The sequence below is a fragment of the Mesoplodon densirostris genome, chromosome 4, assembly GCF_025265405.1.
Source record: "Mesoplodon densirostris isolate mMesDen1 chromosome 4, mMesDen1 primary haplotype, whole genome shotgun sequence".
Lineage (NCBI taxonomy): Eukaryota > Metazoa > Chordata > Mammalia > Artiodactyla > Ziphiidae > Mesoplodon > Mesoplodon densirostris.
This window is the reverse complement of record NC_082664.1, coordinates 1,055,547-1,190,106: the sequence shown is the minus strand read 5'-3', so window position 1 is coordinate 1,190,106 and position 134,560 is coordinate 1,055,547. Positions and strand designations below refer to the sequence as shown.

At 50.0% G+C, this 134,560-nt stretch overlaps 1 pseudogene and 3 gene segments (V, D, J or C); all 4 read right to left on the bottom strand.

Annotated features, from left to right (window-relative positions):
• Window positions 1–31,677: 31,677 nt before the first annotated feature.
• Window positions 31,678–42,638, bottom strand: LOC132489289 (immunoglobulin heavy constant delta-like). The segment is given in 12 exon segments: window positions 31,678–31,715; window positions 34,232–34,555; window positions 34,742–35,065; window positions 36,959–37,042; window positions 37,214–37,531; window positions 38,521–38,661; window positions 39,662–39,684; window positions 40,601–40,727; window positions 41,399–41,690; window positions 41,732–41,902; window positions 42,075–42,155; window positions 42,525–42,638. Coding segments are annotated over 12 exon segments (2,037 nt in total).
• Window positions 42,639–43,738: 1,100 nt separating this feature from the next.
• LOC132487771 (Ig mu chain C region secreted form-like) lies at window positions 43,739–122,161 on the bottom strand. The segment is given in 9 exon segments: window positions 43,739–44,133; window positions 44,296–44,613; window positions 44,875–45,207; window positions 45,283–45,600; window positions 50,358–50,413; window positions 91,679–91,695; window positions 96,625–96,643; window positions 121,699–122,011; window positions 122,116–122,161. Coding segments are annotated over 9 exon segments (1,815 nt in total).
• On the bottom strand, window positions 99,350–99,975 carry LOC132487773 (eukaryotic translation initiation factor 3 subunit J-like; annotated as a pseudogene).
• A 5,163-nt stretch (window positions 122,162–127,324) lies between the features above and the next one.
• LOC132489282 (immunoglobulin heavy variable 4-38-2-like) lies at window positions 127,325–129,372 on the bottom strand. The segment is given in 3 exon segments: window positions 127,325–127,473; window positions 128,892–129,215; window positions 129,300–129,372. Coding segments are annotated over 3 exon segments (540 nt in total).
• Window positions 129,373–134,560: the final 5,188 nt, after the last annotated feature.

Sequence of the window (134,560 nt, the reverse complement as noted above, 5' to 3'; positions counted from 1 at the left end):
CAAACAGCTCATGGAGCTCAATATCAACAAAACAAATAACCCGCCTGAAAAATGAGTGGAAGACCTAAATAGACATCTCTCCAAAGAAGACATACAGATGGCCAAGAGGCACATGAAAAGATGCTCAACATCACTAGTTTTTAGAGAATTGCAAATCAAAACTACAATGAGCTATCACCTCACACCAGTCAGAATGGCCATCTACCAAAAATCTATAAACAATAAATATCAGAGAGGGTGCAGAGAAAAGGGAACCCTCTTGCACTCTTGGTGGGAATGTAAACTGATAGAGCCACTTTGGAGAACATTATGGAGGTTCCTTAAAATCTAAAAATAGAATTACCATATGAGCCAGCAATCCCACTACTGGGCATATACCCTGAGAAAACCATAATTCAAAGAACACTTCCCTAGTGGCATAATGGTTAAGAATCCTTTTGCCAATGCAGGGGACACGGGTTCGATCCCTGGTTCGGGAAGATCCCACATGCTGCAGGGCAACTACGTCTGTGTGCCACAACTTCTGAGTCTGCACTCTAGAGCCTGCGAGCCACAACTACTGAAGCCCATGCGCATTAGAGCCTGTGCTCCGCAATGAAGAGTAGCCCTCTTTTGCTGCAACTAGAGAAACCTCGTGCAGCAATGAAGACCCAGTGCAGCCAAAAAAAAAAAAAAGATACATGTACCCCCAATGTTCATTGCAGCACTATTTACAATAGCCAGGACAACCTGAATGTCCAATGACTGATGAATGGATAAAGAAGATGTTGTACATATATATATACAATGGAATATTTCTCAGCCATGAAAAGGAACAAAATTGGGTCATTTGTAGAGATATGGATGGACCTAGAGTCTGTCACACAGAGTGAATTAAGCCAGAAAGAGAAAAACCAATGTCATATATTAACACATATATGTGGAATCTAGAAAAATGGTACAGATGAACTTATTTGCAGGGCAGAATAGAGATGCACACATAGAGAACAGACATGTGGACATGGCGGGGGGAAGGGGAAGGTGGGACAAATTGGGAGATTAGGATTGACATATATACACTAACATGTGTAAAATAGATAGCTAGTGGGAACATGCTATAAAGCACAGGAAGCTCAGCTCGGCGCTCTGTGACGACCTAGATGGGTGGGATGGGGGTGGGGAGGGAGGTCTAGGAGGGAGGGGATATATGTATGCATAGAGCTGATTCACTGCATTGTACAGCAGAAACCAGCACAGCATTGTAAAGCAACTATACTCCAACAAAAATATAAAGTATATGAGAAGTTGTGCACAGGTTATATGCAGACCCTACCCCATTTTACATAAGGGAATTGAACATCAGTGAATTTTGGTATCTGAGGGCATCCTGGAATCAATCTCCCAGGCACCCCAAGGGGGCGACTGTGCAAAAATTAAGGGCCCTTATCTTTGAGTGAGATATTCATGTGAACCTGGTGCCGCCCCGGCGTCTTTCTGCTGTGACCCTGGGTGCGACCCCCGGGGTGTGCTGAGTGTGTGTTTCCCGCTCTGAGCCCCCATTTCTCTTGGCCACAAGTACACAGTGACATGGTGTGTCCCGACCCAGTTTCTCGGCCTAGCTCACCATCTTTGGATCCCAGAACAGCCTCAGCCTGTCCCGGCCTTTTGGGCGGAGTGCGGGGGGCCGAGCCTGGTGGGCGGAATCCTCCAGCTTCCCAGCCCCATACACTGCCTGGCAGGGACGTGCCCCCCATGCGGCTTCACTGCGAGAGCCTTGAACCAGTACCTTCCACGTTCCCTAAGGTCGTCCCCAGGCGTGTGGGGTGGACAGGAACTCAGGGGTCCCGTCATGCGTCACCCCCCAAGTCCACCTGGAAGAAACACGTGGAATCATGTCCATCTGATTCCACGTAATAGAACATTCTAGAAGCACTGAAGGGGCTCATGTGGGGGTAGCCTCTACCCTGCAGTGTCTGCCCCTGATGGTGGGAGTGGGCTGTCTTCCTGAACGGGAGGCCTGCTGTGGTCTGCTCAGGTGACCCCGCCAGCCCACCGGCTATGGTTCCCTCCTGGATCAGCTGCAGGCCTGGCCCCAGCCTCTCTCCAGGTGGGCTGCTCTGTAACCCTCCCTCAGGCTGTGTGACCACCTGCCCCACCGCTCCCTCAGGAAGCCTCTTCCCTGGCCGAGGGTGGGTCAGCTTGTGGGGAGCACCGGCTGGAGGGAGATGGGAGGTAGGCCTGAGCTGCCTGGCTCTCTCCCCGCAGGGCCAAGAGCTGCCTCCTTCTGCTGATTGCGAGGGGCCTTCGGGTCTGGGGGGGCTTGCTGTTGTCGGGGATGGGGACACGCCCACCGCCGCAGGTTCACCGGCTGGGCCCTGTAATTCAGACAGGGCAGGTCACCCAGAGGGAGCAGCCAGAAGGTTAGGAACGCGCGCCGCGCGCACGGAGCTCAGGATGAGTCCCGGCAGGAAGGTTAGCACTGTTCTGGACAAGTGACAAGACAGAGGAAGGGGACCTTGAGCTCCTGGGGCCGGGTACGTGGGAAGGCAGATGCGGGTGTGGGGAGGCATGAGTCGGGCTTAACCTGAACACCCCCCAGTGGTGACGGGCTGATAAGGGCCTGCTGCGCCCTGAGGAATCGCCCTGCCCTTCCCGGTGGAAGGTGGGAGGCGAGGATTTCTCTTGTGTTTGCTTTTTAACTTGCCCACGGCTCAAAATAATTCTTACCTCAGAGGGGCACGTCTGGGGCCCCCCACGCTCGGCCCGCACCCGCGTCAGCAGGCGCTCCCCCCACGGCTGCTCTCAATCCACTAAGCGTGGGCGGGGCCCGGCTCCCAGGGCTCCCGCTGGGCCGCACCCAGAGTCTTGAGAATCAGAAAACTCCGTCCCCGCCCCATCCCTGTAGAGTTTGACGACCCGGGTGCCGTTAGCACCCCCTTGGGCCGGCCCCTCCGCCCGTCACGCGGATGCAGCGTAGGCAGAGTTAGGCCTGGTTCCCCGACCCCCGCTGCACCCCGCCTCCCACGATGGGGCACCGGCCCCCGCGGCAGAGTCCACCCTGGGCTGAGACCCGCCAGGACACGCAAGCAGGCTGCTTGGTGGGCGATGGCGGTCGCACGGTGGGTGGGCTGTGTCCTGGAGCAGCGAGGCTGCTGAGTCCGCGGTGGGACCCGTAGACGTGCAGGGGCGCGCAGGGCGGTTGCGCATTTACAGAAGAAAGAGACGCGGAGCGCTTATGTTCTTGCGCGCCCAGCGGCAGGAGCCGCAGGTGGAATCGGCCAAAGGTTGGCCAGATGCTGCTGCCTGGGTCTTGCTCCCCCGGCTCCCTGGGGGTGGGGGGTCTCTCCTGGTGCAGAGGGGGCCCGCAGCTCACCGGGAAGGAAGGTGTGGGCGCGGGAGGGGCTGCCGAGGACTGAGGAGCAGTGGCCGGGGGAGGTTCCGGGAGAGAACGTGGGTTAACCGCCCCCCGCCCCCCCCGCCCGGGCCTCACAGACGGCTCTGCCGCTGAGGTTTGTTGTCTGGTGACTTCTGCCTGACTTCAGAGCACTCACCATCGCCTGGTGGAGGCTCCTGCCCAGCTAACTGGGCTGGAATTTGCCAGGCGTGGCACTGTGGTTAGGACAGTGGCTCCGTGATGTGTGAGCCCTTCCCCAAGACTGTGCAGCGGTCCTGAAGACAGTGACACGTATCGCGGTGCAGGACCAGCGGTGACCAGGAGGAGAACACAGCCTTTTGGCTGTGACCTTTGTGACTGGGCGTGGGCGTGGGGCGTTGATGGGTCCCCTCCCTCTGCCTCACGCATGGAAGGTCGCCACATTCCTCCTGACAGCGGGACTCACCTCCACAGCCAAGCCAAGTGCAAGGGCCCCGGTAACACAGTATTCTTTCCTAGGGGAATCTCTACATTTTGTCTCTAAAGGTGGAGAAAGGCTCCGGCTGCCCATAGCAGGACCACACGGAGGCCGCCTTCTCGAGAAGCTCGTGTGGCTGGTGGCACCCAGGGCAGATTACAAGTGCCCGCTCCACTTTTCAGCAGGTTTGTGACACCCATCGTCCTTCATATCCAAGATGCTGTGCCTTCCACGGTGCTCTATTACTTTACGCACCATTTAGAAAGAAAAATGCCACCCAGGGAACAGAACAGACCCAATGCTTAAAACTTAGCATTTTCACACTGTACGTATGGAAACATGGCCTTTAGACTTAACCAGGCATTGGTGCTGGGCTCTCGATCTGGCTTTCCAGTGTAATTTTGACCCCCTCTTCAGGAGTGCTGCTAAGTGCATTGGACCTGCTCTCCCATCCTCTCTGGAGTCAGTTGGTTCCTTTGGGTTAGAAGAAAACTCCATTGTGTCTCAGGATGTATTAGTCTCCAGGGAAACGGAATCAATAGGATGTATCTATGTCTGTACCTATATCTGTATCTGTCTCTGTATCATCTGTATCTAGAAGGAGATTTATTATAAGGCAGTGGCTCACATGATGATAATCCACAATGTGCAGGGTGGCCCTCAGGCTGGAGACCCAGGGGAGCTGACGAAGAGTTCAGATCTGAGGGCCGTCTGCTTTAGCTTGATGAGAGAGGATGTCTGGAGGGAAATTTTTTTGAGATCCTACATGTCTGAGAATGTCTTTATTCTACGCTTACATTTTATTATCAGTTTGGGTGCAGAATTCTGTTAGAAATAATTTTTCTTTGCATAGCTTAGGCCATCTGATTGCACGTCCCCCTCAGCGACAGAACATTCTAGAATCACCTAAGGAGCTCAGGTAAGGGGTGACCTCTCCCCACACAGGTCCACCTCCAAGTGCTGGACTGGAGCAAAGGCAATGTGATGGAGAAGGGGTAGTCTTTTCAACAGATGGTGCTGAAACATCTGGATATCCACATGCACAAAATGAATCTAGGTGTAAACTTAACAGCAGTCACAAAATTAACTCATTGACCTAAATATAAAACATAAAACTACGGAACTTCTAGAAAATAGCAGAAAATCTAGGTGATCGTGGTGTTGGCAATGAGTTTTTAGATACGACACCAAAAGCACACTTCATGAAAAAGAAAAATTCATTAGCTGAACTTACTTAAAATGAAAAATGTCTGCCTGTGAAAGACACTGTCAAGAGAATGAAAATACAAGCCACAGATGTCTAGAAACATGCAAAACACGTAGTTGATAAAGCGCTTGTATCCAAAATGTGCAGAGCCCTGTTAAAATTCAACAGTAAGGAAACAACCCAATTTAAAAATGAGCAAAAGATCTGAGCAGAGCTCTCACCAAAGAAGACTTACAGACACAAATAAGTATATGACAAGATGCTCCATATCACATGTCATTAGAGATTGCAAATTAAAACAGCAGTGATATACCACTACACATCTTTAAAATGGTGAGAATCTGGAAACAAGGAACACAAATCCTGACAATTCCAAATGCTGGTGAGGCTGTAGAGCAGCAGGAACTCTCATCCACTCCTGGTGGGAATGCAACATGGTGCAGACAGTGTGGAAGACAGCTTGACATTTTCTTAAAAATCTACACATAATCTTACCATACAAACCAACAATCACACTCCTAGATGTTTATCCAAACGAGCTGAAAACTTATGTCCTCCTCAGAACCTGCGCACAGATGTTTATAGTTGATAAATGTTTATAGATGCTTTATTCATAATTGCCCAAACTTGGAAGCAACCAAGATGTCCCTCAGTAGGTGAGTTGGATTAATAGTGTGGTACATCCAGACAATGGGATAGTATTTTGCAATAAAAAGAAATGAGCTAATATCTGTTTCTGATGAATCGGTCCTTTCATCATTGTATAATGTCCTTCTTAGTCTCTTGTGACTGTTTTTGACTTTAAAGTCTGTTTTGTCTAAATGTGCCTGTCCCAGCTCTCTTTTGTTTACCATTTTCATGGAATACCGTTTTCCATCCCTTCACTTTCAGCCCATGTGTGTGTTTAAATCTAAAGTGAGTCTCTTGTGGACAGCACATAGTTGGGTCTTGTTTTTCCTCCATTCAGCCACCCTATATCTTTTGACTGGATAATTTAACTGTTTACTTTTAAAGTAATTATTGGTAGGGAAATGCCTACTATCACCATTTTGTTAATAGTTTTCTCTCTGTCTTGTAGTTATTTTGTTCCTCTTTTTCTTTCTTGTTGCCTTACTTTGTGTTTCATTGATTTTTTTGGGGCGGGGGGCTGCATCGCACTGCATGCAGGATCTTAGTTCCCTGACCAGGGATTGAACCTGCGCCCCCTGCACTGGAAGCAGGGAGTCTTAACCACTGGACTGCCAGGGAAGACCCCGTGTTTCATTGATTTTTTTTGTGGTGATATTCTTTGATTCCTTTGTTGTTCAATGGGTATAAAGCTTCAGAGATGCAAAATGAGTTAAGTTCTAGGATCTGCGATACGATATAGTTCCTGAGGTAACAACACTGCACTGTGCACCTCAACATTTTTTAGAGAGAAGATCTCATGTTAAGTGTTCTACACACACACACACACACACCCACACACACACCCACACCCACACACACACCTCTCCAGAGGCACAAGGAAACTTTTAGAGGTAATGGATATGTCTGTTACCTTGATTGTAGTGATGGTTTCATAGGTGTATGCATGTGTCCAAACTCATGTATACATTAAATACATGCAGGTATTTTATATATCAATTATACCTCCATAAAGCTGTTAAAAAAGAAGTTAATAAAAAATAAATAAGCTATTAAGCCACAAAAACACATGGAGGAATCTTAAATGCATATTGCTAAGTAAAAGAAGCCAATTGGAGAAGGCTCCATGCTGTGTGATTCCAACTATATGATTTTCATAAAGGCACCTCTATACAGACAGAAAAAAGATCATTGGTTGCCAGGGACTTGCAGGGGAGGGGTGAGGAATGAATAAGTGAAGTACAGGGGATCATCAGGGCAGTAAAATTATACTGTTGATACTGAATTTGTGGCTACATGGGCAGCAGCTTAAACAGCATATCTGACCAAGGCAGTTCCATGGACAGTAGCCTGGGGGCCTCTGGATGCAAATGACATTGTACATTTGTCAAAACTCATAGAGTTGTACACATAAAGTAACTACTGTAGTACCATAATGTTAACTATAGACTTCAGTTAATAATAATATATTAATATATTAATATTGGTTCATCATTGATAACAAATAGAGCACACTGATTCAAGATATTAATAATAGGTGAGACTGTGGGTGTATGTGGGGTGCACTGGAGTATAGCGAACTCTCTGTACTTCCTGCTCAATTTATCTGTTAACCTAAAACTATTCTAAAAGAACAAAATCTGTTTTTTAAAAAAATATCATTATGCTGTGCAGAAAAACAAAAGCAGGACCATGGACAGTAGCTTAAACAGCCGGCTGGACCAAGTCAACACCACGGACAGCAGCCTCGAAGGCCTTGGGTACAAACATGGCACAGCCGTCGTCTGATGTGGAAAAAGCAGCATCGTGCACAGCAAAGTGGCCCTATGTAAGGGAGTTTCAGATTAAGAAAGCATTCTGGACCATCGTGCCATGACCTCATGTGTCTTAGGGCATAAACCATGTCCATTTTTGTAACCTGATGGCCCAAGTTCTTGGAGTCACGCATGCATGGACCATGAGTGCCCCACAGAGAAGAACAGATTGATCCTGGGTAGGGTAGGTGGAATTCTAAGATGGTTTCTTATTTTGATATGAAATTTGTATCTATATATAAATATATTAATATAAATATATTTAAAGTATAGTTGATTTACAATATTATATTAGTTTCAGATACACAACATAGTGATTAAATATTTTTATAGACTATACTCTATTTAAAGTTATTATAAAATATTGGGTATATTCATTGTGCTGTAAAATATATCCTTGTAGCTTATTTATTTTATACATGGTAGTTTGTACCTCTTAATTCCCCACCCCTATCTTGCCTCTCTCCCCAATTCCTCTCCTCACTGGTAACCACTAGTTTGTTTTCTATATCTGTGAGTCTGTTTCTCTTTTGTTATATTCATTTATTTGTTTTAATTTTTAGATTCCACATGTAAGTGATAACATACAGTGTTTGTCTTTCTCTGTCTGACTTATTTCACTTAGCATAATACCCCAGTGATCCATCCATGTTGCTGCAAATGGCAAAATTTCTTTCTTTTTGATGACCAAATAATATTCCATTGTAAATATATACAACATCTTCTTTATTCATTTGTCTGTTGATGGACACAGGTTGCTTCCATATCTTGGCTATTGTATAAATAATGTTGGTAAGAACATTGGGGTTCATGTGTCTTTTCAAATTTTTGTTTTCAGTTTTTTGGTGTATATCCCCAGGAGTGGAGTTGCTGGATCATATAGCAGTTCTATTCTTAATTTCTTGAGGAACCTGCACACTTTTTTCCATAGTGGCTGTACCAATTTACATTCTCACCAACAGTGTAGGAGGGTTCCTTTTTTCCCATATCCTCACTAACATTTGTTATTTGTGGTCTTTTTGATGACAGCCGTTCTTACAGGGGTGAGGTGATATCTCATTTTAGTTTTTTTTTTTTTTTTTTTGCGGTACACAGGCCTCTCAATGCTGTGTCCTCTCCCGTTGTGGAGCACAGGCTCCGGACGCGCAGGCCCAGAGGCCATGGCCCACGGGCCCAGCCGCTCCAAGGCACGCGGGATCCTCCCAGACCGCGGCACGAACCTATGTCCCCCGCATCAGCAGGCGGACTCCCAACCACTGTGCCACAAGGGAAGCCCTCATTTTAGTTTTGATTTGCATTTCTCTGATGATTAGGAATATTGAGCATCTTTTCATGTGCCTAGTTTTTACTCCCCTTCTCCACCTTTCATGTTTTTTTATGTCATATTTTACATCTTCATGTTCATCCCTTAAGTGTTTATTGTAGTTACAGTTGATTTTATATTTTTTATCTTTTAATCTTCATACTAGCTTATTTAAGTGGTTGATCCTCAGCCTTTTCTGTATATTTGCCTTTATTAGTGGGATTTTTCTTTCCTGTAAATTCTTACTTCTTGTTGTAGCCTTTTCTTTTCCCCTTAAGGAAGACCCTTTAACATTTCTTTTAGGGTTGATTTAGTGTTGATGAACTCTTTTAATTTTTGCTTGTCTGAGAAGTTCTTTATCTCTCCTATTCTAAATGATAATCTTGTTGGGTAGAATATCCTAGGTTGTAGGTTTTTCCCTTTCAGCATTTAAAATATATCATGTCACTCCCTTTTGACCTGTGAAGTTTCTGCAGAAAAATCAGCTGGTAACTTTAAGGGGGTTCCTTTGTATGTGACCCTTTGTTTTTCTCTTGCTGCCTTTAGAATTTTCTTTATTTTAACTTTTGCCAATTTAATTATGATACATCTTGGTGTGAGACCTCTTTGGTTTGTCTTGTTTGGGACTCTCTATTCTTCCTGTACCTGAAAATCTGTTTCCTTCTTCAGGTTTGGGAAGTTTTCACCGATAGTTTCATCAAGTACATTTTCAACCCCCTTCCTCTCTCTCTTCTCCTAGGACCCCGATAATGAAAAGTTTAGTATTCTTGTTGTTGTCTCAGAGGTCTCTTAAACTATTCTTATTTTTAAAAAATTGTTTTTCTTTTTGCAGGTCTGATTGAGTGATTTCCATTATTCTATCTTCCAGATCATTTATGCATTCTTCTATATCACCTAATCTGCTATTAATTCCTCCCAGTGTTTCAAATTTCAGTTATTGTATTCTTCAGCTCTTACTGGTTCTTTTTTTTTTAAAAAATAAATTTATTTATTTATTTATTTTGGCTGTGTTGGGTCTTCATTTCTATGCGAGGGCTTTCTCTAGTTGCAGCGAGCGGGGGCCACTCTTCATCGCTGTGTGCGGGCCTCTCACTGTCACGGCCTTTCTTGTTGCAGAGCACAGGCTCCAGGCGCGCAGGCTCAGTAGCTGTGGCTCACAGGCCCAGTTGCTCCGCGGTGTGTGGGATCTTCCCAGACCAGGCTCGAACCCGTGTCCCCTGAATTGGCAGGCAGATTCTCAACCACTGCACCACCAGGGAAGCCCTCTTTTTTTTAAAAAAATTATTTATTTATGTTTGGCTGTGTTGGGTCTTTGTTGCTGCACGCGGGCTTTCTCTAGTTGAGGCAAATGGGGGTTACTCTTCGTTGTGGTGCGTGGGCTTCTCACTGCGGTGGCTTCTCTTGTTGCAGAGCAGGGGCTCTAGGTGAACAGGCTTCTGTAGTTGTGGCTTGTAGGCTCAGTAGTTGTGGCTCACAGGCTCTAGAGTGAAGGCTCAGTAATTGCAGCACACGGGCTTAGTTGCTCCACGGCATGTGGGATCTTCCGGGACCAGGGATCGAACCCATGTCCCCTGCATTGGCAGGCGGATTCTTAACCACTGCACCACGAGGGAAGTCCAGACTGGTTCTTTTTTTATATTTTCTAGTTCCTTGTAAAAATTCTCACTGTGTTAATCTATTCTTTTCCCAAGTTCAGTTAACATTCTTATTACTAATGCTTTGAATTCTTTGGCACATTGTTTGTTTCATTAGCTGTTTTTTCAGGGGTTTTCTCTTGCTCTTTCAATGGAGACCAGTTACTCTGTCTTTTAATTTTGCTTAACTTTCTTTGTATCTATGAGATTAGGTGAAGCACTCACCTATCCTGGTCCGAAAGGGGTATCCTTGTGTGGGAGTGTCCCTATGCGGTCTGTGTGTGCCCAGTGCCTTTGGTGGGAGAGCTGGCTCTGATGTGAGCATGGGTCATGTCTCCCTCCAGGGTGTGCTGGCAGCTACCACCTTGGTGGGAGGTGGGGCTGGAGATGGAGGGGCTAGAGCCCAAGCCAGGTGTGAGCCAGAGCTTCTCCTTTGTTCAGTGGTCAGCAATGCCCTACTGGGGAAGGGTCAGGTCTCAAGCTGCTGGGGCCGAAGCCCTGAGGGTCGAGTCTGATCTGGTTCTGGTCCCTCTAAGTGCGCACTCTCCCCCCTCCCAGCAACGGCGCCTTCACCTCGAGGAGAGCAGAGCTGGAGCAAGAGGGGCCAGAGTGGGTGCCCGTTGTGGGCCAGGGTGTGCGCTGGGACAGTCCTTGCACCCCAGCGGGCCCAAGACAGCTCCCAGTCTGCCACCTACACACGTGTGGGCAGTGGCCGCTAGCACCCCATTCACATGCGGAGCCTGCCCTGTTCCCCCAACTCCACGCTCTCCTTGGCAACAGCAGCTTTCGCCCTAGTGGAGAGCTGCGCCAAAGCAAGAGAGGCTGGAGCAGGTGCCCAGTGTGGGCGGGGCTTGCCGTGGGGCTGTCGCTGGAAACTGGCCAGATCCCTGGAGGTTTCCAGTCTCCTCCCTCCGCCTTGTTCCCAGGAGTGCGTGCTGCGCATGAGCAGAGTCCAGGCTTCTTCAGCCCTCCTCTTAGGCCCACTGGTTTTCAAACCAGCTAAGGGGACTCGTATTCCTGGTGCGGGACCCCAGGGCTGCGGAGCCCAATATCTGGGTCGAAGTGCTCTCTCCCCTGGGAGGATCTCCAAGACTGTATAAGCCTCCTCCTCTTCTGTGTCCCTCCTAAGGAGCGGTTCCCGACCCAGTTACTCCTCTTCCTTTCCTACCTGACTCCATGTGGACCTTTCTTGCAGCCTTGGTTGTACATCCTGCCAGCCTCCAGTGAGTCTTCAGTGGGAACTGCTCTACATGCAGATGTGATTTTGATGTGCTCGTGGTGGGAGGGGAGCTCAGGGTCCTCCTACCCCACCATCTCCATCTCCTCCTCCTTTAACCAATTCTTTTCTTTTTTCCACCCTCCCACTCCCCTACCATCTGACATAAGATGTGTTAGTGGTGATTTACTGTATCACAGTGTATAAGTTTCAGGATACCCAAAGTTGAGTGTTATTCATCAAGAAGAGAAATGAACATCCCCCAAAGATATTTAAACTGATATGTTGGACTTCATCTCCTCTTTCTGGAGGAATGTTTTACGTTGAATGTGAGATAATTTCACTGAATTAGGTGGAAGATAATATTGCTTTTTTTTTTTTTTAATTTGGAAACTAAAAGTGGTCCAAAGTGGTTGACAAGGAGTGGTTTGTGGCAGTTTTGGTCTGTGTCAAGTTTCTGAGCTCTAACTGGACTTCTTAGACTGCCCTTCCCTGTGTGTCCCCCTAGATTAGGGTCGGTCATAAAAAGTTTACAGTTTTTGGAAAGCAAGCATGAAGCAGCCGTCCTGGAAGACGGGTGCAGAGCCCCAGTGCTGCCAAGGCCCATGCGTCTTGTCGCTGACCTGCACACTCACTTTGTTAGTGTGGAGATGCTGCTTCTGCAGCCCCTGCAGATACCCTTCAGGTTGTCTGAGTCCTGGGCCAGGCAGAGGTGCAGCTCCATCCTGAGGGTCACAGGTGTGAGAGAGACACAGGCTCCAGATTTTCCTGAAGGGTTTCAGTTTCTTTATGAGTTAGTTTTCTCTTGCTTTCCTCTACTTAAAATTAAAAAAAAAAAAACTGTCATAAAATACGCATAGCAAAATTTACCATGTTAAACCTATGTGCAGTTCAACGTGTACAATGATGTTAAATTCATTCATAATATGGTGCAACCATCACCACCATCCATCCCCATCACTCTTTTCATCTTGTAAAACCAAGATTCTATACGCATTAAACAATAATCCCCTATTCTCCCCCCACCACCCACCTGGTAACCACCATTCTACTTTCTCTTTCTGTGAATTAGACAACTCTAACTACCTAAATATAAGTGGAATCATACAGCATTTATCTTTTTGTGACTAACATTTCACTTAGCATAATGTCATCAAGGTTCATCCAAGTTGTAATGTATGTCAGGATTTCTTTCCTTTTTAAGGGGGATAATATTCTATTGTATGTATATACCACATTTTGCTTATCTATTCATCCATCCATGGACACTTAAGTTACTTCCACATTTTAGCTATTGTGAATAATGTTGCTGTGAACATGGGTATAAAAGTATCTCTTCAAGACCCTGCTTTCAATTCTTTTGGGTATATACCCAGAAGTGAAATTGCTGGATCATATGTAGTTCTTTTTTAAAAATTTTTTTTTTTTCTTTTTTTTGCGGTATGTGGGCCTCTCACTATTGTGGCCTCTCCCGTTGCGGAGCACAGGCTCCGGATGCGCAGGCCCAGCGGCCATGGCTCACGGGCCCAGCCGCTCCGCGGCATATGGGATCCTCCCAGACCGGGGCACGAACCCGTATCCCCTGCATCGGCAGGCGGACTCTTAACCACTGCGCCACCAGGGAGGCCCCTTTTTTAAATTTTTTGAGGAACTTCCAAGCTGTCTTGCACAGCAGCTATGCCATTTTACATTCTCACCAACAGTGCACAAGGGATCCAGTTTCTCCATATCCTTGCCAACATTTGTTATTTTCTGTTTTTTAAAAAATCATATCTATTCTAATGTGTGTGTGAGGTGGTATCACATTGTTGTTTGGATTTGCATTTCTCTAATGATTTGTGATACTGAGCACCTTTCCATGTGCTTGTTGGCCATTTATATATTTTCTTTGGAGAAATGTTAATTCAAGTCCTTTGCCCATTTTTGCATCAGGTTAGTTATTTTTTTGTTGTTGTATTTTAGGAGTTCTCTGTATATTCTGGGTATTAATTCCTTATCAGGAATTTGCAAATATTTTCTCCCATTCTATGGGCCGCCTTTTTATTCTGTGGATAGTGTCTTTTTTAATTTTAACATCTTTATTGGAGTATAATTGCTTTACAATTTTGTGTTAGTTTCTGCTATATAACAAAGTGAATTAGCTATATGTATACATATGGGGTTAGTGTCTTTTGATGCATGAAATTTAAAAATTTTCATGAAGTCTAATTTGTCTGTTCTTTTCTTTTGTTGCCTATACTTTTGGTGTCGTATCCAAGAAATCACTGCCAATTTTAATGTTGTGAAGCTTTTGCCCTGTGTTTTCCTCTAAGAGTTTTATAGTTTAAAGTCCTACATTTAAGTCTGATCCATTTCCAGTTAGTTTTTGTATACAGTGTTAGACAAGGGTCCAAATTCATTCTCTTGCATGTGAATATCCAGTTTCCCAGTACCATTTGTTGAAAAGATTGTCTTTTCCCAATTGTATGCTCTTGGCAGCCTTGTCAACAATCATTAGATCATATATGTGAGGGTATATTTCTGGACCATATTTTATTCCATTGGGCTATGTCTGTCTTTATGCAAGTACCACACTGTTTTGATTACTGTAGCTTTGTAGTAAGTTTTGAAATTAGGAAGTGTGAGTCCTAAAACTTTGTCCTAATTTTTCATAATCATTTTCACCATTTGGGGGTCCTCTGAGATTCCGTATAGATTTTAGGATGGGTTTTAAAAAATTTTTTCTGAAAAAAATGTAATTTGGATTTTTTTGATTTTATTTATTTTATTTTTATTTTTATTAGTTTCTGCTTTATAACAAAGTGAATCAGTCATACATATACATCTGTTCCCACATCCCTTCCCTCATGCATCTCCCTCCCTCCCACCCTCCCCATCCTACCCCTCCAGACAGTCACAAAGCACCGAGCTGATCTCCCTGTGCTCTGCGGCTGCTTCCCACTATCTATCTACCTTACGTTTGGTAGTGTATATATGTCCATGCCTCTCTTTCGCTTTGTCACAGCTTACCCTTCCCCCTCCCCATATCCTCAAGTCCATTCTCTAGTAGGTCTGTGTCTTTATTCCTGTCTTAACCCTAGGTTCTTCATGACATTTTTTTCTTAAATTCCATATATATGTGTCAACATATGGTATTTGTCTTTCTCTTTCTGACTGACTTCACTCTGTATGACAGACACTAGGTCCATCCACCTCATTACAAATAGCTCAATTTCGTTTCTTTTTGTGGCTGAGTGATACTCCATTGTATATATGTGCCACATCTTCTTTACCCATTCATCCGATGATGGATACTTAGGTTGTTTCCATCTCCTGGCTATTGTAAATAGAGCTTCAGTGAACATTTTGGTACATGACTCTTTTTGAATTATGGTTTTCTCAGGGTATATGCCCAGTAGTTGGATTGCTGGGTCATATGGTAGTTCTATTTTTAGTTTTTTAAGGAACCTCCATACTGTTCTCCATAGTGTCTGTACCAATTTACATTCCAACCAACAGTGCAAGAGGGTTCCCTTTTCTCCACACCCTCTCCAGCATTTATTGTTTCCAGATTTTTAGAGGATGGCCATTCTGACTGGTGTGAGGTGATACCTCATTGTAGTTTTGATTTACATTTCTCTAATGATTAGTGATGTTGAGCATATTTTCACGTGTTTGTTGGCAATCTGTATATCTTCTTAGGAGAAATGTCTATTTAGGTCTTCTGCCCATTTTTGGATTGGGTTGTTTGCTTTTTGATATTGAGCTGCATGAGTTGCTTGTATATTTTAGAGATTAATCCTTTGTCAGTTGCTTCATTTGCAAATATTTTCTCCCATTCTGAGGGTTGTCTTTTGGTCTTGTTTATGGTTTCCTTTGCTGTGCAAAAGCTTTTAAGTTTTCTTAGGTCCCATTTGTTTATTTTTATTTCCATTTCTCTAGGAGGTGGGTCAAAAGGATCTTGCTGTGATTTATGTCATAGGGTGTTCTGCCTATGTTTTCTTCTAAGAGTATCATGGTGTCTGGCCTTACATTTAGGTCTTTAATCCACTTTGAGTTTATTTTTGTGTATGGTGTTAGGGAGTGTTCTAATTTCATTCTTTCACATGTAGCTGTCCAGTTTTCCCAGCAGCACTTATTGAAGGGGCTGTCTTTTCTCCACTGTATATTCTTACCTCCTTTATCAAAGATAAGGTGACCATATGTTCATGGGTTTATCTCTGGGCTTTCTATCCTGTTCCATTCATCTATATTTCTGTTTCTGTGCCAGTACTATACTGTCTTGATTACTATAGCTTTGTAGTATAGTCTGAGGTCAGGGAGCCTGATTCCTCCAGCTCCGTTTTTGGTTCTCAGGATTGCTTTGGTTATTCGGGGTCTTTTGTGTTTCCATACAAATTGTGAAATTTTTTGTTCTAGTTCTGTGAAAAATGCCAGTGGTAGTTTGATAGGGATTGCATTGAATCTGTAGATTGCTTTGGGTAGTACAGTCATTTTCACAATATTGATTCTTCCAATCCAACAACATGGTATATCTCTCCATCTATTTGTATCATCTTTAATTTCTTTCATCAGTGTCTTATAATTTTCTGCATACAGGTCTTTTGTCTCCTTAGGTAGGTTTATTCCTAGATATTTTATTCTTTTTGTTGCAATGGTAAATGGGAGTGTTTTCTTGATTTCACTTTCAGACTTTTCATCATTAGTGTATAGGAATGCCAGAGATTTCTGTGCATTAATTTTGTATCTGCTACTTTACCAACTTCATTGACTAGCTCTAGTAGTTTTCTGGTAGCATCTTGAGGATTCTCTATGTATAGTATCATGTCATCTGCAAACAGTGGCAGCTTTAGTTCTTCTTTTCCAATTTGGATTCCTTTTATTTCCTTTTCTTCTCTGATTGCTGTGGCTAAAACTTCCAAAACTAGGTTGAATAATAGTGGTGAGAGTGGGCAACCTTGTCTTGTTCCTGATCTTAGTGGAAATGGTTTCAGTTTTTCACCATTGAGGACAATGTTTGCTGTGGGTTTGTCATATATGGCCTTTATTATGTTGAGGAAAGTTCCCTCTATGCCTACTTTCTGCAGGGTTTTTATCATAAATGGGTGTTGAATTTTGTCGAAAGCTTTCTCTTCATGTATTGAGATGATCATATGGGTTTTCTCCTTCAATTTGTTAATATGGTGTATCACATTTATTGATTTGCGTATATTGGAGAATCCTTGCATTCTTGGGATAAACCCCACTTGATCATAGTGCATGATCCTTTTAATGTGCTATTGGATTCTGTTTGCTAGTATTTTGATGAGGATTTTTGCATCTATGTTCATCAGTCATATTGGCCTGTAGTTTTCTTTCTTTGTGACATCTTTGTCTGGTTTTGGTATCAGAGTGATGGTGGCCTCCTAGAATGAGTTTGGGAGTGTTCCTCCCTCTGCTATATTTTAGAAGAGTTTGAGAAGGATAGGTGTTAGCTCTTCTCTAAATGTTTGATAGAATTTACCTGTGAAGCCATCTGGTCCTGGGCTTTTGTTTGTTGGAAGATTTTTAATCACAGTTTCAATTTCAGTGCTTGTGATTGGTCTGTTCATATTTTCTATTTCTTCCTGGTTCAGTCTCAGAAGGTGGTGTTTTTTTTTAAAGAATTTTTCCATTTCTTCCAGGTTGTCCATTTTATTGGCATAGAGTTGCTTGTAGTAATCTCTCCTGATCCTTTGTATTTCTGCAGTGTCAATTGTTACTTCTCCTTTTTCATTTCTAATTCTATTGATTTGAGTCCACTCCCTTTTTTTCTTGATAAGTCTGGCAAATGGTTTATCAATTTTGTTTATCTTCTCCAAGAACCAGCTTTTAGTTTTATTGATCTTTGCTATCGTTTCCTTCATTTCTTTTTCATGTATTTCTGATCTGACCTTTATGATTTCTTTCCTTCTGCTAACTTTGGAGTTTTTTTGTTCTTCTTTCTCTAATTGCTTTAGCTGTAAGATTACGTTGTTTATTTGAGATGTTTCTTGTTTCTTAAGGTAGGATTGTGTTGCTAAAGCTTCCCTCTTAGAACTGCTTTTGCTGCATCCCATAGGTTTTGGGTCATCGTGTTTTCATTGTCATTTGTTTCTAGGTATTTTTTGGTTTCCTCTTTGATTTATTCAGTGATCTCTTGCTTATTAAGCAGTGTGTTGTTTAGCCTCCATGTGTTTGTATTTCTTACAGATTTTTCCTGTAAGTGATATCTAGTCTCATAGTGTTGTGGTCGGAAAAGATACTTGATATGATTTCAATTTTCCTAAATTTACCAAGGCTTTTTTTGTGACCCAGGATATGATCTATCCTGGAGAATGTTCCATGAGCATGTGAGAAGAATGTGTATTCTGTTGTTTTTGGATGGAATGTCCTATAAATATCAATTAAGTCCATCTTGTTTAATGTATCATTTAAAGCTTGTGTTTCCTTATTTTCATTTAGTTGATCTGTACATTGGTGAAAGTGGGGTGTTAAAGTCCCCTACTATGATTGTGTTACTGTCGATTTCCCCTTTTATGGCTGTTAGTATTTACCTTATGTATTGAGGTGCTCCTATGTTAAGTACATAAATGTTTAGAATTGTTATATCTTCTTCTTGGTTTGATCCTTGATCATTAGGTAGTGTCCTTCTTTGTCTCTTCTAATAGTCTTTGTTTTAAAGCCTACTTTGTCTGATATGAGAATTGCTACTCCAGCTTTCTTTTGATTTCCAGTTGCATGGAATATATTTTTCCATCCCCTCACTTTCAGTCTGTATGTGCTCCTAGGTCTGAAGTGGGTCTCTTGTAGACAGCATATATACAGGTCTTGCTTTTGTATCCATTCAGCCAATCTATGTCTTTTGGTTGGAGCATTTAATCCATTTACATTTAAGGTAATTATCGATATGAATGTTCCTATTCCCATTTTCTTAATTGTTTTGGGTTTATCATTTTAGGTCTTTTCCTTCTCTTGTGTTTCCTGCCTAGAGAAATTCCTTTAGCATTTGTTGTAAAGCTGCTTTGGTGGTGCTGAATTCTCTTAGTTTTTGCTTGTCTCTAAAGGTTTTAAGTTCTCCGTCAAATAGGGAGGGTGGGAGGGAGACGCAAAAGGGAGGGGATATGGGAACATATGTATATGTATAACTGATTAAATTTGTTATAAAGCAAAAAAAAATCTGAATGAGATCCTTGCTGGGTAGAGTAATCTTGGTTGTAGGTTTTTCTTCTTCATCACTTTAAATATGTCGTGCCACTCCCTTCTGGCTTGCAGGGTTACTGCTGAAAGTTCAGCTGTTAACCTTATGGGGATTCCCTTATGTGTTATTTGTTGTTTTTCCCTTGCTGCTTTTAATATTTGTTCTTTGTCTTTAATTTTTGATAGTTTGAATAATATGTGTCTTGGCATGTTTCTCCTTGGATTTATCCTGTATGGTACTCTCTGTGCTTCCTGGACTTGATTGACTATTTCCTTTCCCATATTAGGGAAGCTTTCAACTATAATCTCTTCAAATATTTTCTCAGTCCCTTTCTTTTTCTTTTCTTCTTCTGGGACCCCTATAATTCGAATGTTGGTGCGTTTAATGTTGTCCCAGAAGTGTGTGTGACTGTCCTCAGTTCTCTTCATTCTTTTTTCTTTATTTTGCTCTGCAGTAGTTATTTTCACTATTTTATCTTCCAGGTCACTTATCGGTTCTTCTGCCGCAGTTATTCTGCTATTGATTCCTTCTAGAGAATTTTTAATTTCATTTATTGTGTCATTCATCACTGTTTGTTTGCTCTTTAGTTCTTCTAGGTCCTTGTTAAACATTTCTTGTATTTTCTCCATTCTATTTCCAAGATTTTGGATCATCTTTACTATCATTATTCTGAATTCTTTTTCAGGTAGACTGCCTATTTCCTCTTCATTTGTTAGGTCTGGTGGGTTTTTGCCTTGCTCCTTCATCTGATGTGTTTCTCTGTCTTCTCATTTTGGTTAACTTACTGTGTTTGGGGTCTCCTTTTCGCAGGCTGCAGGTTCGTAGTCCCCGTTGTTTTTGGTGTCTCTCCCCAGTGGCTAAGGTTAGTTCAGTGGGTTGTGTAGGCTTTCTGGTGGAGGGAACTGGTGCCTGTGTTCAGGTGGATGAGGCTGGATCTTGTCTTTCTGTTGAGCAGGTCGACGTCTGGTGGTGTGTTTTGGGGTGTCTGTGGCCTTATTATGATTTTAGGCAGCCTCTCTGCTAATGGGTGGGGTTGTGTTCCTGTCTTGCTAGTTGTTTGGCATAGGGTGTCCAGCACTGTAGCTTGCTGGTCATTGAGTGGAGCTGGGTGTTGGTGTTGAGATGGAGATCTCTGGGAGATTTTCACCGTTTGATATTACGTGGAGCTGGGAGGTCTCTTGTGGACCAGTGTCCTGAAGTTGGCTCTCCCACCTCAGTGGCACAGCCCTGAGGCCTGGCTCGAGCACCAAGAGCCTGTCCTCCACACAGCTCAGAATGAAAGGGAGGAAAAAAGAAAGAAAGAAGAAGATAAAATAAAATAAAGTAAAATAAAATAAAATGAAGTTAGTAAAATAAAAAATAATTCTTAAGAAAAAAAATTCTTTAAGTAAAACAAAAAACAAAAAACAGAAGTCGGACAGACAGAACCCTAGGACAAATGGTGAAAGCAAAGCTCTACAGACAAAATCTCACACAGAAGCATACACATACACACTCACAAAAAGAGGAAAAGGGAAAAAAAAAAATAAATCTTGCTCTCAAAGTCCACCTCCTCAATTTGGGATGATTCGTTGTCTATTCATGCATTCCACAGATGCAGAGTACATCAAGTTGATTGTGGAGCTTTAATCTGCTGCTTCTGAGGTTGCTGGGAGAGATTTCCCTTTCTCTTCTTCGTTCGCACAGCTCCTGGGGCTCAGCTTTGGATTTGGCTCCGCCTCTGTGTGTAGGTCACCGGAGGACGTCTGTTGTTCACTCATACAGTACAGGGTTAAAGGAGCCACTGATTCAGGGGCTCTGGCTCACTCAGGCTGGGGGGAGGGAGGGGCACGGAGGCGGGGCGAGCGTGCGGCGGCAGAGGCCAGCGTGACGTTGCACCAGCACGAGGCATGCCCTTGCGTTCTCCCGGGGAAGTTGTCCCTGGATCTCGGGACCCTGGCAGTGGCGGGCAGCACAGGCTCCCGGGAGGGGAGGTGTGGAGAGTGACCTGCGCTCACACACAGGCTTCTTGGTGGCTGCAGCGGCAGCAGCAGCCCCAGCATCCCACGCCGGTCTCTGGGGTCCGCGCTTTCAGCCGCGGCTCGTGCCCGTCTCTGGAGCTCCTTTAAGCAGCGCTCTGAATCCCCTCTCCTCGCGCACCAGGAAACAAAGAGGGAAGAAAAAGTCTCTTGCCTCTTCGGCAGGTCCAGACTTTTCCCCGGACTCCCTCCCAGTCAGTTGTGGCGCACTAACCCCCTTCAGGCTGTGTTCACGCCGCCAGCGCTCCGACCGAAGCCCGAGCCTCAGCTCCCAGCCCCGCCCACCCCGGCGGGCGAGCAGACAAGCCTCTTGGACTGGTGAGTGGCGGTCGGCACCGATCCTCTGTGCGGGAATCTCTCCGCTTTGCCCTCCTCACTCCTGTGGCTGCGCTCTCCTCCACGGCTCCGAAGCTTCCCCCTCCGCCACCCGCAGTCTCCGCCCACAAAGGGGCTCCTAGTGTGTGGAAACCATTTCTCCTTCACGGCTCCCTCCCACTGGTGCAGGTCCCGGCCCTATCCTTTTGTCTCTGTTTATTCTGTTTTCTTTTGCCCTACCCAGGTACGTGGGGAGTTTCTTGCCTTTTGGGAGGTCTGAGGTCTTCTGCCAGCGTTCAGTAGGTGTTCTATAGGAGTTGTTCCACGTGTAGATGTATTTCTGATTTATTTGTGGGGAGGAAGGTGATCTCCGTGTCTTACTCTTCCACCATCTTGAAGCTCTCCTGTTATTTTTAGTAGTTATTATTTTTGTATATTCTGCATTTTTTTCTACTTAGAAGGTTATCATGCTTTAACATATTTTTGTTCTTGCTGAGTCCACCAAGACCTCTAGTACAATGTTGTTTCCAACAAATTCTCTTTAAGAAAAAATATTTAAAGGTTTTTGGTAGATTAACCTTGTCAGGCCAAAGAATTCCATTGCATTTTTAATTTGCCCAAAGTTTTATATCATAAAAGAGTGTTAAATTCTTTAAACTTTTTTTTCTGTACTTTTGAGATGATCTTAAATTTTCCTTCCTTTAATATGTTAGTGCTTTGAATGACAATGATAGATTTTGTAATGTTAAACTATCCTTGTCTTTTTGAGATAAATCTGACTGGGTCATGGCGAATTATCTGTTTTTTATAAGGAGCAAAATTATTTGCTAATATTTTCTTTGGAATATTTGTATCTGTTTCATGAATGAGACCGTCCCACAATTTTCTTTCCCATGCTATCCTTGTCTGGCTCTGGATTAAGGATACATTGATTTATAGAATGAATTGGGCATTATTCCTGCTTTTTCAATTTTTGCGAGTTTCTATAAAATTTGAATGATTTTTAAAAATTTGATGAAACATGGCCCTGGTATTTTTATTTGAAAAGATTTTAAACTACTTGAACTTATTTAATTAATATGGTACTATTGAGCTTTTCTATTGAGTCATTTTTGATAAGATACTTTTCTAGGATTTTAAAATTTTACCTAAATATTAGTGCAATACATTTATTTATTATATCCTCTTACTACTTTTTTATCAATAACTAATTTTAATCCCTCTTTTTAAATATATTTTTAAAAATTTAAATTTATTTTTGGCTGTGTTGGGTCTTCATTGCTGCATGCAGGCTTTCTCTAGTTGCGGCGAGCAGTAGTTACTCTACGTTGCAGTGTGTGGGCTTCTCATTGCAGTGGCTTCTCTTGTTGTGGAGCATGGGCTCTAGGTGCACGGGCTTCAATAGTTGCAGCACGTGGGCTTAGTAGTTGCAGCACGTGGGCCCTAGGGCACACGGGCTCCAGTAGTTATGGTGTGTGGGCTCAGTAGTTGTTGCTCGTGGGCTCTAGAGCACAGGCTCAGTAGTTGTGGCACATGGGCTTAGTTGCCCCACGGCATGTGGGATCTTCCATGGCTTGAACCTGTGTCCCCTACATCGGCAGGTGGGCTCTCAACCACTGCGCCACCAGGGAAGCCCTATTACATATGTTTTTATTTTTTGCCATCTCTCTTCTTTCTTGTCTAGTTTCCTCAGAGGTCTGCCCCTTTTAAGAAACAATTTTGGATTTGTTGTCCCTCTTTGTTGCTTCTTTTCTTATATTTCATTGATTTTTTTGTTTATATGTTTATTATCTACTTCCTTCTTTCTTTGTGTTTACTTTGCTGCTCTTTTCCCAACTTTAAAACTTGGACTCTATTAATTCAGTGCTTTCTCCTTTCCAGACATTTAAGGCCATGGATTTCTCTTCTGATTTGACCCATGAGACGTATGGAGTTCAATCATCCTTTTGTCCTGGATGTCTTTCTCATTTGCAGTGCTGTCAGAGAACTTGACAGTGTGCCTTTAACATTTTGCAGTTTACCTGTGGCCCAACAGGTGTTGAGCTTTACAGGTCAGCTATGTGTTCGGTGAGAGTGGGGCTGGCTGGACCACACTGGTGGACCCTGCTCTTAGGCCTTGAGCCCAGTCTAGCCAGGTCCCTGCCACCTCGCCATTGAGACTGCTCTTGGGAGGCCACCTGGATCCCCTCAGCCTCTGCCAAGACCCTTCAGGAGCAGGGATGCTGTGCAGCTCTCCCTCCACATGGCACCCCTTGTGGTGTCCCCGCCAGTCCTGGGCGCCGACCCTGCCACGTGCTGGGCCCCAGTTGGGTCCTCCGCCTCTGAGTGCTTCCCAAGCCCCTAAGTCCTGGCTGCATCGATGCTGTGACGCAGGAGGCCCTGGGGCCACTCTATCTCCACAGGCCCTCAGCCTTGCCTCTAGACACGTGTGTGATCTGAGTGCTTCTCTTTGTGCACCCCCCCTCCCTTCAGGACCTCTGCACAGAACCCCAGGGCCCCTTGTCTTCCACCCTCCCTCCTGCACAGCCTGCTGTCCAGTGCAAGATTGAAAAGCACCGCCCCCCAAATGCCTTCTGGGGCTTCCCATTGCCCCAGAATAAAGCCCAGAGCTCAAACAGGGCTGGCATGGCCCCTGAGGTCAGCCCTGATCTGTCTCCTGACCTCCTTCTCCCCAAACTTCCATCTGCTCACGCAGCCCTGCTGGCCTTCCCACTGCTTCTTGAACTTGCCAAGCCATTTCTGCCCCTGGATCTTTTTACCTCCTGCTCCTTCTGTGAGGATGCACCTCCCCAACCCCGTGCAGACCCTGCATCCTCTAAGACCACGCCAGGCACTGAGGTGCCTGTCCTTGCCTGGCTGCCTTGCCCTTCGTAGAGTGTTGATCAGTTTCTAATTATATTGTTTGTCCCCCATCAGGACAGTGGTGCCATGTGCAGTCACGCAGTGTGTGTCTCCACCTTAACACCTGTGTGTCATGCAGTGAGTCAGCTTGAATAGTTGCCACCTGATGGATGGTCTGCTGTTGATAGTCACTTTTCTTTGATTACTTGTGACTTTTGACAATTTCATGTGTTTTATTGGTTATTTGTTGTTTACAACTCACTGGAAATGATCTCCCCCTCCTCACCTTCTGCTGAAAACTTTTCCTTGAAGTTTGTCCCATTCACCTTTTTTTCAACATTCATCTAGTTGGACTCTGTGATGATTAATTTTATGGATTAACTTGACTCGGCCACAGGACCCAGATATTTGGTCAAACGCTAGCCCAAAGGGTGAAGGTATTTGAAAAATGGGATTAACATTTAAATCAGTAGATGTTGCATAAAGTGGATTGTCCTATGTGGGTGGGCCTCTTCTAATCAGGTGAAGGCCTTAAGAGAAAAAAACTCGAGGTTCCCTGAGGAAGAGGGGATTTGCCTCTGGACTCAAACTGTGGCATCAACTCTTCCCTGGGTCTCTGGGCTGCTGGCCCGCCCTACAGATTTTGGACTCTCCAAATCTTAACAATCACAGGACCCAATTCCTTAGACTCTCTCTCCCCCGCTATCTGTATATCAATATATGCATGTACATTCATCTCTCTATCTCGTATATTTATTCTCTGAAGAACCCTGACCGATACAGACTGTTTTTCATGTTATATACTTCAGCCACTCTCTCTCCCATAGTATTTAACTTTGTTTATTATGATTTTATCCTCATAGATTAAAATTTTTTCTTTCTGTAGGCAAATCTATCAATGTTATTTTTAAAGTTCCTGGCTGTGGTGTCATTCTGAGAAAATGCCTATTCACCCCAGCAGAGCATAAATAATTTCCCAGAATTTCCTCTGGTCTGAGTTTTGATTTGCATCGAATGCTGGTCCTGACTTTGCTTCTGTCCTGACGGTGAGAGCAGGGCTCCGTCTCTTTGCCCCTTCCATCTCCCAACTCTCTTTTGAGGTCTTGTCCTGGTCATATGTCTTCTAGAATAAACTCAACAAACACGGGCCTGCTGTGGGCCAGGAACAGACACGGGCCGTGGCTGGAGATCACAGTCTGGTTTCTGCCCAGGCCTGGGGAGGCTTCATTCCCAAGCCTTGGGGAGCAGGACTGGCTGAGACCCTTTCCCCCAAGCACCAAGGGAGGGGCAGGCAGTTGGGCCCCAGGCAGGTGGCTGGGAAATGAATCCCACACCACGGGGCCAGGATTGTCAGGCCTTGATTTAAGTATGGGAGGACAGATGTGTGCTGTTTGTCACCACAGCTGGAAACAGATGTTTTTGCCCTGGGAGGAGGGTGTCCAGGCAGGCGGGGGCTGCGGTGACTCGGGCGAGCTGCAGAGAAAAGCGGGGACAACGGCCCTCGGCTGCATGTCGCAGGGCTGAGCAGAGGCCGGGGCTGTGGTGCCAGGAAGGCCACAAACACAGCCTTGTCAGGGGAAGTGGCCGAGCCCGGGCCCCGGGGCTGTCACATGCCTCCTGCAGAGAGGCCTCTCTAGTGGCAGAGGTGGACTGATGGTTATTTAAGATAAACAGGGAGATCAGCTCGGTGCTTTGTGACCGACTGGAGGGGTGGGATAGGGAGGGTGGGAGGGAGGGAGACACAAGAGGGAAGAGATATGGGAACAAATGTATACGTATAACTGATTCACTTTGTTATAAAGCAGAAACTAATACACCATTGTGAAGCAATTATACTCCAATAAAGTTGTAAAAAAAACAAAAAGGGGAAGTCTGTGGACAGGCGGCTTGCTGGGTTTTTCTGTTGAAGAACTGGGTGGAAGTGTGCAGAGTCCGCCTGGCAGGCGCCAAGGGCTGAGGGCCGGCTGCGGTCAGGGGAGCTTGGCCTCTAGGCGGGGTGCGGGGACGTTTGTGGGTGACAGCGCACTTCTTGTCGTATTTTGGGGCTTTTCGTGAAAGTGCTTCCTGGACAGAAGGAAGCTCAAGTACAGACCCCCTGGCCCAGACCAGCACCCACCATGCTCAGGGGATCACGGTTGTAGGCTTTGGTGCCTGACAGCCCTTCTGGCCTCCCAGGGCCTGCGGGTGGGGCCCACGGCGCAAACCCCAGCGTGGCAGGGGAAGCCTGGAGCGCGGGCCTGGGAGCAGCCGGCAGATGCTGCGGCTACACAGGGGGCTTCCGTGGAGAGGCCGGCTGGGGGCTCACGTGCGTGCCCTCCTTGGAGGCTCTGAGGCCTCTCACCCCACCAGCCAGACTGCCCCTCCCTTCCTTCACACATTGCTTAGCTGCTGTGCACCCCGGGGCTGTACCATCCGGGCTGTCCAGGCTGGAGACAGGCAGCACCAGGGGCCCCAGAGGTGGGGAGGTGCCGTGAAAGTGGGACACGGGCGTGGGGCAGGGTGGCGTGGCCGGTCGGGGTCAGCTGGGTGAGGCGTGGAAGTTTTGATTTCATTCTTGGTGTGACAGGAGCCCATCACTGGGTTTGGGCCGGGGCTGCCAGGACAGCTGCGAGTTTTAAAAGACCGCCCTGGCCGCGGGCCGGGGAGCGGGTGAGCGGGAGTCGTCTGGAGATGACCCTGAGGTGTCTTTTGGGGGCCACTTGGCAGGTGGTCACTTACTGAGGTGGGAGAGAGGGGGCGAAGGGTCGATCTCAGAAGGGAAGTTACTTTGGGGCCACTCCATCTGGTCCACCTGTGACCTTGTGACTTGCTCTGTGCCAGGGGCATCCCCGATCTCCACCCCCTCAGTGGATGTTTGTCGGTACCTCCTGCACGCAGACTTTGTTCAGGGAGCGAGGGAAAACCCTGTGCTCTTGGGGTTAACTTTCTGAGTGAGGACAAAGAAACAACCAGCTAGTGTCATGAGTACGTGAGCCGTAGAACGTGCCAGAAGGGCCAAAGCAGAGAACGCGGCAGGGATGGGGGATGGGTGTGGGCCGTTCTCATGAGGGCAGGTGGGGTGGGCTTCATGCAAAGACTGGAAGGGGGTGAGGGAGGGACACTGCAGAGCCTGGGAAGGGGTCTCTTCGAGGGGACAGCCAGCAGGGAGGCCCTGCCCGGAGGAGGGAGCAGGTGGGGTGGGGGGACAGGAGGCTGGGGCAGGGTGGGGCCACCACGAGGACCCCAGGACCTGCAGGTGAATTTCTGATCAAATGTGAGGCTCTTCCGGGCTGTGGACCAGCTGAGGCCTCATCCAAGATCTCGAGACAGGGCTGCCCTTGCTGCTGGGCTGAGAGGGCTGCAGAAGGCAAGGGGGGTGCAGAGAATGCCACCAAGGACCCTGCAGGCATGGCGACTGCCCTGGCCAAGGTGGCGGGCCGGCCAGTGTGGGAAATACGGCTTCCTGGATGGATATGGCAGGCAGAGCGCAGGTCTGCTGCTCGACTGGGACGGGCTGCAGAGAAAGAAGGGAGTCAATTCCCAGACTTTGCACCCAAGCCGTTGGCAGGGTGGGGCTGGGACGAGAAGGCTGCTGGGGACGGGCTGGTCTGGAGGGACTGTCGGTGTCTTAGTTCTTGCGGCTGCAGCAAATTACCACAAACATTTGTCCGCTCACGGTCTGGAGGCCGGACGTCTGAAACAGTCTCACTGGGCCTCGAGCAAGCGAGGGCAGGGCCGTGCGGGGAGGGCCTGCTCCTGGCCTTTTCCAGCCGCCCGAGCGGCATCCCTTGGCCCGTGGCCCTGTCCTCTGTCTTTGAAGCCGGCAGGGTAGCCGGCCCTACCTCTGTGTCACAGGCCCTTCCTCTTTGTGCCAGGTCCCCCGTGCCTCCCCCTTGTGAGGACCTGGTGAAGACGCTGGGCCGAGAGGCTAGGACCCTCGCCCATCTCAGGATCCTGGGTGTAGTCATCTGCACAGTCCCCACTCACAGGCTTCAGGGATCAGGACGTCTTCGGGGCCGTGTCCAGCCCGCCAGCCAGACGTGCGGTGGCGGGTGTGTTGAGGGTGAGACGTGTGGTTGACTTGCAGCCCCAGCATGTGGAATGAGGCCCACATGTGGGGACAAGAGTAACGCCAGCCGTGGACAAATGCTGTCGGGCCACAGCCTGGGTTGGGGGCTGCAGGGCACAACCAGGGACAAGGGGAAGCCGCAGTGTGGCATCTGGGAGCCAGCGAGGGGAGTGAGAGCACGACGCCTGACACGCAGACCGGCCAGGGAGGACACGGCCTCGGTGCCGACCCGTCATCCCTGTCCTGGTCCGCGGGTGGGGAAGCAGGGAGGACGCGCCCGAGGCTGGCACCCGGGCAGTTGTCCGCCACGCTGGCCACCCCTCCTGGCGGGGTGAGAAAGCCTGCGGCTGATCGGCGCCAGGTCCACACCCTCACCTGCCGCGGGGACTCCGGGCAGCGGCGGGGAGTGACCAGGCGCTGGCCAGGACCAGCGTCTTCTCCAAGCCCCGCGAGGCAGCACGTGGTCTACTCCCCAGCCCGCCCTGCGTGAGGGGCGCTGTCGCCGTGTCTGACGGAGGGGTGGATGCGCAGGAGGGCTTGGGGGCTGCGCGAGCCGTGCAGACGGCGCGGGTGGCTCCATGCGCCCAGCTGCTCCCGCCGTCACCCCTCAGTGCTGTCTCCTGTGCATGTGTGTGTGTACGCTGCATGAGCACACGTGTGCCTGTGTGTGTGTGTGAATCCGCGCGTGTGTGTGGGTGCAGACCCGCACACGTGTGCCCACGCTTTTGCATGTGTTTGCACACGTGCGTGTGCTTGTGCTTGCAGGGTGCGGACCCACGTGTGCACTGCATGTGTAGGTGCACACACACTTATGTGTGTGAGGAGTGCATGCGTGTGCACATGCATGTGTGCACGTGTGCCTGCCTGTGTGGACGGGCACATGTCTGGTGTGGACAGCAGGGCCTCAGCCCATGCCCTTCGGTGCAGGGGGCTCTCCCAGCTTCCTTGTCGTGGCAGCTCCCCGATGCATGCCCGGACCCTGCCGGCCCCCGTCCTCGGATATTTGCCCTCAGCCTTCTGGGTCCTCTGTCCTGGGGAGATCCAAAAGGCTGGGACACAGAAACAGGAGGCAGGTGAAATGAGCCAAAGCTGTTTATGGGGTCGGACGGTGGGTGGGAAGGTAAGGGGGCCACAGTCAGGACCACTGGCTCAGGGGGCGGGGGCACAGGGCCAGCTGGGGGAGCCACCCACCTCCCTGTATCAGGATGCCCTCCTCTCTGTGTAGGGGGCTGGGCTCTGCCGTGGGCAGAGGAGAGTGCGTGGGTGTCAGGGGTGGGGCTGGAGGCCTCTGTGCACAGGGTGGAGTCCTGCCCTCTGGCAGCAGTGGGCGGCGTGGAGGCCAAGCTTCCCCCGCTGCAGTGCCGGCACCAGCTCTCTGGGGCTACTTCACCTGCAGCAAGAGCCCCAGGGTCAGGAAGGGGGCGGGGTCCCAGAGGACAGGGTGCAGGCCCCCAGGTCAGGGTCCCCCCCGCCCAGCTGAGTCGGGGACCCCACCTCCCTGACCCCCACGAGAGCCGATCCACATGCCTGTCCTATGCTAGGGCTGTGGGTGGAGGGAAGGGAGCCGCCCTGCTGGGCTGAGCGGGCCGGGACACTTCCCTCAGGATCCCTGCTCACGGGGCGCCGGCTGCCTGGGCCACCCTACCTTGATGAAAGTGACGAAGCCGCTGTAGAGCAGAGTGACAAGGAAGAGGGCCACGAAGGTGAGCCACAGGCGGCCCGTGTCCTCCAACTCTGAGTAGTCGTCACCGCTCTCGTCCTGGCTCCGGGGGGGCAGGGTGGCCAGACCTGGGGAAGAGCCAGTGCCGCTGAGACCGGGCCCACGCCCGCGCCCACGCCAGCACATGGTGGGCCCCCAGCACGCACGTGCAAACGGCCTGCTCCCTGCTGGGCCGTGCTGGGTGCTGGGGCTCCGCAGAGCCCGACAGGTCACAGTGCCTGGTGGGGCCGACGGTCCGGAACCAAACTGGCTCACAGCTCAGTTCGTGCCAGCGTGACCGGGTGCAGGGAGTGGGGTGCACTGACACCGATGTGGACACAGGGCGCCCGGCCCGGCCAGGCTGGACAGCGGGAGCCTCCCTCAGAAGTGGCTGCTCCGTGACAGGGTGAAAGATAAGATGGTGCCAGCCAGGCAGAGAGAGGTGGGAACAGCGTCCAAGCAGGAGGAATAGCATCACGAGTGCCCTGTTTCAAGAGAGCCTGACCCGGAAAAGTGGACGGGAGCTCCATGTGCCTGCAGCGGGGACCCAGGGCCAAGCGGTGGGAGAGGAGGCCAGAGTGGGGCTGGGGCCAGGCCCTGCTGGTGACTTTATCCTGAGAACAAAGGGCTTTAAGCAAGGGCATGTCAAGGCCAAGTTTGAATATCAAAAAGTCATCCCTGCTGGGGTTGAAGAGGTTGAGGTGCAAAGGCAGGATGAGAGGGACCTGCTGGTGTCCAGGCCCAGGTCAGCACACTGTGCGGAAAGCACCCCTAAGTCCAGAGGGAGAGCCGGGGCGCAGGTGGGAGGTACTGGGTCCTGGGACCCGTCTCGTGCCCCGGAACCTCCTAGGCGTTCATTCCATGAGTGTTTATTGAGGGTCTTCCTCGTGCTTGACCAGAGTTACTGGCAGTGGGGTCTGTAGGTGGTGCTGGCCGGGAACCACTGGTCACAGGGCACAGGAAATAGGTATGGAAATGATGTGCATTGGAAACTTTTTATAGCAGTCTGCTGAATCTAATAATAAAAAATCAGCACATCTTGGTTTCTGTTTGTCTCAGATTTCTAGTAATTAGTTCATATTGTATTCTGCAAAGGTATAGGTCCATGATTCATTGGAAAAAATTTAAAAGGCAGCAGCCCTTTGCCACAGAGAACTTGAAGGAGCCTGTTCTACACACATGGAATGCAGGGGTGAGCAGGCCGGGGGTCAGTGAGATGGGGAAACATGACAACAGGTTTCCATGGACCTGCTCCATCCAGTTAAAGGCCAGGTGTACCAGATGCCCCATGACCCAGCCTGGGGTCAGGGATGTCTTCTCAGTTACACAAGAGAGCTCGTGTGAATGATAAGCAGAAGTTGGCGGGATGAGAAGGTGGGAAAGATTTAGGGTGGGAGAAGCAGCGTTGGGAAGAATTGCAGGTGAGAGAGGTCATGCCCATTCACCCCTCTGGAGTGGGGCAGGAATGTGTCAGCGGGCATCCCATTGGGCACAGTCCGGGAAACCCTGGGACAGGATCTGGAAGTTTTTCTTAGGGCAAAAGAAGCCATGAAAAGAGCTTAAGCCGAGGGGTGACATGATTGGCATTGCTTTCAGTTCCAACATCTGGGTCACCTGTGGGTCTAATTCTATTTGCTAGTTTAAAATTTTGATTATGGGTGAAGGTTTTCTGCTTATTTGCATGCCTGGGAAATTTTGATTGCATGCTGGACATTGTGCACAGACAGACAGTGAGCTTGAAGTAGATTATACATGTGTATTTTCCATGAAGCGGGCACACTCCCCTCTGTCGGGCAGGGAGGATGAGGGGCTCATTGTTTTCACCAGCAGTTGAGCTGGGCTGGGCGGCAGGATGGTTGGCTCCTGGGTCTGCATGTGTGGGTGGGGTCAGGCCCCTCCAGTGGGGCTTTGGGATCTAAGCCTCGTCCAAGGCTGGCGGTCTCTTGCCTCACTCTGCTCCCAGCCACTGCTCGCTCAGCAGAAGTCCTGGGTGGGGGGATCAGCGGGTGGAGGAGATTTGTCTGGGGCTCATCTGTATTTCCACTCCCCAGGCCAGCCCACGCAGACACTGCATCTCGGCAGATTCCCTCACGTCCCTCTCCTCTCATGCATGCCCAGGTCTCTGTCTACCTGTGTTTGGGATGAGGATAAAGTGGCCAACAGCCTCTTCTGGCCTAGGAATCTAGGTCCGTTGGACACTGAGTCCTCAGCTCTTCAGAGGCTTTAAATAAATCTGATTTTTACTGTTTATTCGATGTTGTCCTTCTGTGAGCATCTCACTAGCTTCTACATCCGAAGTGGAAGCAGCACCTCGATGGGTGTTTAAGGCCCACTTTGGCCGCTGAGTGGAGGGTGGGCTGTGGAGGGGGCAGCACTGGCAGCGAGGCCAGCAGGGGGTCGGGGGGTCCGGGGTGGGGCCAACAGGGAGAAGCGTGAGGACGCGAGGTGCGCAGGAGGTGGGGGGCTGCCTGGCTGCGAGGGGGACGGAGGGCCAGGCTCCTTGGCTTCACTTTGGGGGGTGGGCTGCATGGCTGAGGAGTGCTGGGGCCCCAGAGCAGGCCAGGAGGGAGAGGCGAGGGGCCCCATGGGAGGCAACGTTCCAGCCACCATTTTGTAACAATAATGAGGACCACAGGTGCTGGCCTACGCGGCGCACGCTGCAAGTCTCCCCTCCTCTGGGAAGAGGGGGACGGTGGTGGGCTGACCCTAGAACGGAGAGGGACGGCGTGGCCTACGGACGGAGGACCGGGGGGATCCTGGGGCTCCTTGGAGGAAAGCAGCAGGACCCGTCGAGGCAGCGAGCCACAACTTGGGGGCCACGCAGCTGGCCCAGCGAAGAGAGAGGCTGCAATCCAGGCCGTGGAGGGGCTGAGGAGAGGGTGGCCGAGGCTGCCTTAAGCAGGGAGCCATCCTGGCTGCCCTCCACTTGTCGGGAGGAGGGGTCCGGGCAGGGAAGGCCCAGCTGCCTGCCGGCTCAGACCCGGGGTGGCATGGTGCGGGCCGCGGCCTCCTGGATGAGGCCTTTCTTCCCCTCACTCCCAGGGGACCCTGGGGACTGGCCAGGCCTCCTGCTGCCTCTGCCGCCCACCCTGTCTCCAGAGTGTGTGGCCCTGGCAGGTGGACATATTTCTGGCCCCTGTGGGAGGTGTGGGTCAAGGCTCTGAAGGCGGCCGGCCCAAGGTCTCCTGGGACATGAGCCCACGGAGAGCCTGCCCTGTGCCCGGGGGCCCGTCTGCTGGGTATGGAGGACTGGAGACCAGGGGAGGGCCAGTGAGAAGCCCCTGGGGGTCCTGCCCGTCTGTCCAGGGGAAGAGAGAGGGGCAGGGTCAGGAGGCCACTTCAGTGACCCAGGAACAGACAGGCCACGGGGGTGTGAGACGTGACAGGTGGCCCAGCACAGATGGTGCCTGGATGGGGAGGGGCAGTGCTGTGAAATGGGCTGTGCCCCAGGCGGGCACTTCAGGAGGAGACCTGCTGGGGCACAGGCAGGCGGGCTGGCGGTGCAGCCACTCTCCGGGGGACCCTGCAGGGCCAGCGGGGGCGCTGCCCACCAGGAGGCTACTGCTGCCAGGCCCGTCTGTGAGGGCTGCTGTCTGGGCATCTCCACTCCGAGGGGTGCCCATGGCGAGGGCCAGGGCTGTACGCAAGGTCCCCAACCGCAGTAGAGCAGGAGCCTTCCTGCCCACCTCGTCTTGCTGACTCGGCCCCCCCCAGCCGCCGGCATCTTCCTCTACCTAGCTCCCGTCGGGTGGCCTGGGGCCTGGACCCCCTGCTCCAGCTCCTGCTGGGCTGTGAGTGCTGCTGCCTGACCGGCCCAGGGTGTCCACCACTGTCCCACGGGGCTGGGCTGGGTAGGGAGGGGGTGCCGGTCTGGGTGCTGCCCTCTGACAGGGCGGCAGTGGGGGCCTGGCAGGATGCCCCAGAGGGGAGGGCGAGCCCTGGGTCCCCACCAGAGCCTCTTCTCTGGCGCTGTCTGTCCACTCTGCCCCTCTGGGTGGCATGCGGTCAGGGCCTGCTGTGGGCGTGTGCCGGTCTGACTCCCCTGGGTGCCCTAACACAGCCCCCGCTTCGGGGCATATCTGGCTTCGCAGGTGCTGACTGTGCTCCCGGATGGGCGGAGGTCTTGGGGGCTGGGGAGGCTTGGACGCCCCCAGGGGGGCAGCTGTCTGGAGTGATCACCCTCACACCCAGCCCAGGGGAGGCCCCTGCTCTGCGCCCAGAGGCGGGCGCACCTTGGAGGGAGATAGCTGCTCCTCAGGGACTGGGGTGGGGGCGCCCCACCTCCCACCCTTCCTGGGCCAGCACGTGGTGTGTGGACACGGGGCCGGGCCCGGTGGGGCAGCTGCCAGGGCGCCCAGAGCCTCCAGGGCAGGGAAGCGTGCACTCCAGACGCTCAGCAGCCTAGTTCCTGCTGCCCGGCTCCTCTGGGGCTGCCCCTCCGCCCCCAGCCCTGCGTCTGCGACCGGCTCGGACGGAAGCCCCCAGCCCGCATGACTCACCACCAGTGTCCAGGTTCCAGCTGGCATTGAGCAGCGTCCGGGAGGCCTCGTGCCTGACCACACAGGTGTAGGTGGCAGCCGCACGGCCTGGGAAGGCGGGGACGCGCAGGACGCTCCAGGTGCGGAACGAGGAGTTCCCAGGCTGGGCCGGCGCTGTGGCGGACCAAGACGGGTCCACCCATCGCTGGCCCTCCAGCCAGGCGAGGAGGATGCCCAGCGGTGAGAAGTTGGACACCTCGCACAGGAGCCAGGAGGCCGCCTCGGCAGAGGGCAGTGGACCGGGCACGGTCAGGACGCGGACGGCAGGCTTGCTGGGCGCCGAGGCCTCTGCAGCGAGAAGCCCGGTCACGCTTTGGGTTGGGGGCATCGGGAGAAGCCGGGCGGCCGGGGGACGCTGGGTCCCACCCCCCGGGGTCCCCTGGTGGAAGGAGGTGGCCAGGGGGGCTGCCGGCTGCGGTGTGGGGCGCAGGGGGCCCGCGGCTGCCCTGTCTCCCCGCCCGGGAGCCCCCTCACCGTGTTCTCTCTGTGCCGCCAGAGTCACCGGGGACTGCAGGCCGGGACCACTCAGCGTGCAGGTGACGGACGTCCCACTGGCCCACGAGGCCCTGGACAGGGCCAGGCGGCTGGTCCAGCTCCAGGACCCGTTGGTGTGCTCTGTGGGCCCCTCCTCTGTGTCCCGGCTCTGGGGCTCCCCGGCCACCTCCCAGGACAAGCGGGTGGCCTGCAGGTTGCCTCCCACCACCAGGCAGGTGAAAGTGGCCTCAGCCTGGAGCCACAGGCCCTGCAGGGGAGGGTGCAGCAGGTAGACCCTGGGGTGCTGGGTGTGGTTCTGGCAATCTGCAGGGGACAGGGACAGGTTGGCGAGGGTGTGTGGTGGTCCCTGGCACGGTGGGTGGGAGTGGGGTTGAGGGGTGGCCAGCGGCTCCTGGTGTCTTTAGTCACTGCCCAGCCCCAGGCCTGCCCTCTCCCCAGAGCCACCGGCCCTTGTTGCTTCTAGAAGGGCAGTGGGCCGGTGACCTCCTGTTGCCCACAGCTGGGCTGGGGTCTCGCTTGCAGGCAGGCTCTCTCAGCCGCTGAAAGTTCTCCGCCCTTCTCCCCGCCCCACCACCACTTGGTTGCCCCAAGGACTGACCTCTGGAGAGGTCCTTTGGATTTTCCAGCATCCGGGCTTCTGTCTGGGTGCGACTGGTGGACAGCACTGTGGGGGAACGGGGTGAGTCAGGGTCTCCTCCCAGTCCACAGACGGCTGGCGCTGTGGCCTGCCCGCACCGCCGGCCCCCTTCTGCCCTCTGGGGGTCGTCTCCATCAGCCCTCCCCGAGCACGCCTCCAGGCTCTGGCAGGACCCTGGCTGTCTGCTGCTGGTCACGAGTACCTGTGCTCAGTGCTCAAGGACTGTCCCCAAGACAGCCACCTCGACAGTTTAGGGTGACGGTGACCAGTAAGTTATAGGGCCATAAATTGCAACAGCCCAGGGGTCAGCCAACTTTTCTGTCAAGGGCCAGAGAGCAAATATTTTAGGCTTTGCAGCTGCACGGGGTTTCTGTCTATCCTCTTGCCCTCCTCCTCCTGGTCCATCCCTCTAGAACTGGAAAGGCCAGTCCTAGGCTGTAGAGATCAGGCTTTGGGCCGCATCTGGCCCGTGGGCCGTGCGAGAGCCGGGCAGCGTCTGGGTCAGGGGGGCCCTCCCTTTTAGGAGGGCTTGGCTCGTGCGGTCAGCACACCTTAGGCCCCAGGTGGGTCATCTTCCAAGGGAGGGCAGTCCGGCCCCAGAACAGGAGGGCCCAGCCTGTCCTCTTGAAGCTCCGCCCTCTACCCGCCAAGGCTGCCGGGTGGATGGTCCGGCTGCAGGAATCATGGCTGGGGCTGAGTGCTGACACGCTGGGAGGTTTGTGGATGTGCACAGCCCTGCCGCGGTGACCTTCTCCTCTGGAGGACTGAACTATCTCCTGATTCCCCACGCCCTGTGTGCCTGATCAGGCCACCCCGAGCCCGGGGGACACGCACGGCGGGAGCAGATTCTGCCTTGGGGTGTGAGCATCTTGATGAATGAGCTGGGCAGGGCCCCCACCAAGATGCCACAGCGGGTCGCGGCCGCTATCCTCTTCTTGGAGCTTCACCAGCACTCCAGAGGGCCGGCGAGGGGGTGCCATTCTCTGTGTGACAAGCACACCTCCAGTGGTTTCTGCCCTTCTCAGAGCGCGGACACGCTTCCCAGGGTGGCAGACAGGGTGAGGCGTGACCCTGGGCCCCAGCCAGGCCCCCAGCACTCAGAGAACCTGGAGCCAGGTGGAACTGGGGGTGAGGGCGGCTTTCGCCGGCTGCCACGGCTCCCCGGCCCTGTGGGTGGCACCCTGCTTCTGTGAGGGTCTCGGGGCTCAGTTCCATACTCCTGGCTGCCTTGGAAATGCATGCCTGCGTGAGGCTCCACGGCGAGCTCACGGTCAGTGGGTCCGCTGGGCCAGGTGAGCCTGGAGCTGGCCTGTGGGCCCTCCCTCTCACAGTGTCCCTCGTGCTGTGACCTGCACAGGTTCCCCCATTCATGAGGGGATGATGGCCACACGGGGGCCTGAGGTGGCCTCCGCTGTAGGTGCCCCTCAGGTCAGTGCCCTGACTTCCTGGCTCAGGCTGTGACTTAAGGACTCACGGGAGAAGTCGTGGAGGGCTGCCGGAGGGAGGCAGCTGGGGGCTGGGCAGGCAGGTGGGGGTGTGCGTGGACGGGGGCTGCTGACCTGGAATCCTTGGAGTGGTTAGGGTGAAGCCCTCTGACTGGGACGTCACAGAGGACACCAAGAGGTTTGGAGTCTGCTTCGATGCTGAAATCAGGGAAGCAGTGAGCAGGTGAGGGTCAGAATGCAGTGTGTACTGGAGAGGAGGGGCTGCAAGGTGAACGGGAAGGGCAGGGGGTGGGGGGAGAGCAGGATGACGTAGTGGGGATACGCCTGGCCTGACCCCCGCCCCCTGGCCGTGGGAGAAGCCCGGCTCACCTGGGACAGGCACTTTCATGGACTTGTCGCTGTTGGGGTACTTGGCTCTGCAGAGCAGGTACTCTTCCGTCCCCTGGGGGATGCGTGCAGAGGGCAGGAGCACCTGGGAGGAGGCCATGTACTTGCCCTCCCTCAAGACGGCCGGGAAGCTCTGGATGTTCTGGCTGCTGACCCCGCTGCTGTTACTGTAGCTCCAGGAGAAGCTGATGGAGCTGGGCAAGAAGTCCCGGGCCAGGCAGCCCAGGGCCACCGGGCTCTCATCAGACAGGGGGCTCACGCAGGAGACCAGGGGGAAGAGAGTCGGGGGAGACTGGCTCCCTGAGGACCCAAGAGAGAGGACAAAAGAGAAAGGGGGCGTGAGAAGCGTCTCGTGCCCTGGCGGTCAGTCGAGGGTCCGGGCAGCCCCGCCTTCCCTCTGGGACACTGGAGCCGGCGCGGCCTCACTGCCCCTGGCTCAGCCACACTGGGCCCAGCCTGGGGGTCTGGGGTCGGAGGGAGGGTCTGAAGGTCATCGGTGAGGATGACGCAGACTCAGCTCCGCCAGCCCTCAGCACAAGCAGGTCACTGAGGTCGGCCCAGAGCAGCCAGGACGGCCCAGCGTGACTCCCAGGGCTCAGCTCAGGTTAAACCCTCCCAAAACAGCTCGTCAGCTGTCCAAGTCGAGCCAGCCCAGCCAGTCCATTTCTGCGGGACCCATCTCAGCCCCGCTTGGTTAGCCCAGCCCAGCTCAGCCCAGTTCAGCCAGCTCAGCCCAGTTCAGTGCAGTTCAACCCAGCTCAACCCAGTTCAGCCCAGCCCAGCCCATCTCAGCCCAGGTCAACCCCGCTCAGCCCAGTTCAGTGCAGTTCAACCCAGTTCAGCTCAACTCAGCTCAGCCCAGCTCAACCCAGTTCAGCCCAGTTCAGCCCAGTTCAGCCCCGCTCAGCCCAGTTCAGCGCAGTTCAAGCCAGCTCAGCTCAACTCAGCTCAGCCCAGCTCAACCCAGTTCAGCCCCGCACAGCCCAGCTCAGCCCCACTCAGCCCCGTTAAAGTAGGCTCAGCTCAGTCCAATCCAGCTCAGCTCAGCCCAGCTCAGACCAGCTCAGCCCAGTTCAGTCCAGTTCAGACCACCTCAGACCAGCCCAGCCCAGTTCAGTCCCACTGAGCCCCACTAAACCCGGCTCAGCTCAGTCCAATCCAGCTCAGCTCAGAAAGCCCGGTTCAGTCCGGTTCTGTCCAGCTCAGCTCAGGCCTGCTATGGGCAGCCCAGGGTAGCCCTGCACAGTCCTGAAAGCCCAGTGGTTCTAGCCGGAAAGCTCCAGACCCACTTGTCTCGGCTAAGGCACCTGGTCCAGGAATCCCGCACAGCTGGGCTGGGCCCGGGGTCAGGTCCCTTTGTGCCTCTTGCTCTCTCTCCTCCCCGGAGTCCCTGTCCTCCCCTTCCCACTGGGCACCCGATTCCTCCGTGCCTGCCCCAGGCCCGGCCGGCTTCGGCTCCCAGCAGTGTCAGGCAGCACCTTCCTCAGCTACCTGGGATAATGCTTGCTGGCGACTTCACATTCCCTAAAGCATCTTGCAAGAGCCGAGGCGCATTTGCCATCATCAGAAGCAAGGTCCCAGTCTCTCTGGAATGGGCAGCATTGCTTCTCCGGGGAGAGGAGAGCCTTGGGGACGCTTCCCTCCGTGCCTTGGCCTCACTGGGCACGTGCCCTTGGCCCAAATTCCTCCTCACCCCCGAGTCTCAAATGAGTCCGACTTGACTAAATCCCCTCCAGGAAGAATCCTCATTAACCATGACGGGAAACGCATTTTGCCTGAAGTGCCGCTCACAGCTGTGCTCTTTCCCCCAAAGCTCTGCAGAAAGCAGAGGCTGCTTTCCAGTGCACAGCAACGATCTAAAACCCAGAGCCGCGCGTCCCGCTTAAGTGAGGACACGGGAAGGGGTGCCCTGTGTGTGTGAAGCACCTGGACCCACACAGGCAACAGTCAAAGACTGATTCCCCTTCAAGTGCAAACAGAAACATTTCATACAGATTTCCCGGGGCAGCAAGCCTGGCAGCGCTGGCTGCCTTCCTCTTACCTTTCCAGGCTCCCGGTCACTGGCAAGTCCCGGGGGGCCTTTGGCCTGGAAGAATTCCTCCAAATGCCTTAAAAATGGCTGATTCACCACTAGCCCCCTGGCCGGTGGCAGAAGCCAGGACTGCCATCCCCTGCTCCGGGCGGTCCCAGGAGACCCCCAGCCACGGCGGGCCTGGGGGCACCCGCTCTCGGACCCTCCACGGGAGCTCCTTCCACTAAGACGCTGGCTGGGCCGATGACTCAGAACAGAGACGGCCCTTCCAAAGCGTCCTGAGTCCTTCCGGACTCACACCCGCCTGCGTCTCCTCAATCCACCAACCAACATGGTTAACTGAAATAATTCATGACGAATGCACACATTTCACCTAAAACCTGTCCTGAGCTGGATACCTGCAAAGCGGTCTTGAAAAATACTGAAAGGGAAGGCAACCGTATCAGAATACCAGAGTGTTTCTTAGTCACGAAGAGAAAGTCGACTGGCTAAAGAATGTGGGCACACTCATAGTGAAAACAGTGCTTCGGGGCATCGGAGGATGATTTGGGATTAATTACCTTAATTGATGGGGGGTGCCCCATTAGAACATTATACGAATGCATTGATAAAATGCACCTAAGACTATTTACTTTCTTAAACATTTACTTTGAAAATGAATATAAATGAGCAGTTGATAAGCTAAAACTGAAATAGATTCAAATAGTTCAAATAGGAAATAGGAGCTGGCCACCCCAGGAGCACAGAACGGATCCTCTCACAGCCTTGGAAGGACCAGCCCTGCCGGCACCTTGATCTTACTTCCAGCCTCCAGGCTGTGAGAGAATGAACTTGTGCTGTTTAAGCCTGGCCTGTGGTTCTTTGTTGTGATAGCCCTTAGACACTCCTACAGGTGCTGTCCTGAGCTATCAGCCCCGTGGACTGCGTGAGAACCCCCCATCCCCGCTGGGGGTGGCTGTGTTCTGCGGGACCCCTCACTGAATGTCCCACAGCCTGACAGCGTGGGCTGCAAAGGGCCCCGTTTAATCAGAAATACGCAGCAGGAGCCCATGGCCAGGGGATGGGTTTCCCTGGGGACCTGTGTCCACTGCCAGCTCGCTTCGGCAGTCGCCTCTTCAAGCCCCTGCCACCCCTGTGGGAGGCGGTCCTGGGGGCCCCCAGCACTCTGAAATTGCCTCCCAGGGGAGATGGCTCCCAGACCGCCCTCACCTGGGCCACCTCCTCTGGTCCCTGTGCCTCCTCTCCTGTCCCACCGCCTGCTGCCACAGCTGGCCCAGACTTTTCTGCATCGCCTGGCTCAGCTCCCGTCTCCGAGCACTAATTCCTGGCTCCCCTACCTCCTGCCAGCTGTCCCCCTTTCTGGGCCTTTCCTCTGTGCCTCTCCCGGCTGTTTCACCCGAGACTTCTGCGCCTGCTTCCGAGCTCCGTCACCATCTGCTGGGCAGCGGGTGAGGGCCCGCGCTCCTGCAGGGCGCACGGCGGCTGCACACGTGCCGGACGCCCCTCCTGAGTCCCACCCGCACACACCAGGCACTCCCAAGGTCGGACAAGCCCTCCTGTGGCTGGGCTTGCTAGGAACAGAGACAGAGTGACAAGGCCTCACGCGGGGCTCGTGGTGGCGTCCCCACTGACGCACACAGGGGCCCCAGCTCAGGCTGCGCTGGGAGACCAGGCGGGGGCTCCTGTCCAGCTCATCTGTCTTTCTTCCTCTGGACCAGCCCCAAGACCCGGCCTGGCACGTCCTCCATGGGCCTGGTAGGAGACACACGGCCCTTTCCCACGAGCCCTTTGGAATTGGGGTCAGCTCTCGGGATACACAACGCACAGGAGTGTGGCTTGGGAAAAACCTTCGCAAGGAAGCAGTATCACAAGATAAAATGTACATATTTATTTCAAGGCCACAAGCGAGACATTGCAAAGCAGGGCCGGGCAGAGCCCATGGTTGCGGGCTCCATGCTTGGCCATGGCATTTGGCCACGTCGGGAGAAGCCGGTTTCTTAGAGCTTGAAGCTGGAGAGGGACATGGGGAAGATTTCAGTACAAGTGGACAAGCCATGCAGACTCCCTGGCCCCAAGGCGGCTCCCCTCTCTTTCCGTCTCTGGTCCCCCGTGTCCTTGGCTGGCCATCACTTCACCTGCAGGCGACAGAGACCACGTGAGTGGGGGGTGGGGGTCCCCGGGGGTCGTGTGCCACCCGCTCCCCACGGCCAGGTGGCCCACCTTGAACAGGGTGACCGTGGTGCTGTAGAAGAGGCCCAGGAGGAAGAGGACGATGAAGGTGGAGGCCATGGTGTTGAGGTTCTCGAAGCCTTCTTCCTCGGCACTCACTTCGCCCTCTGCAGGAGACACGGCACAGTGGGTCAGCTCGGCCGCAGTGCCCGCAGAGCCCACCCTGGCTGCCCCTCGGCCGTGCGGCCACCGGGAGCGCTGGGGGCACAGCAGAAGCAGGTGGGTGGGTGGGCAGGCACATGCACTCCAGTGCCAGCCCCGCTGTGGGGCTGGGAGCTCCCGGGCTTGTCAGGCGGGGTCTCAGGCAGGCATGGCAGGACACTGACCACCCGATCCGGGTGGCCGAGCAGGTGCAGAGCGGGGCCCAAGCTGAGCAGGGAGGCGACCCCGAGCACCTTGTCCCAGGATACCTGAGGTGGCAGAGAGCACGACCGAGCAGCACACGTACACACGGGGTATGGCCTGTGCCAGGGCCGGTGGAGTGGCCCCCGGTGTCCTGGACTTCCCTGGAGGTCATAGGGCCACTTGGGGCTGAGAGGCAGGGAGTGGGCGTCCTGTCCCCTGTGGTTTGGGATGGGCCACCTGGCCAGTGAGGACCAGCACTGGGGGCAGGCGGCTGTCTGTGCCGAGGGGCCCGTCCTTCCAGCCTCCCTCCCTCTCCTTCTTGGGACCAATGGCACACGGGAGAGGCCGTGTGGGGCACTGGCTGGCTTGTCTGCCCCACCAGCACTCAAGGCTGGGGGACCAAGGGGCCAGACAGATCCTGAGCCCCCAGGGAGGGAGACATTGGGATGAGAGGCGGAGGACATTCTGTGAGGTCTGCAGCCCACGCACTGGTGGACCCTGGGGTCATCTGGGGCTCAGGCCCCTAAAGGGCCAGGGGCCCGGGAGGGTCGGGAGGAGGCCTGGAGGGGCGGCGGAGTGCTGGACCCAGGAGACCTGCTCGGCCCCCACTCCCCTCCCTGCCCACCTGGCTCTGTGCCCCCCATTTCCAGGCCAGTGTTTGCAGACAGGGCCCCTGCAGCTTCCTACTCCAAGGACGCCCCTCCTGGGACAGCCTCTCGCTGCCTTCTCACTGGGGGCGGGGATGGGGGCGCTGCCACCCTCACAAGGGCCTGGACTGGGAGAGGCACCCCTCCGGGGCATGGGCCCGCGCCATCCTGAGGAACTGCAGCTGGCTGGGCCACGGCGGGCCTTGGAGCCCGCTACCCTGGGGCTGGGGACGGTGGCCACGGCAGGAGTCCAGGACGGGCCGGCCCGTGGGCACACCCCCAAGCTGAGGCGGAAGGACAAGCAGAGCTTGGGCGCGACACCCGGAAGCCGGAGTGGGGCAGAGGGGCACCGCCAGGGGGGGAGGGGGCGCGTCTGCCGAGAGGCACCGAGTGACGACGGCTGTGCGTGGGTCGGCATCCGTGTCCACGTGTGCAAGCCTGTGCGTGTGCCGTGATTCGTGTGTGCACACAAGCACGAGTACATCTGTGTGTATGTGTCCATATGTCTGTGTGTGCATGTCTCAGTGTGTGTCTGCGGGCCCATGACTTGTCCACGAGCATGCAGGTGTGTGTGAGCATCCATGTGCACGTGCCTATGTGTGCCCGTGACTGTGCATACATGTGTGTGAGTGTGCGTGAACCTGTGTATCTGTGTGTGTCTCTGTGTGTCCACGTGTGCATGTGTCCATGTCTTTGTGTGTGTGTGCCCATGTCCATCACATATGTGTCTGTGTCACGTGCATCCATGTCTCTGTCCATGTGTGTGCCTGTGTGTGTCCATGTCTGTGCGTGTGTGCACGCACACGTGTCTCTCTGTGTGCATGCCCACATGCATGTGTCTCTGCATGTATGTATGTGGCTGTGTGTGTGCATGCACGTGCATGTGTTGCACACCCGTGTGCCCCCGGTGTGGCTGTAGAAGCAGCTAGAGGAGCAGTGAGTACAGGCTTGGCTTGCTGTGAGCATTCTGCAAGGAGCACCAGGGCTTCCAGGGCTGGGTTGGAGGCCCATGGGGAGGCGGGGCGGGGATGGTGGGGGAGTGCAGTCTGCTGGGTGGGGGGAGCACAGCCACGGCCCCCGCAGGGAGAGCACTGCTCACTCACAACCAGCATCTTTTGAATGGATCTTTTTATTTCTAATTTTTATAAAATGCAACGTCTCACCCACTGACACGGTTAGTTTGCACGCATGCATGCACACACACAGCGACGGTCACCAGGGCCTCTGGCCCCGGCCTGAGCGGGCAGCGGGTGGTCAGTAGCAGGTGCTGGCCGTGTCAGACATGACCAGTGACACGTTGTACAGGGTGGGTTTACCGGTGGACTTGTCCACGGTCCTCTCGGTCACCATGTGGGGCAGGGCCTCGTGGCCCACGACGCAGGTGTAGGTCTCTCCGCTGTTCCAGTCCTCCTCGCTCACCGTCAGGATGCTGTACACGAAGTACAAGCCGGGGCCCTGGGGCTCGGGCGCCGGGGCGCTGGTCACGTACTTGTCGGAGGACATGGGCTGCCCCTTCTGCAGCCACTGCACGAACACGTCCGGGGGCGAGAAGCCCTTCACCAGGCAGGTGACGGAGGCGGACTCCCGCAGGCTCAGCTGTTCCCGCGTTGGTGGCAGCACGTACACAGACGGCATATGCTTGGCGACCTCTGCGGGGACAGACACGGTGGTGAGATCGGGTCGCGGGCGAGAGGGATCCGTCCTGGACAGCGGGGGGCACAGGGGCTCTCCTGGTGCCGCCTCGTTGTCCTCAGACCCCAGAAGCCGTGGGAGAGCCCAGGGCGGAGGGAAGGAGGCCAGGGCAGGCTTACCTGTGGGCCTGGAGATGCTGAGCTTCACCGGCGAGGGCAGGTCCGTGTGGGTCACCGTGCACGTGAACCCTTGTCCGGACTCCCAGTCCTCGACACAGACAGAGGCCTCACCCATGGCGCTGAAGGTGCCGTTGGCGTGGATCTCGGAGATGCTGGTGTGGGTCTGCAGGACCTCGCCATCCTCGCGGGTCCAGGAGATGTTCAGGCTCTCATAGGTGGTCAGGTCTGTGACCAGGCAGGAAAGCGTGGCTGACTTGGTGAGGAAGATGCCAGCGAAGGACGGGGGGATGGTGAAGATCCGGATGAAGGAGGGCGGGACTGGAAGTGGGAAGAGAGTCGGTTGGAGTGAAATCAGGCAGAGGAATAGTGCAGCCCAAAGAGCAGGCACCCAGTTCGCTGAGTCCCTCGTGAGCCCAGGGTCCCGCTGCAGGGGGGACAGTGGGCCCCCAGCTGCCCCCACACAGCCCCTCCCTGCCCTGGGCCGCTCTGAGAAGCCAAGGCTCAGGATGCTGCTGGCACGTCGGGGGTGGTGTCTGCACACCTGTGTGAGGGCCCCCACCCGCCCGGGGCTGCGCTCACCGCTGCACGCAGAGGACACGTTCTTCTGGAAGATCTGATGGTCATGCTCCACCTCACAGGTGAACACGCTCTGGTTGAGCCACTCGCTCTCTGTGATGGTCAGCATGCTGTAGGCCCTGAAGGTCACGGGCGAGGACTGTACAGTCTCCACCGGGCCTTCGCTGATGCCAGACACCACCCGCTTTCCCTCATGAAACCAGGAGAAGGAGATCTGCTTGGGTCTGAAGTCTGTGGCCTGGCAGATGAGCCTGGACGTGCGCTGGGGAGTGCCGGAGAAGGCATCTCGGGGGGGCATGAAGATGCCCACGTTGGGAGGCTGGGATTGTAACGTCACTGCAGAGAAGGACAAGGCGTCAGCGGTGCCTGGCCTGACCCCCGCCCCCCGGCCGCGTGAGGAGCCCGGCTCACCTGGGAAAGGCACTGGCACGGACTTGTCGCCGTTGGGGTACTTGGCTCTGCAGAGCAGGTGCTCTTCCGTCCCCTGGGGGATGCTTGCGGAGGGCAGGAGCACCTGGGAGGAGGCCGTGTACTTGCCCTCCCTCAGGACGGCCGGGAAGCTCTGGATGTTCTGGCTGCTGACCCCGCTGCTGTTACTGTAGCTCCAGGAGAAGCTGATGGAGCTGGGCAAGAAGTCCCGGGCCAGGCAGCCCAGGGCCACCGGGCTCTCATCAGACAGGGGGCTCACGCAGGAGACCAGGGGGAAGAGAGTCGGGGGAGACTGGCTCCCTGAGGACCCGAGAGAGAGGACAAAAGAGAAAGCGGGCGTGAGAAGCGTCTCTCGTGCCCTGGCGGTCGGTCGAGGGTCCGGGCAGCCCCGCCTTCCCTCTGGGACACTGGAGCCGGCATGGCCTCACTGCCCCTGGCTCAGCCACACTGGGCCCAGCCTGGGGGTCTGGGGTCGGAGGGAGGGTCTGAAGGTCATCGGTGAGGATGACGCAGACTCAGCTCCGCCAGCCCTCAGAACAAGCAGGTCACTGAGGTCGGCCCAGAGCAGCCAGGACGGCCCAGCGTGACTCCCAGGGCTCAGCTCAGGTTAAACCCTCCCAAAACAGCTCGTCAGCTGTCCAAGTCGAGCCAGCCCACCAGTCCACTTCTGCAGAACCCATCTCAGCCCCGCTTGGTTAGCCCAGCCCAGCTCAGCCCAGTTCAGCCAGCACAGCCCACTTCAGTGCAGTTCAACCCAGCTCAACCCAGTTCAGCCAAGCTCAGCCCATCCAGCTCAGCCCTGATCAGCCCAGCTCAGCCCATCCAGCCCAGCCCAGCTCAGCCCAGCCCAGCTCAGCCCAGCCCAGCCCAGCTCAGCTCAGCTCAGCCCAACTCAGCACAGCCTAGCTCAGCCCAGCTCAGCCCAGCTCAGCTCAGCTCAGCCCAGCTCAGCCCAGCTCAGCACAGCTCAGCACAGCCCAGCTCAGGCAAGCTCAACTCAGCTCAGACCAGCTCAGCACAGCCCAGTTCAGCCCAGCTCAGCCAAGCCCAGTTCAGCCCAGCTCAGCTCAGCCCAGCTCAGCCCAGCTCAGCCCAGCCCAGCTTAGCTCAGCCCAGCTCAGCCCAGCTAAGCTCAGCCCAGCTCAGCCTGGCTCAGCCCGGCCCAGCTCAGCCCAGCTCAGCCCAGCTCAGCCCAGCTCAGCCCAGCTCAGCCCAGCTCAGCTCAGCCCAGCCCAGCTCAGCCCAGCTCAGCTCAGCTCAGCCCAGCTCAGCTCAGCTCAGCCCAGCTCAGCCCAGCGCAGCTTAGCTCAGCACAGCTCAGCACAGCCCAGCGCAGCCCAGCGCAGCTCAGCTCAGGACAGCCCAGCTCAGCCCAGCTCAGCTCAGCACACACCAGCATAGCTCAGCCCAGCTCGGCCCAGACAGTGCAGCTCAGTTCAGCTCAGCTCAGCCCAGCACAGGCCAGCAGAGCCCAGCAGAGCCCAGCAGAGCCCAGTAGAGCCCAGCTCAGTTCAGCCCAGCTCAGCCCAGCTTAGCCCAGATCATTTCAGCCCAACTCAGCCCAGCTCAGTCCAGCTCAGCACAGCACAGCCCAGCCCAGCTCAGCCCAGCTCAGCCCAGCTCAGCCCAGCCCAGCTCAGTACAGCCCAGCTCAGCTCAGCTCAGCCCAGCTCAGCCCAGCTCAGCCCAGCCCAGCTCAGCCCAGCTCAGCCCAGCTCAGCTCAGCTCAGCCCAGCTCAGCTCAGCTCAGCCCAGCTCAGCCCAGCGCAGCTTAGCTCAGCACAGCTCAGCACAGCCCAGCGCAGCCCAGCGCAGCTCAGCTCAGGACAGCCCAGCTCAGCCCAGCTCAGCTCAGCCCAGCACAGGCCAGCAGAGCCCAGCAGAGCCCAGCGCAGCCCAGCGCAGCTCAGCTCAGGACAGCCCAGCTCAGCCCAGCTCAGCCCAGCTCAGCTCAGCCCAGCTCAGCCCAGCTCAGCTCAGCCCAGCTCAGCCCAGCCCAGCTCAGCCCAGCTCAGCACAGCGCAGCACAGCACATCCCAGCTCAGCACAGCTCAGCTCAGCTCAGCCCAGCACAGCCCAGCACAGCCCAGCTCAGCCCAGCTCAGCACAGCACAGCCCAGCTCAGCCCAGCTCAGCCCAGCCCAGCTCAGCCCAGCCCAGCCCAGCTCAGCCCAGCCCAGCCCAGCTCAGCCCAGCCCAGCTCAGCCCAGCCCAGCCCAGCTCAGACCAGCCCAGCACAGCCCAGCACAGCCCAGCACAGCCAAGCTCAGCTCAGTCCAGCTCAGCTCAGCCCAGTTCAGCCCCACTGAGCCCCACTAAACCCGGCTCAGCTCAGTCCAATCCAGCTCAGCTCAGAAAGCCCGGTTCAGTCCGGTTCTGTCCAGCTCAGCTCAGGCCTGCTATGGGCAGCCCAGGGTAGCCCTGCACAGTCCTGAAAGCCCAGTGGTTCTAGCCGGAAAGCTCCAGACCCACTTGTCTCGGCTAAGGCACCTGGTCCAGGAATCCCGCACAGCTGGGCTGGGCCCGGGGTCAGGTCCCTTTGTGCCTCTTGCTCTCTCTCCTCCCCGGAGTCCCTGTCCTCCCCTTCCCACTGGGCACCCGATTCCTCCGTGCCTGCCCCAGGCCCGGCCGGCTTCGGCTCCCAGCAGTGTCAGGCAGCACCTTCCTCAGCTACCTGGGATAATGCTTGCTGGCGACTTCACATTCCCTAAAGCATCTTGCAAGAGCCGAGGCGCATTTGCCATCATCAGAAGCAAGGTCCCAGTCTCTCTGGAATGGGCAGCATTGCTTCTCCGGGGAGAGGAGAGCCTTGGGGACGCTTCCCTCCGTGCCTTGGCCTCACTGGGCACGTGCCCTTGGCCCAAATTCCTCCTCACCCCCGAGTCTCAAATGAGTCCGACTTGACTAAATCCCCTCCAGGAAGAATCCTCATTAACCATGACGGGAAACGCATTTTGCCTGAAGTGCCGCTCACAGCTGTGCTCTTTCCCCCAAAGCTCTGCAGAAAGCAGAGGCTGCTTTCCAGTGCACAGCAACGATCTAAAACCCAGAGCCGCGCTTCCCGCTTAAGTGAGGACACGGGAAGGGGTGCCCTGTGTGTGTGAAGCACCTGGACCCACACAGGCAACAGTCAAAGACTGATTCCCCTTCAAGTGAAAACAGAAACATTTCATACAGATTTCCCGGGGCAGCAAGCCTGGCAGCGCTGGCTGCCTTCCTCTTACCTTTCCAGGCTCCCGGTCACTGGCAAGTCCCGGGGGGCCTTTGGCCTGGAAGAATTCCTCCAAATGCCTTAAAAATGGCTGATTCACCACTAACCCCCTGGCCGGTGGCAGAAGCCAGGACTGCCATCCCCTGCTCCGGGCGGTCCCAGGAGACCCCCAGCCACGGCGGGCCTGGGGGCACCCGCTCTCGGACCCTCCACGGGAGCTCCTTCCACTAAGACGCTGGCTGGGCCGATGACTCAGAACAGAGACGGCCCTTCCAAAGCGTCCTGAGTCCTTCCGGACTCACACCCGCCTGCGTCTCCTCAATCCACCAACCAACATGGTTAACTGAAATAATTCATGACGAATGCACACATTTCACCTAAAACCTGTCCTGAGCTGGATACCTGCAAAGCGGTCTTGAAAAATACTGAAAGGGAAGGCAACCGTATCAGAATACCAGAGTGTTTCTTAGTCACGAAGAGAAAATCGACTGGCTAAAGAATGTGGGCACACTCATAGTGAAAACAGTGCTTCGGGGCATCGGAGGATGATTTGGGATTAATTACCTTAATTAATGGGGGGTGCCCCATTAGAACATTATACGAATGCATTGATAAAATGCACCTAAGACTATTTACTTTCTTAAACATTTACTTTGAAAATGAATATAAATGAGCAGTTGATAAGCTAAAACTGAAATAGATTCAAATAGTTAAAAGGGGAACCTTCTAGTTTCTGTCAACATCTTTGCCTTATTTTAGAAATGCAAATTAGCCAGATGTTGTTGTGTTCAGTGGAACACTTTCAGTTTTGTGCGGCTGAGCAACACCGTCACCAAACCACACCTTGGTAACCATAAGCTATAAATTTACCAACTGTGTTTTCTTGCTTCCTAAAATAGACTCTCGACTGATCTGCTTCCTGCCACCTGCTGCAGGTGGCCAGCCCCGCTCGCGGCCATCTTGACTAACTCAGCACCACCAATTAATTAAAAAAATAAGCCGAATTTATTATTGCCAAAACTCAGCCCTGAATCAGGGCAGGGGGCCGATAGTACCGAGTTACTACTTCTCGGCCAAACTTGCACCCCTATCAACTCCCCAGAGACAGGATTCACAGTTGTTAATTGAATGATAAAATTTAAAATACATTAAAAGTCTCTCACAGTCTAAAGTCTCAATTTTCCTAATCAGGAGCCACTTGAAGGATACCCTGTCTTTTAGTGTTTCATAAGCGCCTCTTATGATGAACATGTATCTTTCTCTTAGCAAGTGTCCTCACAAAGCCCGGTACCTGTAACCTCCCCAGGCTCCTCCTTTCGGGGGGCTAGGGCACCCCGCTCTCACCAAGATTGGGACACTACACGTCCATCCTCACCCAGACAATTCTAATCCTAACCAATAAAGAATTTGAAGTACAATCTAGCACAGAGTACACCTCATATCTGAAGAGGATATTTCACTATGCCTTCCACATGTGGCATTCCTGTGGTTCTAGAAACACAATCATCAAGGCACACTCCTCAACTGACTCTATGATTGTAGCAGCCAAATTATCTCTTGCCATAGTCCAAACTGTCCTGCCGCCGAGGGGGTCCTGGGACTCCCCCACAGGTGGCCCTTCCCGCCTGCAGCCGCCTCTTGAATGCCGGCAGTATTCCAATTTTTGAAAGACATCAGAAAATCCAGAGGCTCTGAAATCCCTAGGGCACCTGGTCCTGGTCCCCTCCTGGCCAGTCTGCCCAGTCCCCCGGCGGACACAGACATGTCCTGAGGACCAGACGGCGATGCTCAGAAAACCCCAGAGAAAGGAGCAGAAAATAAAGGCCCTGGAGGGGGCCATTCTTACCTGAGGAGACGGTGACGAAGATCCCTTGGCCCCAGGCGTCTATACCGTAGTAATCACTGTGGTGGGATCTCCAGCCTCACCTCACAAAAACCTCGGGGGCCCGGCACGGCCCCATGGCGCCCGGGGACCTGTCCTGTCTACAGGCGCCGCACGGAAGCCGACGGTCCGAGTCACTTATCCGGAGGGCCCCGGAACCCTCTGCTGGCCCTGCTCCCTCCAGGCTGCCCTGGAGACCCCACATCCCAGCCTGGCGCCCAGAAGCCAGACCACTGCCCACCTAGGCTGTCTGACCATGAATCACGAATCCTTAACTCAAACTCAGAAGTCCAACCAACCTCGAACAGCCAGCCACCTGCCCCAGAAAGCTGACGGAAGCCCCTGGTGATGCTCGAATCCAACGACAAGACCAGCCAAAGGAGCTGTCTTGTCTGTCCCCGCACCGCGCCAGCCTTGGGGCAGGGACGTCCATCTCTGGGCCCCTTTTATGGGGACCCTCTCCCTGGTTCCCTTTCCGGTCCTCCAAAGTGCCCCGTGCCTCTGACATTGAGCCCCGGACACCGCGGGTCTCCCCAAGTGTGGAGGGCGTGAGGACTCACCTGAGGAGACGGTGGCCAGGAGCCCCTGGCCCCAGTTGTCAAACCAGTTGTCACACTGTGACAACTATGCCGGGACCCCAGGCAAGAACTGGTGGCTGGCCAAGACCTCCGGACCACCCCGCATAGCACCTACCGTGGCCGGCAGGACCTTGGGAGCCCAGAGCCCGAGGGTGGCTGAGACCCCCAGAGAAAGCCCTGGCTGCAGAGCCCAGCCAGAGAGGGCGTCTGGAACCTCTGCTGCTCGCTGGGGTGAGCCTGGACCCCCTCGGCCCTCTTTCCGAGCCTCCCAGGCTGCCCCCAGGCCCTCTAGACCTGAGACCCAGACACCCTCATTTTCCCCCCAAATGCAGCAAAAAAGTCTCAGAGAAAGTGAGGCAGGAGTGCTCGTGAGGACTCACCCGAGGAGACGGTGACCAGGAGCCCCTGGCCCCAGGGGTTAATGGAGTCACAATGCCGTGGGCCCCATTGGGGGGTGTACAAAAAACCAAGCCCCAGGAGGCTTCCTGGTCCCACCCGAAGCCCTACCCCCAAGTCCCTGCAGCCCCAGGCGCGGAGCTCGCTCGGCCCAGACTGTGTTCCGCCAGCAGAGGTCCCATTTCCGCAGGACGGGGAGGCAGATGGCCTCAGGAGCAGCCTCCCCCAGGGACCCCCGAGGGTCCCACATGGGCCAAGGACTCTCTGGAGGTTTCCCCCCGGCCCAGGACAGCGGAGGCAGAGAGCCGTCTCACCCGAGGAGACGGTGGCCAGGGTGCCCTGGCCCCGAGCGCTGAAGCGGTCCTGGTCACCCTGACGCACACAGGCCCCGGCCCCTGGGGAAGCTCTGCTCAGGGCTCCTCCCTCCCAGCCGCCCCTGTCCCGGGGCCTCTCGGCCCAGCTCTCAGCTTGCTCACCTCCAGGGGCTCTGTCAGCTCCCAGGCCTGGTCCTGAATGGAGCCAGGACCCTGCCTGTGCTCCAGGCCTCCGGCCCTCAGGCAGTGGTGGTGCAGCCACAGACCCCAGGGACCTGGCCCGCGGCTCAGGCGGAGCAGCTGTGGGGGACCCTTACCCGAGGAGACGGTGACCAGGGTACCCTGGCCCCAGAGGTCAAAGTTAGCATACAGGCACAGTGAGCTGGCCCCGTGCTGGGGGGCCCAGAGACCTGCACCCAGGGCCCCCAGGGAGCCCCCAGGAGCTGGAAGGTCTGCTCCCTGCTTGAAGAGACTGCCCAGCCCCTGCCCCCGCGGGCGCCCTCCTGCCCGAACCCCATGGTCTGGGATTGGACGTCCTCCAGACCCCTGACTTGCTTTGCTCCCACGAGGTCACATTTTCACTGTTTAGTCTTCTGTGCAGCCTGCTGCTCGGAGGCTCAGGGCCTCTCAGCCCTCCTCGATTCCCAGCTGGGCTCCCCTCAACCCAGTACCCCTTCCCCAGGCCTCGGGAACCCAGTCCCTTGCCTGGAACGCATCCCATCTCGTGCCCACCTGGAAAGTCCCTTCACATTCCCAGATGGCGCATGCAACACTCCTTCTTCGGGCTCCCTACCCGCCCCCCTTGTGCACCCAACTGTGAGCCCTCAGGCCGAGGACCCAGCTGCCCTGGGGCCTCTCTGTCCAGGGGTTTTGTAAAGTTGTCAATCACCATGGCCCCAGCTAGCACTGTGGTTCCTGGCTTGGCCAGAACCCCAAGGGCGGGCAGTGCGTGAGGTGGAGCCCGGGCAGGTCGGCCACAGAGCCCATGGGAGACCCCTGCCCACCAGTCCCCACAGTCATTCCTGGGTTGGTTACAGATAATTTGCCGCTGCTAATAATCCTCCCAGTGTTGAAGGCCGCCTGTGCGGTTTCCTTTTTCTTTTAGAAATGAGAGCACATTCAAGTCTGTCCCGCGTCCACCTGTACTGGAGCTATGTTCTCAGGTGGAGAAAGCCCTGCCATGCCAGTGGGCGGGGTCCTGGGCCGTTGCTGAGCCGCAAGGTGGCTGGCTCCTGCCGGCGTGCCCTGGGGAGTCTGTCAGGGTCTCTCTGGTTGCAGCAGTGGTGCTGGCAGCAGCCCCCTTGTTAGCACTGTGAGGCCTTTCGCTGCCCTCTGTGGTAACAGGGCTCCAGGGGGGCTGGGGCTGTGCTGATGCTGGACCACTGTGTGCCCACACGGCCGGATCCCTGCCATGTCCCCCCGCTGCTGGTCCTCGGGGAGGGTCTCAGCTCTTTTGATGGCCTGGCTGGAGGGAGGGTGCGAGGGGAGGGGCATGATGGTCTAAAGGAGTGGATTCCCCCTCCCAGACCTGCATGAACCCTGGGGGGTCCTGGGGGAGGGGAGGAGGAGGCCTGCACTCAGCAGCGTCAAACCTGGGGCTGGGGTGCCAGGACCCACAGGTGTGCCAAGTGTGGGCCCTCACAGAGGGGAGACGCTCACAGGCACCCAGAGGCCAGGTGTAAGTGTGGTGGGCGTGCTCGCCCATGGACCACTGCCGCGGGTGGACTGAAGGGCACGGACATGGCTGGGGACTGGGAGGCGGTGACGACGCCCTGGAGGCTTGCTGCGGGAGGGGTCAGGGGATAGCATGTGGGGAAGTCTGTGTGTGTGTGTGTGTGTGTGTGTGTGTGTGAGTGAGTCCAGCTGACCCCAAGACCCAGAGGCTGGGCCCTGTGCCTGGAGGAGAATGGCAGGTGGTTGGATGTAGCCTGATTTAAAGGTGGCCTGTGTGCTCAGCAAAGAGGCTGAAGGATGGGGAGCCTTTTTGAGAGTCTCACCCTCTGCTCCAGGGCCTCTGGTCTCCCTTTAAGGAAATGGGGAGTGGGGCTGTCCCAGGCCCTCCAGGAAATGTCTGCTCTGGCCTTCCAGCGCATCTGGTTTTTTGCCTGGGGGAGGGGAGGTGCCCACCGTGCCCTGCCAGCCCCTCTCCTCCAGCCCCGTGTCTCAGGCCCCACCCAGCCCGAGCCCTGTCTCTTCAGCACAGCAGAGGATCAGCACGTCTGCAATATCGTGTACCTTGTGGAGAATGCAGCGCTGCCCTTGGGGGCTGGCGTGTCCTCTTGGCCCCCAGGTGTGACAGGATCTGGCTTTGGCGGAGCTTTTTGAGCCCTTCAGAGAAAGTCCTCCCCGGCCCCCTTCCTGGCAATGGTGTGCAGAACTTGGGTCAGGGCAGCAGTGGTGGGTCTGGAGCCGGCAGGCCACGCGGCTGGCTGTGCTCATGCCCAGGCTGGGCTCCTGCTACAGCATCCCATGGCCGGGTCCTGGGATGCCGCTCCTGCCGCCACCCACTTCAAGCACGTGCCAGAGAAAGGACAGTGGTGTTACAAGTGTGTGCCCCAGCGAGTGCCAGGTGAGGCGTCTGGATCTCTGGAATGGGGTGGCCAGAACAGGGCCCATTGGCCATGCTGAGTCAGTCTCCCAGCTTCTGCCCACAGCTGTGTCCCATAAGGTGCCCCCACCTCGCTCTGGAGCAGGTGGCTGGGAAGGCATCTCCCAGCTGGGCTGTCCTGAGCAGGAGTTGGAGTCGAGCTGAGGACTGGACCCCTGAGGCCAGGGTGCCCTTGTCACTCAGCTGCCTCATTAGAGTCAGGACACATCCATGCAATTACTTCAGTAAATAGCCAGTGAGCTACAAATGACTCTGGGCCTTGATGTTCATGACGGGAGGCAGGTGGGAACAACATTCCCTGTGCTCCTTGAACTTCTGGATCACAGTGTCCAGGAGATGTAGAAGTCAGAGATGACATGTGCTTGGGTGATGGAGGCCTTGCTTAAGGGCGGGGGCTGCGGCTGGGCCCAGGGCTCTCCATGGCCCTGCAGGCTTGGTGAGCTAATCCCACTCCAGGGTCCTGTTTTCCTAGAGCTGGCACTGTGGTAGACCAGATGGCCAGAATGTGGGTGCACTTTGGCAAGTGAGGAGGACCTTCCTCACGTTTGTGGGGAGTGCTTTGTATCTGAGATTTGGCTTCTGATGGCCTCCACCCTTGGGGAACTGGTCTCTGGACATTTTGCTCCAGAAGGAAGGTCCTTATGGGAAAAAACACAAGAGGAAAAAGTGCCTGGTGCTTCACTTATCAGTTCAGAAGGCATACAAGGGCATGTGGTTGCTTCAGTCAATAAATCAAGAGTTGCAAGATGTTACCAAAGGGAAAAGAAACAGGGGGACTTCCCTGGCAGTCCAGTCGTTAAGACTTCACCTTCCAATGTGAAGGGGGTGTGGGTTTGATCCCTGGTCGGGGAGCTAAGATCCCACATGCCTCACAGCCAAAAAAACAAAACATAAAACAGAAGCAATATTGTAACAAATTCAATAAAGACTTTAAAAATTGTCCACATAAAAAAAACTCTTAAAAAAAAGAGGAAAAGAAACAGGAATTACCTCTTTTAAGGTAAGGACATGAGCAAAAAAGAGTAAAAACCAGAGAAAAAGGTAACAACTTACAAACAAATTTTTAATAAGTGTGGGGGGACACCAACACATGCTATAAATTTCAAAAGGCAATAGTCAAAAAATGAACAAAAGATTCTAGTGCCTGCTAGACTGTTCCCCCCTCCACCCCTACAACCCAGAAGAGGCAGTGGGGGTGGTTAAAGTTTTGAGAAGTCTCCTAAGTTCCCCCACGGTCCTGGGAGGAGGACACTGACTGGGAGTGTCACCACACGCTATGGGAAGGACACCTCCAGCTACAGGGGACAGCCGGCCTGATCTTCAACAGAACAACCAAAGCTGGCTGGCCTCCCCACGGAACGAGGAGATGGGGTGGGAACTTGCTCAGTGCTGAGGATACGGGGCTGGCAGGCTGTGGCTCTGAGGATGTCTCAGCCACTCCCTCATGACTGCAGAGCTGCTGCCATGGTTAGAAGCATGAAGGGCTCCCACAGCACCCGGCAGGAAGGAACGAATGCACTCTTACTTCAGCCTGGCTTTTTATGCAAGAGGGGAAGCCCCCGCTGCCCCCACACCTCCATGTCAAGAACGATGCTGTATCCGCAGCCTCCCCTGACTGTGCCGTCCCTGCACCCGGGAACACCCTTCTCTGGGAGATCTGGGGAGGTTGAGCTGCTCTAAGAGCACCTCATTTTAGCCTCTTCTCTCTGCCTGGCACAGGCTGGTTGCCTCTGGGAGCTGCCACAAGAAAGGGGGTGAGCAACGCCAGTGGGTTTTCAGTGATGGGTGCAGGAGCTCCTGGGGTTCAGATCCTGATGGCAGCATGCCTTTGACAGAGGGACATGCCTGTCCCTTCAGTACAGTGACCTGGATATTCAACAAAGTCTCAGGGACCATGACACCCCCTTCACCCCTCCTTTGCCCTAAGGTTACAGTACATCAGGCCAAGGTCAGTGCTTGGCCAACAGTCCCCAAAGGGGGCATCCACAGCTTTAGGTGGGGCCAAGGTGTCAGGCACTCACCCTCACCATACAGGACAGGGAGGGGTGCCCGACAAATGGCCCCATCATTGTTGTGTGCATTTGCTTGCATGCATTTGTTTGCATTGTCAAGCCTTATGCATGTTTGAGGCAGTTTGCCAGCTTTTCTCCTGAGGGCTTCCTTGACTTGGAGTTTGAGGTTCTTTCCTGCCATGAACTCCTTCCACATTGTTCCCACGGACTCCTGCCATCGTAAATTTCCAGCTGAAGTTGAAAGGAAGGGAGAAGAGCAAATCGCCCTTGAAATTCTTGGAAGGCTCCCAATGGCCGTTGGTTCTGGCACCCACACTGTGCTGGAGAAAGTGGCTTTTCTGTGGATGAGGTCTAGGGATGAACAGAACCAGGAAGCATGGCTCCCTCAGATTCCAGAACAGGAAGACTCCCTTCTGAAGACTGGATGATGTGCTGGCCTTCATATCCAAATGTGCCGCCCCCTCCACCACTGACCCACTGCAGTTAGCCCACATACGGTGAGTTGCTTTTCTGCTGGTGGTGCTGCATCTGCTCTGAGCCACACCAGCTCCCTGCAGCCCCTGCAGTGTGTGGACCCGACCCACTCCTCTTGCAGCAGGACCAGGACTGCTGTGTCTGCAGAGTTGCAGCCAACTCCAGGTCCACATTTACTACAGCTTTCCCCTGGAAAACTCACATAAATGCCCTGAGCCTTGAGTTCCCTCGTCTATAAAAAGACGGATAACAAAGAGGGAATCAAGATGGTGGAGTAGAAGAACGTGGAGCTCACCTCCTCCTACAGATACATCAAAACCACCTACATATGGAACAATTCTCACAGAACACTTTACTGAGCACTGGAAGAAGGCCTCAGACACCTGAGAGGACAAGAAAGATCTCCACATAACCGGGTAGAACAAAAGAAGAGAAAAAAAGACGAAGCGGGATGTGACCTGCACCTCTCGGAAGGAGCTGTAAAAGAGGAAAGGTTCCCACACCCTGGGAAGCCCCCTCACCAGTGAGATCAGCCGGCATGTGGTGGGGGTTGCTTCAGAGGTGTGGAGGAGAGAACAGCAACTGGTCTGTGGCAGGCAGAACAGACCAGACAGACCCTGCCATTGCTCTGTGTGTCCCAGTCTGAGACGTGCTTCTGCTGATATAGGCAGGGGCTGGATGCTGAAGGTCAGGCTTTGGAGGTCAGACCTGGGGAGATGACTGGTGTTGGCTGCGTGGAGACAGCCTGAGGGGGCTGGAGTGTGGTGCGGCCGCAACCAGGGTGTATGCGGAAGAAGACTGGGTCTGCCATAGAAGCTAAGTACCATTGTTAAGTGGCACGTGAAGGAAAGAGTGGGGCGGGATATGCCATAGCAGCCTCTTTTTCCATGCACTGGACAGGACACCACCACAGTGGGCTCCAGGAGTGTGTGCCAACAGGTTGCCCCTCACAGAGGTGAGTCCCAGGGGCTGCACCATGTAGGAAGCAGAGCTGAAACCTCTTCCCATGGCTGTGTGAGCTGTGACTTTACCACCACCACCAGCTTTGTAAACTCGGTGCCTGTAGGACACCCAGGCAGACAACAGGTGCTCCCACTGCTGGGGTGGGTCTGGCCTTAGCAGCTGTGGGCTTTGTGGGCACATGCACATGGGGGCTGGGCCGGGTCTGGGTCTGAGCTGCCTGCATAGCACTCACAGTGGGTCCAGGTGCATGACCACTGTGGTCCTGGGACCTGACTTCAGTGGATCTGTGCTGGTGACCTTATGAAAACAATGCCTGAGCGACCCCAGGGCTGATTGCTGGCATCCCCACAGTTGAGGTGGGGCCAAGGGCAGTGCCAACAACAGTGTATTTTGTGAACCAGCACAACAGGTGTCAGGTGACACCACAGGGCACACTACTGGTGGACAGCTCCAGTGGAGAAATACTCAGCGGCTCCTCTCTCAGTGGGCGCACTCCAATACCTCCTACCTTAGACTGCAGCTCAGAAACAGATCTGGGGGCTTCTATTCCAACAACTAGGGAGCAGGCCCTTCCCCCAACAGGGCTGGGACAACCACAGAGCAAAAAGAGGAAGCCCTGCTCAACATCCAGTGCAGGCTCTGGTCACCACAACACCAGTCACACTTCCTATCAAGGAGATAAGAGCCAACACTCACTGAGGAAAGAGGTGGCAGGTATCCACACTAAAAACAGCCCTTGTATCAAAAAATATTAAACCCACACAAGCTACACAGAGACGCTGCCACAAATATAGCCCTCCGAGGCTACAGTAGATAATTGTTTCTCCTAAACTCACAGAGTTAGAGAAATATAAGCCAAATGAAGAAGCAGAAGAACCACTCTCAGTTAAAAGACCAAGAGAATTCCCTTGGAGGAACAAACAATGAAACATACCTCTACAGTCTAACAGATACCAAGTTCAAAAAGTCAGCAATGAAGATACTGAAGGAATTAAGAAAGGTTATTGACAGAAATGCAGATTACTGTAAAAGGAACTAGAAACTAAAAGGGGAAGCCAAGAAAAATTAGAAAATTCATTTGTTGAGATGAAAACTGAGCTCAAGTCAAGGAAGAGCAGAATGAATAATGCAGAAGAAAGAATAAGTGAGCTGGAAGATAAAATAGTGGAAATTACCCAATCAAATCAGCAGACAGAAAGCCAAATGAAAAAAATGAAAGCAATATAAGAGACATATGGGATAATATAAGCAGGCCAATCTACACAAAATAGGGATTCCAGAAGGAGAAGAAAGAGAAAAGGGGATTGAAGTTGTATTTGAAGAAATTATGGTTGAAAACTTCCCAAACCTAAAGAAGGAAACAAACATCCAGATAGAGAGGCACAGAGGGTTCCAAATAAGATGAAAACAAACAGACCTACATCAAGATATATTATAATTAAAATGACAAAAGTTAAAGATACAGAGAAGATTCTAAGGCAGTAAGAGAAGAACAAAGAGTTAATTATGAGGGAACCCCCATAAGGCTATCAGCTGATTTCTCTACAGAAACACTGCAGGCTAGAGGGGAGTGGCAAGTTATATTCAAAGTTCTGAAAGGGAAAAACCTGCAACCTAAGATACTCTACCCAGCAAGATTATTTAGAATAGAAAGAGAGGTAAAGAATCTCTCAGACAAGGAAAAACTAAAAGAATACAGCAATACTAATCCTATCCTAAAAGAAAAATTGAAAGACCTTCTCTAAATAGAAAAGAAGTAAGAAGCTATATGAAAGAGAAAAATCACAGTTGGAAAGCAAATTACTTAAGCAAGTATACAGGTTAAAAAATCAAAAAATTTTTGTGAAAGCAATGATAACCACAATGAACAGCAAAATGATAAGTATAAAGAGGTAAAAGAGGACATCAAAATCATAAAATGTGGAGGAGGAGAGTAAGAAAATGCAGATTTTTTTTTAAAGAATGTGTTTGAGCCTACATAACTATCAGTCTAAAGAAAGTAGATATAAGAAAAACAGGGCAACCACAAGTCAAAACCATACAGTAGATTCACAAACACCCAAAAGAAGAGAACACAAGCATAATATAAAGGGAAATCATTAAACCACAAAAGGGAAGACAAAAAGAAAAAAAAAGGAACAAAGAAGAAATATAGAATCAACTGGAAAATAAAGTTTAAAATGGCCGTAAATACATATCTATCTAAAATTACTGTAAATGTCAATGGATTAACTGCTCCAATCAAAAGACATAGAGTGGCAGATTGGATTACAAAACCAAAAGCCAACAATATGCTCTCTACCAGAGACCCACTTTAGGGCAAAGGACTCACATAGATTGAAAGAGAAGGATGGAAAAAGATATTTCATGCAAAAGGAAATGACAAGAAAGTGGGGATTGCAATACTCATATCAGACAAAATAGACTTTAAAACATAGGCCAGGGTTTCCCTGGTGGCGCAGTGATTGAGAGTCTGCCTGCCGATGCAGGGGACATGGGTTTGTGCCCCGGTCCGGGAAGATCCCACATGCCGCGGAGCAGCTGGGCCCCTTGAGCCATGGCCGCTGAGCCTGCACGTCCAGAGCCTGTGCTCCGCAATGAGAGAGGCCACAACAGTGAGAGGCCCGCATACCAAAAAAAAAAAAAAAAAAAAAAGCAAGAAACCCCCAAAACAAACAAACAAACAAACAAAAGAAAACATAGGCCATAAAGAAAGATAAAGAAGGACACTATATAATGATAAAAGGATCAATACAAGAAGAGGATATTACACTCATCAACATACATGCACCTAATATAAGAGCACCTAAAGACATAAAACAAATGCTAACAGACATAAAGGGAGAAATCAATGGGAACAGAATAATAGTAGGAGACTTTAACACCCTACTCACATAAATGGACTGATTTTCTAGACAGAGAATCAACAAAGCAACAGAGATCCAAAATGATACAATAAAACTGTTAGACTTAATTAATATTATCAGGACATTACATCCAAAAAAACCAGAATAAACATCCTTTTCAAGCACACATGGAACATTCTTTAGGATTGATCATATACTAGGGCACAAAACAAACCTCAACAAATTTAACAATATAGAAATTATTTCATGCATTTTCTCTGACCACAGCAGCATGAAACTAGAAATCAATGACAGGAAAAGAAATGAGAAAAAAATGATTATGTGGAAACAAAACAACAAGTTACTAAAAAACCAATGGGTCAACAATGAAATCAAAGAGGAAATTGAAAGATACCTTGAGACAAATGCAATGAAAGCAGAACCATACAAAATCTATGGGATGCAGCAAAAGCAGTTCTTAAAGGGAAGTTTAGAGCGATAAAGACCTTCCTCATAAAACAAGTAAAATCTCAAATAAACAACCTAACTTACCACCTAAAGGAATTAGAAAAAGAACAAACAAACCTAAAGTCAGTAGAAGGAAGGCAATAATAAATATCAGAGAGGAAATAAATAAAATAGAGGTTAAAAATATAAAAAATTCAATAAAACCAAAAGCTGGTTCTTCAAAAGGGGAAACAAAATTAACAAGCCTCTGGCCAGGCTCACCAGGAAGAGAACACAAATAAACAAAATAAGAAATGAAAGAGGGAGGGGACCTTCAAGATGGCAGAGGTGTAAGACGTGGAGATCACCTTCCTCCCCACAAATACATCAGAAATACACCTACATGTGGAACAACTCCTACAGAACACCTACTGAACTCTGACAGAAGACCTCAGACATCCCAAAAGGCAAGAAACTTCCCATGTACATGAGTAAGACAAAAGAAAAAAGAAAAAACAGAGACAAAAAAAATAAGGACAGGACCTGCGCCTCTGGGAGGGAGCTGTGAAGGAGGGAAACTTTCCACACACTAGGAAGGCCCTTCACTGGTGGAGGCTGAGGGTGGTGGTGGTGGGGCAGCTTCGGATCCATGGGGAAGAGCACAGCAACAAGGGTGCGGAGGGCAAAGCAGAGAGATTCCCTCACAGAGGATCCGTGCCAACCAGCACTCACCAGCCTGAGAGGCTTGTCTGCTCACCCACCAGGGGCAGGTGGGGGCTGGGAGCTGAGGCTTGGGCTTTGGAGATCAGACCCCAGGGAGAGGACTGGGGTTGGCTGCGTGAACACAGCCTGAAGAGGGCTAGTGTGCTACAGCTAGCTGGAAGGGAGTCCGGGAAAGAGTCTGGAACTGCCTAAGAGACAAGAGACCATTTTTTTTAAAAAATAAGAGACCATTGTTTTAAGGTGCGCGAGGAGAGGGGATTCAGAGCACTGCCTAAATGAGCTCCAGAGATGGGTGCGAGCCACGGCTATCAGTGTGGACCCCAGAGATGGGCATGAAACGCTAAGGTTGCTGCTGCAGCCACCAAGAATCCTGTGTGTAAGCACAGGTTACTATCCACACCTCCCCTCCTGGGGGCCTGTGCAACCTGCCACTGTCAGGGTCCCATGATCTGGGGACAACTTCCCCAGGAGAACACACGGTGCGCATCAGGCTGGTGCAATGTCATGCCGGCCTCTGCTGCTGCAGGCTCGCCCTGCATTCCGTACCCTTCCCTCCCCCCGGCCTGAGTGAGCCAGAGCCCCCTAATCAGCTTCTCCTTTAACCCCGTCCTGAGTGGGGAACAGACACCCTCAGGTGACCTACATGCAGAGGTGGGGCCAAAACCAAAGCTGAACCCCAGAAGCTGTGCAAACAAAGAAGAGAAAGGAAAATCTCTCCCAGCAGCCTCAGGAGCAGCGGATTAAATCTCCACAATCAACTTGATGTACCCTGCATCTGTGGAATACCTGAATAGACAACAAATCATCCCAAAATTGAGACGTGGGTTTTGGGAGCAACCGTAGACTTGGGGTTTGCTGTATGCGACTGACTGATGTCTAATTTATATGTTTATCTTAGTTTAGTTTTAGCGTTTGTTATCATTGGTAGATTTGTTTGTTGGTTTGCTTGCTCTCTTTTTTTAAAAAATTTCTTTTATTACTTAAATTTTTTAAATTTTAATAATTATTTTGATTTTTAATTTTAATAACTTTATTTTATTTTTTCTTTCTTTTTTTTCTTACTTTTCTTCTGAGCCATGTGGTGGACAGGGTCTTGGTTCTCCAGCCGGGTGTCAGGCCTGAGCCTCTGAGGTGGGAGAGCCGACTTCAGGACACTGGACCACCAGACCTCCCAGCCCCACATAATATCAATCAGTGAGAGCTCTCCCAGAGATCTCCATCTCAACACTAAGACCCAGCTCCACTGAACGACCAACAATCTCCACTGCTGGACACCCCATGTCAAACAACTAGGAAGACAGGAACACAACCCCACCCATTAGCAGAGAGGCTGCCTAAAATCATAATAAGGCCACAGACACCCCAAAACACACCACCAGACGTGGACCTGCCCACCAGAAAGACAAGATCCAGCCTCATCCACCAGAATACAGGCACCCTCCACTAGGAAGCCTACACAACCCACTGAACCAAACTTATCCACTGGGGAGAGACACCAAAAACAACGGAAACTACGAACCTGCAGCCTGCGAAAAGGAGACCCCCAAACACAGTAAGTTAAGCAAAATGAGAAGACAGAGAAATACGCAGCAGATGAAGGAGCAAGGCAAATACCCACCAGACCTAACAAGTGAAGAAGAAATACGCAGTCTACCTGAAAAAGAATTCAGAGTAATGATGGTAAAGATGATCCAAAATCTTGGAAATAGAATGGAGAAAATGCAAGAAACGTTTAACAAGGAGGTAGGAGAACTAAAGAGCAAACAAACAATGATGAACAACACAATGAATGAAATTAAAAATTCTCTAGAAGGAATCAATAGCAGAATAACTGAGACAGAAGAACAGTTAAGTGACCTGGAAGATAAAATAGTGGAAATAACTACTGCAGAGCAGAATAAGAAAAAAGAATGAAAAGAATTGAGGACAGTCTCAGAGACATCTAGGACAACATTAAACACACCAACATTTGAATTATAGGGGTCCCAGCAGAAGAAGAGAAAAATAAAGTGACTGAGAAAATATTTGAAGAGATTATATTTGAAAACTTCCTTAATATGGGAAAGGAAATAATCAATCAAGTCCAGGAAGTGCAGAGAGTCCCATACAGGATAAATCCAAGGAGAAATATGCCAATACCCATATTCATCAAACTATCAAAAATTAAATACAAAGAATGAATATTAAAAGCAGCAAGGGAAAAATAACAAATAACGTACAAGGGAATCCCTCATAAGGTTAACAGCTGATCTTTCAGCAGAAACTCTGCAAGCCAGAAGGGAGTGGCAGGACATATTTAAAGTGATGAAGGAGAAAAACCTACAACCAAAATTACTCTATCCAGCAAGGATCTCATTCAGATTCAGTGGAGAAATTAAAACTTTACAGACAGGCAAAAGCTAAGAGAATTCAGCACCACTAAATCAGCTTTACAACAAATGCTAAAGGAACTTTTCTAGGCAGGAAGTACAAGCGAAAGAAAAGACCTACAATAAGAAACCCAAAACAATTAAGAAAATGGTACTAGGAACATACATATCAATAATTACCTTAAATGTAAATGAATTAAATGCTCCAACCAAAAGACTTAAACTGGCTGAATGGATACAAAAACAAGACCCATATATATGCTGTCTACAAGAGACCCACTTCAGACCTAGGGACGCATACAGACTGAAAGTAAGAGGATGGAAAAAGATATTCCATGCAAATGGAAATCAAAAGAAAGCTGAAGTAGCAATTCTCATATCAGACAAAATAGACTTTAAAACAAAGACGATTACAAGCGACAAGGAAGGACACTACATAATGATCAAGGGATCAATCCAAGGAGATATAACACTTGTAAATATTTATGCACCCAACATAGGAGCACCTCAATACATAAGGCAAATGCTAACAGTCATAAAAGAGAAAATCGATAGTAACAAAGTAATAGTAGGGGACTTTAACACCCCAGTTTCACCAATGGACAGATCAACCAAATGAAAATAAGGAAACACAAGCTTTAACTGATATATTAAACATGATGGACTTAACTGATATTTATAGGACATTCCATCCAGAAACAACAGAATACATTTTTGTCTCAAGTGCTCATGAAACATTCTCCAGGATAGATCATATCTTGGGTCACAAATCAAGCCTTGGTAAATTTAGGAAAATTGAAATCGTATCAAGTATCTTTTCCAACCACAACATTATGAGACTAGATATTAATTACCGGAAAATACCTGTAAAAAATACAAACACATGGAGGCTAAACAATACGCTACTAAATAACCAAGAGATCACTGACGAAATCAAAGAGGAAATCAAAAAATACCTAGAAACAAATGACAAAGAAAACACGATGGCCCAAAACCTATGGGATGCAACAGAAGCAGTTCTAGGAGGGAAGTTTATAGCAATACAATCCTACCTCAAGAAACAAGAAAAATGTCAAATAAACAACCTAAACTTACACCTAAAGCATTTAGAGAAAGAAGAACAAAATCCCCCAAAGTTAGCAGATTGTAAAGATCAGATCAGAAATAAATGAAAAAGAAATGAAGGAAATGATAGCAAACATCAATAAAACCAAAAGCTGGTTCTTTGAGAAGATAAACAAAAGTGGTAAAACATTAGCCAGACTCATCAAGAAAAAAAGGGAGAAGTCAGAATTAGAAATGAAAAAGTAGTAACAACTGACACTGCAGAAATACAAAGGATCAAGAGAGATTACTACAAGCAACTATATGCCAATAAAATGGACAACCTGGAAGAAATGGACAAATTCTTAAAAAAACACAACCTTCCGAGACGGAACCAGGAAAAATAGAAAATATGAACAGACCAATCACAAACACTGAAATTGAAACTGTGATTAAAAATCTTCCAAGAAACAAAAGTCCAGGACCAGATGGCTTCACAGGCAAATTCTATCAAACATTTAGAGAAGAGCTAACACCTATCCTTCTCAAACTCTTCCAAAATATAGCAGAGGGAAGAACACTCCCCAACTCATTCTACGAGGCCACCATCACCCTGATACCAAACCATACAAAGATGTTACAAAGAAAGAAAACTACAGGCCCATATCACTGATGAACATAGATTCAAATATCCTCAACAAAACACTAGCAAACAGAATTGAGAAGCACATTAGAAGGATCATACACCATGATCAAGTGGGGTTTATCCCAAGAATGCAAGGATTCTTCAATATATGCAAATCAATCAATGTGATACATCCTATTAACCAACTGAAGGATAAAACCCATATGATAATGTCTATAGATGCAGAAAAAGCTTTTGACAAAATTCAACACCCATTTATGATAAAACTCTCCACAAAGTAGGCATAGGGGGAACTTACCTCAACATAATAAAGACCATATATGACAAACCCACAGCCCAAATCGTTCTCAATGGTGAAAAATTGAAACCATTTCCACTAAGATGAGGAAGAAAACAAGGTTGTCCACTCTCATCACTATTATTCAACATAGTTTTGGAAGTTTTAACCACAGCAATCAGAGATGAAAAAGAAATAAAAGGAATCCGAATCAGAAAAGAAGAAGTGAAATTGTCACTGTTTGCAGATGACATGATACTGTACATAGAGAATCCTAAAGATGCTACCAGAAAACTACTAGAGCTAATCAATGAATTTGTTAAAATAGCAGGATACAAAATTAATGCACAGAAATCTCTGGCATTCCTATACATTAATGATGAAAAATCTGAAAGAGAAATTAAGGAAACACTCCCATTTACCATTGCAACAAAAAGCATAAAATACCTAGGAATAAACCTACCTAAGGAGACAAAAGACCTGTATACAGAAAACTATAAGGCATTAATGAAAGAACTTAAAGATGGTAGAAACAGATGGAGAGTTATACCATGTTCTTGGATTGGCAGAATCAACATTGTGAAAATGACTGTACTACCCAAAGCAATCTATAGATTCAATGCAATCCCTATCAAACTACCAATGGCATTTTTCACAGAACTCGAACAAAAACTTTCACAATTTGTATGGAAACACGAAAGTCCCCAAATAGCTAAAGCAATCTTGAGAAAGAAAAACGGAGCTGGAGGAATCAGGCTCCCTGACCTCAGACTATACTACAAAGCTACAGTAATCAAGACAGTATAGTACTGGCACAAAAACAGAAAGATATATCAATGGAACATGATAGAAAGCCCAGACATAAACCCACACACGTATGGTCACCTTATCTTTTATAAAGGAGGCAAGAATATACAATGGAGAAAAGACAGCCTCTTCAATAAGTGGTGCTGGGAAAACTGGACAGCTACATGTGAAAGAATTAAATTAGAACCCTCCCTAACACCATACTCAAAAATACACTCAAAATGGATTATAGACCTAAACATAAGGCCAGACACTATAAAACTCTTAGAGGAAAATATAAGCAGAACACTCTATGACATAAATCACAGCAAGATCCTTTTTGACCCACCTCCTAGAGAAATGGACATAAAAACAAAAATAAACACATGGGACCTAATGAAACTTCAAAGCTTTTGCACAGCAAAGGAAACCATAAACAAGACCAAAAGGCAACCCTCAGAATGGGAGGAAATATTTGCAAATGAAGCAACTGACACAGGATTAATCTCCAAAATTTACATGCAGCCCATGCAGCTCAATATAAAAATAAAAACCCAACACAATCGAAAAATGGGCAGAAGACCTAAATAGACCTTTCTCCAAAGAAGAGATACAGATTGCCGACAAACACATGAAAGAATGCTCAACATCACTAATCATTAGAGAAATGCAAATCAAAACTATAATGAGGTGTCACCTCACACCAGTCAGAATGGCCATCATAAAAAAATCTACAAACAATAAATGCTGGAGAGGGTGTGGAGAAAAGAGTACCCTCTTGCACTGTTGGTGGGAATGTAAATTGATACAGCAACTATGGAGAACAGTATGGAGGTTCCTTTGAGAAATAAAAATACAACTACCATATGACCCAGCAATCCCACTACTGGGCATATATCCTGAGAAAACCATAATTCAAATAGAGTCACATACCACAATGTTCATTGCAGCCATATTTACAATAGCCAGGACATTGAAGCAACCTATGTGTCCATTGACAGATGAATGGATATAGAAGGTGTGGCACATATATACAGTGGAATATTACTCAGCCATAAAAATAAATGAAATTGAGTTATTTGTAGTGGTGTGGATGGACCTAGAGTCTGTCATACAGAGTGAAGTAAATCAGAAAGAGAAAAACAAATATCATATGCTAACACATATGTATGGAATCTAAAAAAAAAAAGTTTCTGAAGAGCCTAGAGGAAGGACAGGAATAAAGACGCAGATGTAGAGAATGGACTTGAGGACATAGGTAGTGGGAAGGGTAAGCTGAGGCAAAGTGAGAGAGTGGCAATGACATATATAGAGTACCAAATGTAAAATAGATAGCTAGTGAAAGTAGCTACATAGCACAGGGGGATCAACTCGGTGCATTGTGACCACCCAGAGGGGTGGGATAGGGAGGGCGGGAGGGAGACACAAGAGGGAGGGGATATGGGGATATATGTGTACGTATAGCTGATTCACTTTGTTATACAGCAGAAACTAACATAAAAATGTAAAGAAATTATACTCCAATAAAGATGTTAAAAAAAAAAGGGGGCTTCCCTGGTGGCACAGTGGTTGAGAGTCCGCCTGCCAATGCAGGGGACACGGGTTCGGGCCCCGGTCCGGGAGGATCCCACATGTCGTGGAGCGGCTGGGCCCGTGAGCCATGGCTGCTGAGCCTGCGCATCCAGAGCATGTGCTCTGCAACGGGAGAGGCCACAACAGTGAGAGGCCTGCGTACCGCAAAAAAAAAAAGAAAAAAAAAAGAAAAGGAATGCAGGAAGAGAAATCACAACTGATACTGCAGAAATACAAGAAACCAGAAGAGAATACTATGAAAAATTATATGCCAAGAAATTGGACAATGCAGAAAAAATGGACAATTTTCTAGAAACATATGGCCTACCAAAGCTGAATCAAGAAGAAATAGATAATTTGAACACACCAATTGCTAGATTTGAAATAGGATTGCTAATTAAAAAAAAAAATCCCTACAAACAAAAGTCCAGGACCAGATGGCTTCACAGGTGAATTCTACCAAACACACAAAGAAGAACTTATACCAATTCTTCTCAATCTCTTCCAAAAGATTGAATAGAAGGGAACACTCCCAAAGTCATTGATACCAAAACCAGATGAAGACACTACATAAAAAGAAAATTACAGGCCAATATCTTTGATGAATAAGGATGCAAAAGTTGGCAAACCAAATCCAGCAACACATAAAAAAGATCATACACCACAACCAAGTGGGATTCATCCCAAGTTCACAAGGATGGCTCAACATACACAAATCAATTAACATAATACACCACCACAACAAAAGAAATGACAGAGCCACATGATCACCTCAATAGATACAGAAAAAGTATTTGATAAAATTCAACATCCATTCATGACAAACAATTTTACAGAAGTGGGTATAGAGGGAACATATCTCAACATAATAAAAGCTATTTATGACAAACCCACAGCCAATATAATACTCAATGGTGAAAAGCTAAAAGCCTTCCCACTAAAATATGGAATGAGACAAGGGTGCCCACTCTCACCACTTCTCTTCAACATAGTATTGGAAGTCCTAGCCACGGCAATCAAATAAGAAAAATCAATAAAATGTATCCAAATTTGGAAGGGAAGAGGAAAAATTGTCATCATATGCAGATGACATAATATTATATATAGAAAACCCTAAAGACTCCACACAAAAACTACTAAACTCATAACGAAATCAGCAAAGTAGCAGGATACAAGATTAACATATAGAAGTTGCCTGCATTTCTTTATGCTAACAATGAAATATCAGAAAGGGAATGTAAAAAAAACCAATACCTTTAAAAATCACATCCAACAAAATAAAATACTTAGGAATAAACCCAACCAAGGAGGTGAAAGACTTATATGCTGAGAACTATAAAACATTAATAAAGGAAATTAAGATGAGTCAAAAAATGGAAAGTTATCCCATGCTCTTGTATTGGAAGAATTAATATTGTTAAAATGGCCATACTAACCAAAGCAATCTACAGATTTAATGGGATCCCTATCAAATTACCCATGACATTTTTCACAGAACTAGAACAAATAATCATAAAATTTAAATGGAAGCATAAAAGACCCAGAATTGCCAGATCAATCCTGAGGAAAAAGAACAAAGCAGGAGGCATAACCCTTCAAGACTTCAGACAATATTACAAAGCTACAGTAATCAAAACAGCATGGTATTGGCACAAAAATAAACATATGGATCAAAGGAACAGTATAAAGAGCCCAGAAATAAACTCACACACCTATGGTCAATTAGTCTTCGACAAAGGAGGCAAGAATATATAATTGGAAAAAAGACAGTCTCTTCACCAAGTGGCGCTGTGAAAGCTGGACAGCTGCATGTAAATCAATGAAGTTAGAATACACCCTTACACCATACACAAAGATAAACTCAAAGTGATTTAAAGACTTAAACATAAGACATAATACCATAAAACTCCTAGAAGAGAACACAGGCAAAACATTCTCTGACATAAATTGTACAAATGTTTTTTTAGGTCAGTCTCCCAAGATAAGAGATATAAAAGCAAAAATAAATAAATGGGACCTAATCAAACTTACAAGATTTTGCACAGCAAAGGAAACCATAAACAAAATGAAAAGACAACATACAGACTTGGAGAAAATATTTGCAAATGATATGATTGACAAGGGCTTAATTTCCAAAATATAGAAACAGCCCATACAATTCAACAACCACAAAAACAAAGAACAGAATCAAAAAATGGGCAGAAGGCCTAAACAGACATTTCTCCAAAGAAGATATACAGATGGCCAACAGGCACATGAAAAGATGCTCAACATTGGTAATTATTAGGGAAATGCAAATCAAAACTACAATGAGGTCCTACCTCACACCAGTCTGAATGGCCATCATTAAAAAGTCTATAAATAGCAAATGCTGGAGAGGGTGTGGAGAAAAGGGAACCCTCTTACACCGTTGGTGGAAATGTAAGTTGGTGCAGCCACTATGGAAAACAGAATAGATGTTCCTCAAAAAACCTAAAATAGAGTTACCATATTATCCAGCAATGCCACTCCTGGGAATATATCCAGACAAAACTATAGTCCAAAAGGTACATGCACCCCTATGTTCATAGCAGCACTCTTCACAATAGCCAAGACATGTATGCCACCTAAATGCCCATTGACAGATGAATGGATAAAGAAGATGTAGTACACATATACTCTGGAATATTACTCAGCCATCAAAAAGAACGAAATAATGCCATTTGCAGCTACATGGATGGACTAAGAGATTATTATACTAAGTGAAATAAGTCAGAAAGAGAAAGACAAATACCATACAATATTACTTATATGTGGAATCTAAAATATGACACAAATGAACTTATCTACAAAACAGAAACAGACTCACAGACATAGAGAAAGACTTGTGGTTGCCAAGGGGAGGGCAGGTGGGGTAGGAATGGAGTGGGAGTTTGGGATTTGCAGATGCAAACCAGTATAAATAGAATGGATAAACAACAAGGTCCTACTGTAGAGCACAGGGAACTATATTCAGTATCCTGTGATAAACCATACTGGAAAAGAATGTGAAAAAGAATGTATATCTATGTATAACTGAATCACTTTGCTGTTCAGCAGAAATTAACACAACGTTGTAAATCAACTATATTTTTTAAAAAAGACAGATAACAGTCGCCTGCTTTCTAGAATCTTGTGGAATTAAAAGCGGAAGCAAAAGACCTGGTACAAAAGCGGGGGTGCTGCTGACAGACTTCCTCTCCTGAGAGGCAGGAGGTGATCCAAGGAGTGTCACCTGCCCAGGACATGGAGCTTCCCATTTTGTCACAGAGAAAACAACCAAAGTTTCCTGGCATTCATTTACTCAAGTCTTCCAACTTTTCTCATTTTTTGTGGCATGCTCATGTGCTATCAGAGTTGGGTTTTGTTTGATGGTCCAGTTTGAAAGTCTCTTCTTTTTCATAGGCATGTTAGGACCACTCACATGTACTGATAAGACAGAAGGATATGTTTGGTGTCAATCCTGTTTTACCGTTTTATGCCATGCTTTCTATTTGTATTTTTTTAAGATTTATTTATTATTTATTTATTTTATGTATTTCTGGCTGCATTGGGTCTTAGTTGCAGCACCCAGGATATTTGTTGAGGCATGTGGGATCTTTCTTTGCAGTGTGGGGGCTTCTCTCTAGTTGTGGCTTGCGGGTTTTCTCTTCTCTAGTTGTGGCACAGAGGCTCTGTAGTTGTGGCGTGTGGGCTGTAGTTGAGGTGCACGAGCTCAGTAGTTGTGGCACATGGGCCCCGTTGCCCCGTGGCTTGTGGGATCTTAGTTCCCTGACCAGGGATTGGACCCTCATCCCCTGCACTGTAATGTGGCTTCTCTACCACTGGACCACCAGGGAAGTCCCCATGCTTTCTCTTTGTAAATTTCCCAAAGCAGCTCTGTGCTTCAAGTTGTCTTTCTTTGCTGCTTTGTGTGTGCAGCGGTCGCCTTTCCCAGTGTCCTCTGCGCTGCTTCCTCAGATGGCACGCGTGGGCCTGTGCCCAACACGTGAAATGTGAGTGGGTGGGCTTCTCTTCTTCCCTTTCCCCCTTCCCTCCCACCATGTGGGTCCAATCCGCGAGGCCACGTTCTCACTATGTGTTTACACTGCCTCACATGCTTGGCTGCTAGCCCCTGGTTTGGCTTTACTGAAGTGTGATGCCCAGCCCTTAGCAGTGAGGCAACAATTCACAAGACCTCTAATGCCCAAGTTCCTTTCCCTTCTCCCAGTTCTTGACGGTTGTGAACCTTCTGCCTTGTCAGAGCGTTATACCGTTTCCTTTTGGCTCTACTTCAGAGTTAAACTGCACTGGGTACCCACTGCAGGTTCTTTGGCCCCAGCTTCTCCGGGCTTCTTTGGTGGCTGCACCATGTAGGGGTCATGGAAACCTACAGAGATGTAACTGACTTACAACACTGTGGAAAGTTTAAGGAGCACACGTGTGGATTCGAGACATTTACATATTTGCAAAATGAGGCTCACCATAGTCTTAGCTAACACCTCTATCACCTCACATAATTATGTGAAATAAAATTCATATTTTATGGCAAGACAAGAAAAATTTGAACATAAAAGCTCTTCTCTGCCCTTTGGCCTCCTCACTTCCCGCACCGTGCACTGTGTGTCTGCATTAGGCCTCGACCAGACCTCCCCCTCCCCCATCAGCAGGAACACCTGCTCAACCGTGAAGAGGAACTTTCTGCGCATCCACAAGACAACTCCTTAAACGGTAACATTCCTTCTTGATCTTGTAAGGGGTCACATGACTCACCAGGATGACGCTTAGATCTGGTTTATGTAAACTGACAATAATACATCATTTGACGTACAGCCTTCTGTCTGAAAAAATTTATAGGGGCTTCCCTGGTGGCGCAGTGGTTAAGAGTCTGCCTGCCGATCCAGGGGACACGGGTTCGTGCCCCGGTCTGGGAAGATCCCACATGCCGCGGAGCGGCTGGGCCTGTGAACCATGGCTGCTGAGCCTGCGTGTCCGGAGCCTGTGCTCTGCAATGGGAGAGGCCACAACAGTGAGAGGCCCGCGTACAGAAAAAAAAAATTATAGAACTGTGCCTTGACTTCTAATGGGCAGAACAGTTCTCAGAGCTTTCTGAGTTGCTCTTCCTGGGTTATAATCCTCGAATTTGACTTGAATAAAAATTTCCACTACTTTCTTATTGACTAATTAATTTTTCCTTGACAATTTTCATTGCTATTTTTTGTGGTGGGAACAATTAAGATCCAGTCTCTTAGCAACTCTCAAAACTATAACACATCATTGTTGCCTATAATCTCTGTGCTGGGTATTAGATCTCCTGGATTTATTCACCTACTGGTTGCAAGTTTGTACCTTAAATAACACCTCCCCATTTCTCCCACCCCCCAGTCCCTGGCAACCACCTTTCTACTCTCTGTTTTTACAAATTTGGTTTTTTAAGATTCCCCGTATTGGTGAGATCATACAGTATTTGTCTTTCTCTGTCTGACTTGTCTCACTCAGCATGATGCCTGCAAGTTCCATCCATGTTGTCACAAGTGACAGGATTTCCTTCTTTCTTGCAGCTGAATAGTGTCCCATTGCACACACGCCACCGCTTCCATATCATTCATCTGCTGATGGATATGTTGTGGGTTGTGTCCACACCTTCAGGGGTCTTTATGCTTGGAGAACAGACCAGCATATATAAACTCCTAGACGCCCCCCTCCCCTGAGTATCCTTCAGGCACTGTTCATGGCTCAATGGTGCTGAATGTGGCTGCTGAGAAATCCAGGACCAGCCAGTCTTCTCTCTTATGGATGATTTGGTCATTTTGAATGCTGCCTAAATTAATTCTTTCCAATTCTCTCCATCCTGAAGTAAGGTAATACTAGCCCTGAAACTGTCGTCGAACCCAAGTTCGTGTGCCCAATGCACAGTGAGACCAAGCAAACTGAAACACTGGAGTTTGGAGCAGAGAAAGGTTTAGTGCAGGGCCATGCATGGAGACGAGGTGGCTCGTGCTCAGAAAGCCTGAATTCCCCAGTGGTTCTCAGGGAAGCATTTTTATAGGCAAAATTTAGGGGAGGGCTTCAGGGTGTGTGGCTTTCTTCTGATTGTTTGGTGGTGAGGGAACAGGCTGGTGTTCCAGAGTCTGTGCTCAGCATGGAGTTACCAACCTCTACCTGGGTGGGGGCCTTAGTTCCTGCAGAAGAGCTCAAGGGTATATCTTCTGTGTGTCCCTGGAGGAGGAGCCAGGACCCTGTTGTCTCCTGACTGCTCCTCCTTTGTTCCTGCATTCTCTTACTTCCCCGGTTAGTAATTGGATCTGCCTTTTGGAGCTCAGGGAAGGCGTAGGAGTCTGAAGCCTTTTCCCTACAAACCAGAAATGGGGGCGCAGAAAGGGTTTTGGATCTAGGAGTGCCCCACAGGGTCCTGCTTGGTTTTAATCCCGCTTTTTCTGGATACACATCATCTTGAGGGGAGCAGGTGTTGGACAAGAAAGGGAATGATATTTTGGATAGAGAGGTTAATCTGTTTTAGGGGGACGCAGTTTCAAAACCACACCCTGTGTCTTAGACACTCAAGGCCCTTAGGTAGAAACCAAGTGATTAAGGGAGACCTGCAAGCTTGGTTTGCAGAACATGAGGGAAAGCAAACCGCAGATCTGGAAATCTGCTGACAGTCCCTCGGACGGAGCATCCTGAGGGGCTAGGATGACTGATGGTGAACTTTGGACATGGCAGGCCGAAAACCCACCACGCGTGACACATGGCTGCACACGCAACCCCCAGATTGCACCTGCGACCCGCAGAGAGCGTGAAGTGCGGCCACACCTGTGCAGAGAACCCGTGAAACTGACCTTTACTTTCCACCGGTTGTTTCGAGCGCCTTCCCTCCCCCTCCCCACTTCTCACAAGCAATCGGAGACAAAGCTGAGCACATTGCCTCCTGTCTCCTTGCTTGGCTGCCAGCTATAAAGCCTCTCTCTGCTTGGTCTTCCAAGGAACCCACTCGCTTGGTTCCATCCACATACTGGGTGGGACACGGGAGCTGGAGAAGATCCACCCGGAACGGCGACTCCTGGGAAGCACTGTACTTCCTCCTGTGTGGCCTCTGCCCGATGTCAGCTGCTTTTGGCCCATTTATTTATTTATTGAAATGTAGTTGATGTGCAGCACTGTGTTAGTTCCAGGTGCACCACAGAGCGACTCGACGTTTGTGTCCGTTAAGGGTGATCGTGATCCTCGTGGTCAGACGACTAACCACGTGCCCGTATTCCTTGTGCTGACGTATGTATTGTGTAACTGGAGGGCTGTACCTCCAACTCCCCTTCACCTGTTTGGCCCCCTCCCCGCTCCCCTTCCCTCTGGAAACCACCATTTTGTTCTCAGTATCTGAGTCTCTTTCATTTTATTATGTTTGTTCATTTGTTTTGTGTTTTTTAGACTCCACATATAAGTGAGATCATGTGGTATTTGTCTTTCTCTCTCTGACTTATTTCACTTCACACAAAACCCTCTAGGTCCATCCACATTGTCACAAAAGATAAGGTTTTTTTTATGGCTGAGTAATCGTCCATCGTATATATGTACCACATCTTCTTTATCCATTCATCTGCTGATGGACATTTAGGTTGTTTCCATGTCTTGGCTATTGTGAATAGTGCTGCTGTGAGCACTGGGGTGCAGATCTCTTTTCAAGTTAGTTTTGTTTTCTTTGTATGAACACCCAGAAATGGGGTTGCTGGGTAATTTGGTAGTTCTATTTTTAGTTTTTCGAGGAGCATCCATACTGTTTTCTACAGCGGCTGCACCAGTTTACATTCCCAGCGACAGTGCACGAGGGCTCCCTTTTCTCCACACCGTCGCCAACACTTGTTATTTGTGGTCTTTTTTGATGATAGCCATTCTGACAGGGGTCAGGTGATATTTGCTCCTTAATATACATTTTGGATTCTGTGGGTTATATCAGCTTTCCTAATTTCATAAAAAATGCAAGTTTCCATTAAAAAATTCTACATTTTGCTTTTGCACAAATTCTGAGAACAAAAGGGGAAACTGCTGTGTGGGGAGGTGGGCCTGGAGGCAGTGTCAAACCCCCCAGGGGTTTCTGTGACTCAGCCCACCTCCTCACCTTCTCTGGCCTGCTTGGCAGCAAGAGGTGCCATGCCGAGCACAGGCTGCTCATGGCTGGGGTGCGGACCTCAAGGCCAGGCTGGTCCCACATTCTGGCCTCACTCCCTGGCAAGGAGTGGGGGGCTCTGGGGAGCCCATCCCAGGGCACCCTGCTGCTCTTACAGGCTCAGATGCAGTGGTCCTGGGGATGGCCATGGCCCCCAGTTTCTGTCTGCACCACTGTCGAGAGGCCTTATCAAGCTCTCCCCACATCTGGGCCTCTCTTCCCCTTTCCCGCTGGCTTTGCTCCTTCCTTGCTGTTGCGAGCACTTGCTCTAGAGGTTATAATGCGCCTGGTCACCCAGACCCGGCTGCCGTGCAGGGAGGCGGCAGGTTCATGTGCCCAGGCCGCGAGCGGCCCTCTCCCTTCCCTACACCACAGGGCTGGCTCTTAAGTTGTCCTTGAAATGGTTATTTCTTTTGTGTCAGAGTCTTTCCATTTTTGTCTTGGTTGGATAATGTTTGTCTTTATTCAAATAAATAATTTAAATTTTCAATAGTCTACATTATACATACTGAATATTGAATGTATGTGTATATATACACGTATTCATATATATTCGATATGTACAATATAGACTATTGAAGATAAAATTATATTTTATTATAACTAAACATATATATAGTTTATTCAATTGGAAAGGGGACAATCTCCCAAGTTCATGCCTGTGGAAAAAATATTTGAATGCTAGTTGCTAGTTTTTTGGGCATACGAGTCTTGGATTGTATTTTCTCTCCAACAGGGTTTTATAGGCATTGATAAACTTTTTTTTAAAAGAAGTGGTGCCAGAATGTTCCCCTCTCACACATGGTCTGACCCTGTGTAGGTGCTTGCTTTGCTTACTTTGAAGTCAACTAACTCCAATAAAATCCATTTGTTTAGGATTGCTCTGGTTGTTTTTTTTTTCTGGGGATTTAAAGCAATTTCTGAAACGTTGTTTTGAGCTGCATCTCAGAATACTGGTTCTGGATTCCTGGCTGCCTCTCCCTGCAATTGGCAGATGGTGTGACCAGTGTCCAGTGTCACACTCCAGGGAGGATCTTTTCTGGGAGAGGTGAGAGCAGTGTGGCCAGTGTGGGCAGGACACCTGATGGGCCTTAGGAGGGTGTGTGGGGTTTTCTCTGAGAAAGCAGGGGCTGCAGGGACCCGAGGCCGGGGGCCAGGTGAGTAATTTGGAAGGCCCATTGTGCTGTCATGAGGAGCTGGGTGCAGGGGAGGCGTGGGGTGGACAGGCAGGCTGTTTGCAGACGGCCGTGCGGGTCCTCAGAAGGCGGCCGACAACGGGAATGGTGAGCTCTGCCCTGGCTGCCCGGGAGCACAGTGGGTAGGTGTGTGGTGTCCAGTCCACCGGGTTCGGGGCTGGAGCTCTCTCACTGGGACTCCTCAGCCTGTAAATGACATTAGAGCCAGAGGACCAGGGATGCCTGCAGAGAGGAAAGAGGGCACATGCTGTCCTAGGCATGGCCTAGTCAGCATTGGGGATGAGAGAGGAAGTAGAGGGGACAGAGGGCGCCTGCCACGGGGGATGGGGTCAGAGGGCAGACGCCACGGAGGCCAGGACCCAGCGGGAAGCAGGAGGGGTCACTTGTCTGCAGCTCACGTACTTGAACGTCCCAGCATCTTTTACCAAATCCATGACTTATTTGGGGTCCAACTTGGATTTCAGAGGTTCAAGGGACCTCTGTGTTTTAGACCCATTTGTTCTGAGAAACTCTAGGGGTCTAATTCGGGAAGATGCCTGATGGGCATGCAGACAGCGGGAGCCAACACGAAGCGTTTATAAATGCAAAGGACCTGGCCGATGGGCAGTCGGTACCAATGCTAGCCTTGGACACAAAGAGCTGGAGACCATTTCTGCAGCTCCAAGGACCTGCCACGCCAGCCAGTTGGGACCTGACGGCTGCGCACTCAGACGCTTTGGCCACGAGGCTAGATGTCGTCAGCACACTGGATGTCCTGGGCATCGGGGCAACTGAGCTGTGTACCAGTGGAGGGTCAAGTCATTGTGAGTCTGATGGCTGCCCACCTGCAGTCTTAGTGCTGCAGAGAGAGAAGGGGGTCCCCTGGGGCTGGCAGCACAGAAATGTTGTGGGAAAAGGAAACAGAGGGTGAAATTGTCAGCGTGGGACAGAAAAACATCTTTGTTGTTTTTATTAAATGTACATAATATCCATCTAATTAACCCTATCGTATTTACTTTCTCCTTTGAAAAAGTCTTACGTTTAGGTATCTTAAGAACATACACTAATATAGCCTGCAAAATGTAAATAAAGCTCTAGAGAGTTAAAAAAAACATTACAATAAAATGGTACATCAGAGGTTGGAAGAGATGTGATAAAAACACTGTTATTTTTTTATACATACCATTTGTTTAATTAGTCCTTCTATTACCACTGATTGGCACTAGTCCTAGTGTTTTTTTTTGTTGTTGTTGTTGTTTTTGTGGTATGCTGGCCTCTCACTGTTGTGGCCTCTCCTGTTGCGGAGCACAGGCTCTGGACGTGCAGGCTCAGCAGCCATGGCTCACAGGCCCAGCCGCTCCGCGGCATGTGGGATCCTCCTGGACCAGGGCACGAACCTGTGTCCCCTGCATCGGCAGGCAGACTCCCAACCACTGCGCCACCAGGGAAGCCCAGTCCTAGTGTTTTGATTAAATAATAACATTCATTTAACAAAAAGGAAACAAATACCTCATAATCTATAAGTTCAAATAGATGCCCACCCTTGTTTCTGTGTTACGGTGATAACAGGTGTGTGCATCCCCAAGGACAGTAAGTCCCGTACATATGAATGAGTTTCATTCTGAGAGCACATTCGTAAGTCCAATTTGTTTTTAAGTCCAACAGAGTTAGCCTAGGTACCCAACTAACACAATTGGCTATATACTGCTGCCTTTACACTTGCTTCCAGACATCCTGGGCTTGAAATAAAGATACTGTACTACTGTACTCTATACAGTGCTGTACAGTAAAGTACACAAAAGCACAACCACTTCTAGAGGATGCACGCACGTGACATCGTATGCCAGTCTCGTGAACTAATTTACGTGATGGGACATGAGAACGCACAGTCCCGCCTTTGAAAGTTCACAGCTTGAAGGTTCGTATGTAGTGGACTTACTGTACTCTCTCTTGCGGAATCACGTTATCTTTAGCCTGGTGTGGCTGTGACCTTGTTGGCTGCCTGCAAGGGCGACCTCCCTGGGGCCCTGCACATGCGCAAGCACGTTGTGGCTGAGGTGGTAGGGGTGGGGAACCCTTTTCTATTATTCTGGTCAGCTAGAAGAGGGCCTCAGCCGGGCGAACAGGCATGGCTGCCTGGGACTGGGGAGGGTGGATGGGACGTAAAGTATAATTGCTGTGGGGATGGTGGCTGGGGAGCTCTTCAGTGGGATTCAGTCGGGGTGGGCAAAGCAGGAGCCCTGCTACCCTGGCGGACCCAGAGAGAGCTTCTTCCTCCTGTGTGACAACAGAGGAATCTCAAAACACCATCGCGGACCAAGGTTGTGTCTATATTTTAGGTCTGCTGTCTTTCGTTGGTGCTCAAAGGGGCTGCTCATTTCCAGATGCTGCATCTGCATCCCAGGACGAGCAGACAGCAAACCACACTCTGGAAGCCCTACTCTTGGAGCCCAGTTGCATCTCACTATCAAGACGAGGGTCATGTGGCTGCCCTTGGCTGCCAAGGAGTCTGGGCTGCGTTGGGAAGGATGAAGGGAGGACGGGTATCAGGCGGGCACTAGGATAGTCTGCCCCAGAGACAGACAGAGCAGGAGCTGTGGGTGGGGTGTGGACCACGCTGAGCCGGGGGCGGTGGGTAGAGTAGCGTTGGCCTTGCTGGGCAGGGAGACCCCAGGACTGGGGTCGGGAGGGGGGCGGCAGTGGAGGGGGTTCAGGGGGAGAAAAGTGAGGACGTGAGGGGTGGCGAGGGTAAAGGCAAAGGGCTGAGGGTCACGGGTGCTGCAGGCAAGGAGCTGGAGAGAGGGGAGCGGGCGGGCGAGGATCCGAGGATGCAAACAGTGATTATGGGGACAGAGCGGTGGGTGCTGAGGGGTCCAGAGTTTGGCCTGGGGCAGGCCGGAGGGAGAGGAGGACAGGACTGGTGAGACGGGGCCAGGACCTGAGGGCGTACACGCGGGTGACAGGCAGGGAGGCGAGCAGAGCAGCGACCCTCCAGGGCCCAGGGAGGGGCAGGCGCCTGGCATGCGTATGTGAGCGTGTGTGCGTGCATGTGTGTGAGTGCACGTGAGTGTGAGAGTGACTGTGAGTGTCACTCTGAGGCTGTGGCTTCCAGGGAGGGTGGGGCTCTTGGACAGGAGGGAAGGGGCAGCCGTGTGCCCTGGCTCCTCCAGGTGGGGGTCACTGCCTGGAATTCTGGGAGGTTGGAGTGCGGTTCCAGGCGAATGGTTGTGTGGCCAGGGAGGGAGATTTCGGGGATTTGCTGTGGGGTGTGAAGTCTGGGTGGGGGCCGCGTCTTCTGGGGGCGGCAGGGACCTCCCGGTGGCTGGCTGGGGCGGGTGGGGAATGGTGCCCTCCACAGCCGCCTTCCTGGCACGTTCTCTGTCCAAGCAGTGTGTCCTTGTCCAGGTGCGTCCAGGACTCTCTGGAGTCTGCTTCACTCTGGACCAGCGGCTCAGGGTCGCCCGGGCTGTCCCCGCCCGAATGCTGTATCTGATTTTGCATTTCGACGAGATTCTGGGTGATCCTGGTGCATTCAATCTTTCCGGTGCGGATCTTAGGGACCCGGAGCGGGTGTGGGGAAGCTTAGGCATCCCCCCTGCGGTCCCAGTCCTCCCTCGGGCCCTTTCCACCACCCAGGGTCAGGAGCACTGGCTTGTTCGGGTCTGAGGAGCCCCTGCCCTGCTGTGGGCTCTTTCTGGCTGAGCGTAGGGTCTTGGAACTGTGAACCTCTGGCGCTGCCAGCTGAGTTTCCTTGTCCTCCCCAGGGCCCTTCTGTGCAGGCAGAGCTCTGGCTTGTCCTTGTGCATCCCTCTGTCCTGTCACCAAGTCCAAGATACTCCTTCTCTCCAACTGTAGCTAAAAGTGCCACCTCCCCCAGGAAGTCACCCTGACTGACGCCAGACCAGATCAGGCAGGGAGACCCACACTCCAAGCCATGCCCTGCACCTCTGCTCATGGCCTTGTGCTGCACCAGTGTGCAGACTGCAGCGTGGCCTGTGCCCAGCTGCAGCCACACCCCAGGCCCCGCTCAGGCACCCTGGGATGATGAATAAATGAATGAGGGAAGAATGAAGGAAACAGGGCAAGCCCAGCCCTATATTGAAACTATCTGAGAACCTCCCAGGTCTGTGTGTATCGCAGGTGGGGCAGGGCAGGAAGCGGGGGGCAGGAAAGGGCTCTGTGGTCAGACACCTGAGCTGGCCTGGAGCTTATCTGCTTCCTGCGTGCTGGGCAGCCGGGTGGGCATGGGCTGCCTCACAGGGAACAGGCTGCCTGGGGCTTGGCTGTCCTCAGGTTGCCTTCCCACCGGTGACCAGCGCTGGCCGTTGGGGCCCGGCTCACAGCCTTCACCCAGGAGGGGATCTCGGTGAGTGCCGCCCTGATCCCCACCATGAGGGGGACTCCAGACCCTCCTGGAGACAGGCTCGGGGTTGATGGGGGGCCGCAGGTAGGTGGGCACACCTGTGAATGTAGGGCCCACCCTGCCCTGACCCACGGTGGGCTCAGGCTTCTGGGGGTCCCGTTGTGGGTTGGGGTACCCCGGCTGCCTGGCATGGCTGAGTCCCCAGAGCTGGGACAGAGGCCCATGAGGACTTGGGAGGGGCCGTGTCGTGGGGCTTCTGTGGAGGGTGCTGCCTGGGGGAAGGTCCCCTCCCAGGGGAGGCCTGGAGGCTCGGCTGTGTGTGCGTGGAGGGCGGGATGGTCCCTTCCTGGGGCCACTTTCTGAAAAGGGGCCTGAGTGTTGGCTGGCCTCCAGCCCGCGGTGGTGTCCTCCAAGTCTGCTCCCCGTGAGCTGGTGCCCCTGCCGACCCCGGGCAGTGGGCAGAGCGTGGCAGGGCTGTGGTCCTGGTGGACACATGGGGCCTGTGCAGCTCTGGGTCTCCTGGGGTGCCTGTGAGGGGTCAGTGGTGGCGGGATGTGACACTCGGCAGCTCTGGCCAGGGACTCCGGAGCCACGGCGGGAGGGAGGGCAGGGACAGGGCCTGGACCCCACGGACTAGCCCAGCTCCCCCGCCTCACCACGAAACGGGGCCATGTGCTGCTGTTGCCCCAGGGTCCGAGGACAGCGCCTGGCCGGCTGCGCTCCACCCTCTGTGGCCACAGCTTCTCTCACGGTGTCGTTCCCATCAGCTCCAGTGTGACCCAGGGCTGCTCAGCATCCCCGGCTGCACTCTGGGCCTCGAGGCCTCTGCCATGAAGGGTGCGCTGCTGGGCTGGGCTGGGCTGGGGGGTCTCCTGTCAGGGCGGGGCCGAGGGCCTGGGCCTCTGAGCCTGCGGACTCCCCCTGCGGGCAGGTTTCACGAGTGGCCCGAGGCAATGTGAGCTCCAGCCAGAGGGCCACCCTGCGTCAGGCCTGCACAAATTCCATTCCGCCAGGGGCCCTGCGGCGGGAAGCTGCTGGGGGACCCGCCGGCTGCGTCTCCTCTCGGGCAGCCCGACTCCGGGCCCAGGACCCTTCCTCAGGCTGTTGCTGTCCCCCGCGAATGCAGGGTGAGGGTCTGCGGGTGTCTGCTGGCCGGGAGGGTAGGGCTGTGCCCCACATCCAGAGGGCAGGCTCCTTGCTAACGGGCCACTTGGGGGCGGGGGTTTCTGGCCCTGAGTGTGTCACCGTGGTACCAGCTACTGCTATACCACCGTGGCACAGACAGGAACAGAAACCCCCTGGCTGTGGGGCGCTCAGCGCTCCGCTGGTCTTCTAGGCTGCAGGGTGGTGTCCTGCGGAGCCCCTGGGTGCTTTCAGCCTGGTCCACGTCAGGACGAGCCCACGGGGGGCGGGCTCTGAGGCAGATGTCCCTGTCCCCGGCCCAGCCTGCAGCCACGGAACGTCCTCCCTTCAGGTGCGTGGCGTGGCCATCTTGGACCCGAGCGGCTGCCCGAGCCCCAGTCTGGCAGCCTTTGGGCTCTGGGCCTCCTTGGGGCGTGGGGTCCGACCTGAAGCCAGGGGTCTGCTGCCCGGCTGGCCGGTCACCACGCCGGCTGAGGGAGGGCTCCTGGGGGCAGGGGGGCAGAGGGCTGACGCGGGGCCACGGGCTTGCTCTCGCCGTGAAAGAGTTCTGCGCGCTCCCCCCCACCAAGCCTGCTCCTGGGTTGGGGGAGCATCTGCAGCTGGACTCCCCTCCCAACCCCAGCCGCCCCAGCCACTCCACTCCACCCACACCTGCCCTGCCAGGTGTTGGGTGAGGGGAGCTGGGCCTTGGCGGCAGGACGGCGCCCCGGGGTCGGCGGGGAGGGGTCCTGCACGGTCCCCACCGGGCCTCAGCTCCCCGAGGCGCCAGCTGGTCTGGCTGTGCAGCCAGCTGCAGTGGCTCCCAGGCTGCAGTCTCACCACGAGAGACCCTCCTACCAGACCCTCTGTGACTTCCCCTCCCCACGGAGGGTGCCCTGGTGCGTCTGGAGGGAAGGAAGAGCAGGCAGACGGGCAGAAGGGGAGGCTGGGCCCCGGCCCTGGGGCGGCGCGCACACAGCAGCCCACCCTGTCCCGCCAGGGCCCCGGCCCCCACCTGCCTGCCCGGGCCGCCAGCCTCCTTCCTCGCTGGCTAGGTAGGCCTGGCCCTGGCTCAGTTTCTCACTGTGGACGGTGCCGGGCTACCCCCCGAGCTGGCTCCCTGGGAGGTCTGAACCCCAGCTCTGTGCCGGCTCACGGGCACTGGCCCTGTGCTGCTGGCCCCTCACCCTTTGCCTGTGGGTGCCCCGGTCGCGCCCTCCTGGTTTCCTCCGACCAGGCCACAGCACTGCCTCTCAGGCCACGATGTCCACGCCTGTCCACAGCCTGTGTGATTTCAGTCCTGGGGTTCCCCTGTGGAGCACAGGCCTCCAGCTTGAGGGAGTCCATCCCTCCAGGGCCTGAGGCCCGGAGGCCAGTGGGAGGACCTTCCTCAAGACAGGGCGGGTCCAGGCGTCTGGACACACCAGAGGCCACCAGGGCTTCAGAGGAGCCAGGAGCTGCCCTGGGACCGGACATGTGCCCTGTTACTGGGGTGGGCGTTGGAGGCTGCAGTCTGCAGCCCCCTGGGGTGGGCTGGGAGGGCAGAGGTGATGCTCAGGATGCCTGCGTGGGCTCAAGCTGGACATGGAGGTGTAGGTTTTGCTGCCCAGGGCCTTGGGCTGGCCAGCGAGACCCCTTCTGCCTGTGGGAGGCTGGGGTAGCTGGAGGGGCTCACGGTGGGGCTCAGGGCTTGGGTGGCCATCTAGCTGGCACCCTGATGCCCTGCGTGCAGGGTCTGAGGGGCATTGGATGGGGTTAGGCCCCCTGAGGGCCCCTGTGTTTGCTACATGAGAGGCTGGGCTGCCCCCCAGGACCACGCCTGCTTTGTGGGGAGGTTTGGGAAGCACATCCTGTCGGGGGGAGCTGTCTGGATCAGAGGGCCAGAGGTGGGGCAGTGGGCAGGGGAGCAGGGTGCCCCCAGCCTGGGCAGAGGGAGGCCTCGGGGCTGGGCAGTAGGGGGAAGGTCGTGGCTCTAGATACGCACTGGGGGAGGGACAGTCCCTAGTGCCCCTGCAGCCACCTGAGGGCCAGCAGCCTGGGCCTGTGACACGGCCTGACTCAGGCTGCCCTTCTGGAGGGTTTTGGCTCCAGCTTCACTGCCACGTCTGTAAGTCACATAGGGGACACGGAGACACACCCCCACGGTGACAAAAATCCCTGCAGCCGCTCTCCCAGGAAGGTCTGCCCAGCAGGGCAGGCCGGAGGCCCCGTACTGGGGACAAAGCCCCTGGGAAGGGAAGCCTGGACATAGAGCCTGCAGAGGATGGGCTGGAGGACCTCAGGAAGCACAGCAGAGGCCCAGAGCAGGGGCGGCCCTGGACAGCATCCTGCACCAGGAACCTGGCGGGTGGGGAGGCCAGCCCAGCTTAAGCACCCTGGCAGGGCCTGGGTGCGGGGGCAGGCGGGCAGCCATGCTGTGGGCTCAGAGGGAAACATAGGTGGGCCGGCTCCTCCGAGGGGCTTTCGCCAGAGGCCGCTCACTCTGGGCAGGCTTCTGGTGAAGCAAACCTCCTGGCCGTGATCTCAGGAGACACTCGGCTACACTAGGAGCCTGTACAGGCCCACTCCCAGGGAGAGGCCCTTGGACGCCCCCTGGGCCAGGCCAGGAAATGGACCCACCTGCCTCGGGACTGGCAGCAGGCTGGGAGGCGCTCCCACCTGCCATGAACCCTACCCACCGTGCTCACTGGCGAGCTCCTATGCAACTGAGTACAGGCCCAGCTCCAGCGTCCACTCCTGTCAGCTTCTCCGAGCTCCCAGCAGAGTCAGGAGGGTGTCTAGGGGTCCTGCCCACTGGGAACTTGACCTGATGGTTTGCCCGGTGTGGGCTCTGTCCTTCCTGGTTCCTTCAGGTGCAGGTGTTGTTAGCCAGGGGGTTTCTGCCAGCTGGCTGGGCTCTGGGCTTGTGGCTCTGCGGGCCAGTGTAGTCGCCTAGAGCCCTTTGAAGCCTCCGGCTGCCATGCCTGGACACAGGCCTGTGGGCCGAGCCAGCCAGGAGTGGCCCTGGACACCGAAGGTCTGGGCTGTGACCCTTGGGCCTTGAGGCCCGGCTGCCCCGACCAGCAGGTTTTTGCTTTCCCGTCTGTCACTGTGGTATCCATCATAGTATCACAGTAGTAGGGACCTCGGCAAAAAGCCCCTGCTTGTGGTCACAGGCCCTTCCCTGCTGGAGGCCCCGGATGCAGGTATCCAGCGGGGCTGTCCCCACTGGTGCCCAGCACATCCTCCCCCCGCACCCCCCGCAAGCGTGGTCGGGGGGTGGTCTGCACCATCTCCCCAGGAAGGACGTGGTGTCCCCCGCTGAAGGCGTGGGCAGAAGCAAGTGTCCGTGGAGTGGGCGCACGGGAGTGGGGGCACCCCAAGTGCTTTTAGCGGTCCAGGTGGACTGGGCTGAGGGGCCGCCCTGGGGGGCTGGCCCCTCTCCTGCAGGGGGTCTCACACAGGCTCGGGGTCTGCACCTGAATCTGGCTGAGGATGGGCGGGGGAGGGTGTCTGGGAGGTGACCCCTTCTGGAGGGCTTCTTGTGTGCCAGTGTGCAGTGAGGGTCCTGGGTGGGCCGCAGGGGGAGGTGTCAGGTCAGGAGCACTGCTGGGCTCTGGGTAGACAGTCTAGCCGGGCCAGTCCCAGGGACATGGGCAGGTGGGTCCACCCTCCTGGAAGAAATGGCTCCAAAATCAAATTCAATCAGCTGCCCCCGAAGGGGAGAGACCCTGCCCATATTCCACAGGGCAGGGCGCCCAACCTGCTCGGAGCAACATGTGGAGAGTGGGCTGCGGTGGGGTGTGGGTTGTGCAGATGTGGGGTGCAGTTGGGTGTGGGGCAGGTTGGGGGCACAGTGCTGTGGGCACAGGTGATGTGGCCAGGAGGCCCAGTCTCCGAGTGGCAGGGGCAGTGCCAGCTCACCAGGCCAGCCCCTCCCTTGTGACACGCCTGCCCAGACTTGGGGGCTCACAGGGTCCTTGCAGAGTGGGGTCTTTGTGTCTCCAGCTGTGGCCCCCAAGTGACTCAGGGAGGAGGCTCCCAAGCTGTTGGCCGGATGCCAGAGGACAGTGGCCTTGAGACCTTCTTGGTGTTGGGAGGGCCAGCAGGGTTGCAGCCCTCGGAGCGTGTCTGGCTGAGACCTAGGTGGCTTCATGGTCTGATGGACTTGGATGGGAGCCAGGGGATGGTGACTAGTCCGCCCGTGGCGTCAGGGGGGCGCGGTGCTGGGGGCCATCCCTGTGCTTCCGCCCCAGTGGGTTTGTGTTACAGGCTGTTTCCCTGTGGTCACCGTAGTACCCATGGTGATGTGGCCCCATTCAAAATCCTGGGGACAGGGCCATGGCTCGGGCTCCCGGGGCGGGGTTTCTGATGGGTGCTATGATGCTGTGGGTATAATAACAGCCATACCCCGAGCAGTAATACCACAGTGCCACAGACCCGCTCCCAATCCCTGCTGCCGGGGGCCGGGCTGGGGGGCCGTCAGGTGGAAGCAGAGCCCTGGGAAGCTGTGGGACGGGCTTGGCGCTGCACGTGTCCTGCTGGGAGCACGTGGGAGGCCTCTCCCGTCGGTGGTCAGTGACCATGCCCAGCTCTATCCTGAGGCTCCGAGGCAGGGCGCTGCTGAGTGAGCTGGTATCAGCATCCGGTTTGGAAGCCAAACCCGTTGTGATGGCCTCCTGGGTTGACAAATTGTCCTCGCACGGTGTATGGGTCACCTTGGGGCCCTTGGTACCCCTGGGGCCAGCAGGCGCCTCCCCCCACCCTGCCAGGAAGGCCAGGAGCAAAACAGGGGTCATTCCTGCTGCCGCCAACCCTGGGGCTCCAGGTCCGAGGTGTGCCTGCCTGTCCCCAGATGCAACTCTGAGCAGCTTCAGGCCTTTTGGTTGCAGCAGGACCTAGAGCAGGTGTGTAGGGGTGCCCAGCGGCCTCTCCTCTCGGTCCCCACTTCCCCCTGCCCTGACCACCGGGGCGTCCAGAGCCCCTGGGGGGCGACATTCACTGCGGCGGCCCAGGGCCCTCCTTCCCCGAGTCCACGCATCCCTTTGGAGCCCTCACAGCTCCAGGCCTTGGAGCATGGCTGAGTCGGTGGCCTCTGGGCATCCATTCTGGGGTGATTAGGGGTGACTGATCGCCATCAGGCCTGAAACGTCTGGCAAGTTCTGCGGTGTCCCCTCTGGAATGTGGACGCTGCTCTGTACCTGGTCCTACCTCAGCACCACGGAGCATCGAGAGGGTGCCAGCACCACCTGCTGGGGGTGCCCGGGCCTGGGGCCGGGGCCGGGGCTGCAGGGCTGGCCCTGTACTGGGACCCCTGCCCTGCCGGCATCCCTGGGAGGCTCAGGCCCCGGGAACGACCTCTGGAGCTGCTGGCCTCATCTGGACCTTGGTGACCCCCATAAGGGGCCTCGGCGGGGCCTCTGCTCAGGGGTTTCAGCAGGTGGTGCCGAGCCCCAGGCCCTTCCCGTGTCCCCTGGTGGTGGGCCGAGCCCCAGGCCCCGGCCCCGAAGGGGGCAGAAGCTGCAGGTCCGGGAGTTGGTGCGATTTCCAGCAGCGTTAGGCGTTGAGTTTTTTTTTTTTTTTTTTTTTGCGGTACGCGGGCCTCTCACTGCTGTGGCCTCTCCCGTTGCGGAGCACAGGCTCCGGACGCGCAGGCTCAGCGGCCATGGTTCACGGGCCCAGCTGCTCTGCGGCATGTGGGATCTTCCCGGACCGGGGCACGAACCCACATCCCCTGCATCGGCAGGCGGACTCTCAACCACTGCGCCACCAGGGAAGCCCAGGCGTTGAGTTTTACGAATACATTTACATCAGTTTAAACCCCTCTTACACAGGCAGTGTCTGTGGGTGGTAACCACTGAGGAGGGAGAGTGTGGGGTGTTTGTTCTCACGCCCACCCTCCCATGCCCCTCCCGTGGTCTCAGGCCGGGTCTGTGCATCCACGCCCGCACGAAGTGAGGCCAAGCCCTCCCTCGCATCCCCTCGTCTTGCTCGGTGTCCTTCACCTCTGCCTTCAGACCCCGTGGGAGAGACTTCCCAGTCAGGCGCCGGGGGCGCAGTGCCAAGTTCCACTTCCTGTGAGTGTGTGCCGGTGGGGCTTTAGGACAGGGGCTGTAGCACTGTGGGTGTAGCAGTAACTACTACTACAGTAGCATCACGGTGACACGCGCCGCCTCAAAATCCTCCCGGCCCTGGCTGTGTGTCCGGGGCTGCCCTTGCTGGCTCGGGCTGACTCTGAGGAGGGGACCCTCGCCCTGTGGGCGAGTCAAAGGGTCAGAGGGCGAAGTGCAGCTGCTGCCCACTGTGGGCCCCTGGGAGCCGCGAGGAGACGGGCCGGCGGTGAGTTAGGGCTCTCTGCCTGTGGTGAGACCTGGGAGTCGGTGTGCTATGAGGCTGCGAGGGGGCGGGGGCCTCACGTCTGGGGCGGGGGCGGGGGAGCCAGGCCCTGGGTGTGCTGGACGCGGCCCAGCATCCACGCGGGCTCCTGTGTTTGCTGCCCTCAGGCACTCGGGACACCTGTGCATCGTGTGGAGCTGCAGGTCGGGGACTGACCAGGAACCCAGCCCGGAAGGCTGACCCTTTGGAAAGAAGCTCCTCTTGGGTGCACGGTGTCGCCAGCTTTCTCCTGGGGTTCGGAGGTGATGCTGTGAGGTTGGGGCTCGGCACTCACGGCCGCAGCGGGTGGCGTTTGGGAGCAGGTGGCCTGCCGGGAGGCTCCGGCCTGAACCGGGCCTGAATGAGCCTGACTGAGCCTGACTTTGCTGCCGTGGCCACTGCTGCTCCAGGTTCTCCCTGGGAGTTCTGTGTCACCAGCTGTCCTCGAGGCATGGACACGGGGTCATCGTCCCACCTGCCGTCTCTAGGGTGTGAGCCGCCCCCTCTGCCCACCCGGCTGGGGGTCCTCGGGGAGCAGAACCCAGGTGTCTCCCGGACAGGCCGTGGGGCTCAGAGCGGGGGGCCTCCGGGCTGTTCTCTGGACTTCATCAGTGAAAATTCAAGGAACTGTCAAGTTAAGAAGAAAAAAGGGAACTTTATTCAAGCCAACTGAGGATTCTAGCTGGGGTAGCAGATTCTCAGAAGCTCTGAGGACGGTTCTGCCTGCTCGGAGTGGAAGACACAGTCACACACATCTTCGAGACAAAGGATCCTACATCAGAATGACATGCGGTATTTTACATAAAGGTCACCAAGGGGGCACAGCCCAGGGAAGCACGTACAAAGTGGGCAGCGGGTCACCGTGACCCCTGCAGAGCTGGGAAAGAACGCTATTCTTTAAGAAGTTGCACTGCCAGCGTCAGAAGGAAGGAAAAATCAATCTTTACAGGGGGGCAGGCACGACCGTCACCTTTGAGGAGCTCTGGCTAAGGTGTGACTCAGATGCACACATTCGGGGAGGGCCTAGTATGGGTCGGGAACACCATGCTTAAGTTTTCCTGCCCTGCCTTAAATACAAAATTTATCTCATCAACTTTTCAGGGTCACCTCAAGTGTGGAGAGGAGAGGGGCGACCCCCATGGCGCCCACGTGGGCCCGCAGGGCTTCTGTCTGGATTGCAGGCCATCATTTGCCTGAATGTTGGGATGAGCTAGACGTGGTTCCTAACGTCTGGTCTGAGTCTGTTCAATGAACTGGACAGAATTCAGCTTCCTAGAATTGCGTTTAGAACTTCTGGCTATTGGCCGATCTGTAAACCAGCCCGTGTTTCTCCTTTTGGGGGCGTTGGAGCAGGGTTCATACACGTGGCTGAGGCCAGTTTTGTGAAAGTCTGAAAGCTCACCCCAAAGCCACCTGGGCCCGGAGTGGCCTGTGCAGGTAGTCACACACCCGGTAATCTGAATGCTTTCCTGAGGGTTAGTGCTCTAATTACGATTTCCACTTCTTCCTGAGTCGCTTTTGTTAAGTTTTATTGCTAGAAGAGGAACGCTCCGGGCGATGTCATTGACACTGTCAGTGTGCTGTGCTAGCAACTGTGCTCTGTGCCTGCTTGGTCCTCCCAGCATGCGCTGTGTCCAGGGCACCAGGAGCAGAGCCTGACGGGTGGGAGTGGGCGCGGGGGTGGGTGGGAGGGTGGGGGAGGGGCGGGAGAGCCCAGGAGCTGGGGCAGAGTCTCAGGGACAGCACAGCAGACACAGGTGGATGGACAGGCTGCTGGCTGCTGGCTGCCTGGTGAAGCACCGCCTTGTGGACTGCAGTGAAGCAAGATAAGAGGAGCAGGTCGACCCCAGCTTGAAGATGTGTGCTGTGTCCTCCTATGTCCTGCTAGAGTGGCACGACCGCTGGGGTGAATCCCAAGGCTGTGCTTTGGCTCCCCAGGCATGGACCCTCTTGGGGGGGTGGGTGCACAGCTTCCAGAGCTTTGGGTTGGGGCGGTTATGTCAGGTGCAGCAGACGAAGGATGCTCAGGGTGGAGGAATGTGGTGGCAGTAATTTAACAAGAACAGCTCGCGTGGCTGAATGCTCGGTGCAGGCTGGACAGCCCTCCCAGTGCCTGTGGGTCACTTTGTTGGGTCCTCACCATGAATCCCCATGGAGCCGTGACTGCTATGGTGATTAATTATTCCACAGGCTGGACACAGGCAGCAAAGGACCCAGCGCAAGGTCGCCCGCCAGCTGCCCACCGAGCCAGGTCTCCATGGAAGAATGGAGGCCGTGATGTGAAGATGGTAGTGCAGGCAGATGGTTAGAGCTGGCTCTGGCCAGGGATGGAGCAGGACAGTGGGCAGAGGTGCGTGGAGTCCAGGGCAGGGTTCACGGTGTGTTCAGGCTTGGAGTGTGGATGATGGAGCCTCCGCTGGGTCTGGACAGACGACTCTCCAGGTCCTGCAGTCTGTGGCCAACGGTGTGACTGAGGGAACAGCAGAAGCATCTGGCCACTCCCCCCGGGTCTGGTGGACGGTTGCTCCTTGGGCTTCCCATTGGCACCACCACGGGGGTCTGGGGAGAGCGTACTCCTCCCCTCATCTCCTTCAGGTCACCTCTGGAGCCACAAGGTGACCAGCAGGGCTCCTTGAGCTGAGGACCCCTGACCTCTGGCCTTCAGGGGCTGCAGCTCTCCTGGGCAATTGCGGCTGCTTGCTGTGGCTCTCCCCAGCATCCACGCCTGTCCCCTTGGCCTGTGCTGAGCAGTGCGGCCTGTCCTGGGGGCCCCTGTGCAGGGTGGGCTTTCCTTCTGGACTGCAGCGCTGGGCCCCCGTGGTGGACACCGGGCTGGCACCTATGAGGAAGGGCAGGCAGGTCCAGGAGGAGGTGCTGAGCCAGGGCCCTGGGCCAGGGGAGCCCGCCCCGATCCTGAGGAGTGGTTTTGCAGGGAGTGCTGGGATCCCTTCTGGAATATTTCCTCCCATGTGGGCCCAGGCTTCAGCCAGCCAGTCCCACTGGTCCCCGGGGGTCTGACTTCCTGGAGCCGTGTTGGAGCTGGGTAAGTGTTTCTAGAGCCTTCCATCTCGGAGTTTTAGAAGCCTTTGAAGATTTTAAAGGCTTCTACCCCTAGGAATTGTGAAGAAAGAGAGGAGAGAGTCCACCCAAGAGGCGAGCGCCAAGTCTGCAGAGCCCCGAGGCCGTGGATGCCAGGCTGGCCTCCCATGGGGGTGTCAAAACACTCTGCCTAGAGGCCAGACACACACTCAGCCTTGGAGCACACTCACACTTGGCCCTGGAGCACACACACTCGGCCCTGAAGCACACACTCGGCCCTGGAGCACACTCACACTCGGCCCTGGAGCACACTCACACTCGGCCCTGGAGCACACACACACTCGGCCCTGGAGCACACTCACACTCGGCCCTGGAGCACCCACACTCGGCCTTGGAGCACACTCACACTCGGCCCTGGAGCAAACACACTCGGCCCTGGAGCACACTCACACTCGGCCCTGAGGCACACACACTCGGCCCTGAAGCACACACACTCGGCCCTGGAGCAACCACACTTGGCCCTGGAGCACACACACACTCGGCCCTGGAGCACACACACTTGGCCCTGGAGCACACTCACACTCGGCCCTGAAGCACACACACTCGGCCCTGGAGCACACTCGCACTCGGCCCTGAAACACACACACTCGGCCCTGGAGCAACCACACTTGGCCCTGGAGCACACACACACTCGGCCCTGGAGCACACACACACTCGGCCCTGGAGCACACTCACACTCATACTCACGCACAGATGCTGACACACAGACCCCCACACACGTGCAAGGCATCCACCGTAGAAGGGACCAGAGGTCACCCAGGAATGAGAGAACGGACATCTGAGTCTCTGCTCTGTCCGTGGGTCACTCGCAGTTTCTGGACTCGGAAGGCACTCAGCCTCCCTGGCTGTCAGGGGACAGTGGGGCTGCCACATGCGGGCAGCCACCCCCTGCAGTGCCAACACCCCAGTGATGACCAGACCCGCTCTCTGGGCAGGCTTCAGGCCGGGTCCTCGCAGCCCCTGTGCTCCAGAGCCCCAGGGTCCCTTGGCTCGGCCCTCACAGAGCATCTCCTGCTGTGCGTGGCTCATGGGCCTGCAGCTTCCAGGACATTCTGCAGCAGGGCTCTCCCAAAGGGCCAGCAGGGACCATGCAGTGGACGGGCTGAGGAGGGGACAAAGGTGAGCTCACTGCTGACCTCCCTCCCTACAGGAGCCCCTCAGCAGAGACCTTGGCAAGTCAGAGCCTAACCCAGCGGGGCTGCCGGCCCTGGGCCCTGGCCTTGACAGTTGAGAGACCCGGCCTGTCCTGAGTGTGGTCTGCTCACTGGGTGCCCTCACAGTGGGCTCCAGGCCTGTCCTGGTGGGTCCCCCAGGATGGCCAGGGCTTATCTCCTCTGGGTCATCTTCAGGCTGCCTTCCTGCCCTCTCAGGTTTCTGTTGGGGTGGTGGCGACCTGGCCTGGTATCTTCACTGCTCACCTGACTTCAGTCGGCCCCCAAGGGGCTCTGTGCCCAACTGCTGCCCTTTCCTGTGTCTGGCCACTCCCACATGTGAGCCGTTCGCCCATGGGCATGTGGCCTCCAGGCGCCAGGGAAGCTAAGAGTTCAGGTGCCCAGCCAGCATCACCGGCCCTGAGAGCGAGGGCCAGAGGAGAGCCGTGTGGCACCCGTGCGCTCTCCCAGGGAAGTTATCCCTGGTCCCAGGACCCTGGCGGTGGCGGGCTGCACAGGCTCCCCGGAAGGGGGGTGTGGACAGTGACCTGCGCTGGCACACAGGCTTCTTGGTGGCTGCAGCGGCAGCAGCAGCCCCAGCGTCCCACGCCCGTCTCTGGGGTCCGCGCTTTCAGCCGCGGCTCGTGCCTGTCTCTGGAGCTCCTTTAAGCAGCGCTCTGAATCCCCTCTCCTCACGCACCAGGAAACAAAGAGGGAAGAATAAGTCTCTTGCCTCTTCGGCAGGTCCAGACTTTTCCCCGGACTCCCTCCTGGCCAGCCGTGGTGCACTAACTCCCTTCAGGCTGTGTTCACGCCGCCAGCGCTCTGACTGAAGCCCGAGCCTCAGCTCCCAGCCCCGCCCGCCCCGGCGGCCGAGGAGACAAGCCTCTCGGGCTGGTGAGTGGTGGTCGGCACCGATCCTCTGTGCGGGAATCTCTCTGCTTTGCCCTCCATACTCCTGTGGCTGCGGTCTCCTCCGCGGCTCCGAAGCTTTCCCGCTCCGCCACCCGCAGTCTCCGCCCGCGAAGGGGCTCCTAGTGTGTGGAAACCTTTCCTCCTTCACGGCTCCATCCCACTGGTGCAGGTCCCAACCCTATCCTTTTGTCTCTGTTTATTCTGTTTTCTTTTGCCCTACCCAGGTACGTGGGGGAGTTTCTTGCCTTTTGGGGGGTCTGAGGTCTTCGGCCAGCGTTCAGTAGGTGTTCTGTAGGTGTTGTTCCATGTGTAGATGTATTTCTGATGTATCTGTGGAGAGGAAGGTGATCTGCGTGTCTTACTCTTCTGCCATCTTGAAGGTCTCTTCCTTGTGTTTAATTTTAATTCAAAGTGCAGAATAAATATCCAAGAGTCCATACAGATATCAATAAATGATTGAAGGAATAAAGCATGTGGAGGAGAAGAGACCAATCTCCCCCAGAGAAGAATTCCACATAATTCCATGTTCCCCGTTCTTCCATTTCAAGGTTAAGGAACATCGACCCCGCCCGTTGAGGGTGGCCTGCACTCAGAGACTTAGGAGAGCTTCTGGGTGTCCTTAAATTTGTCAACAAGTTTTTAGACATAAGACCAAAAGCATGATCCATGGGAAAAAATTGATAAATTAGAAAGCATCACAATGAAAAACATTTGTTCTCTGAAAGCCCCTGTTAAGGGAATCTAATGGCAAGCCACAGACTGGAAACATATATTTTCAAATAGCATATTTGGTAAGAACTTGTGCTGTGAATGCACACGGACACTCATAACTGAACAAAAGAAAGAAAGCAAGCCAATTAAAAGCGGACCGAATTTCTGAACTCACCAAAAAAGATGGACAGGTGGCAAATAAGCACTTGGAAAGGTGCTCCATGTCACATGTCATCAGGGATCGCAAGCTGCAACAACTGTGAGGTACCACTGCATGCTTAGAGTGGCTGGGATGCAGAACGTGGACACACCAGGTTCTGGTAAGGACCTAGACCACAGGAGCGCTCACTGATGGCTGGGAGTGTAACGTGGCTAAAGCACCTGCAAGACGTGTTAGCACTTCTCCATGGAGATAAACCTGGACTGCCCATGGGGTGGAGCAGTTTGCTCTCAGCTAGGTCCCCAAGTCACTTAAAGACTCAGGTCCACACAACAGCTTCATGGGAAGGCTCGTACCTGCGTTATTCACTCGAGCTTCTCCGTAGTTCCTAAATTTTGCGTACAGGGTGTTTATTGTACAGAACATCCCTCCTATACCAGTAAACACATGTTTCTAACCCCATTTTCTCTGGAGGGCTTTAACCCCATCATCCTGTGTTTCCTCAGTCCCAGCACAGCTGCCCTGTCCCTCAGGTTTCTGAAACACTCAGGATACAGGTTATCACATTGTATGTTTGCATAGTAAGACATGTGTGTCCTCAGATCTCAGACTGCTCAGCTCCATGTTGGCTGTGCTGGTGGAAGTGTCCACAGTCAAGGCGACTCTGCCCTGCAACTATAGTGCATAGCCTGTGTCACCATCGTTAGGGGAGATTTGTCCCATCCACTCAAGCCCTTGTTGAGGGGCATGTGGCACCCAGCTCATAGTGGAGCTGGTGAAGACATATCCAGAAACCTTGCAGGAGACCTTCCCTGATGCCCCAGGTCCTCAGCTCAGCCCCAGACTGCACCAGCTGGACCTGAGAGTGGACAGCTGTGGACAAGAGACAGAAGTAGATGGAACGTCCCTTCACTGATCCTAGATCCCTCCTCAACCCAGAGACCAGGGAGCCCCTTACCTGTAGCCACAGTGACCAGGAAGAGGACTCTCCAGCTCCAGTCCACGGTGAGGGCCGTGCTCTTGGGGCTCTTGTGAAGGAAGGGGTGTGGTTGTTGGGTGTTGTTCTCAGGGCTCGGAGCATCCATATTTAACCTAGGACACACCAGCTCATTTGCATATTCATGAAGCTGAAAAATTTGTATTTAATACATGGACCATCTTACAAGAAGCAGACTGATGACCCCTAAACCATGCTTAGTGGGAGGCTGAGGGTCCACATCCTCACCCTTGTTTGAGGACGTGCATCCCCTGCCATGTTCCTAAACCCTGTGCAGGCAGAGCTCCTCCCACTGAGGGACTAGCCCACATAGGACAAGGTCCTCATTGTGAACCAGCCTTTGAATGACACAGACACCTGAACCTGTTCTGGGCTTTCATGTCTGAATATCCTATTTCTGGAATCAGTGTGTCCCCAAACTCTGCAACCGCTGGGTAAACAAACAAACATACACACACATACGTACATATCTTTTTTTTTTTTTTTTGCTGTACGCGGGCCTCTCACTGCCGTGGCCTCTCCCGCTGCGGAGCACAGGCTCCGGACACACAGGCTCCGCGGCCACGGCTCGCGGGCCCAGCCGCTCCGCGGCACGTGGGATCCTCCGGGATCGGGGCACGAACCCGCATCCCCCGCATCGGCAGGCGGACTCCCAACCACTGCGCCACCAGGGAAGCCCCCATACGTACATATCTTGAAGCCCTACTTCTCATTGTCTTATTGAGTTAGGTAAGTGTTTTCAATAGGACCCAATATTAAACACTTCAGCAGTCCTTGTCCTACTAATTATTGGGTTTTTTTCCAGTTTCAAAGGAATTTAATATTATTTACATAGTTAAGGAACAGATGATACATTTCCATTTATTAGAAACTGGCCTCTATAATAAAATAGATTTTAAATTCAGTGTATGTCATTATTACTGCTAAGGAAACCTTAGCCCTTGTCTGCCTTAAAACAATCTTTATTGGCTGTAATTATTGCTGTGTAGTCACTGCTTTCAGTTAATTCCTCAAATCATTTAGATGGTCCTGTCTTCCACTTAGTGGTCTACAGAGCTTTGATCGAGGTTCCTACTTCCTGTGTCAGAGAAATTTAAAACATTTTTTGCTCTGTCCCTACTTTTGATTCTGTGGCATTTTCAAAATAAGACTCCAGCCACAGATTTGGTTAAATTGCTTAAAAGAAAATGTACAACAGAGAAGATCACCCAATCTCTGCTTACAGCCACAACCTGAGTTATAAGCTCAATTACTCCAAATAAATAGTTCTTCTAGGTACTTAATCAGGCCTTAGTATCTAAACCACCAAGCAATTTCCCCAAATAAATAAGAAGAGGAAGGCAGCTCCATACCGTTGTTGCTCTAGGGAGACACTATTAAGGACCTCACAAATCATTTTTGTTTTAAAACTACATCTACTCATCAAGCACTTATTAAGCTTTATAAATATATAGAGAACTCTAGTCCCAAGAGCTTTGTTCTATACTCTCCAAAAATATCTCTTGGGAGGTAACACAAAATTTAAGTCCTCACAATAGTGACTTTATTAAACTAGTTGCTTTATAAAACATTACAGGGCTTCCCTGGTGGCGCAGTGGTTGAGAGTCCGCCTGCCGATGCAGGGGACACGGGTTTGTGCCCCGGTCCGGGAAGATCCCACATGCTGTGGAGTGGCTGGGCCCGTGAGCCATGGCCGCTGAGCCTGCGCATCCGGAGCCTGTGCTCTGCACAACGGGAGAGGCCACAACAGTGAGAGGCCCACGTACCACAAAAAAACCCAAACCCCCCCCCAAAACATTGCAGATGTCATAATTGTTAACATAACAATTTACCAAACTGTAGTTAACTGGTGCAGTTTGCTGAACACGTTTTATAAAGGAAAGGAAATGCCAAAACCCTATTAAAGCTGATCCACTGCAGCCTCGGAGGACAAAGATTTGTTTCTCAGACACTTAAATCAGGCAAACAAAGCAGGTAAGGAGTTTCCCTCCCCCATCTGAAGCACTCCATCAGTAGAATAGTCTGATAAATAGAAACTAGACAGTCTATGCGTCCAAGAGATTCCACAACTTGGTAATGCAATAATGGAGAGGTTTATCTTCTTCAGCTTCAAAGTTGGAGGGTTTTGGTCATTTAATTTTTAAGTATCAAATTAGTGCTTTTCAGCCTCAGTATCTTCACTCTGAGATAAGCAGTCTTCTTCACAATGTATTTTTAATATTCTCATGCTCAATTTTAAGACAAAGCAATTTTAATACTAGGAGCACACCCCATGCCCTTGCAGCAGACTGTTTTTCTTGACAAGTTATGAAGTAGTTCAAGGAGGTATGGTTAAGGCTGTATTACTGAATGGTGCTGTTAAATACTACACAATTTTTTGTCATGTTGCAACTTTTGTTTCCAATTTAGTGACTGCTGCTATGGAATCAGATAGCAGCAACAGCAACATGATTAGGTCTGTTTTTTAAACTATGATTTAGTAGCAATGGAGTTTCCCGATTTTAACCCCTTGGCAGCAAGATCCAAGTTCCCTCATTTGCACATTAGCGCCTAAGTGTCAAGGGGTTAAATAACCAGCACAAAAGATACTGCATTTCTGATTGTAGCATTTGGCAGAACTGAAAGGAAAGGAAGTTGTACTACATGTTGAAGGGATCGTGGGCAAGAGAAAGAAGACACCAGGAGAAGATAAAATGTCACATGAAGTCTTCATGGTCTTGCACATATCCTCCATCATAACCACCATAATCTGCCAGATCGTCTTTCATGGTAGCCTTTAATCCCCTTCTGGGAACCACACCTTTCTTCTTCTTTTTGGCTTTGCTTTTCTTGCTTCTGTTTTCCACTGCAAAGTACAGTCAATGAATTGGTAATCTTTTTCAAGTCATCAATTTCCAATGAAATACACACATCTCAAACTAAGGCTTCCAAAAAACTGGCATAATATAGTGATTTTTCATATTGTGTAATTTTATCTTTTAGTAACTTTCCAAACTCTGTGAAGGCATCTCTTGAAGATGGGTTCATAGCATCTATTCCATAAACTGTATTATTAACACCAAAAGTTTCTTTGCCTACTTCGAGGTCTGACTCTTCCTGTAATTTCTTTAGCCGCAGTTTATCTGTTCTGGTGTTAGCACTCTAGGTTCTTCAGGTCCTTCTAACTTGACGTCCTCGTCCTCGCCTTCCCAGCTGTCCCCGCCGGCGGTGCCGCTGCCCCCCACCTTGCGCACCGGGTCTTCCACGGAGAACACGTCCGCGTCCCAGGAGTCGGAGTCCCCCCGCCCCCCCCCGCCGCCGCCGCCGCCGCCGCCGCCGCCATCTCAAGCCGGGTGTGAGCCTAATTATTGTTTTAATTGAAAACAGGAGACTCAGCCTCTGAGAGCAAACCCCTCCCCCGTCCCCTCTGCGCCCGCACCTGGGCTGCAGCCCTGTGCTGGGTGGTCCTGAGCGCCCCCTGCAGCCCAGCGCATACCCTGCAGGGGAGGATCCTGCCTGGGCTCACAGGGCAGTTACCTTCCAGCGCCTCTAGTCCGGTATTAAATGGCTGTTTTCTGCCTTCAGAATATTCTTTTAGAGACAACATATTATTTTTAATCATCTCTAGAAATAGCCTCAATAAATCCACATACTCGGTAGGGGGACCCCAAACAAGCATTTTATGAAAACACCAGGGAGCGCCTTCCCTGGATCTGTGGATGCACTGATGCAGTTGACACTTATAGTGAGCCCAGACATTCTCAAGGACTTTGGGGGCCTCTCATCTCCTGGAGGCTCCTATGGTCTAATATTATGTCAGAGAATAGCTGAGCATAGAAAGCATGGGGCTCAATGCCCACTCCCCCTCTACTATTCCAATAACACACACACACACACACACACACACACACACACACACACACACAGCCTGATGTTGGCAGCAATGATCCCAAATTTGTCTTTCTTCCCTGAATCTAGCACAGGGGCAGTGCCCCTCCCACTGGCACTAAGCCTAGGTGTGTGACTTGATTTGACAAACAGAACAAATGCAAGTAGACAAAGAAAGGTGCACACACATTGGGTTTGCCTGTTTCTGCAGCATCTGGAACCCTGCAGGGGCCCCATAAGAAGGGACCAGGCTTTGCCTCACATTGTCAGAAACCAGTGCAGTCCCCCCTTGACAACTCAAAGCAGTGCAGCTGGGGGTCCCCTAGTGGCCCCACCTGTGGAAGGGAGACCCCTGAGAAGTCAAAGGAGGAGAAGGCAGAGCCCCTGTCACCTGACTCAGGTGATGCTGCTCTGTAGGCTCACCTGTCTGAGGGAGCAGCACTGGGCAGGTGAGCTAGGTCAGCTGTGTGAGTTGTACCCTGGCAGGACACCTCTTCGCCAGGATGGCCACAGGTACATCCATCCTCGGGCTCCATCCTGCTGGTAACCTTCCCTCCTGACCACCTGCCCTGAGGACCTCAGGACCTGGCATCCAATGGGGAGAGAGGCCCACTACTTAGTCAACCACGTCCACTTCACCAAGTCCCTGTGACAAACCTGCTTCCCTTTCTGGTTCTGAGTCTCTGGTGAAGTCTTCATAGATATTCCTGAACATATCAAATACCCAATAGCAGGACAGAGGTTTTGGCCATGACCATCAAGGCACAAGAGAGAATGGAGTCTGAGGTCCAGGAGTGAGGTGCTCTGAGCCTGGTCTCCCAGCTGTAGGTACCGAAGCCCCAGTGCTCTGACGTCCTGGATGTGGTCTTGATGCATCACTAGTTCCCCTCCCCAGAGAGAGTCTGCACATCGTGGATCTTTCAGTGTTAATCCACTGCTAGGACATTGCGGGGGAGGTCATGTGTGGGGAGGGGGCTTTCTACATTGATAAGGTTTAATACCTGTGGTTCAGTGGAACTGGGTCTGGGCTGTGACCTCCATAAGGGTCTCCAGTGTTGTGGCCCATCCCCTGCCACTACTCCCTCCCAGGCTGCAGTGTCCCCTGTCTATTCCTTTTTAATCTCTTAACCTGATAGCTGTGCCCCCTCCCTGGGTCTGGAGAGGACAAGAATTCCTACTCGCCTCCTAGGAGAAGCTTGTGGAAAGGTTCTTCCTCTGGAGGGTCTGCCCAATGGAAGTTCTGGGTATGTTTCAATATTTCTCAGTTGTTAGTCTTTGCTTCCCTCTATCAGATGTCATGAAGGGATAAATATGGATCCTTACTGTGAGGACTTGGATGTTTCTGGGGTTAAATCCCACAAATTATGGAGTGTGGACCCCAGAAATTCTCATCCTCACACTGGTCCACCCTGGTCCTGCAGACATTCATAATTATTCAACAGTAGGTGCTCCCCCAGCAGCTTCTCTTCCAGGTGGGCAGATCTCACCTGGATTCTGGATGGGCCCACCTCTCTAGTTTTGGGGTGGGGGTTTCCCCTGCAATGTCAGGACTCTGTTAGGTTCAGGGAGATTATTGGTGTTCAGTTTATTCAGAATTTTCTTGCTTTAAGGATGGAAATGACCATTTCCAAACGTGTTACCTGTTGGTGCAGAAACCAGAAGTACTAGCAGAGGTCATCTTTGACCTGTTAGTAAAAGGAGGAATCTAATGTCACTAAGTGTAAGAGGATCCTGGACAGACATAACTGAACATAGGAAGACAGGGATGAAGGACACAGCCAGATTCTTATGTAAAAGTCTCAGATTCCAAACCTCTCCCCAAAAGGCTGGAATTCAAAAGCACACTAGGTGAGGAGCTGGTCATGTCCCTGGTGACAAAATTCTAGTCAGAAGGCAGGAGAGAGTGTCTTACGGGGCATTCCTGGTTCCTGAGGAGATGACTTAGAGGATGTCACCCCCCTACTCCCAGTCTCTTTCCATGTCTGTATGTGGCCTTGGGAATGCTGTCACCACCTCCAGACGGGATGTGGGTCAACTGGAGGTGAAGCTGACATGTGAGTGTTCCATGCGGAAGATTGTTCAAACCCGCTCTCTGGGTACATGAACTGTTGTCCCCAAGCCTGGAAACACTCACATCTGGGCTCTTGTTTCATTAGTTTGTGATTTTGCTCATTGTTTACTCAGTTCAATCTGTCTTCCTACACTATCTGCTGAAATAGCCTCACATAATTATCTAAAGCCATAAAGATAAAAAGTGATTTGAAAATCACTAAGTTCCACTGAGCTCAAAGTCGGTGTTTGTTGCATTAGACAGTCATGAGACATGGCTGACCACCAAGATGGTGCTCACAATGGTTTCATCTTCAGCAGGGAAAATTCTGTACATTCCTTAGATGTGTTAGGCTCTCTCACTGATAACCTTGACCTGGTGTAATGTTTTCATGGACCATACCTCAAAATGAAAACTGAGATTATTAACCAGGAATTAGTATTACTAGCAAAATCTTCGCTTTAGAAGATATTCCTCTATCTGATGTAAAATCCACCCAAATGACAGAAGTTACTGCAGTTACTAGAGCTTGTCAATTGGCGAAGACCAGAGAATAAACACATAGGTTTGGGGAGTAGTGCAAGGTATTGGCTTGTTTTGAAAACAAAGCAGGGTGTCGTCTCACATCTGCTGGAAACATCATCAGATGAACAACAAGGTAAGGAATTTTTAGACAGGTCTACACCCTAAGGACTTGGCATATAAAGGGGAAGGCAGTGTAAAATTAGATACTTTGAAAGCTGTAGATAATGCTGTAGCAGATCATTTACCCAAGAGTGGCCTTAATCTGGTTCTCACTTTTCTAGACCCTGAAAGATAAATCTCTGGGAATTCCCTGGTGGTTCAGTGGTTAAGACCCTGCACTCTCACTGCCAAGGGCCCGGGTTTGATTCCTGGTTGGGGAACTAAGATCCCACAAGCCATGCAGTGTGGCAAAAAAAAAAAAAAAAAATTCTGGAGGCATCCAAGAAAGTCATAAGATATACAGTCTTAAATAAGAAATTGATTTTATATAAAAATAATAGAAAAATTCGAGTTAGCAACTTCATTCAGATAATCTGCAATCTCACATTTTGTGACATCAGATATTTTCAAATAAATATAAGTTAAACTTCTCTATTAATCTTCTCTACATGGTACTGATAGGCATAGAATAGGATAATTGAACAATTCGTTTAGAAATCTCATGAGGGGATTAAAGACAGAAAGGGAATTATAGGAGTTTGGGAGACTTCTGTAAGCTAATGACCACTCAAGAAAAGAATCCAGTAACCAAGCAACAATCGACTCTACCTAGAAGGAAGACCAGGTGCATCCAAGTGCCAGACACACTCAAGCCACAAATCCTGATAGTTAAAACACAAGACAATAAATATGCGGTCTGAATCTTGTTACATGAAGGCAGGGAGTTAATCCTTGAAGAGTAGCATTTCTGCATGTAGTCAGGACAGAAATATAGGTGAGAGGGGACATAATACAGAAACCTGAGATGAATTACCATATTTTAGTATATGTTGCCACCCTTCTGCTAATATACATATGATTTAAATAGTGTCATGACCTTCTGGGTTAAACCATATAGGGTTAAAGGAGGAATTGGTGATGTAAGACTTGATGTCTACTCAACGATGACAAAGTAGGTTTTCTTCTCCCCTCCCACTTTTTCATTGATTGTAAAAATGTGGCCTTCTTTGTTCTCTGGGCTTGGCTGCCCACCTGTATCTCTCACAAGCATCCTATGCTAATTAACTCAGACTTTGCCTACAGCTTTGCCTCTGGCTGAATTCTTTCTGAGATGGGACAATAGAACCCAATCTCCAGAGAGTTCTGACACCAGATTAGCTGTTTCAATCAGATGACAGTGGGTTCCAGTCCCCTCTTGAGTCAGGGGTGGTGGGTACATGTCCCATCTGAAGGAGTGTGAATTCAGTACAGACAAATCGGTGACTATCTTAAATCAACACATGTGGAAACTAAAAACAAACAAATAAACAAATCCCCCCACAAAAATCATAAAAAATACAACTAAGGTAATTTCTCAGTTCTGTGTAAGCAGCCAACAATGAAATCCTGTGAAACTGTAAAGGAGGCACACAGAAACAATCCTCTAGGGTCCTTTGAACACACTGAGATGGATTTAACTCAGCTTCCAGAGTCTGGAATTTGAATTTATTTTATGTCTAATTTCTGGCTTTCTTGAAGTAATTCCTTGCCAGAAGGCTACAGCCCTTAGAGTTCATAGAACGATTCTTGAATTTGTGTTCCACTTGTGGTGTAGCAACACTCATATCAAGTGACTGAGGTGTTCACCTTACAGGAATCTTTATAAAACAACCCTGTAAGGTGTCACTATGACTCAGTACTACACAGTCATCACCATCCACAGTCTTCTGGAAAGGTTGAAAAAGTAGCTCCCTAAATTAAAATTATCCAAAATTTCCAAAACTTGGCCAAAGGTCCTCCCCTTAGCACTAGTGACATCATTATCCACTACCTCAAAGAAAAATCAGTTTTCGCCCTGTGAGGTGGTAACTGGAAGGACCATGCATTTAGAGACATGTCCCTGCAATACTATCCCTGCCCTATTGCAGTCGGACACACAAGATAATGGAAAGGATTCATGTATAACACCCACTCCTGGCACCAAGACAAAGGCTGCCTGCTCACTACATCTAATCAATAGCCTTCTAGGATATTCAACCAGTTAATTTTATCTATTGAAAGAGACATCAGAGAAAAACTGCCCTTGAACCTCATTGAGGGACCATATCAGGTACTTTTAACAACAAACACAGCTGTGAACCTCCTGAGTGTGGACATTTGGGTATTTGTTTCACAGCTGTCTTAGACCATTTGGCTCCACAAACAAATTACCATAGACTGGGTGGGTTATAACCATAGACATTTATTTCTCATATTTCTGTAGTCTGAGAAGTCCAAGATCAGGGTCTGGAAGACATGATTCCTGGAGAGAAACTGCTACCTAGATGACTGACTTTTCCCTGATACCTCACCTGGTGCGATGGGACAGGGAGCTTTCCCTGTCTTCTTTTTTTTTTTTTTTCGGTATATGGGCCTTTCACTGTTGTGGCCTCTCCCATTGTGGAGCACAGGCTCTGGACGCACAGGCTCCGCGACCATGGCTCAAGGGGCCCAGCCGCTCCGTGGCATGTGGGATCTTCCCGGACCGGGGCACGAACCTGTGTCCCCTGAATCGGCAGGCGGACTCTCAACCACTGCACCACCAGGGAAGCCCCTCCCTGTCCTCTTTACAAGGCACTGATCCCATTCAGAAGGTCTCCACCCTCCCGACCTAAGCCCTTCCCCAAGGGCATTTCTCCCAATAACCTCATGTTGGGCATTGGGTTTCAACATGTGTATTTTTGGGGAAAAAACCCCACTGAACTGATCACAGTAACTAAGGAATCAATTCATAATTCCACACAATTGGAAGGCTCCCCAGGTGAGTCCCTCAAACTGAAGATTCTCATGGATGTTGTAGAAGCTCTGATCTTTGCTAGAAAACTGCTGATGTAAGACCTTCAGAACCAGCTGATGACCTTAGAGAGTGGACAGTTTCCACACAAAATGTTCGACTAAGAGCTCAAAATCTATTATGACTTTATTGTTATTGTTACTATTATTATGTACTTACATATATTTATCATTATATTTTTCTAAGGACTCAGATGGTTATATATCCCTAATGGCAACTTAGTTTTTATTTCATTTTTGAAAAGCTGTTAATTGGAATTAGTAATTACACTATTTTTTGTTTAAATTTTATTGGAATATAGTTGATTTACAATGTTATATTAGTTTCAGGTGTACAACCAAGTGAATCAGTCATACATATATATACATACATTCTTTTCTTTCTTTTTTTTTTTTTTTTGATTCTTTTCCCATACAGGCCATTACAGACTATTGAGTAGAGTTCCCTGTGCTATACATCAGGTTCATATTAGTTATCTCTTTTATATATAGTAGTGTGTATATGTCAATCCCAATCTCACAATTTATCTCTCCCCCACTTAATCTCTGGTAACCATAAAGTTGTTTCTATATCCATGATTCTACTTTGGTTTTGTAAATAAATTCATTTGTACAGTGTTTTGTTTGTTTGTTTTTGTTTTTTAGATTCCACGTATAAGTGATTTCATGCGATACTTGGCTTTCTCTGTCTGACTTACTTCACTTAGCATGACAATTTCTATGTCCACCTATGTTGCTGCAAATGGCATTATTTTGTTCCTTTTTATGGCTGAGCAATATTCCATTGTATATATGTACCGCATCTTCTTTATCCATTCTTCTGTTGATGGACATTTAGGTGGCTTCCATGTCCTGGCTATTGTAAATAGTGCTGCAATGAATATTGGGGAGCATGTATCTTTCTGAGTTATGGTTTTCTCTGGGTATATGCCCAGGACTGGGATTGTTGGGTCATATGCTAATTCTATTTTTCGTTCTTTAAGGAACCTCCATCCTGTTCTCCTTAGTCACTGTATCAATTTACATTCCCACCAAGAGTGTAGGAGGGTTCCCTTTTCTCCACACCCTCTCCAGCCTTTATTGTTTGTAGATTTGCAAAGACAGCCATTCTGACCTTTGTGAGGTGATACATCATTGTAGATTTGATCTGCATTTCTCTAATAATTAGTGATGTTGAGCATTTTTTTTTCATGTGACTTTTGGTCATTTGTATGTCTTTTTAAGATAAATGTTTACGTAGATTTTCCACCCGTTATTTATTTAGGTCGTTTGCACTTTTTTTTTTTTTTTTTTGGATATTGAGGTATACAAGCTGTTTGAATATTTTGGAGATGAATTCCTTGTCATGTGCTTCATTTGCAAATATTTTCTTGACCCATTCTTTGGGGTGTCTTTTCATTTCTTTCATGGTTTCCTTTGCTGTGCAAAATCTTTTAAGTTTAAAGAGGTCCCATTTGCTTATTTTTGTTTAATTTTCATTACTTTAGGATGTGGATCAAAAAATATCTTGCTGTGATTTATGTCAAAGTATGTTCTGCCTATGTTTTCCTCTAAGAGTTTGATAGTATGTAGCCTGACATTTAGATCTTTAATCCATTTTGAATTTATTATTGTATATAGTGATAGTCATTCTTTTGCCTGTAGCTGTCTAGTTTTCCCAACACCACTTATTGATGAGACTGTCTTTTCTCCACTGTAGATTCTTGTCTACTTTGCCATAGATTAGGTGTCCATAGGTGCAACGGTTTATCTCTGGGCTTTCTATCCTGTTTCATTTATCTATATTTCTGTTTTTGTGCTCAGTACCATACTATTTTGATGACTGTAGCTTTGTAGCATAGTCTGAAGTCAGGAAGCTAATTCCTCTGGCTCCATTTTTGTTTCTAAAGATTGCTTTGGCTATTCAGAGTCTTTTGTGTTTCCATACCAACTGTAAAATGTTTTGTTCTAATTTTTGAAAAATGCCCTCGGTAATTTAATAGGGATTACATTAAATCTGTAGATTGCTTGGGGTAGTATAGTCATTTTGACAATATTGATTCTTCCAGTCCAAGAACATGGTATATCTCTCCATCTGTTTGTGTCATCTTTGATTTCTTTCATCAGTATCTTACAGTTGTCTGAAAGAGGAAATAAAAAAAATACCTACAAAGAATGACAATGAAAACATGATGACCAAAAACCTATGGGATGCAGCAAAAGCAGTTCTAAGAGTGAAGTTTATAGCAATACAATCTTACCTCAAGAAACAAGAGAAATCTCAAGTAAATAACTTAAATTTGCACTTAATGCAATTAAAGAAAAAAGAACAAAGAAAACCAAAGTAAGTAGAAGGAAAGAAATAATAAATATCAGAGCAGAAATATGTGCAATATAGATGAAGAAAACAATAGCATAGATCAGTGAAACTAAAAGTTGGTTCTTTGAGGAGATAAACAAAATTGATAAATATTTAGCCAGAGTCATCAAGAAAAAAAGGGAGGACACAAATCAATAAAATTAGAAATGAGAGAGGAGAAATCACAACAGACAGCACAGAAACAAAAAGAACTATAAGAGACTACTACAAACAACTATATGCTAACAAACTTGACACAGCACAGAAACAAAAAGAACTATAAGAGACTACTACAAACAAGTATATGCTAACAAACTTGACAGCCATGAAGAAATGGACAAATTCTTGGAAAGCTATGATTTTCCAAGACTGACCTGAAAAATTAGAAAATATAAACAGACCTAACACAAGTAATGAAACTGTAATTAAAAATCTTCCAACAAACAAAAGTCCAGGACAAGATGGCTGCACAGGCAAACTCTATCAAACATTTTGAGAAGAGCTAACACCTATCCTTCTCAAACTCTTCCAAAATATAGCAGAGGGAGGAACTCTTCCAAATTGGTTCTGCGAGGCCACCATCACCCTGATACCAAAACCACACAAAAATATCACAAAAAAAGGAAATTACAGACCAATATCACTGATGAACATAGATGCAAAAATCCTCAACAGAATACTAGCAGACAGAATCCACCAACACATTAAAAGAATCATACACCATGATCAAGTGGGGTTTATCCCAGGAATCCAAGTATTCTTCAATATACGCAAATCAATCAATGTGATGCACCGTATTAACAAATTAAGGAATAAAAACCATATGATCATCTCAATAAATGCAGAAAAAGCTTCTGACAAAATTCAACACCCATTTATTTTATTTTATTTATTTATTTTTTTAACATATTTTTGGAATATAATTGCTCTACAATGGTGTGTTAGTTTCTGCTTTATAACAAAGTGAATCAGTTATACATATACATATGTTCCCATATATCTTCCCTCTTGTGTCTCCCTCCCTCCCACCCTCCTTATCTCACCCCTCTAGGTGGTCACAAAGCACTGAGCTGATCTCCCTGTGCTATGCGGCTGCTTCCCACTAGCTATCTATTTTACGTTTGGTAGTGTATATATGTCCATGCCACTCTCTCACTTTGTCTTAGCTTACCCTTCCCCCTCCCCGTATACTCAAGTCATTCTCTGGTAGGTCTGTGTCTTTATTCCCGTCTTGCCCCTAGGTTCTTCATGACCTTTTTTTTTTTTTTTTTTTTTAGATTCCATGTATATGTCAACACCCATTTATGATATAAACACTCCAGAAAATGGGCAATTTACCTCAACATAATAAAGGCCATATATGACAAACCCACAGCAAACATCATTCTCAATGGTGAAAAACTGAAAGCATTTCCACTAAGATCAGGAACAAGACAAGAATGACCACTCTCACCACTCTTATTCAGCATAGTTTTGGAGGTCCTAGCCATGGCAATCAGAGAAGAAAAAGAAAAAAAATCCAAATTGGAAAAGAAGTAAAACTGTCACTGTTTTCAGATGACAGGATACTATACATAGAAAATCCTAAAGATGCTACCAGAAAACTACTAGAACTCTCAATGAATTTGGTAAAGTTGCACGATACTAAATTAATACACAGAAATCTGTTGCATTTCTACACATTAAAAACAAAGATCAGAAAGAGAAATTAAGGAAACAATTCCATTTACTATGGCATGAAAAAAATATAAAACACCTAGGAATAAACCTACCTAAGGAGGGAAAAGATCTGTACTCTGAAATTTATAAGATGGTGATGAAAGAAATCAAAGATGACACAAACAGATGGAAAGATATACTATGTTCTTTGATTGGAATAATCAGTATTGTCAAATGAGGATACTACCCAACATAATCTACAGATTAAATGCAATCCCAATCAGATTACCACTAACATTTATCAAAGAACTAGAAGAAATTAAAAAAAAATTTCTATGGGACCACAAAAGACCCTAAATAGCCAAAGAAATATTGAGAAAGATAATTGGAGCTGGAGGGATCAGGCTCCCTAACTTTAGATTATACTACAGAACTACAGTCATCAAAACAGTATGGTACTGGCACAACAACAGAAATATCATTCAATGGAACAGGATAAAAAGTCCAGAGATAAACCCACACACATATGGTCAATTAATCAACGACAAAGGAAGCAAGAATATACAATGGAGAAAAGACAATCTCTTCAATAAGTGGTGATGTGAAATTGGCAGCTTCATGTAAAAGAAAGAAATTAGAACATTCTCTAACACGATACACAAAAACAAACTCAAAAGTGATTAAATATCTAAATGTGTACTATAAATATATATAAATGGATACTAACTAAGAGTTTTATAGTACCCATTGTATAAATGGATACTATGAAACTCTTAGAGGAAAACATTGGCAGACATCCTTTGACATAACTGCCATATCTTTTTGCATTTGTCTCCTAGAGTAATGGAAATAAAACAAACAAACAAAAAAAAAACAATTGGGACCTAATTAAAGTTAAAAGCTTTTGCACAGCAAAGGAAATTGAAAAAAAAGAAAACCTACAGAATGGAAGAAAATATTTGCAAACAATGCAACAACCAAGGGATTAATCTCCAAAGTATACAAACAGCTCATAAGGCTCAATATCAGAAAAACAAACAATACAATCAAAAAATGGGCAGAAGACTTAACAGACATTTCTCCAAAGAAGATATACAGATGGCCAAAATGTACATGAAATAATGCTCAGCATCACTAATTATTAGAGAAATGCAAATCAAAGCTACAATGAGGCATCACCTCAGTCCAGTTAGGATAGCTATCATCAAAACGGCTACAAATAATAAATGCTGCAGGTGGTGTGTAGAAAAGGAACCCTCCTACACTGTTGGTGGGAATGTAAATAGCTACAGACACTGTGGAGGACAGTATATACGTTCCTTAAAGAAGTAAAAATAGAGCTACCATATGACCCAGCAATCCCACTCCTGTGAATATACACAGAGTAAACTATAATTCGAAAATATACATGCACCCCAATTTTTATTGCAGCAGTATTTACAATATCCAGGACATGGAAGCAACCTAAATGTCCACTGACAGATGAATGGATAAAGAAGATATGGTGCATATATACAATGGAATATTACTCAGACATAAAAAAGAATGAAATAATGCCATTTGTAGGAACGTGGATAGACTTAGAGATTATTATACTAGTTTTAGTACGTCAGATGGAGAAAGACAAATACCATGTGAAATCACTCATATATGGATTCTAAAAAAATGATATAAATGAACTTATTTATAAAACAGACACAGACTCAGAGACTTCCAAATAAAATTTATGGCTACCAAAGGGGAAAGGTGAGAGGGAGGGATAAATTAGGAATTTGGGATTAACATAAACACACTGCTATGTATAAAATAGATAATCAACAAGGACCTACTATATATCACAGGGTACCATTCTCAATATTTTGTAATAAGCTATATGGGAAGAGTATCTGAAAAAGAATACATACATACATACATATATATATATATATATATATATATATATATATATATATATATACACACATATATAACTGAATGAGTTTGCTGTACACCTGAAACTAACCCATTATAAATCAACTATTCTTCAATAAAAATAAACTAATTAGAACAATAAAATTTAGAAAGTAAAAAATAAGCTTTTCTCTGCAATAACATTCATTACCTCATGGTAGGATAATTATAACAAGTCACAGAGAGAAAATGGTACAATTATATTTAATTGGTTCCAAATGTTATTGTCTATTCCAACCTTTAACCTCAATTAAAATTAGAAGATAGTTGTAAAAAAAGTGGAAAAAGTGAAATAAAAACAATGACAATAATAATAATAATAATGAAGAGAAACCTCAAATAAAATTGGGTTAACAGAAGGGGGGTTCTCACGCCCTTTGACGATCTCAGAATCCAACAAGAAGAAGAAAGTTTACCTCTAATTTTCTGGCAAGAACTCAGCCAAAGAGAAACCATGGACTCAGTTCTCTGTAACCCTTTCAACTCCCCTTTTCCCTTGATAAAAGAGTTATTCTCTCCATTTTTACTGGGGACTTGCAAGTGGCTCATAATGTCGTGTGCATTGTACTATGTGTGTCAGCACGGATGGACTCTACCCACTAGATAACTAGGTACTGACAGCACAGCCCAAATGTTACAGCCCAACCCGTGTCCAGATATTTCCAAATGTCCTCTAGGGGAGAAAATGACTCCAGTGTTATATGGATATCAAATTCCAAATATAAACATTACTCATGCTACTCAAGTGAAAGGTATTGCATCAAACAGGACTGGGGAGATTTTTCACACTGAAAGAACTCGGAAATCCATCTGAAGCTGGAAGTAGATTTGAAGTTCAACCGAAGAATCACTTATGTCATTAAACAATTAAAAACTGGACAACTAATAAGAGTAGGTAGTGACCTAAATTTCAAATAAAAGTCTCATGAAGAAATATTTCTGACATTAATTTATCCAGAAATCATTCCACACTCTATTATGAATTCTAAAGAATGTTAAAGTGGACACTTATATGTCATTTTGAGGATGATTATCAAGTTGTCCCTGGAGGATGAGTGATTTTTCTTTTCCAATATGATACTTACATTTCCATATATGTCTATCTGCTTCTATATCAGTTGTGTATAATCAGCTAGTGTGGTCATTACAGTAAAACAGTTTGTGCAGCTTAAACAACAGAAATGTATTTCTCTCAGACCTGGATGCTAGAAGTCTTAGTTCAAGGTGTCAGTAGGTTTGGGTCCTTCTCAGGCCTTTCTCCTTTCCTTGCAGATGGACCTCTTCTCACTAAGTCCTCAGTTGGTCTTTTCTCGGAGTGTGTGTGTGTGTGTGTGTGTGTGTGTGTGCGTGTCCCTGGTTTCTTTGTGTGTTCATTATTACTCTTCTTAAGTGTGACAAAGACCCTTGACCACACTTTAGCCATCAGGCTCCTTGTAATTCTCTCCTCAGTTAGTCTTCACCTGTGGGCTTCTGTGTTTACATTTGCATGAGCAGGTTTTGTCAAGAGCCCTGCTAAGTGAGAATAATGAGAATCCCCCACCCTTGAAGTCTGATCATCCTCAGTATTTGATCAAATCCTTCAAACCCCATATCACCCACATGATATCTGATCACCCTGGTCACCCATTGGCAAGAATCCTTTTGAGTCTATGTAAATACAGTTTAAGGTCTCCCTTAGACTGTATTTCTTCTGTTAATAATTTCCAGTCCACTCCACCCCACCCTCTTCTTGGCCATAAGCCCCCACTTGTAATGCTGTATTTGGAATTAGGCCAAGTTTCCAAATCCACATCAAATATGCAGCAGTGAGTTTTGTCTTCATGTTCTGGATGAGATTTATATTGGAAACATGAATATCAATCCCACAGCCCATGGCCATATAACTCATGCCTGAATGAAGCTGATCTGTCATGTATATTCTCTCCTAAGTCTACTCACAGCCATTTGTGCGTAGGGACACTAGGCTGTTCTTCAGCCCTATGCCTGGGACTACTTTAAACAATCGCCAAGAATCACAGAAATGTGAAAAGCATGGCACTAATTTGACCCCAGAAATTGCTCATTTACATGATGGGAGTTAAAAGAAGAAAAGAGATGATCTCCTTGACTGACCTCAGATGGGAATGTGCGTGTGTGTGTGTGTGTGTGTGTGTGTGTTGGGTGATTCAAAGAACCAGCCACATTTTAAATGTCTGTGAAAGATCACAAAATGATAGTATTTATTTTGGGGTGCTCATAAAAGCTAGAAGTAGGTGAATTTGAAGATATGGAATCTGTAAATATTGAGGATAATTGCATGTGCAGTGTTGGAGCATTCTGGCATTAGAGTCGATAACACTGCCTGCTGCAGCATTCAAAATGCTTGTGCAGGTTGCCTGAAAGCAGGGCGGTGTGTCTCTTCCTTCCACATCTACAAAAACAAAACAACAATTAATACTGTTTAAAAATCTGATGTACACTCTCAGGATATTTACCAGTTTCACAAACTTCAGGCTCAAATTGAACATTATGGTGAGCCGCAGGGTTGTTTTCAGCTCCTTTGAGAAAAAGGTAAATAAAGAAATGAAAAACCACCTTAATTCTTGAGTATTATATGTGTGTGTGCATATGAATATATACATACACAACTATAATAAAAATAAAAATTAAGCAAATATGTACATGCACACAAAATTTTCTAGACACTTCATAATCCACAACAATGAAGTATTAGGATACAGAACAGGGTCTCTGGTGGAGGTCCTGGGCAGGAAGAAGAAAGCACAGGTTCTAACAAGAATTCCCTCTCAGCCCTTATCTGCGGCCGTCCTAGGCCTCAGCCCTGTACTAGTTGGGTCCTGAGAGCCCCCTGGTGGTTAGGGGCCGCCGTGCAGGGAGGTTTGTGTCTGGGCTCACACTGACTTCCCCTCACTGTGTCTCTTGCACAGTAATACACGGCTGTGTCTTCAGTTGTCAGGCTGCTCAGGGATAAGTAGACTTGGCTCTTGGAGCTGTCGCTGGTGATGCTGAGCCGGGACTTAAGAGTTGGGTTATAATATGCACTTCCACCACCGCAAGTTCCACCAACCCACTCCAGCCCCTTTCCTGGAGCCTGTCGGACCCAGGATACAGCATAGCTGCTTAATGAGAATCCAGAGACAGTGCAGGTGAGGGAGAGGGTCTGTGAGGGCTTCACCAGGCTGGGTCCCGACTCCTGCAGCTGCACCTGGGACAGGACACCTGTGGACAGAGAGAACCACGGTGACTCATGGGCTCAGATGCAGCTTCCCCATGTGTTCATGTCTGAATCCCCGAGACACTCACCTCTGGGAGCTGACACCAGGAAGAGGAGGAACCACAGTGGATTCATCTTCTTGCAGATGAGATTCATGAAGCCCAGAAAATCTCTTCAAGCATGAGGAGAAACCTGAATTTAAGTGAACAGGTACTTTGTTTTTACCTTGTGGTCTAAGGGGATATTTGCATATGGGAGGGATCTTTTTATAAAAAGCAGAAAGTAGTGAAGGGAGGTCTCTTTATCTGGGGCTCCCCCTGTGAGGAGGGTGCTGACTGTGCCCTCAGAGAACTCAGGCTCCGCCTAGGGTCCCCCTCCCTATGCCTTGGGGACACTTTGTCCAGGAATGAAATGATGCTGAAGGGCTAGTCAGGAAATCAGCTGTGCTCAAGGATTAATGGCAGATTTGGGGAATAGACTTTAATCCCATGGATGTATATATTTCACATAAATACCCATCAAACATTCAGGGTCCTCCAAGATGTCAGACACAGACTCTTGTTTTTTCCTTTCTGCATTACCTCATGTTTATTTTCTGGATGCGCAAATATTTGAGACAAACCATACATGTAATAATCACATTGAATTCAGACAGAGTGAGGTAAAAGTTAATGTTTATCATAATTCATAACGGACTTCGTGTTTCCCTTAACTTGAGTGAACATTTCTTCACCTGAAACAGTTTAAATATCATCAAGAGTTGCTCTGCAGGTGCATTTATTCATAGCAAGTAACCACACCGTGTATTTTGTGGACAAGGTAGTCATTCTTGCTGAGATGCTCATGGTTCCCAGCACTTCTGACGTGGCCAGTAGCCTGACCTGCCTTTTTCCTGTGCACAAGTGAGTGTCTGCAGAAACACCGTGAGCTTCAGTGCTCCCTACTTGCGGGTTGACATTGAGGAATCCCCAGGGCTACCAAGGACTAAGAACTGACAGCTCCTGGAAGCTCCTCAGGACTCCAACATGCTGAGCAGGTGACCTGGTCACAGTGCACAGACTCACTCCTTCTAGAAGTGTTCATTTCTAACTCTCTCTGTCACAGCCAGTGACATTGGAGGTCAAGGAACACAGTTCCCACTGCACTGGGTGAGAGAACATGCATGATTCTTGGAAGTAAACCTTCACTGTGAATGGCTTGCAGAGTATGAGAGTGTCATGGTCAGAGGAAAGCCCCCACCTCAGGAAGCAGGTTCCCTTGAAAAGTCCACCTGAGCGCAGGTTTCCTGAGTCCCTGAGTCAGTGAGTCTTGCAACTGTGCCTGAGGTCATATAAGTAAATGGTGCTGGAGAGCAGAGTCCAGCTCCATCCCATCTCGCTGTGGACACTGAGGATGTGGCCTCACCATCTGCATTTCCATCTGCCAGGATGTAAATTGGGGATCACGGTGGTAATGGTGTGTCTGAAATTTATAGAGGGTTTGCCAGGGGTGTTGGACATTGACATCATTGTCATCAGTCATGTCCCCTCTCCTGGGAACCAGAAAGACCAGTGTGAGTCCCCATCTCTGACTGACACCCTGTACATGTAGCACTGGCGCCACTCCTGCCCTGAGAGGTCACACCTGTGGGTCTGGGGCAGGTCAGCTCTCCCTCAGCCCAGTGACGTCACCTGTACACTGACTGATGTCGAGCCTGCTGTCTCTGAGAAGATGTTTACTCCATAGTATTTCATGAACAGAGTACGATACTTCTTCTAGCTTTACCAATAATATTTGCAGAGTAAATTAAATACTAAAGAATCTGCCTGGGGTTTCCCTGGTGGCGCAGTGGTTGAGAGTCCGCCTGCCGATGCAGGGGTTCGTGCCCTGGTCCGGGAGGATCCCACATGCCGTGGAGCGGCTGGGCCCGTGAGCCATGACCGCTGAGCCTGCGTGTCCGGAGCCTGTGCTCCGCAATGGGAGAGGCCACAACAGTGAGAGGCCCGCGTACCGCAAAAAAAAAAAAAAAAAAAAAAAAAAAAAAGGATCTGCCTGCTTGAATAACGATAATAGGAGAGCCAACCAAAGTAATATGGGGAAGAATCACAGGATAAGTCTGGACTCTGTTGTCAGGACCTGAAAATTGAGGTGATACTCTGTGGAATAGACGAGTGGAAGGATGGTATCTAAAACCTACACCCAGATGAGCCCGTTATTCACCAGGTGGGAGAAGGGCCTGCATGTGTACAGATGCCCCAGCATCTGACCTGCCTTTCTTGAGCGGGTGGATTAGAGGAGATCCATCCAAATCCATGTTAATGTAGAAGGACATATAACAGGTGTCTTCATGTTTCAGTGGTTGGGGATGTGTTGTTCGGGTCTATTTAACCCTAGGAAAATGTGTTAGGTCACCAGGACTAAAAGAAAGTTATTTTTCCTTTGTGGAGCTAATTGGAGTTAATTATGTCTGGAGACTAGATCATATTATAATGCTGGAGGGAACATCCACTAGAGATGACCAATGGGTGATGGAAAAAAAAAGGGTGAGATTTAAGTCATATTGCTTTGCAGGTTACCAGTGATGGTCACAGCAAGAGGGCCTGATAATTGTGCTAGGAGGGAGAAGGACTGATGTTGGTGGGCTTCATTGTGACCACGTGGAAAGGGCCTTCTGATGGTCTCTGTGTTTTCCCTTATAAAATCTTGAGAGCATAAGCTCAGAATGAGTTGTGGACGTCAGGAACATGTGACCAGATGGTTTAGGTCATTTTGTACCTTTGTTGGAATCATTGAGAAAAGAAGAAGCGGGAACTGTACTTGGAAATCAGCAGTGCCCTCGTGTGATATTAGATTTGTTGCCTGAGATGTTACTGAATGTAGAGAGATTCGCTGTCCTCACTTTTCATCTTCTAGGTCCACTTGGTATCCAGTTTCAAAAGTGAGGGATGTAGATGAAACCTTTATTATGAAACAACGTGATATCTAAATTTTTAGAGGTATAAGTAATGGAAATGTGTTACTGAAATTGTAATTGTCAAACTCTTCTCTGGGGCAACCTAAATTAAAATTAATAATAATAATACAAGGTATTGATTTTGTTTTCAACCATTGCTAAATCCATTGAATCATTCAAGTTACAATCATTCATAAACTCAGATCCATCACGGGTAAAATTTATTGTTAGGAAACGGTCATTCTATCTGATGAAATCTCACTCTCTCATCAAGGATCTGTGTCTCTGTGGACACGCAGCACAGTTCTCACCAGCAAGGCAGGAAGGAGGGTATGTTGGTACATTTCTATTTGTCCAGAAGAGCATCTCTGAAAAAGTCCCCCCTCTGTTTACCCATTCCGTCCTTGTAGTATCTGAAAGAGGCCTTTGAGTGTACTGTGACATGTTCCCACAAGAAGTTCCCATGGCTTAGGAAGTGAAAGTTTAACTTCACTTTTCATTGTAATAGAAACATAAAAACTAATAATGGAGAAGCAAAAAAAAATACGTTTAAAATTTACCCAGAGGCATGGTAGAGTTTGCCAGAAAATATTTGCAAAAGACATATCTAGTATATCTAATTGTTATCTAATATGTACCACAAAATCTTAAACTCAACAATAAGAAGGAAACAAAATGATTAAAAAATAGGCTAAAATCCTTAACAGACACCTGACCAAAAAGAAAAAGAGTTTGCAAAGAAGGCTATGGGAGAACATATGTCACAGGGAAATGCCAATCAGAACAAGGACATATCCCTGCAAACTTACAAGAGTGGATCAGATCAGGACTCTGAGAACCTTAAACACCTGGAGGATGTGAAGCAGCAGGGGGTCCATTCACAGCTGGTGGAGATGCAGAACGGGATGCACCTTGGGAGACATTTTGGGGGCTTCTTGTGAAAGTAAACATACTCCTATCAACATTTCAGCAATAGTGCTCCTTTGTATGTATCTGAAAGAGAATAAGATTTTATTTCAGAGAAAACCCTGCACACGATGCTTACATAGCTTTATTCATATTTGCAACAATTTGGAAAGGACCAAAATGTCCTTTCATAGGGAATGACTAATAAACCCTGTACATCCAGACAATGGGCACTGAAATGTCACACCGATTTGGAAGAAATATTGAAGGGGGAGATGGAAATGAAGAAAAGAGAGGCCAGAAGAACACAAGTGGCAAGGTGATGTCAGGAGTGTGAAAGTGGCCCGTGAGGACTGCGGTTCCTAAGAGGTTGTACAGGGTGAGGCTGAAGAGAAGATACCTTGGATTTGTCAGGAGGGAAATCTCCTCCTCTGCCCCTCCTGAGTTCCTGAGGCTGGACTGATAGTAAAACTAACAAAGACAGATTAACAGGAGAAAAGAAAAACATTTTACCATAGGCATGGACGTGCCATAGAAATGGACCCAGAAGTGAGCAAAGCAGGCAGCTTTCATACTTTTAGACAAAGATCCAATATTTGCGAGGAATTGGTAGAAGGAGGAAACGTATGGTTTTGGCGCTCAATTAGTGAAGAACGTAAGCAGGGTTTGGGGTGGCATAGTCATTACAGAAGGAACAAGGTTTGTTCATAGAGACTTCCAGGCGTGAATTCCCCATCCCTGGTGACAACCGTCTGCAATGGAAAGCAGGGTCCGGCTGCTCGGTGCTGAGAAGCCAATGAAGAGGCAGCGTTGGTAGAAAGGAAAGTTTGCTTTATTTTGGCCGCCTGCACCCAGGGGTGGGGGACAGACTTCTCTCCAAAGGCCACCCCGCACTGAGAATCTGTGGGAAAGGGCTTTCATAGGTGGAGGGAGGGGGCCACAGGCAGAAACAGCAGAGTCAACTCTGACAGTCATCTTGAAATTGGTCACGTGGTGGTCTGATCAGCCTCATCTTTCATTGTTTCAAGTAGAGTTTATCTTCAGGTCCAGGGTCGGTTTGTTCCCATTTCTTTGAGGCCAGTTCTTGGAATTGTGGCAGCTTATGTCATGGCTGCAGTCTGGTCATCATGCAGTTAACTTCTTCCTCCTGGTGGGAGTTTCGGTATCTACAAGACAGCTCACGGACCATGGACAAGAATATTATCTATAGCCCTTGAGGACGAACTAAAGGGCCTTGATTTGCTTAATGACTAAACTATTATTATTTTTTGCTGTAGTTTTCATTCCTGTCTAAATTTTCTCACTTCTCTGATTAAACTTACTCTTAGGCGAAATTTTTTGCACAGAAAAAAGGCAGACAGAAGGCATGGGGTAAAGGACCAGTTCATTTCCACCTCCAGGTACAGGGAAAGCATCTTTCACATGGAAGGTTTATTTCTTTCTTCAGGGTTACAGGGAGGAAGGTCACAATGTCCCTCTGCACTGGCTCTCTGTTAAGTCACTTGGAGGGATATTTTGGGGTTGCCTACCCTGGGCCCCAACACTAAGGGCCTCTTTTATTATTTTGTTTCTACATATGCACAACAAGCATGTGATGTAGGTATCGGTTGACTTGAATCTTACAGATTGAAGCTGAACTGCAGCCTGGAATTGGCAGGTGATGTGCTGGAGGGCACACATCAGGACACAGTGAGACGTCCTGTCGAGGCCTGGGCTTCTCCACCTGGACCTGGCCGCCCCTGCAAAGGTTCCTGGACAGAGGGGGGCCTGCCTGTGAGGCTGCAGGACTCTTCGTGGAATGAGAACCTGTGTGGCTTTCCTGCATTTTAGTGTTAATCTAAGATTCCCTGGTTAAGAAACGAGATTTGTTGTCAGCAGCTTCTGAAGATTCACGTTATTATCCACCTGACTATAAACCTTCCCTACCAACTACATATGTGTCTATTGGTAATAGCTTTGGTGATGAATACTTGACATAAAATAAACTGCACAGCAGAACAGGATGCAGGCATTACCTAAGTGTATAGGGATTCTACTGGGCTTGGAAGCAAGGAGCACACGTAGAAACACCCCCACCCACGTCCCCTCTAACTGGCATCATTCCCAGCGACCCACTGAGGATCCGGGGCTGCTCAGCTCATTTATGCTTCTCAAGCAGGAGATTAGCAGGCAAGTCAAGAGCCAGCATCCTGGCAGGGACAGCTGGTCTATCAGTAGGGCAGGGCTGAGATTTCACAGTGAGGAAGGATATTTTCAACTCTTTATACATCCTCTGGGATAGTTTTGAAACCGGTCAATTTAGAAAAGATTTAGACAAGGGAAAACTGGAAAATCTAACTTTGCGTCTCTGCCTTTCATAAATGACAGCTTTTCCTCTATTTCGAAAAGTCTTTCTAATTCAGAGACTGAATGTGTAAGTAAGGAACCATGGATGAGTACAGAGAGGTTCCCCAGGGAAAACTGCTGTATGGAGAGGAAACCCCAGAGCCTTAGAGGAAAGCAGCCCTTAACTACCATCTGCACCTGCTCCTGGGGCTGAGACACACACTTGTGTGTCCTGAGTGCCCCCTGCATGCCCCCTCCTGTCTCCCTGCAGGGAGGTTTGTGTCTGGGCTCATACTGACTTCCCCTCACTGTGTATCTTTTGCACAGTAATACACGGCCGTGTCCTCAGATCTCAGGCTGTTCATTTGCAGATACAGCGTGTTCTTGGAGTTGTCTCTGGAGATGGTGAATCGGCCCTTCACAGAGTCTGCATAGTATGTGTAACCACCACTCCAATTAATAAGTGACACCCACTGCAGTCCTTTCCCTGGAGCCTGGCGGACCCAGCTCATGGCATAATCATCAAAAGTAAATCCAGAGGCTGCACAGGAGAGTCGCAGAGACCTCCCTGGCTGCACCAAGCCTCCCCCAGACTCCACCAGCTGCACCTCACACTGGACACCTGCAAACACAGAGACATCCTGGTCAGGAGACTGTCACACAGCCACGGATTCCCTCACTCATATCCACTCACATCCTCAGTATCTCTTGATCTCCATAAATTACCTTGTAAAATGGCCACAAGGACAACCCAGCTCAGCCCAAAGTCCATGGTGAGTGTTGTGTCCTGAACCCCGAGTTGGAGCACGTGGGAATCCCGGGCTGGAGCTCCTCTCCCAGAGCTGCAGGGTCAGGGCTGGGGCTGCTTTATATCAGCAGAGGAAGGACCCTATTTGCATGGCCTCATAGTATATAAGAGGCTATGTCATTGAATGTCCTCAGAAAGGGCAGGGTCTCAGAGCAGGTGTGAGAGTCTTGGATTTTGTGTTGTTGATAGCATTTGGGAAATATAACTTTCATTGTGTGAATTTTCCAGAGTCAACACTTAGGACCCATATGTCATTTTACATATGCACACACATCCTGTGATGTCACTGTCATTGTTACCCTCATATTAGAGGTGTAAACTACACCCAGAGGAATGGACGTGTGTGGAGTGTCCAAGGAGACACAGGGGGTGACCGTGAGATCCGGCATCTGCACCTGAGCCCTCGCCAGGCTGCTCCCTTGGACCTATCCCATGACAGGGTTGGACCTGCCGGGTGAGGTTTGCAGATCCCCCTCCTGGAATGAGGTCATGATGACGTTGCTCTCTTCCCGTGTTTACGTAAAATATATGGTGGGGGTCAGGGTTCAAGAGTCTCTTATGTTTCAGTATCTTCCCTTCACCCCTTCCCTCCCAAGTCATGCATTTCTTTATTTGTAATTACTTTAATGAGGTTCTTGACGTATAAGAAAGCGCACACACTCAGAATGAACACTCTGATAAATACTGACGGAGGCATCAGCATTACCAGGAGAGAACGAATCAATTCCTCTCATTATTTCCACTAGTTTCTGGGTTTCCTCCTTCCTGTCCCTTCTTATCTTCCATCCTGTCCCCACAGAACCATTGATCTTCCCTTGTTATGTCAGGTTACTTTCCATTTTCTAGAATTTATAAAAGTGGGATCATATTATATGTAGTTTTATTGTTATGTGTTATTTTAGTCAGCACAGTAGTTGTGAATACTCTCATATTTTTGTGTGTATCAGGAATCCTTGGTTTTAATAACAGGTTGCATTTAAAGAATGATCATAGCATGATTGGCTTATTTATTAAGGTGATGTGTGATATTGGAATTGTTTCCAGTTTCTGGGTGTTACAATAAAGCTGATACTCGTCTTGGAGATGTAGAGAGATGAGAATCTGAGAAAATGCTTCTTATTGAAAGTTCTTAAAACAACCTCAAAATGGAACAAGTTGCACATTATCAAAATCTCACCAATATATCAGATAATTATAGAGCTAAGACAGCAACAAATTTAAATCTTGGAGAGAGACAAATGCTCAGAGAATAACAAAGAATAAGAATTAATCCTGACTTAGGCTGCAGAATGGAATAAAAACTACTACAAGATTAAACTAGGAATGGATGCCTTGAGGTCGAGTGTGGTTAGGGTGTATTAGTGTCCCAGTGTCTCCTAACTATCTCACCAGTGTCAGCGTGGTCCTGCTAAAGTGTGAGTCAGATGGTGTTACCTCTCTATTCACACAGGTGTGTCTTCCTATCTGGGACAGCCCAGGATTTCTGCCTGAGCTCTTAGGTCCTCCTGTATCATGGGGAGGAGGACCTTGTCTCGGAACGTGGATCTGCACTGTTTCATAGCATCTCCACTTACAGTGTGACCTTTGTCCCCTCATCCAGTCCCACTGTGCCATATATTGACCACATATGAAATGGTGCAATAGGATCGCACACAGAAATGAACATGAATGTTCCACGTGTTGCCTGATACACACAACCCTGCCACAAACCCTGACAGTTTACACTGACAGCAGCTCTTTATTTTGTTTACCATCTTTGCTTGGGAGGGCCTGGATGGGAAGCCCACCCTGCCCCATGCAGGGTCACTGTGAGAGGCTCAAGTTCAGCTCCAGGACCTGCTCCTGTGATGCACACTCACGTGTAAGCGAGGGTGACCCTGACTGCAGGAGTGGGGCTCAGCCAGGTCTGAGGGCTGGGCCTTGTGTCCACCTCGTGTGGACATTGCTTGGGCTCTGACTTCCTTTCAGCACTATGATTGGGACAGTTGAGTGGTCCCTGCATCAGTGCCATTCGTCAGGGCAGTCACTTACACACCTAGACAGAGCTTAATAAAAGATCCCAGAAGTCATGCTCCTAATATTTACACAACTGACTTGAAACTTAGAGCTGCATCCTAGACTGCCCATGAATTATTGTGGTCTCTTCATTTACAGCTGAGAACAAATGGAAGCAACAAATACCTTCCTCCATAAATTAGTAGATAAACAATGCGTGATGTATCCATGCTGTGGAAATGTATTCAGCAATTTAAATATTAAATAAGTATACCATGAAAGGACATGAGGGAATCCTAAATGCATATTGCTAATTAAAAAATCAGTCTGAACACGTTCAATTTCACCTATTTCACATTTGGGAAAGGCAAGTCTATATATAAAGCAACAGATGAGCATTTAGCCGGAACTGGGGAGACAGTGTTTGATAAGTGAAACATGGACAATATTTAAGGATAGTGAAATTCTTCTCTATGAAATTGCAGTGGTAGAAACATTGCACTATGGACTTGTCAAACTATATAAAGTAATAGGAGAATCTTTTTGAATATAAATATAAATGTCATATATAATTCAGAGACTCAAACATGGAACGATGCACACTGTATAGATGATACCTAATATTATAGTGAATCTATGAATTAGCATGTCTGAAGAAGGTGGGAAAATAGGTCTTGACCTAAATGACTTTGGAAATGAGTGGAGTCTGAAGGCGAAGTTCTAAGCCACTGCACGTAAGCACCAGAGCCTGGTGGGTAACGGTATTTCCATCAGGAGTCAGGCTAAGCATTCTGTTACTACTGTGCATGTGGAATTGAACAATTAGTATCTGGATGGCATCTGTGGAGCCAAGCTTCTCACTGTTGGATGGAAAGTAACAGACAAGCAAGGGGGAAAGGCTGGATTTTTCCATGAGATATTGCACTAGGATCGGAGATGTAAGAATTATCTCACACTTACCTAATACAGGTCAGAAGGTGAGATACAGAGATAGTTGCAAACGTGTGTATAAGTGGGTTAGTGCACACAGATATTTTTCCAAGTTCTGTTAGCTTATAGGGTCTAGACGCAATGCCCCCAGTAGACAGGACACCAGCATTAGTATCCTAATACCCACTCTTCTGGTTGCTAATACTATTCTCCAGAAAAGGTTCCAGAGCTCATCTGATGAATGGCTAATTCCAGAGCCACAGAAGAGAATACGTATGATTATGCTGGAGTTTCTTGTAGCACTAGAAAGTAAGGTAGTGTTCACACAAATGGATGGGGGCCTGTAAAGAGGATACAGGAGACAATCTGAAATAGTTCCTCATGGCTGACCAGCGGTAACAATTACAGAAGCAAAGAAAATGCCTTAGTATATAACCTTAACACAAGGTATGAAACAAATATCTTGACTCATACTTATATAAAGAGATTGAGTAAATATATCTAATGGGGAAGGTAGGATAAATCTCCCTTAAAGAATAACTTCAGGTATCTCATCATGGTCATCGCACCTTCAAGAAGGTGCACTTAACCCTCCATCCCTGAATGTGGCCTGGCGTAAGGACGTGGTAGAAATCATGGGTGTCCTTGAGTTACATGTTGAATGTTTAGGTATAATATCCCAAACATCATTCATAAAATAAATGTGGAATTTTTCTGTATCCATTAAAAATTCTGTCCTGAAAACAACGACAGCAACAGCAACAATAACTTCACTGATAAGGGAATGAAAGCACAGACTTGGAGAATGTGCTTTCTAGTATCATATTTATACAGGACGTGTACCATGAATATACAGCAAATTCACAGCTCAACAACAGCAACAAAACATGAAAATAATGAGCTCTGTGCCAGTGATCTGAAGGTCCTTCCACAGAGAAGAGATAAAGGGTTTTAACAAGATTCTTCATTAAGGAAACATAAAATAACACGATGATGAGACACTGCTACTCACTTATTACAACAGTTAAAGCACAAAATAATAAGAAATTCACATACTGGGGATGATGTAGAGCAAAAGGCCCCTCATCCGCTTGCCTGAGGGAATGCCAATGGCAGCCAATTGGAATATATTTGTCGGTTCCTTAGAGAGAAAACCAGACACTCACCATGGGATTGAGGAGAGAGCTAGAAAAGTATTTACAAAAATTGTTTGAATATTTATGTTTATACAGATAACTTCATACGGGTGCTTGTATCATCTTTACACCTTCGAGCCCTTACCACTCCCTAAAACTGGGTTATGTAGTCAGTTTTTATGGTTATTTTCCATACGATTAGGATAAACCTGTTTCTGTTCCCTTTTATCTATCTCTCTATTTTATCTAATTATCTATTTTCAATCTCCACACTAGATAAGAAGGTACAGGAAACACAGCCCACGTGTTACAGCCCAACCTGTGTCCCGACATTTCAAAACGTCCTCTGAGGAGAAAATGACTGCAGTGCTTTATGGACATCAATTTCTGAATATAAATATGACTCATACTATTCAAGTGAAAGGCATTGCATCAGACAGGACTGGAGAGATTTTCAGGAGGAGAGGAATTGGAAACCCATCTGATGGTGGAAAGCAGATTTAAAGTTCAACAGTAAAAATTACTGATGTCATTAAACGATTAAAAACTTGACAACTAAGAACAGAAAGTAGTGACCTAATCTTCACATAAAGGTCTCATGAGGAAATATTTCTGTGCGGCTCTTCCAAATGGCTTTCCCAAATGGGGAAAGACAGACAAGCCTGACTCTATGAAAAAGTCTCAAATCTAGAAATAAGAAAGTTCTCTGGAATCATTGTGGATGAGGCTTCCAAGGGCGGCAATGATCCAGTGGAGAAACCACAGCTTCTGAGAGAAAACCCCTCCATGACAATCTCTGCTCCAGCCCTGAAATTGGTCCTCTTGTTTCCTGATGACCCCGCGCGCCGCCTGGTGGTTGGAGCGGCCCCTGCAGGGAGGGTCGTGTCTGGACTCACCCAGACTTCTCACTGGGCCTCCTGGGGCAATAACACAGGGCTGTGTCCTAGGTCATCACGGAGCTGAGCTGCAGGGAAAATTGAATCTGTGAGCTGTCTCTGGAGGTGGAGAGTCATTTTTGGAGAGACATCTTTTATGCTGTGCTATTCCCAGAACCAAAGCAGCCTGGTCACTCCAGCCCTTTCCCTGGGGGCTGAGGGATCCAGTCCCAGCAGTCAGCACTGTTTATGATGGAGAATCCAGAAATAGGTCCGGTGAGGTAGAAGATCTTCAATAGTCCTGGGCCCAACACTTGCACCACCACCTGGGACAGGACACCTGGGGAGGAAAAGGAATGAGGCACCCACTTCACAGATGTCACCCCATAACTACACCTTCCTCAGACCCAGGAGATGCTCACAGCTGAGGGATGCCAGCAAGAGGAGGAATGACCAGAAGATTTTCATGTTCATTTTGGTTAATGCTTTGACTTTCAGAGAGTTATGTCAGTGAAGATGAGAACCCTGACTCTGCACAGCACAGGTGCTGTGTTTTCCTCTTGAGCCTGGGTGTGATGTGCAGATGGGAAGCGTGTTTCCATATAAAGATGGTGATGGCTGGTCCTTCTCTAGGGCTCTGGAGGAGGGTGCTGGCTGAGGTCGAGGGTGGACACAGCTTCATGTCACCTCTGAAGAATGCGTGATGTTACTTTTCCAATATGATACTTACATTTCCATATATGTCTATCTGTGTCTATATTATAGGTGTATTAGTTGGCTAGTGTGGCCATTACAGAATAAGAGACTGGGTGGATTAAGCAACAGACATGGATTCCTCTCAGGCCTGGAGCCTAGAAGTCTAAGGTCATGGTGTCAGCAGGTTTGGGTCCTTCTCATGCCTTTCTCCTTTGCTTGCAGATGGACCTCTTCTCACTCAATCCTCAGATGGTCTCTTCTCTGTGTGTCTGTGTGCATCCTTGGGTCACTTGTCTGTTCTACTGTCTATTATTACTCTTCTTAAGTGTGACAAAGACCCTTGACCACCCCTTAGCCAACAGACTCCTTGTGATTCTCTTTTCAAGTAGTCTTGACCTGTGGGCTTCTGTGTTTGTATTTGCATGGCCAGGTTTTGTCAAGAGCCCTGCTGAGTGAGAATCATGAGAATCCCCCACCCTTGAAGTGTGATCACCCGCAGTATTTGATCAAAGCCGTCAAACTTCCAATCACCCACACGGTATCTGATCACCCAGGTCTCCCTTTAGGAAGAATACTTTTGAGTTTATGTAACCAGAATCCCCTTAGCCTGTATTTCCTCTCTGAATAATTTCCACTCCGCTCCAACCCACCCTCTTCTTGGCCATAAACCCCCACTTGCCAGGCTGTATTTGGAATTAAGCCAAGTTGCCAAGGTTGCATCCCATATGCAGCAGTGAGTTCTGTCTTCAGATTTTGGATGAGCTGTATATTGGAAACATGAGTATCCTTTCCACCACCCATGGCCATATAATCATGCCTGAATGAAGCTGATCTCTCATGTATATTTTCTAGACACTTCATAATCCACAATGAAACATTAGGATACAGAACAGGGTCTCTGGTGGAGGTCCTGGGCAGGAAGAGGAAAGCACAGGTTCTAACAAGAATTCCCTCCCAGCCCCTTTCTGCACCTGCCCCAGTCCTCAGCCCTGTACTTGGTGGGTCCTGCGCACCCCCTGGTGGTGACGGGCCTCCGTGAAGGAGGTTTGTGTCTGGGCTCACACTGACTTCCCCTCACTGTGTCTCTTGCACAGTAATACACGGCTGTGTCTTCAGTTGTCAGGCTGCTCAGGGATAAATAGACTTGGCTCTTGGACGTGTCCCTGGTGATGCTGAGCCGGGACTTAAGAGTTGGGTTATAATATGCACTTCCACCACTGCTAATTACACCAACCGACTCCAGCCCCTTTCCTGGAGCCTGTCGGACCCAGGATACAGCATAGCTGCTTAATGAGAATCCAGAGACAGTGCAGGTGAGGGAGAGGGTCTGTGAGGGCTTCACCAGGCTGGGTCCCGACTCCTGCAGCTGCACCTGGGACAGGACACCTGTGGACAGAGAGAACCACGGTGACTCATGGGCTCAGATGCAGCTTCCCCATGTGTTCATGTCTGAATCCCCGAGACACTCACCTCTGGGAGCTGACACCAGGAAGAGGAGGAACCACAGTGGATTCATCTTCTTGCAGATGAGATTCATGAAGCCCAGAAAATCTCTTCAAGCATGAGGAGAAACCCGAATTTAAGTGAACAGGTACTTTGTTTTTACCTTGTGGACTAAGGGGATATTTGCATATAGGAGGGACCTTTTTATAAATAGCAGAAAGTACTGAAGGGAGGTTCCAGTACCTGGGGCTTCCTCTGTGAGGAGTGTGCTGACTGTGCCCTCAGAAAACTGAGGCTCCACCTGGGGTCCCCCACCCTATGCCTTGGGGACACTTTGTCCAGGAATGAATTGATGCTGAAGGGCTAGTCAGGAAATCAGCTGTGCTCAAGGATTAATGGCAGATTTGGGGAATAGATTTCAATCCCATGGATGTGTATATTTCACATAAATACCCATCAAACATTCAGGGTCCTCCAAGTTGTCAGACACAGACTCTTGTTTTTTCCTTTCTGCATTACCTCATGTTTATTTTCTGGATGCGCAAATATTTGAGACAAACCATACATGTAATAATCACATTGAATTCAGACAGAGTGAGGTAAAAGTTAATGTTTATCATAATTCACAATGGCCTTTGTGTTTCCCTTAACTTGGGTGAACATTTCTTCACCTGAAACAGTTTAAATATTATCAAGAGTTGCTCTGGAGGTGCATTTATTCGTAACAACAAACCACACCATGTATTTTGTGGACAAGGTAGTCATTCTTGCTGAGATGCTCATGGTTCCCAGCACTGCTGACGTGGCCAGTAGCCTGCCCTGCCTTTTTCCTGTGCACAACTGAGTGTCTGCAGGAACACCGTGAGCTTCAGGGCTCCTTCCTTGTGGGTGGACATTGAGGAATGACCAGGGCTAGAAAGGTCTAAGAACTGACAGGTCCTGGAAGCTCCTCAGGACTCCAACATGCTGGGCAGGTGACCTGGTCACAGGGCACAGACTCACTCCTTCTAGAAGTGTTCATATCTAACTCTGTCACAGCCAGTGACATTGGAGGTCAGGGAACACAGTTCTCACTGCACTGGGTGAGAGAACATGCATGATTCTTGGAAGTAAACCTTCACGGCGAATGACTTGCAGAATATGAGGGTGTCATGGTCAGAGGAAAGCCCCCACTTCAGGAAGCAGGTTCCCTTGCAAAGTCCACCTGAGAGCAGATTTCCCGAGTCCCTGGGTCACTGAGTCCTGGGACTGTGCCTGAGGTCATATAAGTAAATGGTGCTGGAGAGCAGAACACAGCTCCATCCCATCTCGCTGTGGACACTGAGGATGTGGCCTCACCATCTGCGTTTCCATCTGCAAGGGTGTAAATTGGGGATCACGGTGGTAATGGTGAGTCTGAAATTTAGTGGGTTTGCCAGGGGTGTTGGACGTTGACATCAGTGTCATCAGTGGTGTTATCTCTCCTGGGAACCAGAAAGACCCATGTGAGTCCCCATCTCTGACTGACACCCTGTACATATAGCACTGGCTCCACTCCTACCCTGAGAGGTCACACCTGTGGGTCTGGGGCAGGTCAGCTCTCCCTCAGCACAGGGATCTCACCTGTACACTGACTGATGTCGAGCCTGCTGTCTATGAGAAGATGTTTACTCCATAGTATTTCATGAACAGAGTACGATACTTCTTCTAGCTTTTCCAATAATATTTGCAGAGTAAATTAAATACAAAAGAATCTGCCTGGGGTTTCCCTGTTGGCGCAGTGGTTGAGAGTCCGCCTGCCGATGCAGGTGTTTGTGCCCTGGTCCAGGAGGATCCCACATGCCGCGGAGCGGCTGGGCCCATGAGCCATGACTGCTGAGCCTGCGTGTCCGGAGCCTGTGCTCCGCAATAGGAGAGGCCACAACAGTGAGAGGCCCGCGTACCGCAAAAAAAAAAAAAAAAAAAAAAGGTTCTGCCTGCTTCAATAACGATAATAGGAGAGCCAACCTAAGTAATATGGGGAAGAATCACAGGATAAGTCTGGACCCTGTTGTCAGGACATGAAAATTGAGGTGATACGCTGTGGAATAGATGAGTGGAAGGATGGCATCTAAAACCTAGAACCAGCTGAGCCCGTTATTCACCAGGTGGGAGAAGGGCCTGCATGTGTACAGATGCCCCAGCATCTGACCTGCCTTTCTTGAGCTGGAGGATTAGAGGAGATCCATCCAAATCCATGTTAACGTAGAAGGACATATAACAAGTGTCTTTATGTTTCAGTGGTTGGGGATGTGTTGTTCGGGTCTATTTAACCCTAGGAAAATGTGTTAGGTCACCAGGACTAAAAGAAAGTTATTTTTCCTTTGTGGAGCTAATTGGAGTTAATTATGTCTGGAGACTAGATCATATTATAATGCTGGAGGGAATATCCATTAGAGATGACCAATGGGTGATGGAAAAAAGAAGGGGTGAGATTTAAGTCATATTGCTTTGCAGGTTACCAGAAATGGTCACAGCAAGAGGGCCTGACCATTGTGATGAGAAGGAGAAGGACTGATGTTGGTGGCTTCATGGTGACCACGTGGACAGGGCCTTCTGAAGGTCTCTGTGTTTCCCTTATAAAATCGTGAGAGCATAAGCTCAGAATGAGGTGTGGACTTCAGGAACATGTGACCAGATGGTTTAGGTCATTTTGTATCTTTGTTGGAATCATTGAGCAAAGAAGAAGCAGGAACTATACTTGGAAATCAGCAGTGTCCTCGTGTGATATTAGATTTGTTGCCTGAGATGTTACTGAATGTAGAGATTCGCTGTCCTCACATTTCATCTTCTAGGTCCACTTGGAATCCAGTTTCAAATGTGAGGGATGTAGATGAAACCTTTATTGTGAAACAACGTGGTATCTAAATTTTAAGAGGTATAAGTCAAAATTATGGAAATGTGTTACTGAAATTGTAATTGTCAAACTCTTCTCTGGGGCAACCTAAATTAAAATTAATAATAACAATTCCAGGTATTGATTTTGTTTTCAACCATTGCTAAATCCATTGAATCATTCAAGTAACAATCATTCATAAACTCAGATCCATCATGGGTAAAATTTATTGTTAGGAAACAGTCATTCTATCTGATGAAATCTTACACTCTCATCAAGGATCTGTGTCTCTGTGGACACGCAGCAGAGTTCTCACCAGCAAGACAGGAAGGAGGGTATGTTGGTACATTTCTATTTTTCCAGAAGAGCATCTCTGAAGAAGTCCCTCCTCTGTTTACCCATTCTGTCCTTGTAGTATCTGAAAGAGGCCTTTGAGTGTACTGTGACATGTTCCCACAAGAAGTTCCCATGGCTTAGGAAGTAAAAGTTTAACTTCACTTTTCATTGTAATAGAAACATAAAAACTAATAATGGAGAACCAAAAAAAAAAGTACATTTAATATTTACCCAGAGGAAAGGTAGAGTTTGCCAGAAAATATTTGCAGAAGACATATCTAGTATATCTGATTGTTATCTAATATGTATCACAAAATCTTAAACTGAACAATAAGAAAGAAACAAAAGGATTAACAAATGGGCTAAAATCCTAACAGACACCTGACCAAAAAGAAAAAGAGTTTGCAAAGAAGGCTATGGGAGAACATATGTCACAGGGAAATGCCAGTCAGAACAAGGACATATCCCTGCAAACTTACAAGAGTGGATCAGATCAGGACTCTGAGAACCTTAAACACCTGGAGGATGTGAAGCAGCAGGGGGTCCATTCACAGCTGGTGGGGATGCAGAGCGGGATGCACCTTGGGAGACATTTTGGGGGCTTCTTGTGAAAGTAAACATATGCCTATCAACATTTCAGCAATAGTGCTCCTTTGTATGTATCTGAAAGAGAATAAAATTTTAGTCCAGAGAAAACCCTGCACACGATGCTTACTTAGCTTTATTCATATTTGCAACAATTTGGAAAGGACCAAAATGTCCTTTCATAGGGAATGACTAATAAACCCTGTACATCCAGGCAATGGACACTGAAATATCACACTGATTTGGAAGAAATATTGAAGGGTGAGATGGAAATGAAGAAAAGAGATGCCAGAAGAACACAAGTGGCAAGGTGATGTCAGGACTGTGAAACTGGCCTGTGAGGACAGTGGTTCCTAAGAGGTTGTCCAGAATGAGGCTGAAGAGAAGACACCTTGGATTTGTCAGGAGGGAAATCTCCTCCCCTGCCCCTCCTGAGTTCCTGAGGCTGGACTGATAATAAAACTAACAAAGACAGATTAACAGGAGAAAAGAAAAACTTTTAACCATAGGCATGGACGTGCCATAGAAATGGACCCAGAAGTGAGCAAAGCAGGCAGATTTCATACTTTTAGACAAAGATCCAATATTTGTGAAGAATTGGTAGAAGGAGGAAACATATGGTTTTGGTGCTCAATTAGTGAAGAACGTAAGCAGGGTTTGGGCTGGCATAGTCATTACAGAAGGAACAAGGTTTGTTCATAGAGACTTCCAGGCGTGAATTCCCCATCCCTGGTGACAACCGTCTGCAATGGAAAGCAGGGTCCGGCTGCTCGGTGCTGAGAAGCCAATGAAAAGGCAGCGTTGGTAGAAAGGAAAGTTTGCTTTATTTTGGCTGCCTGCACCCGGGGGTGGGGGACAGACTTCTCTCCAAAGGCCACCCTGCACTGAGAATCTGTGGGAAAGGGCTTTTATAGTCGGAAGGAGGGGGCCACAGGCAGAAACAACAGTCAACTCTGGCAGTCACCTTGAAATTGGTCACGTGGTGGTGTGATCAGCCTCATCTTGATTGTTTTAAGTAGAGTTTATCTTCAATTCCAGGGTCGGTTTGTTCCCATTTCTTTGAGGCCAGTTCTTGGAATTGTGGCAGCTTATGTCACGGCTACAGTCTGGTCATTATGCAGTTAACTTCTTCCTCCTGGTGAGAGTTTCCGTATCTACAAGACAGCTCACGGGCCATGGACAAGAATATTATCTATAGCCCTTGAGGAGGAACTAAAGGTCCTTGATTTGCTTAATGACTAAACTATTATTATTTTTTGTTGCAGTTTTCATTTCTTTCTAAATTTTCTCACTTCTCTGATTGAACTTACTCTTAGGCTAAATTTTTTGCACAGAAAAAAGGCAGACAGAAGGCACGGGGTAAAGGACCATTTCATTTCCACCTCCAGGTACAGGGAAAGCATCTTTCACATGGAAGGTTTATTTCTTGCTTCAGGGTTACAGGGAGGAAGGTCACAATGTCCCTCTGCACTGGCTCTCTGTTAAGTCACTTGGAGGCATATTTTGAGGTAGC